General features: G+C 43.2%; 1 protein-coding gene and 1 long non-coding RNA gene across 5 annotated transcripts; one reads left to right on the forward strand and one right to left on the reverse strand.

Moving 5' to 3' along the window:
• Window positions 1-19,421: 19,421 nt before the first annotated feature.
• Window positions 19,422-24,459, forward strand: LOC128398544 (uncharacterized). Of its 2 annotated transcripts, XR_008327158.1 has the most exons (5): window positions 19,422-19,592; window positions 20,438-20,517; window positions 21,259-21,765; window positions 21,915-21,996; window positions 24,355-24,459. It is a non-coding gene; the product is annotated as an uncharacterized LOC128398544 (long non-coding RNA). The 2 variants fall into 2 exon arrangements; XR_008327157.1 differs by lacking the exon at window positions 21,259-21,765 and having other exon boundaries at window positions 24,355-24,453.
• Window positions 24,011-81,139, reverse strand: LOC128398542 (lysozyme C-like). 3 transcript variants are annotated; one of them, XM_053359772.1, is made up of 4 exons: window positions 81,015-81,139; window positions 79,911-80,066; window positions 57,333-57,400; window positions 24,011-24,491 (listed from the first exon to the last, which is right to left on the reverse strand). In XM_053359772.1, exons 1-4 carry the CDS (start codon window positions 81,112-81,114, stop codon window positions 24,387-24,389), a joined length of 429 nt encoding a protein of 142 aa, XP_053215747.1. In that variant the 5' UTR covers window positions 81,115-81,139; the 3' UTR covers window positions 24,011-24,386. The 3 variants fall into 3 exon arrangements, with proteins under 3 accessions (XP_053215747.1, XP_053215746.1, XP_053215745.1); XM_053359771.1 differs by lacking the exon at window positions 24,011-24,491 and adding an exon at window positions 55,968-56,184 and having other exon boundaries at window positions 57,331-57,400; XM_053359770.1 differs by lacking the exon at window positions 24,011-24,491 and adding an exon at window positions 55,968-56,186 and having other exon boundaries at window positions 57,325-57,400.
• Between the last annotated feature and the right edge of the window lie 63,040 nt (window positions 81,140-144,179).

Consider the following 144,179-nt stretch of genomic DNA (forward strand, 5'->3'; position numbering starts at 1 on the left):
ATTATTTTTAAAGACGTCCCAGTTAGCTTATTGAAGAAACACGACCATTACCAACAGCTGCTGCAAATACTGAGGAAAAACAAAATTGAATTCAGGTGGGAATTTCCAGAGGGCCTATCATTTGCTTATAAAGGAAATGAAAGGTTTACAAGACCGGATGAAATGGATAAATTCCTGAGAAGATATAGAGAGTTAGAAAGAGAAGAAGCAGCAGCAGAGGCAATGGGAGCAGAGGTGGAAGGTGGAGGTTCACAATAATCTGAAGAAGAGAAAGAAGAGGAAGAGGAGAAATAGAATCAAAATTTATTATTAAAATTAATTCGGAATCATCATGGCGTTGAAATTATGGACTTGGAATGTCAATGGGATGAACGATAGGAAAAAAAGAAATAAAATTCAACAATATTTTTTTAAAAAAGAATTTGGACATTATTTGTTTACAGGAGACACATGTGATGAGAAGACACAGAAAAATTTTAATGAACAAAAAAATAGGAAATGAATTCATTTCATCTGACAAAAGTAAAAAGAGAGGGGTGGTATTATATATTAAAAATAAATTAGAGGCTCAACAGATTTTTAAAGATAAAGAAGGTAAAATAGTGGCAGTACAAGTCAAATGGCAAGGTGAAAAATTAATAATAGTCGGAGTATATGCAATGATATATTTTGTTATGCAATGATAACAAAATGGACTTTTTCAAAGAATTGGAAGATAAATTATTTGAATATATGGATCAAAAGATAATAACAATGAGTGATATGAATGCAGTAGCGTCAATGGAAATGGACAGATTAAGAGTAACAGGAGGAAAAAAGGAAGGGAAGTTACCAAAAACATTTTTCTCAATGGTAGAGAACTGCAATTTAATTGACATTTGGAGACTAAGGCACCCATTAGAAAAACAATTCATCTTCCATTCAGAGGCAAATCAATCAATGTCCAGAATTGATCAGATATGGATATCTAATGAATTAACACCAAGAATATCAAAGATTGAAATCCAACCTAAGGTACTTTCTGACCATAATGCGATTAAATGTATATTAAAAGGATTTGAGGAAAAATCTTTCCGGTGGAGAATAAATGAAAATCTTTTTGATGACCAGAAAACAGTAGAAAACAAGAGTGTTTGAAGGATTATTTTAATAACAACATGAACCAAGGAACAAAAATGAGTACAGTCTGGGATGCTGGAAAGGCAGTAATGAGAGGTTTCTTTATCCAACAAAATACAATTAAAAACAAATTTAGAGAAAAAGGGAAAAAAGAAATCTTAAAACAGATAATGGAAAATGAGAAAAAGCTAATTACCAGACCCCAGGACAAGAAATTGAAATTGAATATCAAAACATTACAATCACAATTTTCTATGATAATAAGTAAGGAAGTAGAATGGAACATCAAAAAAATGAAGCAGAGGAACTTTGAGTATGCAAATAAATCAGAAAAACTTCTGGCCTGGCAGATTAAAAAGAGGAAAGAGCAAAATACAATACAATCATAGAATCATAGAATCATAGAATCATAGAATCATAGAGTTGGAAGAGACCACAAGGGCCATCGAGTCCAACCCCCTGCCAAGCAGGAAACACCATCAGAGCACTCCTGACATATGGTTGTCAAGCCTCTGCTTAAAGACCTCCAAAGAAGGAGACTCCACCACACTCCTTGGCAGCAAATTCCACTGTCGAACAGCTCTTACTGTCAGGAAGTTCTTCCTAATGTTTAGGTGGAATCTTCTTTCTTGTAGTTTGGATCCATTGCTCCGTGTCCGCTTCTCTGGAGCAGCAGAAAACAACCTTTCTCCCTCCTCTATGTGACATCCTTTTATATATTTGAACATGGCTATCATATCACCCCTTAACCTCCTCTTCTCCAGGCTAAACATGCCCAGCTCCCTTAGCCGTTCCTCATAAGGCATCGTTTCCAGGCCTTTGACCATTTTGGTTGCCCTCCTCTGGACACGTTCCAGTTTGTCAATGTCCTTCTTGAACTGTGGTGCCCAGAACTGGACACAGTACTCCAGGTGAGGTCTGACCAGAGCAGAATACAGTGGCACTATTACTTCCCTTGATCTAGATGCTATACTCCTATTGATGCAGCCCAGAATTGCATTGGCTTTTTTAGCTGCCGTGTCACACTGTTGGCTCATGTCAAGTTTGTGGTCAACCAAGACTCCTAGATCCTTTTCACATGTACTGCTCTCAAGCCAGGTGTCACCCATCCTGTATTTGTGCCTCTCATTTTTTTTGCCCAAGTGCAATACTTTACATTTCTCCCTGTTAAAATTCATCTTGTTTGTTTTGGCCCAGTTCTCTAATCTGTCAAGGTCGTTTTGAAGTGTGATCCTGTCCTCTGGGGTGTTAGCCACCCCTCCCAGTTTGGTGTCATCTGCAAATTTGATCAGGATGCCCTTGAGTCCATCATCCAAGTCGTTGATAAAGAAAAATTATAGTAGAAGATCAAGAGTTTGAAGATCTGAAAGAAATTAGAAAAGGATTTGTGGATTTCTATAGACAATTGTATAAAAGAAAAGAAAAAGTAAATAAGAAAAAATTGAAGATTTTTTAAAAGAAAAAGGGGTGCAGAAAATTCCGATTGAAAAAAAGAATAAACTAAACGAGATGATTGAGATAGAGGAAATAAATTGTGCAATTAAAGAATTGAAAAGTGGAAAAACACCAGGACCAGATGGCTTTAGCACGAGATTCTATAAAGAAATGAAGGACACCCTACTTGCACCATTGAAAGAAGTAATGAACAACATACTAATAAGAAAGGAAATACCAGAAATGTGGAAGGAAGCTTATATAACTTTTATTCCCAAACAAGATTCCAATTTGTCCCAAGTTAAAAATTATAGGCCTATTTCGGTTTTAAACAATGATTATAAACTATTTGCAAATATACTAGCAAATAGAATGAAAAAGGTTTTAAAAGAATTAATACATAAGGATCAAGCAGGGTTTCTTCCAAGCAGACAGATGAAAGATAACATAAGAAACATAATCAATATATATGAATATCTGACTGCCAGGAGTGATAAACAAGCAATGTTAATATTTGTGGATGCGGAAAAGGCTTTTGATAATATTTCATGGGAATTTATGTTAAAGAATCTAGAAATGATGGACATGGGACAAACGTTTTTAAATGGTATTAAGGGAATATATACGGAGCAAAGAGCAAAATTAATAGTTAACGATGTGACAACTGAAAATATTGCAATAACAAAAGGTACAAGACAGGGGTGTCCTCTTTCACCGTTATTATTCATCGTGGTGCTGGAGGTTTTACTTATGATGATAAGAAATAATGAACAAATAAAAGGTGTGTCAGTGGGATGTAAGAAATATAAAGTCAAGGCTTTTGCCGATGACTTGGTTATTACTGTGGAGGATCCCATAAATTCAGTAATAGAAGTGTTGAAAGAGATAGATCAGTTTGGTCAAGTGGCAGGATTCAAACTGAATAAGAAAAAACCCAAAATAATTGTCAAAAATATGGACCAAGAAATAACGGATAAAATGCAGCAACAAGTAGAGATGGAAGTAGTTAAAAAAGTGAAATATTCAGGTGCTTTAAGCTGGAGACTTGTTGTCTCTGAGAGTGTGAATTGCTTATCTCAGGCATCTGCAGGAAGGAAAAAACCTCTAGTTGATTAGTAGTAATTTAACACCTGGTTTTTAAGCGTTGTCCCTGTGCGAACAAGGGTTATCAAGCCTCATTACAGGAGAAAGGAAACCTGGTGTGTCTCTGATAAATTTAGGGAGGGAATCTTTGATCCAAGATCTTGAGAACTAACAAGCCTCAGCTGTCACAAGCTGAGATATTACCCAATTAGCTGACCATTGGTGAATTTAAACATAATCAAGACTTGTGATTGGATTTGAGTTCCGATTCCACGTGGGGTTTTGGAAAATAAAGACCCTAGGAAAGGAGTTTTTGCGCGTGCTCCATGATCTGCCCTTCTGTCAGTTTGCCATCATGCTGACAGTCGACTTGCTACATTCGTATGCGTGTCTTTGTGATGAAGATTCCTACTATCTTTGAGATGCAGATTCAACCGAGGACTTCTGAGCTACTCTAACCTTTGCTATTGTTCTCATTTTGTAAGTACGTTAGCTAGCAATACTCTACAATGTTCTTATTTTTCTGTCTGAAACATAAGAGATGTGCCTACTTTTAAGTATGTTTAATCTTGGTTTTTAAAATAAATTTTAGAAAAAGAGAACTTCCCTTGTTGTTCTGTGTGTCATTCTGGGGAAGCCTGAATACAGAGTCTGACCAATTTGCCTCCTACTGAATCTGTTGAATTTCTGCCTGCATTTTGTGGAAGCAACTTGCAGAGTGGGGCAGCCGGTAACTAGAAAAAATAATCTTCTCCCTTGGATTAATCTTCTTGTGCCCCAAGATACAAGGGAATGGTGGCAGCATCTAGCCCTTTGAGGTGTTTTGTCCTGTAAAAGTATATGTTACGGCACCACCATCCCTCTAAGCCTGGTCCCGCTGGATTGTAGGACAGGTGAGGGAGGGGCGAGTGACCGTAACATCACTACATGGTGTCAGCGTGGTGGCATTAAACCCCCTGACTTTACTACACCCGGTTTCTTAGGTGGCCAGGGCGAGTGTGAATGGGGCAATTCAGTTATTAGGCTGCCCATAAGCTCCTCAAACCGTGACTCTAGCTACTGGGGAAAGTTCACCACTCCCTACTGAGATCATGTGAGTCACACAATTAGAATACACCAAGGTTTGGAAAGACAATAGTGTATACTCGTTCATTCGAATCCTTATGTACTGGCGATGCGGTACCTGGGGGAGTGGATTGATTATATATTCTGGCACTCTTGGTGGAAAGACAAATTTACATTGAAGGGGGAGATGGTCACTATGCATAGGATCACCAATGTGGAACTCAACCACGTGGGGCAGCAATTTAGTGGGGACCAGAATATAGTCTACCACACTATTTCCTTGTGGGAAGAGAAAGGTAAAATTCCCAGAGCCTTCCCAGTCTGGCAGCCCATTAAGCCACCAAAGCCCTGGTGGTAGTCAGCTTGGTGAGCAGTAAACCCACCAGGTTGATTTCTAAGTCCCATGATTCTCATTCCCATAAGCAGAAGTCAGGAAGGGCAGTAGAGTCCAAGATCTCCCAAGCTTTTGTATATACTTCCTGCCTTTGGCCTAAGCGGGCATTAAAATCCCCTGTCAAAACAATTTGTATATATACAAATATATCACTCAGGGATGAATGGCTCACACCTAAATGTGTGGGCCCCAGTGATAAGCATTGTATTTGAGCCAATTGTCAGGTCACATCAAATTCTTGTAGTGGTGTTTGAGCTGTAATGCCTCATTCATACATACAAGTCACCACTGGATGCGCCTGAAGTCATCAAGCGAGAAGCATGCATTATACACCAGCCCTTGGGCCTAATCTTTTGCTTCTGAATGGGGGGCTACAGTGACTTTCTAGATGTTCCAATTTTCAGCTCCATTTCTGAGAGAAAAGCAACAATTTCTGCAGGCAAAGCAAAGGGCATTTATAGTAACAAAGTTGTTCACATCTGCATCCTTTTGGGTGAACGGACAGCAAATAAAAAGTTAGCGAAACACAAGAAAAGAATTGCCAAGTCCAAATTTAGTTATGAAATCTGCTACTTTCAAAAGCGGAAGCTTACTGGCATTTAAAATAATTATTTCATCAGCATTCAATGCTCCCTGATTGTGAAAGCAACACAATGATGACATTGCATTTATGGGTCTGGTCACAGACTGAATGACAGATGGCATCTCCATTCAGCGTGCTGTCCGAAAAGGGATTTTAAAACCAAATGAGTAGCTATCAAAGGAGTTAATGTCAAAGGATGGAACGTGTTGATTATTCATGTAATTTGGATGATGTGAAATCAGAACAAATAGACTTTATTCACTGAAACTTGGTTCCAATGGATGAAAGTTGACAAGACTGGATCCTTTAACTGGAGTGACAAAAATGCCCTGTTATGCAAATTGTTCCCCTAGGTAACAGAAACCATCAAGCTTGATTAAGTGGCTTTGTTCCCAATTTTATTGCACAACCAATATAATTACAATTCCACCCATGACAAATGAAGCCTTATTGGTAGGTATGATGGTTGACAAATAAGGCCTCTCTCTAAACTATACTAAGTTTTTTGTTTTTTTTAATAAAAAGCAGAAACAAGAGATAAACCTGACCAGTACATAATTGTTTAGACTAGGGGCCAGGGACGTACCTAGGGGTTAGCCAAGCTGGCCACCACCAAGAGTGCAGATCCAGGGAAGGAGTGGCAAAAACATGTGCCTCTCCACTCTGGCTCAGAGTGGCTAGGAGCCTGACTGCCCATCCAAACACTCCCTGAGTGGTTCCTCCGCTGCTCTGGGTGCCTGATGAAGAGGAATCCCTTGCCAAGGGTTCAAGGGAGGGGGGGGAGTGCAGTCATGTAATGAGGCATACTGGGTGCTAACCACACTACAGAGAACAATCTCTTGCAGGAATTCTGCATGTCTGCCAGGGCACACTGTGGTTACCTGGCTGCATTTTACTGGTAGGGAAGAAGTATAGAATAATCTCCTGGATCTTGAAATCATTTATGGTTAGAAGGATGTTGGTCCAAAATAGCTCCCCCAATTCCGCAGCCTCGTAAAGAGTCTGGTTTTAAGGTTTAGGGGATTAGGGGTTAGGGTTATAGGGTTAAAGGGTCTGGGCCAGGGGCCAGGGTCATAGTGTTATAGGGTTACAGTTTAGGGTTTAAAGTATAGGGTTTAGGGGTAGTGTTAGCGTTAGGGATTAGGGTTAGGGTTTGTGGGTAAGTATTAGGGGTTTGAGGTTAGGTGTTGGGGCTAGGGCTAGGGTTTAGGGATTAGGATGAGGATTGGGGTTTAGGGTTTAGGGTTTAGGGCTTAGGGTTAGGGCAGGCATGTCCAAAGTCTGTTTCAGGGGCATAATCCGGCCTGTGGCAGTTTATTTCCTGGGGTAAAATAAAATAAAAACCTCAACAACTTCAATCCTAAAAGAAGCTCAACAACTTTAGTTGGCCCTTTGGTCAGCCCTCATGGCCCTTCACTTCATCAAAACTGGGCTTGGGTTAGGGTTAGTCTTAGGGGTAGGGTTAAAATTAGGGTTAGGGTTAGGGCGCAGGCTAGGGCTGGAGCTGGAGCTAGGGCTAGGGTTTGGGTTATGGTTGCACTTAGGGTTACGGCTAGGGTAAGGGTAAGGGTTAGTCTTAGGGGTAGGGGCAGGGGTTACAGTTATGGTTGCACTTAGGGTTACGGGTATGGCTAGAGCTAGGGTTAGGGTTGGGTTAGGGCTAGGGCTAAGGTTAGGGTGAACCTCCCAAAAAGAAAGCTTGGGCGACCTCCCAGAAAGAAAATCCTGGTTGCGAAATATCTTCACAAAAGAGAGTTCTGATGCTTACCTGAGCTGCCTCCTCCTCCTTCTCCTGTAATCACTCGTAGCCGAGTATGGTTGTCTTCCATAAACACGGTTTTTAACAGTGAGTCTGTAAGTGACTGTGGAGGCCAATTCTGGACCCACACATCCTTCCACAGTGGGGAAATAGGTTTCTGGGTGGGAGGTGATCATGGTAAGGATTTGTCAAATGTGCCTCTTAGCACATTTCTCCCTTTCCAGGGGTGGGTTAATCTTTGCTGTTGGTCATTTGTCAGAATAAATATAGAGCCGTACTTGAACAAAATACAGAAATCACACTCCATGAGAGAACAGTGCGCTTCAGTTCATGCTTATGAACCAGGGCTTGAAGTGTTTCATCCAACTAGTGAGATTAATACTTCACGTGAGAGTGCCAAACCTCTCATCCCCTGCTCCCTGAGTACATATGCAGAAAAATAGACTCATAAGTGCATTCTCCCTGATAAATAAAATTATGGTGGTACTAGACCCTTTCTCCTTCATGTGTGTCATGCACATATTTCTGCCTTTTTATCAAAATTGATAAGCTTTAAGTAGGTCAGGCGGAGAGGAAAACAGCTGCAGTGATCTGTATGCTGTGATTTACTTAATCAGCAGAATGCTGCTGGCCCTCTTGGGTGTCCTGGCATGAAGCACATAAAGATGAAAAAAAGGCAGTAGGGTGGAAAATGTAGTAGGGTGGTAGCAGAGGTCATGCAAGGAGCACACAGGGGTCTGTCATCAAAGCCCACTATTCTGAGCTCTTGTGTCTCAGGCTTTTATAGTTGTCTCTCTGAGTTTTAAAGGGACCCCTGACCATTAGGTCCAGTCGTGATCGACTCTGGGGTTGCGGCACTCATCTCGCTTTATTGGCTGAGGGAGCCAGCGTACAGTCATGTGGCCAGCATGACTAAGCCGCTTCTGGCGAACCAGAGCAGCGCACGGAAACGCCGTTTACCTTCCCGCCGGAACGGTACCTATTTATCTACTTGCACTTCGATGTGCTTTCAAACTGCTAGGTTGGCAGGAGCTGGGACCAAACAATGGGAGCTCACCCCGTCGTGGGGATTCGAACTGCCGACCTTGTGATTGGGAAGTCCTAGGCTCTGTGATTTAACCTACCACACCAGCTCCCACCTAGAGCTGGCTCTGAATTCTGATTGTTTGTGAAGTGAGGCACTTGGGGTACTCAGAGGCCTGACCCCTCCAACGGATGTAAGTTGCAGAGCTGCTGATTTCCATACCCCCTAAGGTACCCATCTCTGCAATTTCACTGTTTCTGCCAAGAAAATGTCTGGTAGGTTGAGGCACAACCTCTTCAGTTCTTTGCTCTTCATCAAAACTGGCTATCAATTGTACTTAAGGAGGCCATCCAACAGTCGCTTGCCTGAGCTAAGCCAAGCCCCCTTGCCCACCTCACCAGCTTCTTACAGACATTGCCAACCACAGAGATGCCAACTGAGAGTGCCCACAAATGGCAAGTTTAGTTGAGTGTGCTCATACGCTACGTCACTGCACTGAATGGTGCCCAAAGCAGCCTGAAACAAAGACCAACTGATTATCAAAACACAGCATCCTTGGAGGTTGCTACTGCTGCTGAAAGCTCTTAACTCTGTCCCTTGATAAAAACAGGATTATGACAGGAGGGATGCATTCCATTGTCTCTGCAGGCAAGGGCAGAGGAAGGGGGTGCGGTGGTTGTGTGCCACCCCGGGCGTCACCACTGAGGAGGGTGACAAAATGCTGGGCGGCACTCACCACGGGGCCTGCAGCATCCCCAAGCCACCAGTGGTCAGGACCTCATTAGCAGGACCAGTGGTCAGGGATGATGGGCCTTGTACTCCCACAACATTGGGTGACCCAAGGTGGAGAAAGGTTGCTCTGCACTGACTGGCAACCACTCTCTATCTCACACGAGGCAGAGATACCTGGGTGCATTGGGTTCGCTGATGTGTTTGGTGCAGAAGTTTCCCCTATGCAGGTTGCTCTCTGTGTGGTCTTTGTGATCTTTAAGAACAGGCAAAAAAAGTCCTTTGGCAAACACACACGGCAGAAGTGAAACCAATTGAATCATCTGAAGCAAACTTAACAGTAATATAAGGCTATGGCTATATGCACACTAACTTGAAATAAATTTTGTTGAGATCAGTGTGACATTTTGGAACCTGGGTGAAACTATCCTGAAATGGGCAAGTCAGCATAGAGGGGTTTTTTTTGTTTTTTTGTTTTTTTGTTGTTGTTTTTTGTCTTTACATGGAATGGCTGAAGGTCTGTCCTGCACATTTTTCTGGAAGCAAGTCCCAAATTTATCGGTTCAGGGAAAGGCCCAAAGAAAAAACTCAATGCCAATCTAGGCTATTTGCCGCAGAAAGGCCTTCATTTGGCACCTACACCCAAGCTAAACACTCTGTCAGTTTGCCTCAGATTCTAGAGAATTGTAGGCTTCAGAGAGCCCCAAGCCCACCCCCTGCAATGCAGGAAGTACACTTTGATTGCAACTGACACCCAGTCACTGTTACTCATGAGCACCAGAAGCAGGTGTTGTCCCCTTCCAACAAAAACCCACTCTGTTTTTGGAGAGCTCCTGACATGCCTCAATGCACACACCTCCTCAGGTTGGGCAAGTGGCCATGTTTCCATTTCACTCTTTCATGAAAAGTAGGAAAAAGGTAAAAGGCGGATCTAGATGGATCCTCGTGAATTCATATGATTTTTTCATTCAAATTAAATAAAACCACCATGATACTGTAGACCATGTCTTACTCTGTAGACAGCATCAAAAAAATCATGCATCCACTATTTCGTGGGGCCGCAGGGGCGCAAAAACATGGTTAAAAAACACGGATCCTCATGGATCCTCGTGATTTTTGCACAAGACGAGCCCAAAGTCACCATCAGATCAAACATCATGGTCAGGGGCACAGCATCCACCACAAAAATCACGGATCCATGGCTTCCTGGCCATACCGTGGCCCAAAAACGTGGTTTTGAAGCATGGATCCTCATGGATCCTCATGATTTTTGCACAAGATCAGCCCAAAGTCATCATCAGATCAAACATCATGGCCATGGGCACAGCATCCACCACAAACATAACGGATCCACGGCTTCCTGGCCATACCGTGGCCCAAAAACGTGGTTTTGAAGCACAGATCCTCATGGATCCTCACGCTTTTTGCATTGGGCCAACCCAAACCCACTGTCAAATCACATATCATAGCCAGGGGCACAGCCTACACCACAAAAAACTCGGATCCACGCCTGCCTGGCCATACCGTGGCCCAAAAATGTGGTTCCGAAGCATGGATCCTCATGACTTTTGCACAAGACCAGCCCAAAGTCACCATCAGATCAAACATCATGGCCGGGGGCACAGCATCCACCACAAGTATCATGGATCCATGGCTTCCTGGTCATACCGTGGCCCAAAAACGTGGTTTTGAAGCATGGATCCTCATGGATCCTCATGATTTTTGCACAAGACCAGCCCAAAGTCACCATCAGATCAAACATCATGGCCATGGGCACAGCATCCACCACAAAAATCACGGATCCACGGCTTCCTAGCCATACCGTGGCCCAAAAACGTGGTTCCTAACCACGGATCCTCATGGATCCTAACGCTTTTTGCATTGGGCCAACCCAAAATCACTGTCAAATCACACATCATAGCCAGGAGCACAGCCTGCACCACAAAAAACTCAGATCCACGGTTTCCTGGCCACACCATGGCCCAAAAACGTGGTTTCGAAGCATGGATCCTCACGGATCCTCACAGTTCTTGCATTGGGCCACCCCAAACTCACTGTCAAATCACACATCATGTCCATGGGCACAGTCTGCACCACAAAAAACTCGGATCCACGGCTTCTTGGCCATACCGTGACCCAAAAACGTGGTTTTGAAGCACGGATCCTCATGGATCCTCATGCTTTTTGCTTTGGGCCAACACAAACGCACTGTCAAATCACACATCATCTCCAGGGGCACAGCCTGCACCATGAAAATCACGGATCCATGGCTTCCTGGCCACACCGTGGCCCAAAAATGTGGTTTTGAAGAACGGATCCTCATGGATCCTCATGATTTTTGCACAAGATCAGCCCAAAGTCATCATCAGATCAAACATCATGGCCATGGGCACAGCATCCACCACAAACATAACGGATCCACGGCTTCCTGGCCATACCGTGGCCCAAAAACGTGGTTTTGAAGCACAGATCCTCATGGATCCTCACGCTTTTTGCATTGGGCCAACCCAAACCCACTGTCAAATCACATATCATAGCCAGGGGCACAGCCTACACCACAAAAAACTCGGATCCACGCCTGCCTGGCCATACCGTGGCCCAAAAATGTGGTTCCGAAGCATGGATCCTCATGGATCCTCATGATTTTTGCACAAGATCAGCCCAAAGTCATCATCGGATCAAACATCATGGCCATGGGCACAGCATCCACCACAAAAATCACGGATCCATGGCTTCCTGGCCATACCGTGGCCCAAAAACGTGGTTTTGAAGCATGGATCCTCATGGATCCTCATGATTTTTGCACAAGATCAGCCCAAAGTCACCATAAGATCAATCATCATGGCCAGGGGCACAGCATCCACCACAAAAATCATGGATCCACGGCTTCCTGGCCATACTGTGGCCCCAAAACGTGGTTTTGATGCACGGATCCTCATGGATCCTCACGCTTTTTGCATTGGGCCAACCCAAACCCACTGTCAAATCACATATCATAGCCAGGGGCACAGCATCCACCACAAAAAACTCGGATCCACGGCTTCCTGGCCATACCGTGGCCCAAAAACGTGGTTTTGAAGCACGGATCCTCATGGATCCTCACGCTTTTTGCATTGGACCAACCCAAACCCACTGTCAAATCACATATCATAGCCAGGGGCACAGCCTACACCACAAAAAACTCGGATCCACGCCTGCCTGGCCATACCGTGGCCCAAAAACGTGGTACCGAAGCATGGATCCTCATGGATCCTCATGATTTTTGCACAAGACCAGCCCAAAGTAACCATCAGATCAAACATCATGGCCAGGGGCACAGCATCCACCACAAAAAACACGGATCCATGGCTTCCTGGCCATATCGTGGCCCAAAAACGTGGTTTTGAAGCACGGATCCTCATGGATCCTCATGCTTTTTGCACAAGACCAGCCCAAAGTCATCATCAGATCAAATATCATGGCCAGGGGCACAGCATCCACCACAAAAATAACAGATCCACAGCTTCCTGGCCATACCGTGGCCCAAAAACGTGGTTCCGGACCACGGATCCTCATGGATCTTCATGCTTTTTGCATTGGGCCACCCCAAACACACTGTCAAATCACACATCATAGCCAGGAACACAGCCTGCACCACAAAAATCATGGACCCACGACTTCCTGGTAAATCCATGGCCCGAAAACGTGGTTTTGAAGCACGGATCCTCATGGATCCTCACGCTTTTTGCTTTGAGCTACCCTAAACTCACTGTCTTGTCACACATCATGTCCAGGGGCACAGCCTGCACCACAGAAAACTCAGATCCATCGCTTCCTGGCAACACCATGGATCAAAAACGTGGTTTTGAAGCACGGATCCTCATGGATCCTCACACTTTTCATATTGGGCCAACCGAAACTCGCTGTCAAATCACACAACATGTCCAGGGGCACAGCCTGCACCACAGAAAACTCAGATCCATCACTTCCTGGCAACACCATGGACCAAAAACGTGGTTTTGAAGCACGGACCCTCATGGATCCTCACGCTTTTTGCACTAGATCAGCCCAAATTCACCGTCAAATCACACATCATGGCCAGGGGCACAGCGTGCACCACAAAAACTCGGATCCATGGCTTCCTGGCAACTCCATAGCCCAAAAACTTGGTTTTGAAGGACGGATCCTCATGGATCCTAACGCTTTTTGCATTGGGCCACCCCAAACTCACCATCAAATCACACATCATGTCCAGGGGTACAGTCTGCACCACAAAAGACTAGGATCCACAGTTATCTGGCAACGCCATGGCCAAAAAACGTGTTTTTGAAGGTCGGATCCTCACGGATCCTAACGCTTTTTTCATTGGGCCAACCAAAACTCAACGGCAAATCACACATCATATCCAGGGGCACAGCCTACACAACAAAAAACTCGGATCCACGGTTATCTGGCAACGCCATGCACCAAAAACATGGTTTCGAAGCACGGATCCTCATGGATCCTCATGATTTTTGCACTAGATCAGCCCAAAGTCACCATCAGATCAAACATCATGGCCAGGGGCACAACATCCACCACAAAAATCACGGATCCACGGCTTCCTGGCCACACCGTGGCCCAAAAACGTGGTTTTGAAGCACGGATGCTCTTGGATCCTCATGCTTTTTGCTTTGGGCCAACCCAAACTCACTGTCAAATCACACATCATGTCCAGGGGCACAGCCTGCACAACAAAAAACTCAGATCCACGGCTTCCTGGCCATATCGTGGACCAAAAAAGGTGGTTTTGAAGCACGGATCCTCATGGATCCTCACGCTTTTTGCACTAGATCAGCCCAAACTCACCATCAAATCACACATCATGGCCAGGGGCACAGCCTGCACCACAAAAATCACTGATCCATGGCTTCCTGGCCACTGCATGGCTCAAAAACATGGTTTTGAAGCACGGATCCTCATGGATCATCACACTTTTTGCATTGGGGAACCCCAAATTCACCCTTTATTCACATATCTTGTACATAACCACAGATCTGACCACAAACATCATGGATCTACTGCTTCATGGCCCTGGCCAGATGCTACCCTGGATATATTGGCCAATTTTTAGGTGGGTGTGCTGGGATGGAGGAAACGGAGTCGGCTGAATCTCTATCCTTTAAAGATGGGCGTCCAATGGCTGGGCCAGAATAATTTCAGTTTGTTTTGCCAGCTCCCAGCTCTTCATGGGGCGCAATAGTCACCTGTAGCTGCCATCAGGAGTCCCTGTGTGATCCTGGATGCTTCTATCTCTATGGAGGCATTGGTCACAAATGTAGCCAAACTGGAATTTTTGAATCTATGTCAGGTTAGGCAATCGGTACCGTACCTGTCCCTTTCCAACCTAGCCATGGTGATCCATGCAGTAGTCACCTGCATACAGTGGTACCTCGCAAGACGAATGCCTCGCAAGACGGAAAACTCGGAAGACGAAAGGGTTTTTGGTTTTTTGAGCTGCTTCGCAAGACAATTTTCCCCTATGGGCTTGCTTCACAAGACGGAAACGTCTTGCAAGTTTGTTTCCTTTTTCTTAACACCGTTAATACAGTTGCGACTTGACTTCGAGGAGCAACTCGTAGCACGTGGTGTGGTAGCCTTTTTTGAGGTTTTTGAAGACTTTGGTGATTTTTGAAGCTTTTCCAAAACTTTTCCGACACCGTGCTTCGCAAGACGAAAAAAATCGCAAGACGACAAAACTCGCGGAACAAATTAATTTCATCTTGCGAGGCACCACTCTACTAGACTACTTTAACTTGCTGTACACCTGAGCCGGGGAGTGCAGGGTATAAATGTGATAGAGAGAGAGAGAGATGCAGGGCTACCCTTGAGACTGCTCCAGAAACTCCAAATGGTCTAAAATGCAGATGCATGAGTTCTTACTTGGACTTTGTGGAGAGCCCACATTCAGTTGGTTGTTCATCAGCTGGATTGGCTCCAGGTGGAGTATCAAATCAGGTTCAATGTTTTGGTGCTAATCTTTAAAGCCCTAAACAGTCTGTGACCTTTCTTATCTGTGGGAATTATCTTCCAATACACCCCCATGAGTGTGACGCTCATCTAACAACAACCTACTGGTGGTCCCTGGCCCAAAACATATCCAGCTGTCCTCAACCAGAGCCAGAGCCTTTTTGGTGGAACACTTTGTCTAATGAGACCAGGGCTCAGTGCAATCTATCTCAGTTCTCTCACTTGTCATGGTGAGTGGGCTTGCACATTCCTATGACCCTTGTGAGCGAAGCCGTTGGGAATCTCGTACTCCCAGCAGGGTCACCCAAGGTGGTAAGGTCAAAGAAAATTAAATATGCTCAGAGTCCTGTAGTGATTTCATGCTCTTTATTGCAGCTTGTAAAACAGTGACTGAATTTCCCCCAAAACCTCAGGCTTTTATATACATTATTTAAACAATGAGTCCCGTCTGACTGGCTGATTCTGCTTCCCTCCTGGAGCCTGATTGGTCTTTTCCTGCAAGCCAATCAGTTCTTGCATTCTAGGATCCTACTTGCCTATTGTTCTAGGATCCAAGCTTAGTACATAACAGGGAAGGAGCTAGACAAGGTAGTTGTTTATCTCTTTGACATCTAATGGGAGGACATTCCACAGGGCAGGCGCCACTACCAAGAAGGCCCTCTGCCTGGTTCCTTGTCGCTTTGCTTCTCACAGTGAGGGAACCACCAAAAGGCCCTTGGTGCTGGACATCAGTGTCTGGGCAGAACAATGGGCGTGGAGATGCTCCAAAAGCATGAGGATCCATGAGGATGCGTGCTTCAAAACCATGTTTTTGGGCTATGGAGTTGCCAGGAAGCCGTGGATCCGAGTTTTTTGTGGTGCAGGCTGTGCCCCTGGACATGATGTGTGATTTGACAGTGAGTTTGGCCTGGCCCAATGCAAAAAGCGTAAGGATCCATGAGGATCCGTGCTTCAAAACAACGTTTTTGGGCCACGGTATGGCCAGGAAGCCGTGGATCTCAGTTGTTGTGGTCCGGGCTGTGCCCCTGGCCATGATGTGTGATTTGACGGTGAATTTGGGCTGATCTAGTGCAAAAAGCGTGAGGATCCATGAGGATCCGTGCTTGAAAACCACGTTTTTGGGCCACGGTATGACCAGGAAGCCGTGGATCCGTGATTTTTGTTGTGCAGGCTGTGCCCCTGGCTATGACGTGTGATCTGACGGTGAGTTTGGGTTGGCCCAATGCAAAAAGCGTGAGGATCCATGAGGATCCGTGCTTCAAAACCACATCTTTGGGCCATGCCGTTGCCAGATAACCGTGGATCTGAGTTTTCTGTGGTGCAGGCTGTGCCCCTGGACATGATGTGTTATTTGACAGTGAGTTTTGGTTGGCCCAATGCAAAAAGTGTGAGGATCCATGAGGATCCGTGCTTGAAAACCACGTTTTTGGGCCACGGAGTGGCCAGGAAGCCGTGGATGTCAGTTGTTGTAGTCCGGGCTGTGCCCCTGGCCATGATGTGTGATTTGACGTTGAATTTGGGCTGATCTAGTGCAAAAAGCGTGAGGATCCATGAGGATCTGTGCTTCAAAACCACATTTTTGGGTCACGGTATGGCCAAGAAGCCGTGGATCCGAGTTTTTTGTGGTGCAGACTGTGCCCATGGACATGATGTGTGATTTGACAGTGAGTTTGGGGTGACCCAATGCAAGAACTGTGAGGATCCGTGAGGATCCATGCTTCAAAACGACGTTTTTGGGCCATGGTGTGGCCAGGAAACCGTGGATCTGAGTTTTTTGTGGTGCAGGCTGTGCTCCTGGCTATGATGTGTGATTTGACAGTGATTTTGTGTTGGCCCAATGCAAAAGCGTGAGGATCCATGAGGATCCGTGCTTCAAAACCACGTTTTTGGGCCACGGTATGGCAAGGAAGCCGTGGATCCGTGATTTTTGTGGTGCAGGCTGTGCCCCTGGGAATGATGTGTGATTTGACGGTGAGTTTGGGTTGGCCCAATGCAAAAAGCGTGAGGATCCATGAGGATCCGTGCTTGAAAACCACGTTTTTGGGCCACGGAGTGGCCAGGAAGCCGTGGATCCGTGATTTTTGTGGTGCAGGCTGTGCCCCTGGACACGATGTGTGATTTGACAGTGAGTTTGGGTTGGCCCAATGTAAAAAGCGTGAGGATCCATGAGGATCCGCGCTTGAAAACCACGTTTTTGGGCCACGGAGTGGCCAGGAAGCCGTGGATCCGTGATTTTTGTGGTGCAGGCTGTGCCCCTGGACACGATGTGTGATTTGACAGTGAGTTTGGGTTGGCCCAATGTAAAAAGCGTGAGGATCCATGAGGATCCGTGCTTGAAAACCACGTTTTTGGGCCACGGAGTGGCCAGGAAGCCGTGGATCCGTGATTTTTGTGGTGCAGGCTGTGCCCCTGGAAATCATGTGTGATTTGACGGTGAGTTTGGGTTGGCCCAATGTAAAAAGCGTGAGGATCCATGAGGATCCGTGCTTGAAAACCACGTTTTTGGGCCACGGAGTGGCCAGGAAGCCGTGGATCCGTGATTTTTGTGGTGCAGGCTGTGCCCCTGGACACGATGTGTGATTTGACAGTGAGTTTGGGTTGTCCCAATGCAAAAAGTGTGAGGATCCATGAGGATCCGTGCTTGAAAACCACGTTTTTGGGTCATGGAGTGGCCAGGAAGCCGTGGATCCGAGTTTTTTGTGGTGTAAGCTGTGCCCCTGGAAATCATGTGTGATTTGACAGTGACTTTGCGCTGATCTAGTGCAAAAAGCGTGAGGATCCATGAGGATCCATGCTTGAAAACCACGTTTTTGGGCCATGGAGTGGCCAGGAAGTCGTGGATCCGAGTTTTTTGTGTTGCATGCTGTGCTCCTGGCCATGATGTTTGATCTGATGGTGACTTTGGGCTGATATAGTGCAAAAATCATGAGGATCCATTAGGATCTGTGCTTCGGAACCACGTTTTTGGGCCACAGTATGGCCAGGCAGGAGTGGATCTGAGTTTTCTGTGGTGTAGGCTGTGCCCCTGGCTATGATGTGTGATTTGACAGTGACTTTGGGTTGTCCCAATGCAAAAAGTGTGAGGATCCATGAGGATCCGTGCTTGAAAACCACGTTTTTGGGCCACGGTATGGCCAGGAAGCCATGGACCTGTGATTTCTGTGGTGGATGCTGTGTCCCTGGCCATGATGTGTAATTTGACAGTGAATTTGGGCTAATCTAGTGCAAAAATCATTAGGATTCATGAGGATCCGTGTTTTTTAACCATGTTTTTGCGTCACTGCGGCACCACGAAACAGTGGATGCGTGATTTCTTTGGTTCCTCCTACAGATTAAGATGTGGTCTACAGTAGCATGGTGTTTTCATTTTGTTTCAATATAAAAATCATATGAATTCATGAGGATCCGTGCCTCGGATCCATGTTTTTGTGGTGCTGCAGCGCGGCAAAGTGTTGGATCCACGTTTTTTATAGTCCAGTTTGTAGGCGTGCCTTCTAGGTGTGATTTGACACTGCATTTGTTGGAATTATTTTTTAAAAAGTGGAGGATCCATGAGGATCCGTGTAGATCCGCCTTTTATGGAGACCCTGAAAAGTATGTGTTGCTTGATTGTAGAACAAAAAACCTCAAAGCAGTTTACAAAACCCGCAAAAGCACAGGTAAGCGCAGCAAAATCCTTGGCAGTGAGCATGGGGGGGGCAGAGGGCACGTTCATGGCAGGGAGCACCGTGGGATTTTCACTTGAGTAAATGCAGGACAGGATGGCCGCATAGCTCTTGCAGGGGGACCTCCATGGGCAGATGCAACCTAGCAGGGAATGGGCTAGGCTGGGGAGGGGGGCGAGCGAAGACCAGAAGCTTAACGCTGTGATGCAGCAGCAGCAGCAGCAAAAAAGGCGAATGCTCTTCTCGGCTGCCTCCACAGAAGTCTAGCGTGCAGATCAAGGGAAGTCCGAGTCCCGCCTCTTCTGCCGCAATTTAAGAAGGATGCTGCCAAGCCGGAAGGCGGGCCCAGGAGGGAGAGGCTGAGGGCCGCTTGGGCGGAGAGCCAAGTCCAGCCCCGTTTGTCCGCCTTCCGCTGCTTCGCTCCTCCAGGGGCGGAGCCAGGATTTCTGGCCGGGGAGGGCATGACTTTTGGGGGGGTAGAAGCGACGTGATCGGTCAGTCCCCCCCCCCCGCGCCCTCCTGGCTCCGCCCCTAGTTCCTCCTCTTCGGCCGCCTCAGCTCGGCTCTCGCCGCCCCTTGCTTGGCGCGGGAGTTGGGGGGGAGGAGGGGGCGCCGCAGCTCCTCTGGGTCTCGAACTCCTCTCTCTCGGTCCGGCTTCCATTCTTCTCTTCCACAGAATTCAGCTCCTCTGGCTTGGGCAATCTGGGCCTTGGATCAGCAGTGCGATTCTGGCTACCCATAGAAATAAGGTATTCACAAGCCAGAAGAGAAAACCTTCCCCGTCCTAAGGGTTAAAAGCAACGGATCTGCCTTCCTAGAGGGGATGGGAAATCCGGGGGGGGGTGCGGGTCCTCCAGAGCGAAGGTCACCCAAGGAAATCCTCTCTGGATCCGCCTGGGCGGCTTTGGAGAGAGAAAGCTCGGCAGCTGAGCTGGGTTCCTAGAGGGGACAGGAAACAGTGGAGGAGGAGGAGGTCCTCCGGAGCCAAAAAGGGAGCTCCTGTCGCCTTGGCAACTTCTTCGTGGGCTGAGTCTCCTGTCTCCCCCGCCAGAGGGCGCAGTGGGGAGAAGGGAGTCCGGGGGGGGGCAGGGGACCCCCAAGTCCAGGGAGCAGAGAGACTCCTGCCCCCTTCCTCTCTGCCAAGCCGGGGAGGGGGACCAGGGCATTCCTCGGCATCCCTGGCCCCCTTCAGACCGAGGAATCCGGGCCATCTACTAGCAGACGTCGTAGTGGAAAAGAAAGATTTGTACGTAAAATAGATGCAGAAAGAAAAAAGAAAGAAAGAAAGAAAGAAAGAAAGAAAGAAAGAAAGGAGAGCGTGACCCATGCAATCAATTGAGGAAGTGCAGTGTAAGCGGTGGAAGTCATTCAATGAAATTTTATTATTTGTTTATTGAAATACATGTAGAATAAATTTGGAAGAAATTATTCCTACTTACTTCACTTTCTCTTTTTCTAATTTTCCTTTTTCTTATTCTTTCTTCTTTTTCATTCTTCTTCTTTTCTATATTTTTCTTTTTTTAACAGCATTATGGAACTTTGGATATTTGTATGTAATTTGTTTATTTATTAATTAATATTGGGGAAATTGCAGGGGTCGGCACACCGGCAGTGCAATAGATGAGCCTTACCCTGGGAAAACCTCCTTCCTGATCAAGGTGTCTCCTCTGCCAGGTAAGTATATATGTATGTGATTGTAACACTTTGCTAATTGATTTTGATTTTGTAATAATTATATTAAGGTAATAAAATAAAATTTAAAAAAAGGAATTGAATGTGTTCTCAAGAGTTGTTTTGGGGATTCAGGAAGGAGGGGTAGACCCTGGAGTTCCTTGGAGAAAATGGTGGGAAAGAAATGAAATTACTAAAGAGATGGAGCCCAGTCCATAATCTGACGGCTGCATTTTGCAGCTGTTTCTGAGTTGTCTTCAAGGGCAGCTGCACATGGAGGGCATTGCAATGATCCCATTGGATCCAGAGCATGGAATATCATGGCCTTGTCCTCTCATCCCAAAGAGACGGGGGCTGGCAAACTAGCCAGAGCTGGAAGGGGGCAATGCTAGTCACTGAGGCCACCTGGGAACCTCTAAGCAGATGTGGTGGTGGGGTTATGCTATGCAACATTATTGTTATTTTAATTATTATAATTAGTAATTGCCCATCCTATTATTTACATGCAGTTCACCCTAAGTTCCCAGGGCAGATTTCAACATTAAAACACTATAAAAAATAGTTTAAAACTAGAACTAGAAGATTTCTTCTTCTTCCTTTTTTTCTTAAAGAAAGCTCAGAGTCTGGCCTGTGGTGCAGTCCAGTCCTGGTTCCTTCCAAGACTCATCTACACTTGCACAGGGAACCACCTTCTTCTCCTTCCCATTTATCAGTTTTATAACAGAACAGTGTCTTTGTTTGTAGAATTTGCCAGTACCTCTCATTCGTTTGGATTGACAGAACTTAGCAGAAGACCAAGGGGTTCCTTCTGATCTTTTCGGAGACTTCCTGATAGCACAGATGAATGAGCAAGACTCAGCTGGCCCTGAAGCAGGAAGAGGCCATGGCATTGACAATGGGAGCAGTGGGGGATTCTGGGAAAACTCTGCAGAAGATCCTGGGTGAGGAGGACACCCTCCGCTCAGAGGTGCAGAGCCGGCAGTTCAGGTGGTTCTGCTACCAGGACGCCAAAGGACCTCGCGAGGTTTGCAGCCAACTCTACTACTTCTGCCACCAGTGGCTGAAGCCAGAAAGGCACACGAAAGCTGAGATGCTGGACCTGGTGATCATGGAGCAGTTACTGGCTGTCCTTCCAGCGGAGATGGAGAATGGGTGAGGGAATGCGGAGCAGAGACCAGTTCCCAGGCAGTGGCCCTGGCCGAAGGTTTCCTCCTGAGTCAGGCAGAGGAGAGAAAGCAGGCAGAGCAGCAGGTGAGAGAGACTTTCCTCTGGGGCTCTGAACAGGAGGGACAGTATCCCTAAATCCCATCCTTTTTTTGGAATGACACTGGATACCCCTCAAGTTTTTGTCCCAGCCATTCCTTTTCTAACCCATCTCCACATTCTTGTTGCTCTTTCAGGAAAAGGATCAGTCGGCAGCAACGGGTCCTGATCCCTCTGAGGCAGAGAGGACTTCGCTGGACACCAGAGAGAGGCCGCTGGGTAAGGAGGAAGGAGTTGTTTCTCAGTCTGGCCACGTTCTGTTGACACTGGAAGTAATCCCTGGGTTCTTTCAGTATCTGAGGGAAGGACAAGAGATGTATTTTCACATAACTAAAATATGAAATGGGCACAAAGGCCAGAATGCACCTCTGAGAGAAGCACCATGCACTCCTGGCTCCCCTTTGTCTCTCGTAGGTGAAAGAAGGTGGCCGGCAAGATCTCCTCCTCCATCTCTTCATCCTGGTGGAGGGGAAACAGTGGCTGAGGAACCGGATCAGATAGGGGGAAGGAATCTTGGGGGGAAAGAGGCTGAGGGGTGGGGGAGACAGGGCGTTTCTGGGGGCAAAGGAATCTCCTGCTCTTTTTTCGTCTGTCAAATCTGGAAAACTGGCATGCTTGCACAGACAGAATGATTTGAAGAAATCAACATGGAGTTCCACCCATTTTCCCTAAGACCTGAAAGATTGCTGCGCCTTAAATCTTATTAAACAAAGGAGAGCTGGAAGAGAGCCCAGAGCCCTTGAAGATGAAAAGCGTGGCCTCAGGGGGGGACCACACTGAAAATCAACCGACGGATAACAACACAGAATAAAATGCTTCTTGCAAGTTAATAGACATATGGATTTGTTAAACACAATAGAAAGTCATATACCAGTGACTGTGATGATAAGACAGTGGGTTAAGATCGGAGTTATGAAATTGGGGGGAAACTCTTCCAAAAAAAATTCCTTTAAAAGAATCAAGTCTTAAAACAAAAAAAAATTGTCCTTAAACAGTATTTAAAAGAATCCTTCTAAAAAAATTGTCCAGTAGCACCTTAGAGACCAACTGGTCTACCTACCTGAATCTGGGGAAAAACAAGAGAAGAACACAGAAACAAGTGAAAGAAACTTTCTCCCAATAGCCAGAACATGGGAAGCCCTCCCCATTTTTTTTAGTTTGGAATGTATTCAATCCATTAATAATTTTTTAGTTCATCTTCAGTGAAGGTTTGCCAGATCATAAATCAGCAAAAATAATGTAAATATAAAGAGAACAGAAGCCCCCCCCCTTCACTTACCTAACAATCCTGTTACGGCAAAGTCCTCTCCAGATCAAAACCTTGGCACACAGTGGCTGATTCATTTAGCAGGTTATCATGTCTCCGTCTTCCAAAACACACCTTTTTCTTAAGTCCAGATTTTTTATCTTAAAAAACAGAAGTATTCCCGCTCACGGTGGCCACATTGGAGAGTTCTGATTCATGCAGGCCAAGCACTCAGGGCTCCTGCCCCCTGCATTCCGTCGGAGCAAGAGACAGTTAACGGACTATCCGCCAGTCAAAGCTTGCCCTCCCTGACCTGGGTGGGGGTCACAAGGATAATTACTCTCATATTATCCTTAATTAACTGCATGGTCCGCTTTCATGGGTCCGCTGCACGCCATGGCAGTCCATGCCGGAAGTCGCAAATGCAACGTTTTAAGTGCGTTATACAAAGGTGACACTAGATGGCAATGGTGAGCTTATGGCAAATTCAATATATTTTTCAAAATGCTTCTTTTAAAAAGCATTTTCACAGCATTTTTAATATGTGTCTGGATTCCCCCACTCACACAGGGTCAACAGAATTGTTGCCCATCCGAAGATCACAAGGCCTTTTTTGCCTAAATCAACCCCACAGGTGGTAAAAACAAAGAAGCACAAAATATTTTACACTGTTTTTAAAAAGAATTCCAACAATCTGAGGAGCCTTTGCTGTAAGGCTGCGGGGATCTCTACCCATTTACCTGGGAATAGAAGGCATAAAAAAACCTCTGAGTTGATGTGTAAAGGATTGCACTACAAAGGCCTAAAATGTTGAACCAGACTCCAGCTCAGTTGATAGAGCATGAGACTCGTAATCTCAGGGTCGTGGGTTTGAGCCCCATGTTGCGCAAAAGATTCCTGCATTGCAGGGGGATGGATTGGATGACCCTTGGGTTCCCTTCTGACTCTACAGTTCAATGATAAGCAAAGTATACATGACTATAACTCTCATAATAATACATTTTTATTTATACCCCGCCCTCCCTGCCCAGAACTGGGCTCAGGGTGGCTACCACCAATAAAATTACAAGAAAACATAATGGGGGGGGCAGTTAATTAAAATAAGGGTTAAAATACAATTTAAAATGTATTAAAGATCTTGTTTGGAGTGTTACTTTAAAAAAAAAAAATTGACCGCAATAGATTTTACTCCAAATGATTTTTGCATGAAGTCTATTTCTAGGCATGCAGGTTTTTTTTTAGAGTGGCAAATAAATGGCAACTGTTCTCTAGGCAAAAAACATGACACTTTTCTTCATTTTCTTCCCTTTTCTTTCCGACTTTAAAGGCAGACAAAATCGGCTGCCTTGTCCCAGGATTCAGCCTAAGAGCAGCTGTCCCTGCCCAGCAGAAGACATCCAAGCCTAGACTCGACAAGGTAAGTCCTGAGTATCATAGATGACATGGGGGGGAGGGGGCGGCATACAATCTGAGAAAAGAGGAAGAGAGAAGTTTGACTTCTTTCTTAGCACAGGCCTTGTACATAGCAGGGAGACACTGAACGAAACATTCAGAGGCAAAGCTCCCTCAGAACTACCAAGTCAACCAGAGTGCAGGCTTCCTGAGTAAGTGTCAGCAAGCAAAAGCTCCACCTTTCCCTCTTTTGGTTATTTGACTTGAACGTGAACACAATTAACCTGGAACGACCTCCTGTTGGAAGGGTGAACTTCGAACAAGACCTTTTCTTGAAAGAGCGCGGGAGGTCATCCCCCCCCCCTGCTTAGCACACTCAGGCCCTGAGGGTCAAGCTAGAGGGGGCCGTAAAAATCTGGTCTCCAGCTGTTTTAAACTACAATTCCCATTGTCCCTGACCACTGGTCCTGCTAGCTAGGGGTGATGGGAGTTGTAGTCCAAAAACAGCTGGAGACCCAAGTTTGGGAAACCCTGATCTAACACTGTATTGTAAGAAGCTTTAAGGTTCCTGGGGTTCTGTGGGGGAAGCAAGACCATTCATGGGGCATGAGGGTGCTTCTAATGTCTGGTGCAGACGGAACTCCGGTTTCTTCTGAGTTTGAGGGTCCACAGCAATTGGCTCCCCTTTCCCCCTTTGGGAAAAGAGAGGGGGCAGAGAGTTGGGCAGGTTGACCAACTCTGCCTCTTCTGGCTGTCCTCGCAGGGAATACCAGGAGGTCATCTGAATGCAACCTGCTGCTCAGGTTTTCTCTCTCTCTTGGCAACCAACAACCGTGCTGTAGGTGGAGTGCCACAAAAGAGAACACCCTCTCCCAATTTCAGTCATGGGGGGAGGGTGGGGAAACCCGTAAGAGGCTGCGGTTGCAGGTATTAGTTCTCTTAAAAAGCGGGAAGAGCCTAGGGTAAGCGTATCTAGGACAAAAGTGTGTCATAGAATGAAAGACGAGGCTGCTGGGTTAGACCAGCAGCCTGCACAGTCCAGCATCCTTATCTCACAGTGGCCAACCAGATGCCCATGGGAAACTGGAAAACAGAATTTGAACACAGAGGCCCTCTCCCCTTCCTGCAGTTTCCAGCAACTGGTATTCAGAAGCATTCCTGCCTCCAACAGTGGAGGCAGAGCAATTAGGAAATGCTGAACTTTTCAACTTTCAAATTCCCCAAATGAGGAATACTAAAGAGTTGGTGGTGCTGTGGGTTAAACCACTGTGCCACTTGGGCTTGCCAATCGGAAGGTTGGCGGTTCGAATCCCCACCACGTGGTGAGCTCCCAGTGTTCGGTCCCAGCTCCTGCTCACCTAGCAGTTCGAAAGCACACAGTGCAAGTAGATAATAATAATAATTATTATTTATTTATATCCTGCCCTCCCCAGCCGAAGCCAGTACCGCTCCGGCTGGAAGGTAAACGGCATTTCCGTGTGCTGCTCTGGTTTCACCAGAAATGGCTTAGTCATGCTGGCCACATGACCCAGAAAAACTGTCTGCGGAAGCGGACAAAGGCAGGCTCCCTTGGCCTTAAAGCGAGATGAGCACCGCAACCCCAGAGTCGTTTGCGACTGGACTTATTTGTCAGGGGTCCCTTTACCTTTACCTTTAAAGAGTTGTAACATGACTTGGGAATTCAGAAGATGTGGTTAAATTAATATAATTTAGTTTTGCGTGATAAGTAAACTATGTGTAAAATTGCATACAAATCATTAAAACAATTGTCTAGTACTTGCAATCTATTATTATTATTTAGTATTACCCAACATTTTCAGAAGGTAAAATTGAAATGCTTTGGTTTTCCAAAAGCAGTTTATGTAGCTGGTGGGGTCTCCTCACTATGACTCACCAAAACCTTCCCCAACCCTTAGAATGCCCTCTATAGATACTATGGACTCAAGCTATGGGATTCCAGGAGCATAGAGACAGTCCACCAGTACTTGCACTTACTCCTGACGTTGCCTCTCGAAGAGGAATCAGAGAGGTGAGTGAATGTGTGGGATGTCAGGGGGGAGGAGAGCCAGCGGGAGTGGGACTGCGCTCACATGGAGACTCTCAACCTCCAGCCGTGTCCTGGAAGAGCCTCCTCCTTCTGAACCCTCCTGCTTCAAGCACCTCCTAGCTCGTCCCTTCCCCAGGCTGCTCCCCAGTGTCCGACCACCACAATCCAGGGTCCCCCTGGGCAGGCGGTGCCCCCCACTCTTACTCATCCACATTACCCCACAGACCCCACCAGCCCTCTGTCCTTTCCTGATTGGTCTCTGCTCGTGACCTTCGTTCCTCCAACTACACCACCCTCCAAGGAATTCATGCCCACCCAGTCACACCCTCAAAGCCCCTTATAGTAGGAACCGCTTTTCAGCATTCAATATATCTGGGGAAGATTTGGTTAGTTTTGGGTTAGATCAGAGCAGCCAACAAGTGGCCCTCAATGCCTTTCTTGGCAGCCCTCAGCAACCTTGGAGGCACCCCTACACACCTGTAGGCCTTGCACCGTCTTCCCAAAGCTGGGTAATGAGGTGCTGGGCTTTGGGAAGGAGGCATGTGTGATCTGTCAGGGTCCTAGAGTCCTCCAGCTTCCTCCCAAAGCCTAGTTAGCTCTTTCCCAGCTTTGGGAAGAAGGTGGGAAGGCGCTAGGTCCCACCAGAGCCTCGTGCCTCCTTCCCCAAACCCAGCGCCTCACCTGCCTACCTTTGGGAAGGCAGCATGCGGGCCGGGGGTGTGTGTCAAATTTTGGCCTTGCTCCCCTCTCCCACACGACAAGTCAGTGTGTGGCCCACAGGTTCTGTGCTGAACTACTCTTGTGGCCCACCTGGTATGAGAAATTGAAGCACCCTGGTTTAGATAGTGCATATTTCTGTTCTGGCGCCTTTGGGTGAGGGGTGGATTACAAATACTTCCAGTGTATAAATGATGCATTTTAATGTAGTTGGGTGTTTAATGAAGCCAAGAACAGTATCACAAGATTCGAAAATGTCAGAATGCAAGGCATCCTTGCATTTCAAGCTGCACATGAGTCTGGGAGGTGTGGTCTGGTCAGTTCACATCAGAATCCACAGAAATATCGTTCTTCAAACCACCCCTATTATTATCCAGGATGGAAGGATCTGTTCTCTAAGTTCTCTAAGAATTGGTTCTCTAAGTGTCTCATTTCTCCACTTAAATTTGGTTCCCCACATTTTGCAGCAATCTGCTTACATAATCACATTTATCCTCTATCCCTCATGATCACTAATTGCAATCAAGAAAACAACATGTTTGATGTGGCTCATTCTCCCTAGGGAATTTCAGAGGCAATTGGTGTGGCTTCATACCGCCACTTATCTCAAATATTGATGGCAGTGCTGGATTTTGGCCACGCAGCCATTGCAAGGAAGACTGAGATGTCTGAGGTAAGGGTGTGAAGTGAGGAAGGAGCATAGCAAGAGTGTAGGTCAGCCATCCCCAGCCTGGTGCCCCTTCCCCATCCGTGTGTTTTGAATTGGAACTCCCATAACCCCCTGACAGCATGGCCAATGGTTAGACGAAGATCCTGGCAGATTAGATCCTTAGCGGCTATTTACATCCACACCAAAGCATGTGAAGCAGCCTCTGGGTTCCTCTGATCTAGGAAAACAGAGCTGCGTTGGAAAAGAACGAATCCTGCCCCGTTTCCAAATATGCTCTTTTTCAAGAGATGGGATCCTTACCAGTCCAAAAAGGCAATTGGATCTGCTCATCCTCTCAGTATGGAAGCCAGACAACTTCCTCTGTGGGTATGTCTCAGTCATCCTTCTGAAGTGGGCTCCAGCAGTCCTGTCTCTGTGGCTCCAGACCCTAGATCTGATCTGATCCCTTGGCTCAGTCAGTCAGTCAAACAGATTCATTAGAAACCATTGGTCATCCCCAAAGTACATGCAATACAAAAGTACACTGTCCCATGTTTTTAGGTTAGTTGTCAGATGGTTGGTTGGCATTTCTTCAATAGTGGAAGCTAATGGGGGACCCCCAAGGGCCATCTAGTCCAGCCCCCTCCAATGCAGGAATCTTAAGCATCCCTGAGAGATGGCCATCCAACCTCCAACAAAGGAGAGTCCACAGCCTACCAAGGGAGAGTGTTCTGCTGTCAGAAAGCTTTGAATGAAGAACCTCTTAGAGTTTGGAAGACGGGACACCTCTCCAACTGAGGGGAGGGAGCAGAACCCAAGAGAGAAGGCAGTCGGCAGGCTGGGAGAGGCAGAGAGAAAGAGGGGAGAGGTTTCAGCTGCATCCCGGGGCAGGGCAGCTGCCAAATTTGCTCTCGTGCAAGGGTTCTTCTGCCTTACGGGAGTGCCTGCTGGCCCCATTCAACTATGTTTTAGAGTAGACCCATTGAATTTAATGAACATGACTAAGTTAGGCCCATTCACTTCGACAGGTCTACTTGAAGCAAAGCATAGTTGAGTGTCACTCTCTGTGTTCACCTCCATATATTTGTCAATTAAGCGAATTATTGCAAAGGCTTAGTAACTGCATGCGGATCTAACAGTTCCATAACTTTAGGGGGTCTTGGGGTCATGTGCCCCCGACTCTCCAATTCTCCAACCCAGAACCTTTTCCTTCCATTTTCAGTTAACTTCCATCAAGTGTTACTTCAAACGCCCCAAACTATGGTTATTATTCACTATGATTTGTTCAAAGGAGCCAGTTTACTAATCCATGGTTCGAAGTTGGCTTGTTTCAGTTAGCCTTTGTTAAGATTAACTGCATTGTGTCCTGATATGGGCTGTGGTTAGTTAAACATGGAAGAAAAAGCTTCTGGTCTCCTTTTTGCAACTGTGCTAGAGGAGAAGGGAGCAGGAGCCGATGAGTCCAAGGCTCATTCACACAATAATAAACCATAGTTTATCACAGAGGTAACCAAAATGGTGCCCTTCAGATGCTACAAAGGTCAAAGCCAGCAATACAGAGCCAGGTGACTGGACCTTCTGCTTCTAGGGATCTGAATGGAGGAAAATGGGGTTGCCAGGTTAAAGGATTTGAGGGCAAAGAGTCTGAGCCATGTAAGCTACAAATAATGCTGCCAGAGACACTTGACCCATCACAATGATGTAACAACCAGAGACTTTGGGTGTATATTTTTGATTTTAATCATGTTTCCATATTTATTGCATTTAACGTTTGGCTAGAATGCATCCACGAATGATTCCTGCATGCCTTCATTTTGTGACTCTCATGCCTCCCTCCTATGCTGCATTTAGTTTTATTTCTTTCTTTGTTTGTTTATATGCTGCCCATCTGACTGGGTTACTCTAGCCACTCTGGGCGGCTTCCAACAAATTAAAACACAGCAAGACATCAAATATTTAAAACTTCCCTATGCAGGGCTGCCTTCAGATGTCTTCAGACGGAAGTATAATTATGTATCTCTCTGACATCTGATAGGAGGGTGTTCCACGGGGTGGGCCCCACCACCGAGAAGGCCCACTGCCTGCTTCCCTGTAACCTCACTTCTTGCAGTGAGGCAGCTGCCACAAGGCCTTCTCAATAAACAACAACAGCCCCCACTGAAGATTTGATTGCTATGGCAATGGAGGCTAAAGTACAATAAAAAGGTAAAGGTAAAGGGACCCCTGACCATTAGGTCCAGTTGTGGCCGACTCTGGGGTTGCGGTGCTCATCTCGCTTTATTGGCCGAGGGAGCCGGCATACAGCTTCCGGGTCATGTGGCCAGCATGACTAAGCCGCTTCTGGTGAACCAGAGCAGCACACGGAAACTCAGTTTACCTTCCCGCCGGAGCGGTACCTATTTATCTACTTGCACTTTGACATGCTTTCGAACCGCTAGGTTGGTAGGTTGGCAGGAGCAGGGACCGAGCAACAGGAACTCACCCCGTTGCGGGGATTCGAACCGCCAACCTTCTGATCAGCAAGCCCTAGGCTCTGTGGTTTAACCCACAGCGCCACCCGCGTCCCTTAAAGTATGATAGTTAGGGCCAAATGGTTTGGAACACCCCAAGGAAGTTGAGCCCAGTGTGGAGTCCTGTATCTTTATATCCCATGACCTGTAACCTTACATACCTTACATACATCAAGAAATGTTTGATGTTTATGACTCTTTGTGCGCTGTGTTTGAACCCCTGCATAAGCTTTGTTACGAATTTGCTGAGCAGCTGGTGGGCAAGGCTGCCCTATTGCAATAGCCCTAATATACTGGGTCCCTAGCTGGATCTGCTGAAGCTTGCTGTGATTCTCTTGATTCTGCATGCCATTTAAAAGGTGTTCCCTTACCTGGGCAATGGACAGGTAGTATAGAAATAAAGTCTTAGGACAACAGCCCCCCCTGTGGCTCTTTCCCTCTTTTCTCATTCTGTCTATGGGCTGCAAAAAGAAATATAGTTGAAGAATGTGTGCTTCTCCTGATGTGCTGCCATTGGCCCCAGTCAGCATGACCAAGAGTCAGGAGTGGTTGGAGTCCAAGAACCAGGCATGGGGAACCCGAGGTGCTCCAGAACCAGAACCATAGAATCGTGATAGCTGGCCATCCAACCTCTGCTTAAAAACCTCCAAGGAAGGAGGGGGCTGTTGAGCTCACGCCTTGCTTGCAGGTTTCCCACTGGGTCACCTGGTTGGCCACTGTGGAAAGGGGATCCTCGACTAGAAGGCTCCAGAGCATATAGGATTTCCGTGGGGGTCTCCAGCTTCTAACTGCTTTTGCTTCTCTCCTTTCAGAACTATTATCAAGAGACCATCGACACCTGCCTCAACATGCTCACCAGCTTGCTGTCGGAGGCCCCCTCTCTGGAGACGCTGCAGGAGATATTAGTGGTAAGGGAGCCCCCAAGATGTCAGAGCAGGGGGAAGCAGCAGCTCCCATGCTGGAGGACAGGCCCTCTTGAAATGATTGCACGGGGGGCATCTGTGGCCAACTCACTGGTGGTCAAATGGGCCTCTATTCTGTTAGGAATGCTTGTGCAAGGCACACGTTCATTTCCTTTCAAAGATATGTCCTCTGCTGATGGCGTATGGGGAAGGGCTGTGGCTCGGGGCAGAGCATCTGTTTTGCATGCCCAAGGTCCCAGGTTCAGTACTCAGCATCTCCAGGTGGGGCTGGGAAAGGGCTCTCTGTCTGAAAGCCCAAAGGGCCAACTGCCAATCCTCATTACCTGTGGATCAATGGCTGGGCTTGGTCTAAGGATGCTTCCTGCATTCCATTGCTATGGCTGTGGTGAGGTGTATGTTGTATTATTGTAATTATCACACACAAACACACACAAATGACAGATCGCAGGGCGGTTCACAACATAAAAATACAAAATCAGAACACTGTAGGGATATCGCGGAGTGGGGCAGTGGGGTCTGGAGGGAGCACACTTCCCCACCAGCAGGCAGCCACGGTCGGCCTGCACGCGTGACCTTGGGGTGCAGGGCAACCCCCCCCCCCCGACAAGCCACAGCTGTCTGTACATCGTTCCACCTCTGCCTGACCTTTTGCGATCTCAGCAGTTTGCGGTGTCCTGTCTGTAACCCTTTTCTATGAGACTTTTGTCTCCATTCGTCATACAATGTGCAAGGGGAAAATGACGCTGTGGAACAGGTGCCAAAATAACCTTGTACCACCCCACAATCTCGGGACGGAAGATGTGTAAAGGTCACAGCCCAAAAATGTATCTGCCTAGCTTGCATATTTGTCTCAATAAAAGGAGGCTCCACAGGAATGGTGGTAGCTCGCTTCAGACCACCTGTGCGCAGCTCACATGATGATCAACACCTGTCTTGGGCCTTCACTTCAGAACACAAAATGCATAATAAAACAAAAACAACCCAAAAGCCAATTAATATCTAATTCTACTAATGCTTTTTTTAAAAAATGGCTTTTTTTTCTATGTCTTTAGTTGTTCTTATTTTGTTTGTAAGCTGCCTCGAGACGCTGTCAGGGGAAAAGGTGGGGTATTATTATTATTCCCTTTCATGGGTCACTGCCTTGCTGTGGCGAAGGGGCTTGAATAACTCAGTGAAGCTATGAACTATGCTGAGCAGGGCACCCAAGATAGACAGGTCATAGTGGAGAGTTTTGACCAAACGTGATCCACCTGGAGAAGGAACTGGCAAGCCACTCCAGTATCCCTGCCAAGAAAACTCCATGTACAAAGACAACAGGCATATAAAAGTTATGACGCTGGAAGATGAGCCCCTCAGGTCGGAAGGCGTCCAACATGCTACTGAGGAAGAGCGGAGGACAAGTACAAGTAGATTCAGAGCTGATGAAGTGGCTGGGCCAAAGCCGAAAGGACGCTCAGTTGCGGATATGCCTGGAAGCGAAAGGAAAGTCCAATGCTGTAAAGAAAAATATTGCATAGGAACCTGGAATGTAAGAACCATGAACCTGGGTAAGTTAGATGTGGTCAAAAATGAGATGGCAAGAATAAATATTGACATCCTGGGCATCAGTGAACTAAAATGGACGGGAATGGGCGAATTCAGTTCGGATGACCATCGTATACCGTATACTACTGTGGGCAAGAAACCTGTAAAAGAACTGGAGTGGCCCTCATAGTCAACAAAAGAGTGGCGAAAGCTGTACTGGGATGCAGTCTCAAAAATGATAGAATGATCTCAATACGAATCCAAGGCAGACCTTTTAACATCACAGTAATCCAAGTTTATGCACCAACTACTAGCACTGAAGAAACTGAAATTGACTAATTCTATGAAGACTTACAACACCTTCTAGAAATGACACCAAAGAAGGATGTTCTTCTCATTATAGGGGATTGGAATGCTAAAGTAGGGAATCAAGAGATAAAAGGAACAACTGGCAAGTTGGGCCTTGGAGTTCAAAACGAAGCAGGGCAAAGGTTAATAGAATTCCGTCAAGAGAACAGGCTGGTCATCACAAACACTCTTTTCCAACAACACAAAAGACGACTCTACACATGGACATCACCAGATGGGCAGCATCGAAATTAGATTGATTATATTCTCTGCAGCCAAAGATGGAGAAGCTCTATACAGTCAGCAAAAACAAGACCTGGAGCTGACTGTGGCTCAGATTATCAGCTTCTTATAGCAAAATTCAAGCTTAAACTGAAGAAAGTAGGAAAAACCACTGGGCCGGTAAGATACAATCTAAATCAAATCCCTTATGAATACACAGTGGAAGTGAGGAACAGGTTTAAATTCAAATTTCTTCCTGTAAAAGGGAAATGCAATGAGAATTACCCCTTCTCCTTATGTTGCCCAAAATCTTTGCCCTAGTACGGAACCATTGAGAACCATTGACAACAATCAACTATTAAGAGCCTACCAAGTTCCAATTTAACATGCAAAATTCTTTTCACAGTTTTCCCACTGAGTTTGTCTTTTATCTGGTTGCATTATAGGAACAGCATTCCTGACAGAGTTTTTCACAGGAAATAAAAATTTCCCTTTCAAACAGGATACGTGAACCTCTAAGAGAATTCGGACCCACATAAGCAAAATGTTTAATAACTTGCCAATTGTGTTCAAATTAACAAAGGTTTTGTCCCTTCGTTTCTTCCACAGCCAAACTAAGTGAAGGAAATTAAATGTAAATGATTATAATATTTAAATGGATATTATTTACAGCTTCCCAAGAAGAAAATTTTAGAGTATTCTCTCCTTTCTTGACTATTATCTTCCTCCTTTAAAAAAAACAAAAATTAATTATGTCTTCAGATCCCACCCCCCACCCCCCCCCGCAGGCCTATTTTCAAAGGATGCTTTGCGGGAGACCAAATATTAAGACGATCTCCTCACCAGCTAAGCAGCCTGCCAATGCATCACAGTGGCCACAACAATTTCTTCCCATAAAAAGACTTGAGACCAGGCAGACAGATGAAAGACAATATAAGGAATATAATTAATATTTTGGAATATCTGACTGCCAGGAATGAGAAACAAGCGATACTAATGTTTGTGGATGCAGAAAAGGCCTTTGATAATATAGTATGGGATTTTATGTTGAAAAACATGGAGTATATGGATGTGGGAAAAGAGTTCTTTAATGGAATTAAGGCAATATATACAGAGCAGAGAGCCAAATTGATAGTCAATAATGTAATTACGGAAGATATAAAAATATCTAAAGGAACAAGACAGGGTTGTCCGCTCTCGCCATTGTTATTTATAACGGTTCTGGAGGTCTTTTTAAGTGCAATTAGACAAAATAGATTAATAAAAGGGGTGACAGTAGGTCAGAATGAATATAAAGTTAAAGCCTTTGCTGATGATCTGGTAATAACGATGGAAGAACCAATGGAGAGTGTAAAAGAAGTAATGGAGGAGATTGAAAAATTTGGAAATATGGCCGGGTTTAGATTGAATAAGAAAAAAACTAAAATAATTGCTAAAAATATGGATCAAAGTATGATAGAAATAATGCAACAACAAACAGAGATGGAGGTGGTGAAAAGGGTAAAATATCTAGGAATTTGGTTAACACCTAAAAATATTGACCTGTTCCAGAATAACTATATACCGGTTTGGAAGGAAATAAGGAATGATCTGGAGGTGTGGGGTAGAATGAAACTGTCCTTTTGGGGTAGAATTTCCACGATAAAGATGAGCGTGCTTCTAAAGATGTTATTTTTATTTCAGACTATCCCCATTATAAAGGGGGTAGGGATTTTTAAAGAGTGGCAGAGAGTGATCTCAAGGTATATCTGGCAGGGTAAGAAGCCAAGAATAAAATATAAGTTACTAACAGATGCGAAAGAAAGAGGAGGCTTCGCCCTACCAGATTTGAAATTATATTAATGAAGCAGCATGCCTATGTTGGTTAAAGGATTGGATAAAATTAGAAAATAAGCAGTTATTAGATTTGGAAGATTTTGATAACAGATTTGGATGACACACGTATTTATGCTGTGAGAAGAAGAAAATTCACAAAGGTTTTGGGGACCACATCTTCCGGAGTTCGTTAATAGAAATATGGGACAGATATAAAAATCTATTGGAACCAAGAGTTCCACACTGGCTATCTCCCCTAGAGGTTATGAGTGTAAAGAAAATTAATATGATAGGTAAATGGATTACTTATGGTGAAATGGTAATTAAAGAAGGAGGAAAATGGAAACTAAAACCATATGAACAAGTTAAAGAACATGTATATGATTGGTTGCATTATTTCCAGGTAAATGAGATGTTTAAAAATATATTTAAAAAAGTGGTTATGTAGAAAAAGACTCAAAGTTTCAAACAGAGATAATAAATAATGAATGTAAAACTTTGTCAAAAATGTATAAGATATTGTTGGAATGGTATACGAAAGATGAAGAGGTTAAATCGGTAATGATACAATGGGCCAAAGATTTTGGATATAACATTCAATTTGACGACTGGGAAAAATTGTGGAAAGAAAATTTTAAATTTACTGCATGCACGGCGTTGAAGGAAAATATCATGAAAATGTTTTATAGATGGTATATTACACCGGTAAAATTAGCAAAAATGTTTAAGATATGTAATAAGTGTTGGAAATGTAAAGAAAAAGAAGGAACATTTTACCATATATGGTGGGAATGTAAGAAAGTGAAAAACTCCTGGGAAGCGATATATAATGAATTGAAAAAGATGTTAAAATATACTTTTGTAAAGAAACCAGAAGCTTTTCTTTTACGGATTACAGGAAAGGAAATAACAAGAAAGGACTGTAAACTCTTCCACTATGCAGTTACAGCAGCAAGAATTTTACTGGCCCAGAAATGGAAACAAGAGGAAATACCGACGATAGAAGAATGGAAAATGAAACTGACAGACTATGCGGAATTGGACAAACTAACTGGGAAAATTAGATATGTGAAAGACCAAAAATTCATCGAAGACTGGGGAAAGTTTGTAGAATATCTGAAAAATGTATGTGATGTGCAAACAACGCTAGCGGGGTTTCAAGAAGCATTGTAAAAGTTGAGATGTATTGTTAAAAAGAAATAGAAGAGGGAGGGAAGACAAATGGCAATACAAATGAAGGGAATGCGTACTGAAGAGATAAATATGGATGATTGCCAGAGAAGCTGAAGGAAGTCCAAAAAGAGATAATTTGTCAAAATTTGGATAAAAATGTACAATTATATTGGAAAATTAATAAAAATTTATGCATAAAAAGACTTGAGAAACTGACTAATTGAATTTTGAAGGACATTTTATCTCTTTGACCACAACCCAAGAAGGAAAGAACCTAGAAAGCTATAACATTTCAGCAACATTTGGAAGGGCTCTTAACTTCCTCCCAATGACTCAAAGGCAGGCAAGAAATGCCCTTCTACCCAAGTTTGGAGATACATGTAAAAGCAGCAAGAATGGTCTCAAGATCACATTATTGCCTCAAGATATGGTGTAGCATTAATAATTTGTATGTTTTGTGTATTATGTGTTATTATGTAGGAATGCTGAAATGTGTCTGATAGATGTGTCCACAAAGGGGGGACAAAATTTCTGTGTGTAATTGTGTGTTTTTTATAAGATATTTATTAAAGTTTTAAAGATTTATATAAAATAGAAAAAACAAAAGAACAAACAGAAACAACAAAAATACATACAAAACACATACAACAAGTATAATTTCAATCCCCTATATTCATAAAACTTACTTTCCCGACCTCCTCATACCTCCCCTTTCTGTATTCCAATCTCTAATTAGTTCAATTCAGCAAATCCTTCCCCTAATTTCTATATAATGTTTGACCTTTCTTTTCTTAATTACATAATCATTACAGCTAAAAACCACTTAATTTCAAAATCAACATCGTTCTAACATTCAGTAATTTTACAATGTTTCTTAAGGTAGTCCTTAAATTTCTTCCAATCTTCTTCCGCCGTCTCTTTTCCCTGGTCTCGGATTCTGCCGGTCATTTCTGCCAGTCCCATATAATCTATTACCTTCATCTGCCATTCTTCCACTGTCGGTAGATCTTCTGTCTTCCAATACTTTGCGATGAGTATTCTTGCTGCTGTTGTAGCATACATAAAAAATGTTCTGTCCTTCTTTGACACCAATTGGCCGACCATACCCAGGAGAAAAGCCTCTGGTTTCTTCAAAAAGGTCTATTTAAATACCTTTTTCATTTCATTATAAATCACTTCCCAGAAAGCCTTAATCCTTGGGCATGTCCACCAAAGGTGAAAGAATGTACCTTCAGTCTCTTTACATTTCCAACACTTATTATTAGGCAAGTGGTAAATTTTTGCGAGCTTGACTGGGGTCATGTACCACCTATAAATCATTTTCATAATATTTTCTTTTAAGGCATTACATGCCGTAAATTTTATACCAGTGGTCCACAACCGTTCCCAGTCCTCAAACATAATGTTATGACCAATATCTTGTGCCCACTTGATCATAGCTGATTTAACTGTTTCATCCTGTGTATTCCATTCCAACAGCAAGTTATACATTTTTGACGAGTTCTTAGTTTTGGATTCTAACAATTCTGTCTCCAATTTTGATTTTTCCACCTGGAAACCAATTTTCCTGTCTAACTTAAAAACCTCCATTATTTGATAATAATGAAGCCAGTCTCGCACTTTATCTTTCAATTTCTCATAACTCTGCAATTTCAGTATATCCCCTTCTTGTTCCAAAATTTCCCAATATTTCGGCCATTTAGACTCCATATTAAGTTTTTTCACAGCCTTTGCCTCCATTGGGGACAACCACCTAGGAGTTTTGTTTTCCAGCAAATCTTTATACCTGATCCAGACATTATACAATGCTTTCCTGACAATATGGTTTTTAAAAGCTTTATGAGCTTTAACCTTGTCGTACCACAAGTATGCATGCCACCCAAAAGTATTATTAAACCCTTCTAGGTCCAAAATATCTGTATTCTCCAGAAGTAGCCAGTCTTTCAACCAGCAGAAAGCTGCTGATTCATAATAAAGTTTAAAATCTGGCAGGGCAAATCCCCCCCTTTCTTTTACATCAGTTAATATATTGAATTTTATCCTGGGCTTCTTGCCCTGCCAGACAAATTTAGAAATATCTTTCTGCCACTTCTTGAAACAGTCCATCTTATCAACAATTTGTAATGTTTGGAACAAAAATAACATTCTAGGCAATACATTCATCTTTATAACTGCAATTCGACCCAACAAGGAAAGCTTCAATTTTGACCAAATTTCTAAATCTTTTTTTACTTCTGTCCAGCATTTTTCATAATTATCTTTAAATAAATTCACATTTTTAGCTGTCATATTAATCCCCAAGTATTTCACTTTCTTAACCACAGTTAAACCTGTCTCATTCTGAAACCTCTCCTTTTCCATAGGTGTTAAATTTTTCTCCAATACCTTAGTTTTAGATTTGTTCAGTTTAAATCCTCCTACTTGGCCAAACTCTTGAATTAGTTCTAAAACCCTTTTGGTACTAGATTCTGGCTCTTGTAACATAAGTACCAAATCATCTGCAAATGCTCTCAATTTGTATTGTTTAGCTCCGACCTGTACCCCTTTAACCAGCTGATCCCTTCTGATCATATTTAACAAAACCTCCAGGACCGATATAAAAAGTAATGGGGAGATTGGGCACCCCTGACGTGCCCCTTTTTCTATCTTAAACTCTTCCGTAACCACGTTATTTACAATTAACTTTGCTTTCTGCTCTGAATATATTGCACCTATACCGTTTTCAAATCCTTGGCCTACCCCCATCCCCTGGAGATTCTTCTTCATAAAACTCCAAGAAATATTGTCAAAGGCTTTCTCCGCGTCCACAAATATCAAAACTGCTTTAGTATTTATATTCACTTCTAACTTTTCCAAAATGTCTATTATATTCCTTACATTGTCTGACATATGTCTTCTCGGGAGAAAGCCCGCTTGGTCCCTATGAATCTCCTCCATCAAAACTTTTTTCAATCTCTTAGCCAAAATGTCAGCAAAGATTTTGTAATCCACATTTAGTAACGAAATAGGGCGGTAGTTCTTAAGTTGAGTCTTTTCAGTCTCAGTCTTCAGTATAAGTGTAATATAAGCTTCTTTCCACGTTTCTGGTGCCCTTTTCCCCTCCAAAATTTCATTGCAGACTTCCTTCATAGGTTGTAATAGCCACTCCTTCAACATTTTATAATATCTGGAAGTGAGCCCGTCCGGTCCCGGGGACTTGCCCAATTGCATGTTTTGAATGGCACCTTCTATTTCCTGCTCAGTTATTTTCTGATTCAAAACTATTTTACTTTCATGAGAAATTTTTTGTAATCCATAAGTCTTAAGAAATTTGTCTATGTCCATTTCTTTCTGCGGCCCTTGTGTGTATAATTGTTTAAAATATCTCTGGAAGCAATTTCTGATCTCATTTGGCTTATATATGTTCTTTCCTTCCACTTCTAAATTTGTAACCGTATTTAATTTTTGTCTTTTCCTCATTTGCCAAGCCAATAGTTTACCACATTTGTCTGCTGATTCAAATGTCTTTTGTCTCATTTGTTTAATTTTCCATTCTATTTCTTGATTCATCAGTTCCATATATTGTGTTTGGTATAATTTGATTTCTCTCAAAATCTCTTTAGACTTTGGTTTTGATCTTAGTTTCCTTTCCCCTTCTTTTATCTTCTCCAAAATCTTATCTTTTTTCTCATTTTGGCTTCTCTTTTTTATTGCATTTTGTTGTATCAGAAATCCTCGCATAACGGCTTTACTTGCGTCCCAGATTACTCTTTTTTCAACATTGGTATTCATGTTTATTTCAAAATAGTCTCTCAATGTTTTTTGGGCCTTTTTATACACTTCTTCATCTCTAAATAAGGTGTCATTCATCCTCCATCTGAAGGAGCCAGTTGTTATTTGCTTCATCTCCATTCTTACTGGGTTGTGGTCGGAGCAAGTTTTTGGGCAGATTTCCACTTTCTTTATCTTTGATGCCATTCCTCTAGTAACCCAAATTTGGTCGATTCTGGTCCATGTCATTTTGGCTTCAGAAAAGAAAGTTCCCTCTCTTTCAAGAGGATTCTTTGTTCTCCAAATGTCAATCAAGTCCATATTGTCAGTCATTTCAAAAAAAGTTTTTGATAGTCTTCCATCCTTAGTAAGTACCTGTCTTTGTGCTTTGTCCATATTTGTAGATACAACTCCATTCATGTCTCCCATCAAAATTAAATTATAGTCCAGATAGTCCAACAAAGTCTCATGCAACTTCTTAAAGAATTCAGATTTCCCCTAATTCGGTGCATAAATTCCTACAATCAAAAATTTCTCTCCTTGGACTTGAATTTCAATTGCCAAGAATCTTCCTTGTTCGTCTTTAAAAATTAATTTCGGTAGCAATTTTTCCTTTGCATATATCACAACTCCTCTTTTTTTGACTTTGTCAGATGAAATAAATTCTTGTCCCAATCTTTTATTCACCAATATTTTCCTGTGTAACCTCATCACATGTGTTTCTTGTAAACAAATCAAGTCCAATTGTTCTTTCTTCAATATATGAAAAACAGCTTTCCTCTTTCGAGGCATATTCAAACCATTACAATTCCAGCTTAGAACTTGCAGAGCCATGATGAAACTATTTACCTCCTACTGCTCCAAGTAGTTGTTCTTCCTCTGTCGGTGGTTTCAACCCAAATGACAAGTTTGATATGTCCAGTGTTCCTCCCAATGGCGTCTGTTCCTCCCCAGATTCCACCTCCTTCTGCAGATCCTCTTCGTGGTCTCTCAAGAATTTGTCTTTATCACTCAGTGTCCTTATTCTTATCTTCCTTCCTCTGTATTTAAAAGATAGGCCTTGTGGAAATTCCCACCTGAAGAATATCTTATTTTTTTTCAGTAGAACAACCAGATCTCTGTAGTAGGTTCTTACGTCCAAAATATGTTTCGGGATATCTTTAAAGATCTCCACATAAGAATTTTCAATCTCCAAGGCTTTTTGGTAGTGCAAATTCAAAATTTTATCCCTTTCTTCTTTTGATCTTAATGTTATCAAGCAGTCTCTTGCCTTGTTCTTCCTTTGTCTTGTACCGAGCCTAAATGCGCTCACTATCTTGAATTCGTCCTTCTCCAGGCCCTGTTGCCAAAAGTCCAAAAATTCTTTTGTCAGAAAGTCCGCCAGATTATCTCTCTCACTTTCTGGAACTGATCTGATCCTTAAGTTTCTCTCTTTTCTTTGCAATTCGATCATAGACAAAGTCAGATCATGATCCTCCAATTTCTTAATGACCGGTGGTATCCTCTCCTGGGTGGCAACAGCAATTTCCTTTGCTTCCTCAGCAATCTTTCGAGTTGTCGCTGAGTCCTCCAAAAGTCTTACAATAGTCTCTGTATTAGAATTTACCTTCCTTCCCAATTCATCAATACTTTTCGTATTCAAATCAATTTTTGCTGAGACCTCAGCCACTTGTTTATTAGTTTCCACAATTTGTTTATTAGTTTCCGCAACTTGTTTACTTGTCTCTGTTCCCTGCTTCGTTAAATATTCCAAAGATGCATTGATTTTACCAAGTGCCTGTGCCAGGGCATCTTCTGTTGACATAGTTCTTACTTTTGTTTGAGAGGCAGCAGCTGCACCCGTGCCTCCGGATGTTGAAGCTCTTCGCTGGTGGGAAATATCAGTCTTGTATTGTTTACCAGATCTTAAGCCTTTTTCTTCAAATTTCCCCTTATCTTTATCCATAACACTTTCATTCAGAGCCAAGGTCACGTCCTCCACTTGTACTTTTATTTTCAAAAGGAAATTTCCACTGGCTCTCACTTCTGGTGGCTTAGTTGTTATTGTTGCAACAAAGTCTCCACTAGGGGGAAAGATTCCAACTTCACTTTGAAATTTTGTAACCAATGTCTCTTTAAAAAACCCCTTTTCTCCTATTAGCCACAGTTTCCAATTTGTCTTCAATACTATTTTATATAGAAGTCCATCCAAAGACACTGTATCTTTACACAGAGTTAATACTACAAACAATCCCAATGTGCTGACAGTCCACCATTCAGTTTCCCTGTCAAGGCAGTCCGACTCCAGAGATCAAGGCAGCGGATATTCTTTTTAAGTTCTTTCCTTTCATGCAGGCATAAAAAAAGTTCAATTTCCACCCCCCTCCGCTCCTGCCAAACGGTGGGGAGAAATGCTCATCCAAACGATAGATTACTAATTTCAGAAAAATGTTCACTCTTAAGTTACAGCTTACAGTCACTTTGCTTTAGATTATCTACACAATAGAAAGGCAGACTTCCTTTTTGTACCTTTCCTGTGCTAGTGCCAAAATTCTTGATATTAATTTCAGTTTAAGTCCGTTAATCCTACTCACGAGTAGTTACTTTTAAGTCCAAATTCTTGGGAAGAAATCAGCGCTCTCCGATCATGGCGATGCGGCTTCACTCAGCAGGCTGGGTAGACGACCCTCAGCACCGCGCCGCTCACCCGCTGCCGCTCCGAAGCCTTTAAAAAGGCTCCTTTGCGGTTTTGGGGGGGCGCAAAAGGTGCCCGCCGGGTCTCCTCGTTCACAGGCTTCCACGCCTGTGATTTTAAGGGTCCCCGCTTCGCCGTAGCAGTCAGGACCCGAACCCGCTAAGCAGACTTCCCCGGAGCTCGGGGGAAATCCGCCATTAATCGCTGGCGCTGACCGGAAGTCCCCTGTGTGTAATTGTTTCTGTATAATATAGGGTGCATAACTATGAAGGACAGAAGGGTTTGGCTTACACCCCAAGTTTTTTCATGGAGGATTCTCATATATTACATGCTTTCCGATAGAGCAGGCTATATTTAGATTAAGTCAATTGATGATCATATTTGCTTGTCCCACCTGGCACTCTGCAGTGTGTCCACCTTCTCTACGCATTTATTTATTTATTTATTTATTTTTATTTTGTCACCAAAAATAATTTTTTATTATTATTCAAAGGACACAAATAGTGATTTGTTTTTTCTACACACGAAGTTCCCAGAAAGAAATTACTTTTTTACTATTTCTTTCTTTCTTTGCAGTCACTTTCTTTCTGTTCCAGAAAACTATTTTGAATCTCTTCTATGACTTCTCTGTATCTCTTGCAGATTCAGTACTGTCTTTAAGTAGCAATTGTTCTGTATTTATTTATTAATCTTGGTTTTCCCGTATAGCTGTGAAATTAATCTAACCACAACCAAGTATTATTCTTGGAACCATATTTTATCAGGTAGTTTTGAGGCAACACTATTACTATTTGGGATGTTTTGATTAGAATGCCAAATGGAAATGGGTGTAGATCATGTCCCAAATTTTATTTATTTATTTGAGGACACAACCACCATACGTGGAATAAGGTTCCTTCACTTTGTTTACGTCTCCAACATATTATTCCCCATAATTGCTCTCATTTTTTCATCTCGATTGGACTACCAAATTGTGTGGTTACTCTTCTCTACCGAATTTTGATTTTACCAAGAAGAAGCTTCAGGATCCATGAAAGCCCAGATAACAAGAAAAGTGTATATGCCTTGATTTAGCAGGAATGATCCCTTATAGAGTTAAATTGACTTATTTGGACAAGTGCCTTATTAAGACTGGTTTTGTTTTAACAGACTGGTTTAGAAAGTTGAGAACCATGGGCCTATATAAATTCAAATTGGACTCTGTTTGAATTGGGCAAGTGTATCCAGGCTGCAATTAGCTTTTTGTTTTTGTTTTTTTAAATGATATTTATTAAGAGTTTCAAGAGTACAAAAAAGAGAAGAAGAAAAAGAAGAAAAAATACATAAAAACCAATACAACAACACCACAACAAAAAAAAGAAAAAATACAAATCCCATATTACATATATTTATCTTTCATTTGCTTATTTCCTTGACCTCCTCACATCTCCCTTTTTGTGTTCCAGCTTAATTAGTTATTTCAGCAAATTCTTTCCATCTTTCTCAATTTTTATTGAATAATTTATCTTAACAGTCTAACCTATTAATTAACTCAGCAAATCCTTTCCATCTTTCACCATATTCTGTTATTCAATTTGCCTTAATTTGTTTAACCTTATCTTACCGTAAAATACCTTAAAACTTAAAACTTAATACTTATTTATACATAACTCCTTATATCATTTATACTAAAGCCAGATAGTTTCATTCCAACATTTTCCGTAATATTCATTAATTTTACACTAATTCCCAAAATAAAAAATTTTCTTTATAGACTTTCTTCCAATTTTCATCCAACGTCCCTTCTTCCTGGTCTCGGGTTATGTCAGTCCTTACTGTCCATTCCATCTAGTCCATCAACCTGGTAATCTTATGTCCGAGGCCCTTAAATCTCTTCCATGCCCCTTCTGCAGATCTTCTTCTTGTTGTTTATACTTGCACTTTTCCTTGTCTTTTGTTGATCTCTTTCTTAATTTCTTTCCTTTCTCCTTGAGGAGTAGGTCTCTGGGGGATTCCAGCCGATAGTTATCTCCATCTCCCCTCATCAGACCAGTCCATTCCCCACAGTCCCACTCCCCGCAGTCATCAATGTAATCCAAAAAATAATTAACAGCATATTTCAAAGTCCCTCCAAAGTTAAGAGCCTCCTCAGCTCCAGGCTCCCCCTGGCCCACTCCAAATTCAATCTTCAAAAACAGCGGCTTATGCTCCTGCAGGGCCTCGGATCTCTCCATTTGTATTACTTGAGGTGCAACCGCCACCTCCTCCATTATCATCTGCCCTTGCACTTGCCCAGTCGAACCAGTTTCCTGAGTTGGTCCCTGTATGATTTCTGTGTCAGTATTCCCTGTTTCTCCACATTTACTGACTACAACAGTCATCAAATCCAACTTCTCATTCATCAAATCCATCTTCTCATGCAACTGCTCCAGCAAAGCATTTGTCTTACAAAAAGCAAGCACCAAGACTTCCTCCCAACACATTTTTATTCAAGGTCAGAAGACTGGTCCCACGATCTTAATCTCGCAGCTGTAAAGTCCCCTAGTAGACTGCAGCAACAATTTAACAAGCTCCCTCTAGAGGAGACAATTTCTATTTGTGTCCATCTTTTTAAAGCATATCCAACAAAGGAAAGTTACTTTCATTTTTCAAATATTTTGTTTCTTTCGGATGCAAAAGGCAACATTGGAATCAGTTTCTCTTTTTTAGCTATCTGTCAAAATGTTCCATTCACAGTCAATGAACGTCTCCGACAATTTCTGTCTCTGACACCCCGTTCCCAGGTTTGAGACGGTGGAAACTTATTTTTCTTTTACTCCCTCTCCTGCAGGCTTGAACAGTCAAAATTTCCCCCCCTTTTCTCCTGCTTCCAAGGGGGTTTTAGTGGTTATAAATGAAGATTTCAACCTTTACAAACGACTTTCCAGGCTATTAGCTTACAAGGTTTTTGCTTCAGTCTATTTACAAAAAGCGGAAGGCGGACTTCCTGTTTTAAACCTTCCCGCTTCGGTGCCAAATTAGAGTGTTTCTTGATCCAATTTTCCGTTTCTACTCACGGGTACTTGTTTAGAGTCCAATTGTCCACAGGAAAAAGTCAGCGCTCTCCGGCAATGGCTATGCGGCTTCCCTCCGTGAAAGTAGCAATCAGTTCGCAGCACCGCGCCGCTCACCCCACTTCACTCCGGAGCCCCAAAATGGGGTTCCCCGCGAGTAGGGGAGGCGCTCCTGGTGCCCTGCCGAACCCCACATTCCCAAGCTTCCTCCACCTGGGATTTCTAGTGGGTCCCCACCTTCGCCGCGGCGGGAAGACCCAGTTTCCACGGAGCCAGTTCCTCCAGTCGGAGGAACTCCGCCATTCGCCGATGGCACTAACCCGGAAGTCCCCAGGCTGCAATTAGCTTTTTGGTCCTTTAAGAGCAAGTGAGCAACTTCCCATGAGTGCAAGACCAGAGCCTATAATAAAATCCCATAGAAAGGCCAAGGCAAAGACATCTCTCTCATGACGTGTCCAAACCTGTGCCAGCTATGGTGAGTGCCAGGCGACATGGTTAATATGAAAGCCCTAAGTGGATTGCCACTCCTGTACCACTATGCCAGTGTGAGACCAAAGTAGAGCTAGCTTGACACCTGAGAACACACAAAAAACTACGCAGGACAAAGCAAACTGACAAAGGTCGTTAGTGGACCTTCCTGCTAAATGTAAAGCATAGACCACTATTGAGAAAATGTTTCCCCCACAGAGCTAGAATACAAGTAATTTAGTAACAAAATACAACAGGTGTTCTTTTTATGTGGTATCCTATATCCAGCTATGTGCACTGCTATACTTGCAAATGACCTTAAGAGGCATGGCTTGGAAGTCCCTTTCAGGTTTACATAAACCCACACATCTGGAACGGTGGATACCAAGTTATTATTTAGTGCATATCTATATAACATACGGGACCAAAGGGGGGTGGGAAATATGTCTATGTCTGAACTGTAGTTAAATGTGGAGAAAATATTTGCGGTTCCTACGGCACCTAAGCAAATTTATCTCCGAAGGGGGGAAATGTTACGGAAATTACGGGGGGAGGCACATCTTTAAAGTTACATATTACAAATATTATGCCTGAATATATCCTTCCAACTTGACAGCTCAGGGAAGTCACCTAGCTTTAAAAGTAATATAAAATCATCTCCTTTGCCAGTTTCCTCCATTCCAAAGCTATTTTCCCCTTGAAAAGGGACTCCAGGAAGTTCTCAGAGGTGACAATTGCTGGGCTCATTGTTAGCCAAAGGAAGCCAAATCTCAGCACCTGGCTCGCCTCAGGCTCCAGACATGCAAAGGAACTTCTATTGTACTTTTGGGTGGTGGGTACTTAAGACATATTTGTCTATGCTAATCTTATACCTGAGTCTTGCCCTGCCATGTCTGCTTATGCTAATCTTGTACCAAGGACTTGTCTGACATGTTTGCCAAGGTTAACCCCTCCCCTTTGAACTGTATTCTGGGATGTGGTGGGAAAGTTTTAAAAGTCTTTGTCACCCCATCCTTGGGGTTCAAAATTTGCTCTTTGAACCTATTGCGCAATAAACTTTGGTCTACAGCTATTTGCTCCGGTTGGCTGGACTCCTTCCTTTATTCCGCAGGGACCCGCGGGCTCTGCCTGATGAGCTGGGTGACTGAGCAGCCTCACACCTAGATTTTTCCCTAACAGTTTGAATGGATCATCTTGTGAAATCAGAGCTGATCCCCACCCACCCCTCAAAAACAATGGAAAAAGAAAAGAGACCAAGAGGAGTTGAGATACACCCTAAGAAGAAGGACATTGGCCAGAAAATGCAGTCATAAAGATGAAAGGAATTTGGTGGCTGTGGACAAGCAGCTGCACAGAGGCTTTAAGGATGGTGGTGAATCAAAAGGAAAGAGCTACCAGACTACCTGCGGCTACGCTTGAAACAGGCTGAGGAGGAAATGGCAAAGCTTCAAGACTGATCAGCGGGAAGGAGTAGACTGCTGTAGACTGTTGTCTGTCTGGAGAAGCCAAGCAGTATGGGAGCATTGTGGGATGGAGCTAAACTGAGAAACCGCGAGAAACTCTGGGATTATAGCTCCATCCAAGAGCAGCAGAAGAACCTCAAGGACGTGGCAGCAAACAAAACCAAGGGTACAAACAGTTGGACATATTAGACTGGCACATGCAGACTGAAAAGAAAAAAGTCAGAGCTCCTCACTTGAAATTCTTTGAAAAGTTAAATAACATAATAACAGGAACAGAAATCTTTAAGAATGCAGCTGCTATCTAAGTGATTATTATATCAATTGGAATGTAATTAGAAGCTAATAGGAATATGAATCGCAGTAATATAAGAATACGATTAATGCACTATGGAGCACGGCAAACCACTTTAATTAAATTGAGGTTGTTTGGAGGTTCTAGCAGGGGAGCACAGCTATTGTATACCCTTGACCGAAGAACGGTACACTCCTTCTATCTAGGATGGTCGTCCTCTTCCACCGAGCGCGCAACTTCGGAAGGGACACACATGGAGCGGTGAGGGAGGAAGGGGACACCTGCCTAGCCAGCCAGATTAGCCAAATCAACCCTGGCGATCAATGGGGTGACAGATGTCGCAACCAGATTGCCTGTCTGAATTGTGCATTGCTTTGTAACGATTTGTTGGGTCTCTGGACCATAATAAAGACTGATTGATTGATTGATTAAATTGCATTACATAATTTGGAATTAATTGGAATTAATTTGGAATCAATTGGTATTTGTATAATTTGTATAATTGGATTAATATAGGGAAACTAATAAAATAACATATGAAAGAAAAAGGAAGAGCCACCCAGATGATAAAGGAGTCTGAAAGCCTTCCACACAAAGAGAGGGGAAGGAAGGAAGGATCATGGGGAACTGGAATTAATGGACCTAACTTAGTCAGATTAATTAATTTCAACTGGCTGTGAGTGTCTGGAGGTGGTTGGAGGATGGATGGTGGTTAACAAATTGAGGCTGAATCCTGACAAGTTTGAGGGGATAGGGGGTGGATGGGGGCTAAGACCCTACCTGCCCGCAGACAGAGTGGTCCATACTCCCACTTGGACTTTTGCAAGGCGCTCTATGTGGGGCTACATCTGAAGGTGACTTGGAAACTAAAACCAATCCAAAATTTGGCAGCTAAAGGGTCTTCACTGGCTCACATTTCAGAGCACAATTCAAAGTACTGGTACTGAACTTTAAAGCCCTCAACAGTGTTGCCCTGTATACCCGAAGGAGCGTCTCCACCCCCCTCGTTCAGCCCAGACATGGAAGTCCAGCTCCGAGGGTGTTTTGGTGGTTCCCTCACTGTGGGAAGTGATGTTACAGGGAACCTGGCAGAGGGCCTTCTCGGTAGTGGTGCCTGCCAGATGTCAAAGAGATAAATAATTATACAACTTTTAGAAGACATCTGAAGGCAGCCTTGTATTGGGAAGTTTTTTATGTTTGATGTTTGATTGTGTTTTTATATGCATTGGAAGCCACCCAGAGTGGGTGGGGTATAAATATTATTAAAATATTAAAATAGTATTAGTAAAGCTAATGTGTCCCACCAGCACAACCGGCTTCCCCCTCTGTGCTCCCGAATTGGCTTGAAGAGATCAGGAGAAACCCCAGGACAATGCATGAGGTTAGGAGAAGGGGAATCATTCCCCCTGGCAAGCTGAAATGCATGCACTGATGGAACAATTGCACTATGTTAAATTCCTCCCATAGGGTCCATTCTGGTTACATTCCAACTAGCTTAAGCCTTTAACATTTCTTAATAATAAGAAATAACCTGGTGATCTTGAGTCACACATGGCAAAGGTTTATAAGGAGTCACTATTGCAGGCAATGCTGCATTTGTTCTTCAAGGCTTGCTTCCCATTACTGCACCATTTGGCACCATTCAGTCGGAATAATCCATAGTATGGATGGTCGCCTTCACTTGTAAAGTAGTTGGTAGTCAAGTTACTTGCAAATGTAGCCAAACAGACAACTGCTTATAGAAGCATGGTATAAAAATCAGAAATGTGGAATATATTTTGAATAATAAAGCCAGCTCCAAAACATTGATATAGGATGGGATTTTAAAAATAACTCCAATTTCAGCTCCAGATTCAGTTTAAAAGCTTTAAAATAATTGATATTAACAATTCAGCCTTAACATATGTGATTCATTCAATCTTTCTTGTTGTAACATTATAAAATAACAAGTAGTATATATCATTTTATTCTATTTGGTTTATATTCTGTCTTTCAAAGGGCACACAGGGTGACTATAAACATTTCTAACAACTTCTAAAACTTTTCAAAGGTCGTGATGCCTCCTTTGAATCTTGTTAGTTGACATTTCACAATTCACAGTTTTGAGAGCCAGCGATTCAAAATCCTGCATTTCCTGTTGTAACCTTGTAAAATAATAGGGAGTACACACCACAACATTTCTAACGGCTTTTAAGACTTTGCTACAATATTACAAATTTCTTTCTCATGGTTCCTGCAAGTTCTATAGATTATTAGTTTCCAATTTCACCACACTATTTGAAAAAGGATCGTAAGCGTTAATAAGGATAATTACTTTTCTTTTTTTTCTTCTTTTTTTAATAGATATTTATTAAAATTTTCACAAATAAAGCAAAGAATAATCATAACCGGAAAAAATGCATACAAAAACAGAAAAACCACAGAAAATACATCAAAAAGAAGAAAAAACACTCAAACACATAACAACAGGAAAAAAGGAAGAGAAAAAAATTAAAAAATTAAAAACCAACTCAATTTTCTCATTTTTTCAAAATTCTCATTCGCTTATTTCTTTGACCTCCTCACGCCTCCCTTTTTTGTATTCCCAGTCATAACATTAGTTCAGCATATCCTTACCCCTTTTTCATTATAATATTTAGGTTGATTTTCATCGAATTTACAACTTTATACCTTAACCAATTGTCCTGCCATTTTTTCGTACTCTTACTGATCTTATTACTAAGTCCACTTAGGTCCATTCCAGCATCATTTTAACATTCGTTAATTTTACAGTGTTTCTGTAAATAGTCTTTAAATTTCTTCCAATCTTCTTCCACCAACTCTTCTCCCTGGTCTCGGATTCTGAATCCGAGACCAGGATAATTACTTTTAAACAAAAAAATATATGCATGATAATGCATGACACACACTTTCTTCAGAAAAGCGAAACAGGAGGAAATTGAAATCACATACTGCAAAATGCATCTAAGTTAATCATACCAGTAGGGTGGAAGTTGTATACCCCATGAACTCACATTGATGTAAACCAGTCCATGTAGAGGAGTCCATTCCATAACTTCTCAGTAGATAAAACAGTTCACAGGCATCAAACACTTTGGTCTCATGGCCTACAATGAGCAGGTAGAATATGGAGTGGCCTTCATTGCTGCTGGTCTTTGCAGAACAGTGTGTCCAGAGCCCAGGTTTTATAGTCCCTGGCTGTAGGCTGTCCATTCCATCTGCAAGTGTTCTTCTTGTTCCATCTCATTGGAACATCAAAATCTGCCTTATATGGAGTCAGGTGCATGGGCCCATCCAGCTCAGTACTGCTTACAGTGACTGGCAGTGGCTCTCCAGGGTTGCAGACAGGGGTCTCTCCCAGTCCTCCCTGGAGATGCTGGGGATTGAATCTGGGCATGCAAGGCAGATGCCCCTGATGCTGAGCTATATGGCCCGCTCTTATAGGGTAGCAACAGCCATTACATGGAGCCAATTCCACTTCTAAAAACTGTCAAAGGAAGCACTGGGTTTACAGCTGCCATCAGACCCGTGCCTACACCCACCTTCAAAATACTCATGCAACTGGTCCTACAGGTCTGGGAAACCTAGCTGAGCCTCGTTCCAAAATAGCTGTACATGGGCATTCAATGCATATGTACTATTGTGTGTGACAGTGAGTGGCAAGCAGACATGATATATTTTCTGAGGGACACCACAAGGCAAGCCTGGTGTTCATTTCAGCAATGGTAGTATGATGCCTTTCTTGATGCCTTTTGGCATCAAGTAAGAATCTCTTTCTCAACTGGAAGCATTTAATCTTCAACCCTCTGCTTGATGTCACTCACAGGAGCCACCTCCTAGGGGCTGAGGGTTATTTGCCCCCCCCATAAAAAAACTGAGTGGGCCAGCCACCCCCCAAGCTAATAGACATTGCCATTCAAATGGTGTGCGTGCACCACACCATGTGATTCATTATTTTATTTAAGATGGTACCCCTGGTGTCACTCAAATATAGTAATTTTACATATTTACTTCAGTATTTTGAAAATATTTGTATCCTGCTTTCTGCTTAGCAGGCTTTGAAAGCAGTTGGCAACAACAGCAATTAAAAATGATGAACATAATTTTTAAAAATAAAAAAATCACAGCCAATATATATAAAAATTAAATAGCAGTAACCAACAAGGAGAATGTCACAACAAAATAGAGCTAGCCCTCTTCCCAAATTCCTTCGGAAATGGGATACTGTTTGCACCTTCTCTGGCTCCACCTAACTTCCTAACTGCCACTTTTTTCAGGTCCTGCACACCTGGTCTCCTCATGAGTAGCATTGCTACCATTTACGGGAAGGGAAAGGGGCAAGTTGGCAGAGAAGTTGGGGCTGTGCAGGTGCGCAGTAGACCCCATCTGGTGCTCCTGCCTGCATGCCTGCACAATTCCAACCTCCCTACTGCCTTGCTCCTCTCCCTCTGGGCTATTTTCCCTTTCCCTTTTTCTAATTGATGCTGCTGGACTACAGTCAGGGATATGTGAACATCCCAACATTCCTTTGCATACTCATCCTTTATTTTAAATTCTGATGCAATTGATTTACTTGTGCAAGTATTTCTTCCATTTCATTGTCCACAGAAATATATGCATCTTCTTTTTTTACATATAGTGTACACATAGCTGAGCCATCAAAAAATATTTACGTGCTGTTACCTTCCCTGAATACTGCCTTTCAGTTGTAGCAAAAATAATGAGTCTTGTGGTACCTTAAAGACAAAACCATCTATTTCACAATCTTGATTTCTCAGTCCAGTAGAAGCATGTCATGTTCTCTCACTTCCTTCACATAGGCATCAGGGAAGGACAGTTTAGCACTCTGTGGACATTTTTCACCTACTATCTTGGATTGTAGAAATTCCTCTGGGCATATTATACATTTGACAGGCATGCTCCTCCACTCAGTGTGATGCCACATGTGTGATTAAGCCCCCCTTTTATTGGAATGTTTTAACTGTGTATTTTACAAAGAAAATGGTCATGTGTGTGCATCTGCTGAAATAACTCTCAAGCTAATTTATTTTTAAATGTATTTGCAGCCACCAAGTGGAAGTGCGCACTGATCACAAGAACTTGGAATATTGGCAGACCGCGAGACAACTGAACCAGAGACAGATCAGGTGGTCGCAGTTCTTTGCCTGCTTCAACTTCCGCACACAATATGTACCGGGGCACCTGAACCAGAGGGCAGACGCCTTGTCCCAGAAACCGGAATACATGAAGGGAGAACAGAAGCAAGAATTGAAACACATTCTGAAGCCAGAACAGTTGCAACTAGCAGCGACGTCAATTGTCGGAGTAGAGGAGTTCAAGCGCCAAACACATGGAGATGAATTTGCGCAGCAGAAACTGGCAGCGATACGTAACAAGGAGAACAGCGCTGAAGGATTCACTGAAAGGGAAGGCCTCTTGTTTAAGGGTGAGGTGCTCTACATGCCAGAAGGGGATTTGCGGGCACGAGTCATGCGGCAGTGCCACGACAACCTGACGGTGGGTCACTTTGGGCAGTACAAGACCGTAGATCAACTAAGGAGATGGTTTTGGTGGCCCAGGATGAGAGAAGAGGCCCAGGAGTATGTCAGGGCATGTGACACTTGCCAACGAGCAAAAACACCTAGAGCAGCACCAGCGGGACTTCTGCAACCGCTTCCGACTCCACAAGGACCTTGGGAGGCGATCACGATGGACTTGCCACCTTCTTGAAAGCAGACAGTGATCTGGGTCGTGGTGGTGTACTTGTTCACGAAAATGGCGCACTTCGTGCCATGCCCAAAGCTGCCGTCGGCACAGGAAACGGCCCAGATGTTTGTAGACCACGTGTTCAAACTGCACGGGCTGCCGTCGCGAGTGATTTCAGACAGAGGAACACAATTTACCTCACAGTTTTGGAGGAAGCTGATGCAGCTTTTGGAAGTTGAAGTGTGTCTGACATCAGCGAGACATGCTCAAACCAATGGAGAGTCAGAGAGGACCAATGCTACGTTGCAGCAATACCTTCGTTGCTACGTGAACTATCAGCAAGAGGACTGGGTGGATAAATTGGGACTAGCATAATTCGCGTATAACAATGCGGTACACGCGTCTACCCAACAAACACCGTTTCTGGCCAACTATGGATAACATCCGAGGGTGTTTCCATAACCAGAGGACACCTTGTTGGTGCCGGCGGCAGAACAGTTCGTAGGGGAGATGCAGGTGTTACACGAACTACTGAGAGAAAAGCTGGACACAGTTAAAAACGCGTATAAGAGGAATGCTGATGAACGTAGACAGCAGGGAGAAATCAAGGTGGGGGGTAAGGTGTGGTTGTCAGCCAAGGACTTACCTACAAAGGGGAGGTACAAGAAGTTAGGTACAAGGCAGTTGGCGCCATTTGAAGTGGTAGAACAGGTAAACCCTGTAGCGTTCAAATTGAGATTGCCTGCCTCAATGAAGATACATCCTGCATTTCACAGGGCTCTCCTGTCACCATACATTCCTGCACATCCCTACCAGGAACCTAAAAAGACACCTCTTCCAGCCATGGTGGAGGATCAGGAGAAGTTTGAGATCCAACAGATTTTAGACTCAAGACTGTGTAGAAGACAGTTACAGTATTTTGTGCCATGGAAAGGTTATGGACCTGAAGAAAACTCCTCGGTACAAAGCCAGGATTTACACGCCCCAGACCTGCAAAGGCAGTTCCACCGTAGGTTCCCCCACAAACCCAAGCCCAGAGGGTGGGAAGAAGAGGACGACCTTAGCGAAGAAGAAGCTGAGGAGAGTGGCACATGGTGGGCACCAGAGCAGAGAGAGCCCTCCGAGACAGGCAGCGAAGCCAAGGAGGAGGAAGGGGGGCTTAGAGGAGGGGGTGGTGTCAGCTTCGTTCCGGAGCTGACAGCAGCTGGGAATCAAAGCAGGCAGTGAGAAATAAGGACACTGGAATGTGAGCTGGAATGTGAGAGGGAGGAGGGGCAGCTGAGTGGCATAGCTTCAGAGAACAGAGAGCAGGCAGCAATCTTAGCTCAGAGACAGAAGTGGAGAGGCCAGGAATAGCTAGCCCCAAAGCTCGAAGGCGCGAAAAGGTCAGTGAGAGGACGGAAAAAGAGCGGAAGCAGAAGACTTTTTTCCCCTGTTGGAAGAAGAGGAAGAGGCGGAGTTTAGACTCGGCAACTGCAAACTTGGAGTCATACACAGAGTGAAGGAGCTATGGAGTGATTTATGCGTTTGAGCAATAAACCTGAGATAATTACTGCCGGTGTCTCGCTTCTGTGGGAGAGCCAAGCCATTACAATGCTTAGCTTTGGAGCATACAAAACAACTCATCCTCCGTTCCTTCCCAAGGGCCTTCTCCAGAGTAACCCTAGGAGCCAATCCTCGGTGACTGACTCACTTCCTTTCACTCTGATTGACTCCAACCAGCACAAAGGGTGAGAAGACTTATTTCTGTGGCTAGAAAGCTTTCCTCTCATGCTGAAGACAAGGACCTTGCTAGATCCCTGCTGCTGAAATAGAAATGAGTCTTTGACCCCCTGCAACCCCAGACCACCACAGCCCTGCTCTTTGGTGTCCAGTCATGACTGAGAACTGCATAAATGAAGCAAGACCCCCTTAAACAGGCACCAGCATACACAACCCTGATTGGATGAACTATTGAATGTAAAACAGCTGGTTATCTTTCTGTACCTGTTTCATCCCTTCTTAGGCATGGAGGCAAAATTATCCCACCTAGGATGCTGCAGCTGCCAATTGTGAGGAAAAAATACAAGTAGCTGGATGGAATCTATTTTGATTAATAATGGCCTCGATCTTATTCACAAAGCACTGGAAACTATAGATGCTTCCATCTTCAGAAGAATAGCGAAGATGTGAGGTCAAGCTGTGCTAGACATCCTTAGCATAAAAGCCCAAGTTTACAAAGACAAGAGAAGTCATCAAGCACTTTTATCATTGATTGGCTTTTATTTCTTTTTGGAAGAGACTTAAAACACAATGAAATAATTCCCAGTTAGTTTTTTAATTAAAATGTATGTGGACTTCCTTTTTCTTCCCGTACAATACTAAGTTTTTGAACCAGGACTGATATTCCAAAAAATAAGAACATGAGAGATGCAGAATGCTGAGGGCTTCTCTGCTGCAGTTTACTTGATAATGTGTCCTAAAGGCACAGAAAAAGAGGGGAGGGGTTGCACATCTGCATTCTTTATGAGCAGGATGTGGCCAATGTACACACGGGAACATTACAAACAAGAAAATAATATTGATGACGCAGTAAAAACTGGGCTGTGAACTTTTCAGTCCTGCAGCACAAAACTGGAGGTAGAACAATAAATTGGGACATGCTCCCCATGTGCAGGCATGCTGCCTCTGATACTGTAGTTGTCATGACTAGTAGCCATTGACAGTCCTCTTATCTTCTGTGGGCCAGCCCCGATGTAAAACCATAAATCAGGGCAGGTCCAGGCTTGTCCTAGCAGAACAAAGCACATTGGGAGCGATTTGTGAGTGCCTGGTGATGTGAAAGGTGAATTTAGCAAAATAATAACCTCAAATTATTATTATCTCCCCAAAGCTTGAACCTACTGACTGGATAGTATGCCAAAACTCACTGAGGGAAATTTATATTTTGCACTCAGAACTAAAACTCTGCAAAGGTAATAGGAAAGAAGGCAGGTGCAAGAGATTTAATAGCAAAGAAATGAGTATCCATATTTATTTTATACTTAGCAAAATAATTGTCACAAGCCTCACAGTGGTATCAGGCTTGGGTTGGCAGGATCTGACACTGAGGAGGGAGGAAACACAGGGGGAAAGGAAACCTGGGCTGGAGGAACACCCTGACTTCAGCTGACTTTTCCTCACTTACATGGAGGAGCCTTTGCCTGTGTATTTTGGACATGAGGCCGGGCAATAAACACCCTCATCTTGCATGAGCAGCACCTATTCCAAAACAAACTCCCCTGTATGGAAATGCCCTTAATATTCATCGTGTATCGTATTTTGTCAACCCTTTTCATAACAGAATGACCCAAAGGAACTTTTATGTGTTGGTGTACCTTCCTTAAGCATATGAGGATTTTGAAGTCAAAAGATTGCAGATTTACTTTATCATGAGAGATCTTGCATATATCTCTTAAACTATATTTACTTATTACAAAAAGAATGATTTGTGTCTCTTACTTTCATCCCTTAATAAAGGGCCTTTAAAAACAGTTTTTTGTTTTCTGCTTTGACTTGATTACATCATTTTCCCCAGCTGCTCATTCTGATAAAGCAGGAAAGATGATGTCACTCACCAATATTCCAGCCCTTTCTCGGTGATAACCTTCTTAAGGCACCTTACATCATCTGCAATATCATCATCGAGGAGATCTGTAGAGGAGAATGATGAAGACAAGTTAACCAAGAACAAACCTGAGCCCAGATATAGATACCTCAAAGGCACAAGAATTGTATCTCTGGTGATAGGGGGTCATGGACATGCAGTGATTCAGAGAAAGCTCTTGGTAGGTTTATCTCCTCCCAGTTTGTTTCCTCCTGGTTGACATGATAAGGCATGATGCTTCATAATAACAATGAACATAACCTCCAACATGTTGAGCCCCCAAACCAGGATGTGTTTCTTCCTGGCCGTGCTCCCACGTGAGTTACATCACCTGCACGAGATCACAGAACCCAAAAGACTCACTTTTTCCAGTGCTGTGCTCTCCTGGCATGCAAAAACATGTGTGACATGGTGCTGCAAGAGATTGTGGCCCCGAAAAAGTGCTGTTTTCAGGATGATATTGCAGCACTCAAAATGGCCGCCATGCTCTTGCGCGAAAAAACGGGATGTCCTGGGACACTTGCAAGGTATGAACAAATATCATAAGAATGACAAACAGATTAATATGCAGTAAGAAACCACCCTGCATGTCAACAAGCATAGGGGCCCTCTAGGGTGGCCAGCAACCTTTTTCAGCTGTGGGCTGGTCCAACATCCCTCAGACCATGTGGTGGGCCAGACTATATTTTTGGGGGGGGGGGAATGAACGAATTCCTATGCCTCACAAATACCCTAGAGATGCATTTTAAATAAAAGCACACATCCTACTCATGTAAAAACACGCTGATTGCTGGACAGTCCGCAGGCTTAGGTTGCCTACCCCTGTTCTAGAGGACAATTCTCTTACTTGATGATGTTCTTTATTTGAGGGCAGTGGCATAGGAAGGTCAGGTGGTACCCGGTGCGGAAAATTTCTCGTCACCCCCAGCCCACATTGATTTATTTTAATTTTGCCTGTAAAAATGGTTTGACTTTATTTCATATTTTCTTACAAAGGAATGTTGCTCCCTTCCAAGGCCTTTTCCAACTGGCCCAGAGGGTGGGGCCCAGGCCCTCACACTCCCAGCTACAAAAGGACTCTGTTGCAGTGCCTAGAGGGTGGGGCTGGACTCATTTGGAACAAACTCTTGGGGAAGTGCAGAGTTGTTCTGCTATTGCTTCCCTGTTCCAAGTGTCTAATGTGTTTTAAAATGTCCTTAAGCAGTTGGTGGCACTTTAAGTTGTTTCTTCTCCCCCCCCCCCTTTTGCTCTGTTGGGGTGGGTGGGATGGATATATGGCTGGGGATTAATTTTCATCTGATTCCCTGGTGGCCCACTGGAATGTGGAGTTAACTAGGGCTATCGACTGTCTGTCTCCCAAGCACCCTCTCTGATTGCATGGAGCCCGGACAGCCCCATGGTTTTCCCCAGAGATGAGGGCAAGGAAACAATCGCTGAGACGACTAGAGCGCCGGTGGCAGAGAACTCATTCTGAACTGGACCAGACACGGGTTAGAGCTCAACGTCGAGCCTACCAAGCGGCAATAGCCACGGTGAAGAAGACTTTCTTCACTGCCTCTATTGCATCTGCAAAATATAGTAGCAGGAGACTCTTTCAGGTGGTTTGCAATTTAACAGAACCTCCTTTACCATCGGGACCTTGTAAAGACCCCAATATCTCCTGCAACAATTTTTTTGCAGATAAAGTCGCGCATATTTGGAAGGAGGTAGACTCTACCATGGGAGCAGGACTGGGGCAGGAGAGTGCTAGAGTGGAGTTGCATGGAATCAATTTCAATCCGTTACCCCCGAGGATGTGGACAGGCTGCTTTGACGTGTGAAACCAACCACCTGTCTCCTTGATCCTTGCCCATCCTGGCTAATAAAAGCAAGCTGGGAAGGGCTGAGAGATGGGCTCTGCAGGGTGGTGAATGCTTCCCTCTGTGAGGGAGCTTTCCCACACCCGCTGAAAGAGGCGGTCATTAAACTGCTTCTTTAGAAAACATCTTTAGACCCGGCCAGTATGGCCAACTATCGTCCAGTCTCAAATATTCCATTCTTCGGAAGGTGATTGAGAGGGTGGATGCTGAACAACTCCAGGCACGCCTGGAGGATGCAGATCATTTGGATCCCTTCCAATCGGGATTCAGGCCTCACTATGGGACTGAAACTGCCTTGTTCGTGCTGGTTGATGATCTCCAGCGGGCTAGGGACAAAGGTGAAAGCTGTTTCCTAGTTCTGCTGGATCTCTCAGTGGCTTTTGTAACAATCGATCATAACATCCTTCTGGACCATCTATAGGGAACTGTTAATACAGTGGTTCCGCTTCTTCTTCCTGGGCAGTGTCCAGAAAATGGTGGTGGGGGATGACTGTTCAGACCCCGGGGCCCTCACTTGTGGGGTGCCTCAGGATTCTGTCCTCTCCCCCATGCTTTTTAACATCTACATGATGCCGCTGGGAGAGATCATCAGGGGGGTTTGGGTTGGGTGTTCATCAGTATGCAGATGATACCCAGCTCTACCTCTCTTTCTTTCTTTCTTTAATAAAGTTTTTTATTTATACAAGAAGAAAAAAAACAGAAAAAAACCATAAATACCAAAGAAGAAGAAGAGTTTGGATTTGATATCCCGCTTTATCACTACCCTAAGGAGTCTCAAAGCGGCTAACATTCTCCTTTCCCTTCCTCCCCCACAACAAACACTCTGTGAGGTGAGTGGGGCTGAGAGACTTCAGAGAAGTGTGACTGGCCCAAGGTCACCCAGCAGCTGCAGGTGGAGGAGCGGAGACGCGAACCCAGTTCACCAGATTATGAGACTACCGCTCTTAACCACTACACCATACTGGCAAATTACACACAAATTACAAAAATAACCATAGACACATAATTTTCTTAGCAAACAATAAAACATCTATTGGTCTTAACACTAAAGACCCAACCTCCCGTCTATTCCATATTTCAAATTCATATTACTTTTTGCCAATACACACTTTTATCATAATTAAGCTTATTCTCAATAAATCTAATTTCTTATATCTACCTTGGAACTATTACTGAAGTTCCTCTAATGCTGCAGCAGAATTTAAACTACTATATTTATTTTTCAGATATTCTTTGAAAACCTCCCATTTAGAAACAAATTCCTGTTTTGATTTATTCTTTATTTTTTCTGATAAACCATCTAATTCGGCATATTCTGTCAGCTTTTGGATCCAATCTTGTATAGAGGGAATTTCATTACTCTTCCATTTTGCTTCGATCAAAACTCTTGCTGCCGTCGCATATAAAAAGATACCCTTCCTCTTTTGTGGAATATCCAAATCTGTTATTCCCAGGAGGTAGGCCTCTGGTTTTTTATTGAAAGAGAACTTTAGAATTTTTTGCAGTTCTGCATGTATACTCTCCCAGAATACCTGTATTTTCCTACATATCCACCACATATGGTAGAATGTTCCTGAGTCTCCGCATCTCCAACAATTACTTGACACATTTTTATACATTTTTGAAAGTTTCCATGGTGTTAGATACCATCGATGTTGCATTTTTTGGAAGTTCTCTCTAATCGTGTAACAATTTGTGAATTTCCAATTGATCTTCCATAAATTTTCCCATTGGGCCATGGTTATTGGATGGCCAAAATCCTGGGACCACCTCACCATTGCCACTGTTACCTCCTCCTCCTTGACTGGACAGTCAAGGAGGAGTCGGTAAGTTTTGGAAAGAGTTTTTCTTTTAGAATTTACCAGATCAGATTCAAATCAGGAAATTTCTGTTGAGAGCCCCTATTGTTTGTCAGATTTAAATTTTTCAAATAACTGATGGTATTGGAACCAGTCTGAAATGTGTTCCCTTATTTTAATTTTATTTGGTTATCTTCATTTTTTAGAAGTATTTTATATGTTGGCCAGCTTTCCTGAGTATTTTTCCGTTTTACTCCTATGGCTTCTATTGGAGAAGTCCACCACGGGACTTTAGGCTCCATCAGGTCTTTATATTTTTCCCATACAGCAAAGAGTGACTTTCTTATTATATGGTTGGTAAAATTTTTATGAATTTTCGCTTTTCCATATATTAGGTAGGCGTGCCATCCCCAACGGTTGTCAAAACCTTCCAGGTCCAGGAGGTCCAAATCCTGCAACGTGCACCAATCTTTTAGCCAGGTGAAACAGGCTGCCTCGTAGTAAAGTTAGGGTTAGGCCTCCTCTCTCTTTTATGTCTATTAAGATCAGGTGTTTAATCCTAGGTTTCTTCCCTTTCCACAGGAATTTGGAAATTTCTCTTTGCCATATCTTGAGACAACCTGCTTCGCCCAGTATTGGAATAATTTGAAATAAAAAGATTAATTTTGGAAGCACATTCATCTTTATAATGGAAATCCTACCCAGAAATGTTAATTTTAGTTTACTCCAGGTTACAAAGTTTTTTCTAATCTCTAACCAAGTTTTGGTGTAATTATCCTGAAATAAGTTTATGTTCTTGGGGGTGATCCAAATACCCAAGTATTTCACTTTTGAGGAGATTTTCAGGCCCAATATTTTTTCTAAGTCGTCCTTTTCTTCTGTGGTTACATTTTTAACAAGCATTTTTGTTTTTGTTATATTCAGCTTAAAGCCTGCCACTTCTCCAAATTCTTTAATCAATTCCAGCACTCTTTTCAGACTTTCTTTAGGATTTTCAGTCATAACAAAAGCTTTAATTTTATATGTTTTGTTTCCCAGAGTGATGCCTTTAACAAGCTGATCCTTTCTTATCTGATTGTTCAAGACTTCCATCACCAAGATAAAGATCAGTGGTGACAGTGGGCAGCCCTGTCTGGTTCCCTTGTTTATTTTGCACTCCTCAGTAATTCTTCCGTTGATGATCAATTTTGCATATTGTTCCGAATAGATGGCATTCATTCCTTTACAAATATTTTCTCCCAGTCCGATTTCTTCCATTAATTTTTTCATAAACTTCCAGGACACGTTGTCAAAAGCTTTTTCAGCGTCCACCAACATAATAGCTGCTGGTCTATCAATTTTAATATCCAAATATTCTAATACATTAATCACACATCTAATATTGGATTGCATAAATCATCCGGGAAGAAATCCGGTTTGATCTTTATGAATTTTCTCTTTCAGCACCATTTTAAATCTATTTGCAAGAATGTCTGCGAATATCTTGTAATCGTTATTTAGCAGTGCAATGGGCTGTAATTGGCCATGTTTGAGGCATCTGTTCCCTGTTTGTGGATAAGAGTAATAAAGCTGTCCTTCCAGGTTTTCGGTAGCTTTCCGTTTGCCAGAATATTATTCATTAGGTCTTTCATGGGAAGAAATAATGCTTGTTCTAACTTTTTATAGTAATTAGCTGGGAGACCATCTGGGCCCGGTGTCTTTCCTGATTTTGATCTCTGTATAGCTTGTTGCACCTCCATAGCTGTTATTGGTGAGTTCAAGATTTCAGTTTTTTCCTTAGGTATTATTGGTAGTGTCAGGGAACTGCCATCTGAGACGCAGGAGGTGAAAGGGCTCACGGAGGGTGAGAGAGACCATTCAGCTGAGGAGGGGACCAGCAGGGGGAGAAGTGGAGTTCCAAGGGAAAGTGAGTTGGAGGGAGGGCTCAGAGACACTTCGAGCGAAAATAGTGGGGAGGTTTCAGGACCTCCTGTAGGGACACCCACTCCTCGCCGGAAACTGTCACGCCGAGAGTCCAGAAGACGCGTTTCCGTTAAGGAGCTTTTATGCTGGAAGAAGTTCCGTAAACGCCCACTGTCCGATTCAACGAGCGACTGATGGAGCCATGCTTAAGGAGCTCCGTCACAGACAGAGGTTTGTGGACTTAGCCAAACTCTGAGGGACTAGGATTTTACGCACAAGCAGCTCACCATCCCATCACAGGTAGTTTATTTTTGCCCAAATAATCAATTATTTTTTTCTAGAGTCTCTGGACCTTCTTTATATAGTTTTCTGAAAAAACTAGCAAAGTTTTTACTAATTTCCTTTGGTTCTTGGATCCATTTGTCTTCAGTTTTAATTTTATTGATAATTCTATCTTCCTTTTTCTTCTTTAATTGCCAGGCCAGAAGTTTGCCAGGTTTATTTGCAAACTCAAAATTTCTATGTCTCAACCATTTTATCTTCCATTGTATCTCTTCATTTATTATCATGGAGAATTGCGTCTGAAAATTTTTTATGCTTTGCTTAATTAGTTCATCATCTGGTTTTTGGAAAAGGATCCTTTCCTTTTTTCTAATTTCCTCCCAGACCTCCATTTTTTTCTTCTCCTTTATTTTCCTTTGGAATGCGTTTTGTTGGATAAAGAAGCCTCTTATGACGGCTTTACCCGCCTCCCAAACTTTCTCTAGATCTGCTCCTTGATTTAAATAAACTTAAAATATTCTTCTAAGATTTGCTTGGCCTTCTGTACAGTTTTTTCACCTTTTAACATACTCTCATTAAGTTGGCTTTTGTTTAACATACTCTCATTAAGTTGGCTTTTGTTACAATCGATCATAACATCCTTCTAGACCATCTAGAGGGAACTGTTAATACAGTGGTTCCACTCCTTCCTCCTGGGCAGTGTCCAGAAAGTGGGGGGGATGAGTGTTCAGACCCCTGGGCTCTCACTTGTGGGGTGCCTCAGGATTCTGTCCTCTCCCCCATGCTTTTCAACATCTACATGCAGCCGCTGGGAGAGATCATCAGGGGGTTTGGGCTGGGTGTTCATCAGTATGCGGATGATACCCAGCTCTACCTCTCTTTCAAATCAGAACCAGTGAAGGCGGTGAAGGTCCTGTGTGAGTGTCTAGAGGCGGTTGGAGGATGGATGGCGGCTAATGGATAGAGGTTGAATCCTGACAAGACAGTAGTTTTTGGGGTACAGGGGGCAGGCTGGTGTGGAGGACTCTTTGGTCCTGAATGGGGTAACTGTGCCTCTGAAGGATCAGGTATGCAGCCTGGGAGTCATTTTGGATTTTGGTTGGTCGCCTGGTAATGGCAGACGGGAGCTCTTTTGGCTGAAAGAGCCCCAGCGCAGTGAAACAAGGAGAGACCGCAAGAGCGACGTGGTCCCCCGGGACAAACCTCAGATCGCGCATTCTGAGGACCTGGTGATCCGGTGGGTGCCTTCTGGCGACTCCCCCACTCCCCGGTAAGCTCGTAGGAGCCCCGAGAGCGAGTGGGGTCGGAGATGCGGCACAGCGGAAACGACTGCTTCCTTCACAGCACGAAGCTCCGAGTCTGGGGTTTGTGAGCGGCCAATTCCTTCAAAAAAAAGGACTTAAAATTTGGAACTGTAAGTAAAGGATAAAGTTTAAATTTGATCAAGATTAGAAGGGAAAAAGGGATTTAAAAACAGAGGCAACCTCACCAAGAGTGGCGGCAACTTACGCACGAGCAACCCCATATAACCATTACAGATCTCTTTTGTTGAACTAAAGCAGAGTCGGTAAACGAGGACCAAAGCCTAAATAGTAAAAAGACTGAAAGTTTGCAAGTCAAATCTAATGCCCCCCTTCTGCAGGGGGAAGGGGGGAATTACTTTTAAGTTTTAAAAACCCTGTGAGACTGTGATTAAAGTAAAGAAGCTCCTTCATTCTGCTGCAGACCCCCGGGACGGAAAGGCTAGACTCCATTGTGACATCACAATGGAAGAGGAAACATTTGATTTTCGTTTCCATTGACTCTGTTATTTTGTATCCTGCTGCTGTCTGGACACATTTTAAAGTAGCTAAAAGTATCTGTTACCTCCAGGATTATATGTTAAATTCCAAAAGGGACTTCTTTTACAGCCTGCCTTTTAACAACAAGGAACCGGGGGGGGGGGGCTGCCTGGGCTGGCACCTGTGGGACTGGTGGTGGGAATCTGTTTTTCTCTCACTCCACTAAATTGTGGGACTGAACTTGAAATTCTTGAGCAACTATGAGTGCTGACTAACCAGATAAGGGAACTGGAAAACATGGCTCTAAAAGTGCAAGCTTTGAGGAATCAGTAATGAAAATCAGAGACAATACAAATCATAATACAGAGGGTATAGAAAAATTGAATAAAAAGTTTGAAGATTTAAGTATTGAACTGAAAGAGGTGAAGAATGAGATTACAACACATGAGACAAGGTTGGCACAGCTTGAGACAGTTAGAGTTTCAGATTTGGAACGAATACAATATGAAAATTCAAATTCTATTGCATTTCTTCAGATGAAGGAACGGGAATCTCATCTAAGATTGAGAGGGGTCCCTCAATTGGAAGAAGAGCCACTCAAGGAGTGTTTGACAGACCATTTTGTGGCGTGGTGGGACTTGAAAAAGTTGAACGGTGGATAGAAAAAGGCTATAGATTTGGGCCCAAAAAGGATTCAAAAATAACTTACGACTGCATTGTGGTCTTCAAGACCAAGGAACAAAGAGATAGCATTTTGGGACTGCAAAAAAGTTTTTAAAATTCAGGATAAACCTGGACTTCCAGCGGATTGCGGGAGTGAAAGCAAGCGGGATTCCTCGGTGCCGAGAGAATCCAGCTTTTGAGGGGAAAAGGGGGTGCTGCAAGAGCGCCGCAGCGCCTCAAACACCCTTGAAAGGATATTCAAGGGGCAGGATCCCGGCACAGTCCTTTGGCTTATCCCCCGGTCGCCAAGTAACCTCTTTTTAGAGGCGACAAGAGCGACGTGGTAGAGAAGCGGGCAGCGGGAAGCCATTTCTATCCCTCAAAAGCGAAGCTCTGAGCTTGCGCACAGAAGCGATCAACTCTCAAGCATTAAGAAATCGAATTGGGAGAAATATAAAGAAAAAATCTTTGGATTAGAGCTAATTTGAAGTGGGTAAATTGAAAAAAGGAGGTCAGCCTTGCCTGGAATTTAATCTACACACAAGAACAATTTACAGATCGGAACAAAATCGTAAGTTAATTCAAACGGATTAAATTGATAACTTTATTGGACTGCTTTTTAAAGGATTATAAATAGAAGAGATGTACTGTTAAAATAAGCAAAAACGAACAGTCTGGTCAGTGAATCGGCTGGAGACGTCAGGGAGAAGGCTCCAATACTTTTTTACTTTCGTTTTTAAAAGATCTGTGCAACTGACAGTTACGAACTTTAAAACTTATAATTTACCACTCTATGTCTGTGGAGGAGAGATTGAAAGAAAAAAGAGGGAAAATATAGTTTCTTTGCATTAATGTGTTTGAGTTTGAAGGGGGTTTAAGGAATTAGAAAGTGTTTTTTCTCCCTCTAGAGTCCGTACCCCACCCCTCTCCCAGCATTTGATTTGGATACAAAAGATCGAACTGCGCCATTTTCTATCTCCGATGGGGGGAGGTGCTTGCCCTTCTCTTTGAAGACTAACAAGAATTATTAAGTGGATAATTGGGGATTTTCTTTTTTCTCTCTGACTTTTTTATGGTGGATAAAAAGGATTAATTTTTCTTTCTTCTGGATGTTATTATCCTGTGGTTTTTTTCTCCCCTGGGCTGGACATGTTTTCGGTGTTGTCTCTGCTGTAACGACTTTTAAGTTTGAAGGAAGAAAGGGGCTCCGTTGCTTTTGTGTTTTTTTTAAATCAGATTTGCTAGCGGCAAATTGGTGATAGCCACATAAGTGGCAAGAAGATATTGATTTTACGTCCTGTTAAGTGGAATTAGCCATATTAGTGGCAAGAAGAGAGTGCCTGGTCTTGGTTTACTATATTTGGATATTTTTGTTGGTGGATTATATTATTTATAGTTTTCTCTCTTTTTGAATTGGACTCGGATTGGGATTTGATTTTTTGGTTTGGGAAATTGGTTCTTCCTCACTCCTATTGGATTTAAGACACAAAGTGAAGATTGGTGTTTCTCTTCTTTTTATCTATATACTCTAACTTTGAATTTGCAAATTGATTAGTGGATGGGATTTAATAAATAAAGGGAAGGGAAAGCAGTGGATTAACGTATTAAACAAATTTTTCTTTCTATCTGGAAATTGGTGGATTACAGAGGAGATCAGTGGTATAAAGGAAAAGAGGACAATAGGGAACGCTGAGAATGACGCATGCACAGAAAAAGACTGGGGCAACACCAGTAGAGAGGAGGATGTCGAGGCAAGAACCAGAATGGAAAGGAGAATTAGTAAAGATGTTTGCAGAGTTAAGATGGAAATTTTAAAAAGCGAGAAAAATATTGAGACTAAATTAGGGCAGATGGAGACAAAACTAGAGAAATTAGACAAAAAGATAGATGTAACTGTGAATGAATTAAAAGGGCAAATGAAAGAGATATCTAAGAGAACACAGAATTTGGAAGAGGGACTGAAAAGAACTAAATTAGAAATGAAGGAGGTGAAAAGAGAAGAGGAAAAAAATAGGACGGAAGTATCAGAAGTTAACAAGACACAGGAGGAGCTGTGGGATGCGGTGGCAATGAATGAACTGCGGCAAAGAGAGACAAATCTGAGATTGAGATCTGTACTGAGGTTCAGGGAGAAATGATAAAGGAGAAATTGATGGCAGAGATTGCCCAATGGTTAGATCTGCAAGTGGAGGATGTGGCCAAAACAATACAAAATGCCTTTCGAATAAGAACAAGGACAAATAGAGTGAGGAAATTCCCAGGAGATTGTCTGATTATTTTTAAAGACAGAGAGATGAGAAATTTAAGTTTACAAAAAAATAGAGAAAAAAAGATTAAATATTGATGGGAATTATATAATTATTTTTAAAGATGTACCATTACGCCTTTTGAAAAAATGAGATCGGTATAGACAGTTGGTACAATCTCTGAAGAAAAATGGAATTGAGTTCAAATGGGAATTTCCAGAAGGAGTGGCATTCCCTTCATAAAGGGAAAAGGCACAGACTCGCAAGACCAGATGAAGTAGACAAATTCTTTAGAAGATATAAGGAGCTGATTACAGAAGTGGAGACGATGGAGGCAGGTGCAGGCGGAGGAGAACCTTTAAGTTTGGAAGAGGAAGAAGAGAGAGACAAAAGAGATAAAGGAGGAAAAGAAGAAGATGAAAAGGAGGAGGAGGAGGAGGAGGAGGAGGAGGAGGAGGAAGAAGAAGAAGAAGAAGAAGAAGAAGAAGAAGAAGGGGGGAAATAATAATATTGGACATTGATGAAGAAGAAGAAGAAGAGTTTGGATTTGATATCCCGCTTTATCACTACCCGAAGGAGTCTCAAAGCGGCTAACATTCTCCTTTCCCTTCCTCCCCCACAACAAACACTCTGTGAGGTGAGTGGGGCGGAGAGACTTCAAAGAAGTGTGACTGGCCCAAGGTCACCCAGCAGCTGCATGTGGAGGAGCGGAGACACGAACCTGGTTCCCCAGATTATGAGACTACCGCTCTTAACCACTACACCACACTGGCTCTCATTGATAATATTTAAACCCTAATCAGAATACAATATGGCGTTAAAATTATGGACATGGAATGTTAATGGAATGAACGACAAAAAAACCCAAAATAAAATTGGACAATATTTAAAACAAAAGAATTTGGATATTATATGTCTACAAGAGACACATGTAAAAAAGACACACAGGAAAATCTTGATTAACAAAAAACTTGGAAATGAGTTTATTTCATCTGATAAAAGCAAAAAGAGAGGGGTGGTATTGTATATAAAAAACAAATTGGAGGCTCAACAAATATTTAAGGACGAAAAAGGGAGAATCATAGCAGTTCAAGTCAATTGGCAAGGTGAAAAATTGATAATTATCGGAATTTACGCACCGAATGGCAATAAAATGGACTTCTTTAAGGACTTGGAGTAAAGATTACTTGAATATTTGGATCAAAAGATTATAATAATGGGTGATTTGAATGGTGTTGTTTCAATGGAAATGGATAGACTACAGGTTGTGGGTAAAACAAAAGAAGGGAAACTTCCAAAGTCTTTTTTTGAAATGGTGGAGAACTGTAATTTGATTGATATTTGGAGATTAAGACACCCATTAGAAAAGCAATTTACTTTCCTCTCAGAAGCAAATCAATCAATGTCAAGAATTGATCAGATATGGACATCCAATGAATTAACATCGAGAATCCTAAAGATTGAAATACAACCAAAAGTCCTCTCTGATCATAATGCAATTAAATGTATTCTGAAAGGATATGAAGAAAAATCTTTCCGGTGGAGAATAAATGAAAATCTTTTGGATGATCAGAAGATAGTGGAAAGGGCGCAGAAATGCTTAACGGACTACTTAGTAAATAATATGAATAAAGGAACTAATATGAGCATGGTGTGGGACACTAGCAAAGCGGTGATGAGGGGTTTCTTTATTCAACAAAATGCGATTAAAAATAAAATGAGCGGGGAAAGGGAAAAAGGAAATCCTAAAACAAATCAAATAATGGAGAATGAAAAAAGATTAGTTGCTAGACCTAAGGATGAAAAAGTGAAACAAAGTATAAAAATGCTTCAAACTCAGTTTGCGATGATAATTAATAAGGAAGTGGAATGGAATATAAAAAGAATGAAACAGAAAAACTTTGAATTTGCAAACAAATCAGGAAAGTGGTTGGCATGGCAGATTAAAAAGAGGAAGGAGCAGAATACAATTAACAAAATAAAAGTAGAAGATATAGAAAATCCGAAAGGGATTAGGAAAGGATTTGTGGACTTTTATAGAGATTTATATAAAAGAAAGGAGAGGTGTAATATAAAAGGAATAGAGGACTATTTAAAGAAGAAAGAGGTGCAGAAAATATCGAACTGTAACAAAAACAAATTGAACGAACCAATTGAATTGGAGGAAATTAAAACCGCAATAAGAGACTTGAAAAGTAGAAAGACACCAGGACCGGATGGATTTAGTGCAAGATATTACAAAGAAATGAAGCACACCTACTAGTACCATTAAAAGAGGTAATGAATAATATTTTTAAAAAGGAAGAAATTCCAGAGACTTGGAAAGAAGCCTATATAACTTTTATTCCCAAACAAGATTTGGATTTGACTCAGGTCAAGAATTATAGGCCAATTTCATTGTTAAACAACGACTACAAAATGTTTGCAAATATTTTAGCAAATAGGATGAAAAGGATTTTAAAGGAAATGATACAGAAGGATCAAGCAGGTTTCCTTCCTGGTAGACAGATGAAAGACAACATAAGAAATATAATTGATATAATGGAATATCTGACTAACAGGAAAGATAAACAGGCAATGTTGATTTTTGTAGATGCTGAGAAAGCTTTTGATAATATTTCTTGGGAATTTATGTTAAAGAATTTAGAAGTTATGGATATGGTTCAGTCTTTCCTAAATGGTATAAAGGCAATATATTCCGAACAAAGAGCAAAACTAATTGTTAATAATGTAATAACGGAAAACATTGCCATAACTAAGGGTACAAGACAAGGGTGTCCTTTATCGCCGTTGTTATTCATATCGGTCCTGGAACCCAAAATTGATCTTTAAAGATGAGGAGGAGAGATACATTGCAGTGGAAATTACAGCACAAGGCAAAAAATATTTGTTACTGGGAATCTATGCAGCAAATGATGGCAAATCAGAATTCTTTAAAAACTTGGAAACAAGTCTTTTGGAGCACTTGGATTACAAATTAATTTTAATGGGAGATTTGAATGGAGTGGCATCTACCTTAATGGACAGAACTCAGAGGCAGAAAATATTAAATGCTGGCAGACTACCTAAAACTTTCTTTGAAATAACTGATAAATTCAACCTGTCAGACATACGGAGAGTTAGAAATCCAACTGAAAAAGACTTCATATTCTATTCAGATGCAAATTTGTCATTTTCAAGAATCGATTATTTATGGATATCCAGAGACCTGGTTCCTAAAACGGAAAATTTGCCCTAAAACTTGCTCAGATCATAATGCAGTTTTTATGGAATTGAAAATGTCCTTACAGGGTTCTTTCAGATGGAGAATGAATGATTATTTGTTGAGGAGTACCCAAATTGTAAATAAAGCCCAAAAAGCCCTAAAGGACTATTTTGAAATTAATATGAACCAGGGAATGGAAACAAGGGTTATTTGGGACGCCAGCAAAGCAGTAATGAGAGGATTTCTCATTCAACAAAATTCAATTAGGAGAAAGACACCGAATGAGAAAAAAGATAAAATTCTGGAACAACTAAAAGATAAAGAGAAGATCCTTAGAGGCAATCCAAAGAATTTGCAGACACAAAAGGAAATCAAAGCCTTAAAGACTCAATACTCATAGATTATTAATCAAGAAATAGAATGGAAACTAAGGAGGATGAGACAAAGGAACTTTGAATCTGCAAATAAATGTGGAAAACTTTTAGCTTGGGAATTAAAAAAGAGGCAAAAACAAAGTACTATCACAAGTATTGTGGCAGAAGGAAAGTCTGTGGAGAACCCTGTGACATAAGAAGATGTTTTCATAAGTATTATAAACAACTGTATAAAAAGGAGAAAGAAGATCATACTAAAATTGAGCAATTTATCAAAACTAATGGTTTGCAGAAGATTCCCGAGGGTAAAAAGATCCTACTAAATGGACTAATTACAAGACAGGAAGTGGAATACGCAATAAACTCAATGCAACTTGGCAAGACCCCAGGACCAGATGGTTTATCAGCAAAATACTATAAGATACTGAAAGCCTGGCTTATTCAACCATTGTTAGAAGTTTGCAATAAGAGTATAGGAGGGGGAAGAGCACCTGAAACCTGGAAGGAAGCTTATATTACTCTGATCCCAAAACAAGATCAAGATAGATCCAATGTCAAAAATTACAGACCAATCTCCCTACTTAATGTGGATTATAAAATCTTTGCAAATATATTGGCCAACAGGCTAAAGAAGGTTATGTCTGAATATATCCATAAGGACCAGGTAGGTTTCCTACCTGGAAGACACATGAAAGATAATATTAGGAATATTGTAGATATTTTGGAAAAGTTGGAAGCAAGAAAGAACTGTAAAGCAATGTTAATGTTACAGAAAGGTAGCCGTGTTGGTCTGCCATAGTCAAAACAAAAAATTTTTTTCCTTCCAGTAGCACCTTAAAGACCAACTAAGTTAGTTCTTGGTATGAGCTTTCGTGTGCATGCACACTTCTTCAGATACACTTGAAACAGAAGTTGCCAGATCCCTCTATATAGTGAGAAGGTGGGGAGGGGTATTACTCAGAAGGGTGGTGGGAATGGGTGATTGGCAGATAGCTGTGATGAGCCTGTTGACGACTCTTAATGACTGCAATAGGTCTTACAGGAAAAAGCAAGGGGTGAGAAGGTGAAAAATGGACAAAGAATAAACGGACATAAATCGGACATCAAGAATCACAAGACAGAGAAACCAGTAGGAGAACACTGGAAAGAGAAGCTGCTGAATTGCAACTCATTACCAAACTTAAAACCATGGAGAGACCTGGTCTGAACAAAGACATTGGATTCTTATCTCATTATACATGACAAAGCCATTTTTCACCTTCTCACCCCTTGCTTTTTCCTGTAAGACCTATTGCAGTCATTAAGAGTCGTCAACAGGCTCATCACAGCTATCTGCCAATCACCCATTCCCACCACCCTTCTGAGTAATACCCCTCCCCACCTCACTATATAGAGGGATCTGGCAACTTCTGTTTCAAGTGTATCTGAAGAAGTGTGCATGCACACGAAAGCTCATACCAAGAACTAACTTAGTTGGTCTTTAAGGTGCTACTGGAAGGAAAAAAATTTTTTGTTTTGGCAATGTTAATGTTTATTGATGCAGAGAAAGTCTTTGACAATGTATCTTGGAGTTTTATGTCACATAATTTAGAAAGTATGGGGGTTGGTCAAGAGTTTTTAAATGGTAACATGAACAAAAAGCTAAAATTATAGTAAAAAATGTGGTATCAGAAGAAATTAGAATTGAGAAGGGAACCAGGCAAGGGTGCCCACTTTCCCTTCTGCTGTTTATTTTGGTCCTTGAAGTCTTGTTAAGTATGATAAGAAAATATGAACAAATTAAAGATATTGTAGTAGGATACAAACAGTATAAATTAAAAGCCTTCGCTGGTAATTTAGTATTGACATTACAGGACCCAGACTCCAGTGCAGTAAAAGCACTGGAGATGATACAGGAGTTCGGACAGGTAGCAAGATTTAAGTTAAATAAGAGCAAAACCAAAGTACTAGAGAAAAATCTGCATAATGAGTAAAGAAAATCATTACAAGAAAAGACGGGCCTAGTCTTTGTGAAAAAAGTTAAATATCAGGGAGTTAACTTGTCGGGGGAAAATTTGAACTTATATAAAGACAACTATGAGAAATTATGGAATAAAATTAAGAGAGATCTGGAGATATGGTCGAATTTAAAATTGTCATTAATGGGCCGGATTTCGATGGTCAAGATGAATGTATTGCCAAAGATGTTATTTTTGTTTCAAGCCCTCCCAATTATTGACAATGTGAAATATTTTAAAGAATGGCAGAAAGCTTTATCTAGATTTATCTGGCAGGGGGAAAACCCCAGAATTAAATATAAATTACTAACAAATTCCAAAGAAAGAGAGGGATTTTCCCTGCCAGATTTGAAGATCTATTTTGAAGCAGCAGCGCTTTGCTGGATTAAGGAATGGATACAACTAGAAGGTACTGATGTCTTAGACTTGGAGGGATTTGATAATGTGTTTGGATGGCATGCATATTTATGGTATAGAAATTAAAGTCACTTAACAGATTAGAGAACTGGGCCAAAACAAACAAGATGAATTTTAACAGGGAGAAATGTAAAGTATTGCACTTGGGCAAAAAAAAATGAGAGGCACAAATAAAAGATGGGTGACACCTGGCTTGAGAGCAGTACATGTGAAAAGGATCTAGGAGTCTTGGTTGACCACAAACTTGACATGAGCCAACAGTGTGTAAAAAAGCCAATGCAATTCTGAGCTGCATCAATAGGAGTATAGCATCTAGATCAAGGGAAGTAATAGTGCCACTGTATTCTGCTCTGGTCAGACCTCACCTGGAGTACTGTGTCCAGTTCTGGGCACCACAGTTCAAGAAGGACACTGACAAACTGGAACGTGTCCAGAGGAGGGCAACCAAAATGGTCAAAGGCCTGGAAACAATGCCTTATGAGGAACGGCTAAGGGAACTGGGCATGTTTAGCCTGGAGAAGAGGAGGTTAAGGGGTGATATGATAGCCATGTTCAAATATATAAAAGGATGTCACATAGAGGAGGGAGAAAGGTTGTTTTCTGCTGCTCCAGAGAAGCGGACACGGAGCAATGGTTCCAAACTACAAGAAAGAAGATTCCACCTAAACATTAGGAAGAACTTCCTGACAGTAAGAGCTGTTCGACAGTGGAATTTGCTGCCAAGGAGTGTGGTGGAGTCTCCTTCTTTGGAGGTCTTTAAGCAGAGGCTTGACAACCATATGTCAGGAGTGCTCTGATGGTGTTTCCTGCTTGGCAGGGGGTTGGACTCGATGGCCCTTGTGGTCTCTTCCAGCTCTATGATTCTGTGATTCTATGATTAACAATGTTACTAAGATTGGTTAAAATACGGTTGAGATTTACCATATTTTTCGCTCTATAGGACGCACCTGACCATAGAACACACCTTGTTTTAGAGGGGGAGAACAAGAAAAAATAATTCTCCCCCTCTCTGCTCAGCGCCCCTTCAGCGAAGCGGCAGGAGAAACAGAGCCCCTTCCATTTCTCCTCCCACTTCGCTGAAGGGGCGCTGCGCGGCTCTCCCTCTCTGCTGAAGCTGGGAGTTTTGCTCGCGAGGTCCCACTGCGCTCCAAAGGCTTCGGGTTACTTTCACTGAAGCCAGGAGAGTCTTGCTCTCCCGCTGCGCTCCAAAGGCTTCAGGCGGCACCGACCCCTCTCGCTCTCCAGGCTTCAGCGAAGCAACGTGAAGCCTCCGGAGCGTGGAGGGAGCACTCCCTCTGCGCTTTGGAGGCTTTGTATTGCTATCACTGAAGCCAAGGAGCCTGCATTCGCTCCATAGGATGCACACACATTTCCCCTTAATTTTTGGAGGGGGAAAAGTGCGTCCTATAGAGCGAAAAATACGGTTTGTTTGATTTTTTTGGAAAATCAATATTGGGGGGGGGCGGACAACAGAATGCAGCAGCTAGACTCGTGACTGGGAGCGGGCGCCAAGATAATATAACACCGGTCCTGAAAGACCTACACTGGCTCCCAGTATGTTTCCAAGCACAATTCAAAGTGTTGGTGCTGACCTTTAAAGCCCTCAGTCCAGTATACCTGAAGGAGCGTCTCCACCCCCATTGTTCTGCCTGGACACAGGTCCAGTGCCGAGAGCCTTCCGGCGGTTCCCTCACTGCAAGAAGTGAAGTTACAGGGAACCAGGCAGAGGGCCTTCTCGGTAGTGGCACCCGCCCTGTGGAACACCCTCCCATCAGATGTCAAAGAGATAAACAACTACCAGACATTTAGAAGACATCTGAAGTCAGCCCTGTTTAGGGAAGTTTTTAATCTGTGGCACTTTAATGTATTTTTAATTTTTGTTGGAAGCCGCCCAGTGTGGCTTGGGAGACCCAGTCAGATGGGTGGGTTGCAAATAATTTATTATTATTATTATTATTAGGATTCTGGGCTTCTGATAACTGTTGACAGATACTTAAATTTACAGTTTGGATTGTGTTTTGGCTTGTGTTATTTTATTTATATTTATTTATTGTTTATTTATTTAATAAAATTTATTTTTAAAAAACCTGCAAAGTGGTTTACCAAAACAAAAAACAAAAAAACACCAAAGCACTAAAATCAAGAAAAATTAACAATCCTACTTTAAAATATACAAAACATTAAGATTAAAATTGCTTCATCTTCCTAAGCATCTAGGTATGCTTGCCTAAAGAAGAATGCTTTTAGCAGTTGCCAGAAATGAGTCTAGCAAAGGCATGTGCTTTATTGCAATAGGCGGGGAATTCCAAAGTGCAGGTGCTGCCACACTAAACAATGCAGTACAGATATTATGTGGAACGTGTAGTAGTGCTTGAAACAACTGAAGAGGAGGTTTTATTTATTGTGATTTCACCATGCTCTGTATTATCTGAAAAGGAAAACATTTATTTAAAAAACAGGACTGCACAGCAGCAATCTACTCGCCTGTGAGTCTCATCATGATCAGTGGGACTTATTCCCAAGCCGACGGTGCATAAGATGGGCTGCTATCCTTTGCACCCCTTGCGTCCAACTTGTACCTAAAACTCTGCACAAACCTGCACCAGAGAATTGTAGAGTTGGAAGGGATCCCTGAGTGTCATCTAGGGGCAATGCAGGAATCTCAACTAGACCATCCCTGACCGATGGCCATCCGTCTCCTGTTTTCCCCCTCAGCCAGGACACACAACAACGGAGACTGGAGGTGGGGGGAAAGATAAATTTTGACAATGGGGCAGATTTGTAAGGCGCATGCAGGCCCAGCTTGAAGACTTTACACAGAGGAACCCCACCCACATGTAACGTAACAGGCAGGGAGCCAGCTCAGATAGAGAGAAAGACATGGGGGGGGGGGAGGACAAAAGAGTACCAAAGTCTGTCCATTTTATCCTCTTTGCGATGGTGGCACTAGGGCTCTGGGATGCAGCCAGTGCTCTGGGACCACCCTCCCCAAAATATTTACTTGTCTTCAATGTATTGCTACCACTGTTATTCTATAGTACTGATCCTTTTTAAATTAAACACTTTCTCTAAAATTAAAATGGCAGAAGTAATCAGTAGCATATCAAAGGAAGCAATCAGATCAGTAGCAATCAAAGGAAAGGTGAGAGAATAGTTCCTAATTGATACAAGGGAGACACAGATACACAAGCACACAGAAGTAAATAATCCAAGTGTGGCTTGATGTTATATCATCAAGTTGTTAAGTGTTATGCTGCTAAGTGAAGCTAAATCCCCACTGACCCATGACAGAGGAAATGAGGCACATTCATTTTATGTTACACGGATAAGATTATTTTAGTACGGTAACCCCATCCTGCGAATGGAGGCTAGCATGTGAGCAATTTCTGCGAAGGTCGGTGATAAATTTCATCCTCAAAATTACTGCAACGTTTTCTCCAGAAGACATTTTCTCTGTATCACTGAAAGCGCTGCAGACACACACACATTTTTTGTGCACAATTTGAATTACTTGGAGGCCACTCTGAGAATCTGTATACAGTGGTACCTCGGGTTAAGTACTTAATTCGTTCCAGAGGTCCATTCTTAACCTGAAACTGTTCTTAACCTGAAGCACCACTTTAGCTAATGGGGCCTCCCGCTGCCGCCGCGCCCCCTGAGCACGATTTCTGTTCTCAACCTGAAGCAAAGGTCTTAACCTGAGGTACTATTTCTGGGTTAGCGGAGTCTGTAACCTGACGCATATGTAACCTGAAGCGTCTGTAACTCGAGGTACCACTGTAAATACTTGGTCATTAAAAATAACATAAAACAAATGCCAACAGACAATGAAAACTCTGCACAAAAGCATGGTTTTATAAGCTTTGTCACCAGCCTTGGGGAGAGGGGTGGGAATGTACAGTTTGCTGTACTTAGCCTTGAGATGGGAGACTGAAAGGGCTTAAAAAATAAAAAATAAAAGTCTTGTGTCTAGGAATATTTTTCTGCAAAAGCATCAGACTGCTTGTCAAAAGTGTGAACTTCATTAATAGACCCTATTTAAAGGAATTGGTCAGTTAGCTTTGCTGATTTTCCTCATCTTTTAATTACTGGCACACAACTGCTTTGGGGGTTGGAAGTGTGGTCAAGCACATAGCGTTCTGGAACTATTAATCAAGCTCCTTTGAGTGTATGTCAGCAAAAGCAATAAATGCAGTAATATTAGCAAAGCTTTCAAACCCTAGAGCTGAGAAGGCAGGTCTGAAAAAATCACTGAGGGCCACGTGTGTAGAAGCAAGCCACGTGGGCTAACCATTAACTAAGCATATTGCATTGATCAGATGCATCACTCAAAATAACTTCCCATCCTCCTCCGTTGTTTGCTCGCCTGACTGCATCCTACCCATGCAAGGGAGACCGGCGGGGGTGGCGGGGGGAGGAGGATCCTATCTTCCTGCCGGGGAGGCTGGGGGCAAAGAGGAGGCCAACGGCCCAGTGCCCAGGGCGCTGCTGAGCTGCTCCACTGGCGCCACACGCGGGCAAAACGGGGCAGCAGCGCCGCCACTGTCCCACGTGCTCCGCTTTCGCGGGCAGCAGAGGCTTGTCGGAGGGGGACGGGGGTCCAAAGCGGGACAGGCAGCGGCCTTGGCAGGCTTCCCCAACAGCCCAGAAAGTCGGCCTAGGTGAAGAAATTGAGTTGAAGCCAAGGGGATCCGGCCTTGCCTTGCCCTAGCCCCGCCCCCTGCCCACAAGCGATTGGCCAGCTGGGTTGGGGGCGGGGTAAAGGCAAGGCAAGGCCGAATCTACTCGGCCTCGTCTCATTTTCTTCACCTAGGCCGGGAAGCCCAGCGCCGGGTCCCAAACCACCTTGGAGGGTAGGTAGGGCAGTAATGGTTCTTGATAATTTCCCCCGGGCCGGCCCGCCCACCTCGTTTGAGGGCAGTTCTGATTGAAACTTCAGGGGCCATAAAAAGAGGGAGAGCCCCAGGGGCCTTGAAGGTCTCTAATCACTTCTACCACTTCAGGCTACCTTATTCTGCTATGCAGGTAAACCAGGCCTCCCTTACCAGGTAGGAAACTTGCATAATGATCACAGTTCGGGTGGCCATGTATATCCTCCCCTCTACTTAAAGTGTCGCCTGGTCTAAGTTCAGTTTAGAGATAAACAACCCTAAGAAGCAAGAACTGAAGAGGTCTTGAAGTTGCCCATCAGGACCTGGCGTCTGCTGAGCACGAGTCACTTGATGTATTCCACACTGTGGCAATATGTTTTTCTATTTAAATAATAGTAATTTAAATTAAATGTACATTAATTAAATTAAATTTGTTTTCTTGTAATTATACGAGTAATTTCATAACAATTATATCTAAATGTGCATATATACAAATAAACTGCCATATGCAAATTTTGTGCAGACTGATAACCTTAAAAAAAAAATCCTTTAGGGATGCATGGTGGGGTGCTTTTATTTTTGGAACAGGGCACTGAAGCAGAAGGTCCCTCTCAGAACCTGGTCTAGGTCTCCAACATATATGTATGTATGAAATAATAGGCTATAAAGTCTCATTACATAATTACCATTTGTTTCACAGTTCTAACCTGCATCCTGCCCTTCTGGAAGTCTGCTTACGTTCTCCCCCCCCCCCTCCCAAATTGCACCAGGCAACTTCAAACCTGCTCAGGTTATCAAGTGGGGATTGCATCAGTCTGGTGAATCATGCACCTGTTGGTTAATGTGCTCAGGACGTCCAAGCTGTCTTGGAGTATAGGCTTTAGAGTAGGAAGTGTGGAACCTGGGGCCCAGAGGCAAAATCCAGCTCTCTTTATCCTGCTTTCAAGACTTTCCGCAGGCCAAGCACACACACCGCTTTAGCATGGCTCATCATTAATGCCTGTTTGTGCATGCTTTCTCCCTAATAGATGCACTTTACTGGCTGGAGTATTGCATTGCACAATTTGGGGAAATATCCATGGCCTGTCTCTTTTTAGAAATAAGCCACTCATCTTGAGACATACAGTACATGGCAAAAGCAGGAAAAAAGGGGTCACTCACAATCACAGGAAATGTTGCATTTGTTCTGTGAGGGCCGCCTCTCATTAAAGCACCATTCCTGGCCGCTCAGATGGAATAGCCCGTAGTGTGGGACACCCTCTTCTGTCTCGTAGTATTCAGTGTTGTAATTAGCTGGGAATCCAGCCATACAGACATCTGGTAGGGAAGCAAAGTATAAAAACCAGGGACTCCGAGTGTCCTTTCTTTCCTAAAATCAGTTCCCAAACACAGAAACAGAAAAGTATTTTTTAAACTTCTCCAAAAATCCTGCTGTTTGAACACTTTCAAAACATTGACATACCCTTTCTTGGTTTTGATGTTCTGAGTTTTGAAATGCTGTTGTTTCTATTTCAGTATTCTTAAAACAGCAATGTTTCTAACAGCTTTTAACATTTTCCTAAAACATTCTGAATTATCCAGTGCTACCTTTAATCTTGGGGACGCGGGTGGCGCTGTGGGTTAAACCACAGAGCCTACGACTTGCCAATCATAAGGTTGGCGGTTCAAATCCCCGAGACAGGGTGAGCTCCCGTTGCTTGGTCCCTGCTCCTGGCAACCTAGCAGTTCAAAAGCACGTCAAAGTGCAAGTAGATAAATAGGTATCGCTCCGGTGGGAAGGTAAAAGGCATTTCCGTGCGCTGCTCTGGTTTGTCAGAAGCGGTTTAGTCATGGCCACATGACCTGGAAGCTGTACGCCGGCTGCCTTGGCCAATAAAGCAAGATGAGCGCCGCAACCCCAGAGTCGGTCACGACTGGACCTAACAGGGGTCCCTTTACCTTTACCTTTAATCTTGCAACTGATGAAGTTCATGAAAATTTATTATATCATAAATGTGTCAGCCTTTAAGGTGCCACAAGACTCTTTATTTTCAATCTTGCCTGCTCTGTCAGTTCTCATTTTTCAGATATGCCACATTATTTTAAAATGGTCAAAGATAATAACAATAATACTGTAAACAAAAAACCCAAACAAATCCATATAAATTGCTACACATGTCATCTAGAAATGAGAAACCAAAGGGAGGTTGGGATCCACAACAAATTGGGTGTAAATTTATCCTAACAGAGCAGCTGGACATTGTACGTCCAGCAAACAAGACTCACATTGTTTTACGTCAATACCGCGAAAGCCATCCAGCCCAAGATCTCTCAGCTTGTAAAACAATTCACAATCCTCAAACTTCCTTGTCTCGTTTGCCACCATGAGCAGGCATAATGACAGAAGGTGAAGTGTCTTCATTGCCGCACATCTCTCAAGTCCAGAGCCTCAGCCTTTTATGGCCCCTGCCTTTGGACTGTAGGCTGCCCAATCCATGTTAAATTGCATCATGAGTTGGTTCTGTTAGTCCTACTTCAAGTAGCTCTTCTGAAATCATTACTTTCAGTGGCCCCCTCACAGATGTTTGTGATTCTTTTCTTTTTTTCTTTTTAATATGAGCAAATTTAAAAAAAAATCTCAAAGTATGTCCAAATGAGCCAACCCTTCTCAGGCATCTGATACCTTGTGGTCACATCCGTGGAACTAGAGACAAAGCATGTTTCTCATTTACAGTCAAAATAAATTAAAACAATTCTTTAAAAAGATAGTTAAAAAGACTCTTCTTAAAAACCTAAAAATTCCCTTAAAATAAGTCTTCAAAAAAGTTATATGATCTAAGAAAGTTTAAAAGAATCCTTCCAAAAGAATTTAAAAATTATAATGTAGCACCTTTGGGACCAACTGAGTAGTTTTTGTGTGCATGCACACTTCTTCAGATACACTGAAACAGAAGTCACCAGACCCTTCTTCAGGTATACCCAGAACAAACTTAGTTGGTCTCTAAGGTGCTACTGGACATTTTTTAAAAATTTTAATTTATTTCTCTCAGTAGTTAGAGAAATAAAAGAAGCAAATCCTCTTTGCCAAAACAGTCCCTATTGGAATCAGTGATTCATTAATTCACTTATTCAAGTTGTATCCCACTTTGCCAACTCTATAGGGAGAGATTGACTATGTCATTAAGTTATTATTAATTGATATTAGGAATACACTAGGGATTAGGGAAGAAATTCAGTTCAGTTCACATTTAAAGGCAAACCTACCAAATCTGCACTTGCTGAAACAATACAGAAACTGAAACATCCATCCTTCAAAATTCGTCCTTCTCTGAATTGCAGCTTTCCAGCCAAAGAATGGGCACAAAAATTCATATAAAAGGTAAGGTGTGTCTAGAAATGCATAGGTGTTTTTTTTAAAGCATCATGTTAGGGCCAGTGTGGTGTAGTGGTTAAGAGCAGTAGTCTCGTAATCTGGGGAACCGGGTTCGCGTCTCCGCTCCTCCACATGCAGCTGCTGGGTGACCTTGGGCCAGTCACACTTCTTTGAAGTCTCTCAGCCCCACTCACCTCACAGAGTGTTTGTTGTGGGGGAGGAGGGGAAAGGAGATTATGAGCCGCTTTGAGACTCCTTTTTTTTTAAAAGTAATATTTATTAAAGTTTCAAAAAATTACAAAAATAAGAAAAAAAGTAATAAAACAAAAGATACAAAATACAGAAAAATAAAAACAATTAAAAACAGATCAATCTTCCCATTACTTATCTTTCATTGGCCTTGTTTCCTCGACTTCCTCACACCTCCCTTTTTGTATCCCACTTCTAATATTTGTATCAGCAAATTCTTTCCCTCTTTCTCTATTTTCTGTCATCTTATCAATAACATATTCTTTAACCTTATTTCCCATTAAGGGTAAATTACCTATATGTACTTAACTCCTTATATCATTTCTGCTAAATCCATAAAGTGTCATTCCATCATTTTTCTAACAGTCATTACTTTAACAATATTTCTAAATAAACATTTTAAATTATCCAATAATCTTCCACTATCTCCTCTCCCTGGCTTCGGATTCTGCCAGTCCTTTCCGTCAGTTCCATATAGTCCATCAACCTAGAGATCTAATATCCGAGACTCTTAAATCTTTTCCAAGCCCCTTCTGCGGATCTTCTTCATATTCTTTGATACTCAGGAGCAAATCTCGAGAAAACTCCAACCTAGCAATGCTTTTATTCCTTCTGAACAATTCAACCAAATTTCCATAGTTAAAAGTAAAGTCAGTAAAGAATTTCTGGACATATTTCAGACTTCTTCCACTTCTAGCTGTCCCCAAAACTTCAGGCACCTCCAAACCCAAACCTATGTCCCAAGAGTCAATCAATCCCTGGATAGAGGGATCTTTCCAACTTTCCTTCTTCAATCCAAGTCGGGATCCAAACCTCCAAAATTGGCTTTTGCTAAGTTCAATCCTGAATGACCTCGATTTGTAATCCACAACTTGCTTCTGAGAAGTTAAGGGACCCGCTTGTACAACTTTGAGTTCCACAACATCACCTTTCTCCTTTTCCTCCACCATTTGTCCTGCCAAGATATGTTCCTGTGCCAACTCCTGAATTGTTTCTGTATTGATACTCACTTTTTGGCTCAAGTTAGTCACTTTCTGCTCCAAGTTGTCAATTTTAAATATCGTGTCCTCTGTCTTTTTGTGGAACTGTTCCAGCGTATAATTTGTCTTATATAACACAGTCACAATAGCTTCTCCTATCAACATTTTGAAAAAGTCCAAGGTCAGTCTCTGGTTCTCAGAGTCTTTATCTTGCAGCTGGGGTCCTCCTTGTTACTTTCCTGCAACAGTTTCACATGCTCCCTCTAGAGGGGAACAGTTTCACTTGTAACAATTTTTTTGAACACGACGCAAACGAATAACAATAACTTCAATTTTCGGTTACTTTTTCCTCCTTTTAAAAAAAAAACGCAAAAGAGAGCAAATGGAAACAGTATCTTTCTTGTGCTAACTGTCAAATCCGTTCTGTCAATAAACATTCCCCGAACGTCAACTGGCAGACCTTTTCCAGGCTCGGAGCAGTGGCAATTTAATTTTCACTCTCTCCTGCAGGCACACTAAATCCGAAACTACCCCCCTCTTCTCCTGCTTCCAAGGGGAGTTATATGATTTTGTCTGATGGAAATTTAATCCTTTGTCAAAAGCTTTTAAAGACTTTATCTTATGGCGTCTTTGCTTCAGTCTATTTACAAAAAGCGGAAGGCGGACTTCCTGTTTAGAACCTTCCCGCTTTGGTGCCAAATTAAAGAATTTCAAATATTTCAAAATCCAATTTTCCGTTCTACTAACGGGTACTTGTTTAGAGTCCAATTGTCCACAGGAAAAAGTCAGCGCTCTCCGGCAATGGCTGTGCGGCTTCAATCCGTAAAAATAGCGGTCGATTCAAAACACTGCGCCGCTCACCCCACGTCGCTTCGGATTCCCGAAAAAGGGTTTCCCTGCGAGTAGGGGGGGGCGCTCCTGGTGTCAGCCGAATCCCACGTTCCCAGGCTTCCTCCGCCTGGGATTTTTGAAGGGTCTCCGCCTTTGCCACGGCGGCAAGACCCGATTTCCGCGGAGCGGGTTCCTCTCGGTCAGAGGAACTCCACCATTGCCGATGGCGCTAACCCGGAAGTCTTGAGACTCCTTAAAGGGAGTGAAAGGTGGGATATCAAATCCAAACTCTTCTTCTTCTTCTTCTCTAGGGGAAATTGGTTTGCAAAAATGTGTATATTATCATGAGGGCTGTTTTTAATGGCAAACTAATATGGAAATGTGGAGAACTGAACCCAAGCTTGGAAAAATGACAAAAAGAGAGAAACCAAAACAGACAGATCCACCCATCCTTAGAACACACACAGAGAGAGAGAGAGATCTCAAGAACAGGTAGTTTCCAGCAACCTTAGCAGCCTTTGAAATTATCAGGAGCAAAATTGGTTTTGTTTTGTTTTAAAAAGAAACAGCCCATAGGTTAGGAGTCTATGGTAAGCTCTCAAGTTTTGTAATTTGGAAGACTGTAGTTTTTTGAGATGTTTCTTAAGTAGACATTCCGAAGGGGTTTCGTCATTGTGCTATTTCAGGTAATAATTTTGGGCTCGCTCTCGCTCTCCCCACTCCATGTCGGCTGACTTCATCTATTTAAAAATAACAAGCTGGTGCTGTCATATTCTCTTATCAGCATACTTTCGCCATTTATCTGAGTATTCCGTGGGATGACCCACAGGTTGTTCTCATTAGAGGAGGCCTTTCATCTTTTTTCAGAATCTTCAAATCAAGATCAGTTAAGCTGAAGTATTTAATCTAGAGCCATCTGCATTATTTGGGAGGAGATGCCACTTTATGTTCTGTCTGACTAGTGTTAAGAGTAGCATAATTTGTGCAGAGACTCAAAGAGATAGACTGGATGTGCTGGTAATCAGATGGAATACTGTTGTGGTTCCTGGGTTTGAAATGATCACTTAAAAGTCACATCGTGGACTTGTGGCATGACTGCTTCTCTACAGGAGCTTTGGCGAGAAAAACTCTAATGTTTAAAGTAAAAAAAAAAACAATTATGTTAATATGAACCACTATGACTGAGATATGTTAACGTTGAAAAATGGTCTACCGATTCAAGATAGTAAATTAGCTAATACACAGGATGTGATGGCTTGTGAATGCTCTTCGCAAGAAATGCTTCTGCTCACTCAGAGATACATATATACAGTTTTTATTTTACATATGTACAAGCAGCCAATTACAATCATGCATCCGAATCCTCCGGCTCAGATTCTGGGAGTGGCTTATGCCAGCTCCTTCTCCAACAGAAAAGGCGGGAAAGTTTCACGTAACGCCTCTGCCCCCTCCTCTTTAACACTCTCCTTTCCTTGGCAGACGGAATAGGCATTGTTTCACTGTCTGTGCCAGAACTTCCTGTGGCTCTGGTTCAACATCTGTAAGCTGTCCCACCTCCTGGCTTTCCCCTCTTTCCTCAGTCGCCACTTCCTGCCCCCCTCCCTCTGCCTGTCTCTGCTCCTCCCCTGCATTCTCTGGCAATACCATGACACAGGATTATTATTGTATGCAAGTAACAGACCAGGCATATTATCTGCCTGTTATTTGCCTTATCCATGCTCCCTTTCCAGACCCAGTGGCATAGGAAGGTCAGGTGGTACCCGGTGCGGAAAATTTCTTGTCTCTCCCACCCCCCCACCCCATTGATTTAAAAAAAAAATATATATTTGCCTGCAAAAATGGTTTGACTTTATTTCATATTTTTTTTACAAAGGAATGTGGATTCTGGGCCTCTGATAAAGACTCTCCTCCCTGGAAGAGAGGGGAGTGGTTGTGGGCGGGAGCCCGAGCTCCGCCCCTGGCCGGGGGCCTTAGCCCCCGCCCCTCCTCACCTGGCTGGCGGCCACGCCCACCAGAGGCAGCCAACCAGGTGTCTCTGGGGGGCGTGTTTAGCAGCTTAATGCTGCGGCTCCAGCTCCGCCTCCTCCTCCTCAATCGTCATTATCCCGCAGCGAGTCATCAGCTAGGAGAGTCATCACAGAGAAGAGCCATGAGGTTTGGAGTCGGGGGGGGGTCTGGTTCCTTGCATGCCTTTTAACTTTAAGAGGCTTGCGTGCGCTCATTGCTTTACTGCTTTTAAAAACCCAGGCATCCAGGTTTGCCTTGCTGTGTCCTCTTTTCCGTGTAAAAACCTACATTTAACCTTCTATTTCCCCCCACTCCTGGTGCTTGATTTGTTTGTGCCCAGCACGTGCCCCCAGCGAGGTCTGAGTGTGAGTGTGGCTCCATCTTTCTTTCTCCCTCGTCTCCTCGCTTTCCTTCCCCTGCCTCTGCCTTGGTGGCTGTGCGTTTTATTTTAATTTTTGGCCAGGATACTTGTATGTTTTCCCCTCTATTGCCCTTGCCTGTCCAATTGCATGGCTGGTCTGGGTGACTGAGTGGGTTTGCCTTACATTTAATTTGTTGGCCAGGGTGCTTATGTGTTTTCCCCCTCCATTGTCCTTGAGAGCCTGTATGGGACAGCTAAACATTTCTGCATTGCTGGGGTTGGACTAGATGATCCTCAGGGCTCCTCTCCAATTTTAAGTCGTGTGTGTGTGTGTGCTTGCAGCATGTGTTTGTGCCTGCCGTTTATTGATTATTACTCTTCTAGCGTGGGTTTAATTTACCCTGCCATCCCTTCCATTGGTACCACTTAAATCGGGAGCCCACTGTAAAATTTAAAGGCTGCTGGGGCTTGGAATACATTGTGCACTTAAACCTCACCCCTCTTGGTTTCTCTAAGCCACCCCCCCTTCGCTTGATGTTTGGGGGAAGAAATAAGGCAGGGCTTGGGGTGGACAATTCAGGGTTTATGATCAGGGAACCATTCCTCAGCACTGCACGTTTATACGTTTAGAACCTTTGAAGGTGTGCCTTTGCCTGGTTCTTGTCATTGGCTGCATTTGCCAGTACAGGCTCCCTAAAGAAAACTGCTTTTAAACAACAACAACAAAAAAGGTTTCGGCTTATAGTACCTTACTAAAAAGTCCAGGTTAACTCACGGTTTATATTTCCACTTCATTTTGGCTCACTGTAAAGGACAGCTATTTTCCTTTTCTTCAAACTTTTTCCTTGCCCCGCATCTTCATTTTACTCCCTCCACCCCTCCTCCCTCCAAACTCCCCCCCCCACGCTTTCCTTCTCCTCCCTCCACCCCTCCTCCCTCCCTACACCCCCCACCCTTTCAGGAAAGAGATACATCACATTAACCTTAAAAAAAAAGGCGTCTTTGGATTTCCCTTTGCTTCTTGCCTGAGTCATCACAGTTACCAGACAGGTTTTTCAACTGCTGGGGCAGGCTTGATTGCTCTTTGAGTGACCGGCAGATTGTGTGGCATTGTCTTTAAGCACCTGGCAGTTCAGCAGCTCTAGTTGCATTGTCAGTTTAACTAACCAGCAGTTTGACCAATTGCAGTCTTTTGCCTATTTAAGCACCTTTATTTCCATCAACTGGTCTTGAGCCGACCTTGTGGGCAAAAATTTACTTTCTTTGTTTGGCAAAGTTTCCTTTGTTTGGTGTAAGTTTCCCCAGATATTCCCCTTAAGAGCAACCTCACCCCTCCTTTTCAGAGGGCCGCTGGTGTGGGCCTGGAATCTTATTGATTTCCTTTTCTCTTAATTTGGCTGCAGCTTCTGAGCATCTGCTTGTAAGCAGTTATTTTCAATTCTGTTTGATTACTTGGCAATGCTTTGCGCCTAGATTTGCCTATCATTTAAAAGGGGCAACTTTTTATTGTAGGCAATTATCTTCTAATTCTGTTTGACTGCAGTTGGGGTTGCTTTGTGTATGGGATTGTTCCTTGGAGCAAGGTGCTAACATGTAGCTGAGCGCTGCTGCTTGAACTCTTGCTGGGTTGTGATTTAATAAATATAAATACAGTGGTGCCCCGCAAGACGAACGCCTCGCAAGACGAAAAACCCGCTAGACAAAAGGGTTTTCCGTTTTGGAGGCGCTTCGCAAAACGAATTTCCCTATGGGCTTCCTTCGCAAGACGAAAGCCCATAGGGAAATCTCCGGGACAGCAGGGAAGCGCAGCGCGTCTTCCCCACTGTCCTCGGACCTCCTCCGAAGGCTGCCGGCGGGGCGGAGAGACCTCCTCCCGCCGCCAGCCTTCGGAAGGCTGCTCCGAAGGCTGCCGGTGGGGCGGAGAGACCTCCTTCTCTGCTGTCCCGGGGCGATCTGAAAATGCTGGCGGGCGGCAGCGAACACTTCGCTGCCGCCCGCCAGAATTTTAAAAGCCCCCGGGACAGCGGAGAAGTCTCTGCTGTCCTGGGGGCTTTTAAAATGCTGGCAGTCGGGAGGAAAGCCCTCCTGTCCCCAGAGCTTGCGGGGTGGGAGGTGGGGAGAAGGGCTTTTCTTCCCACCGCCAGCCTTCAGAACAGCCTTCTGAAGGCTGGCGGTGGGAAGAAAAGCCCTTGTCCCCCCCCCAGCCTTCAGAAGAGGTCGGGGGACAGACTGTCCCCGGACCTGGTCTGAAGGCGGTTTCCATAGGAACGCATTGATTGATTTTCAATGCATTCCTATGGGAAACCGTGCTTCGCAAGACGAAAAACTCGCAAGAAGAAAAAACTTGCGGAACGAATTAATTTCGTCTTGCGAGGCACCACTGTAAATACAAGCAGTGCAGTTAAATGAACTATAGCTTGTTCATTTTGTCAGCAGTTACGTGGAGCAATTGATAATAGTAATTTCTACTCATAGCTATAAATCCATTGGCTATTAATTGAGATACTATCGATTAATAATTAATTCATCAACCGGGCTCTGAACTTTATTGATGCGCAATAATTGTATACTGACATTTAATTACAGTCAAGTTATTAATTGATTGGTGATATTAATACTAATTAAAAATAACAACAACAATAATAAAATAAAATAATAAAATAAAATAAATTTGAAAAATAAATAAATAATAAATAATTATAATAAATAATTATAATTATAAAAAAATAAAAAATTATAATAATAATTAATATTAAAAATATAGATAAATAAATAAATGAAAATTAAATTTAAAATAAAATAAAATAATTAGTGACAAAATAAATAGTAGGCGCATTTTACTAGTGCACAGAGCAGCTCATGGCGCCCAAGAGGAAGCGCACGGGTGCAGTACCAGCGCACACTGCAGATGGCAACCGTTGTAATAATAAACCCAAACCCATTTCGCAGTTCCTCAATGCCTTCAGATCATTCATTGTTGACTATGAACAGCACTTTCTCCTAGCTATTCTTTAGTTCTATTTGCCTTGTGTTTCTTACTTCCTTGTTTCGCAAACCAGTGGCCAGCCTTTAAACTACCCAGGTGCAGGCCCAAGCCCTCAGACAGGAACGGCGGAAAACAAAGTTCTCCTTTTTCCCCAACTTTGACAGCTAGTTGACAGCTGTCAAAGTCTTTATGTCTCTTCCGCAGGCTCTCTCACCGATCGCTCCCGGGTCTTGGGGGAGGGGTGAATTCCGTTCTCAATGTTAGCTCTTATCCTCCAGCACAAACACTTAAATTGCCCCAACGTAGAGTTAATTGCTTTTCTCCACAAAGAAGAAAGGTATTCTCACAACCTTAGTAATAAAATCCTTGCTTTACGATGTTTACAAGGCGGGTAGGCGGACTTCCTCTTTACACCTTACCCGGTCGTGCCTAATTCCCAAAGAAAATTTCCCTTTTAAGTCCAATTTCCGTGTTACTCACGGGTTGTTGCTTTTAATCCAAATGTTCAGAGAAAGAAGTCAGCGCTCTCCGTCCATGTCATGCGGCTTCACTCAGCAGGGGAAGCAGTCGACTCACAGCACCGCACCGCTCTCCGTCCCCCGTTCCAGAGCCTTTAAAAAGGCTCCTTTGCGGGTCGGGGGGGTGCAAATGGTGCCCGCCGAGTCACCAGGTCCACAGGCTTCAGCGCCTGTGGTTTCTGAGGGTCCCCGCGTCGTCGCCGCGGCAGGACCCGACCCCTGCTGAGCCGATTCCCTCCGGAGCTCGGAGGGAATCCGCCATTAGGCGATGGCGCTAACCCGGAAGTCCGATGGCGCTAACCCGGAAGCGATTTCTTGGGCTTCAGGTCTGGGACATCTGGGCTTTCGCCTAACGTGCCGCCCACCACTGACTACGTTCTGCAATACCTTTCACACCTCGATGACTTAGGACGTGTGCCTAAAACCTTAAAATACATGCTGTCAGGGGCTCAGGAGCAGAAGCACAGGGAAGAGAGGAAATGGAGAGCGAAGGGGAAGAATCCGAGGGCAGCGTAGGGGAGTATGACAGTGACCCGAGAGATTCCATGAGCTTCTCCAGCGAATCAGAAGATTCCCAGAAGGGGGCGCCGATGGTCAGGGCAAGGGGGGTCCCAGGAGGGACGCACCAGAAACAAGGGGCCAGCGGGGACTCCCAAAGCAGCAGCGGGGGATCAGGACCAGCTTCCCCACCAGAGCGTAGTGGGGGGGAAGAGTCACATGTGTCAGGACCAGCGTCTCCTCCAGCGGGGAGAGAAGATGAGTCAGGGCTGACCACGCCTCCATCGGAGAGTGGGGGAACGGAGGGAAGGTCAGTTCCAGCTAGCCTCCCCGAAGGGGGAAGCAGTGACAGCAGCAGTGCAACGGTCAGGAGGAAGGTTGCCGGCTGGGCGCGCGCGCCAAGTTCAAATGTACAGGCGCGCGGGACAGCAGGAAACCCGGATTGGGAACCAGGTCCTAAAGCCCGCCGGAGGGAGGGGGAAGACTCAGGGGACTCAGCGTCAGAAGAGTCTAGGAAGGGCGAGACCCCGACAGACAGGCGGAACCAGAGGAGGAGAGAGCAAAGGAAGAGGTGGAGCAAGGCTAGAGTCTTAAACTGGTGTCTGGGGGGAGGAGATTCAGATGGAGCTTCAGCGGTCTAGAGTTTGGGACGTAGAGCTGCACGCTGCGGCTGTGAAAGTGAAACTGAACTTCAATAAAGACTTTCGTACATAACAACGAACTGGCGTTGGTCCTTTGTGAGCTGGGACCTCGGGCAGCTCTGACACATGCCATTAGCTGCCATTAGCTTCTTCGCTAGGGCCACGTTCTCCTCCGATCCATGCAGTGACTTCCTGATCCGCAGAGCTATCGAGGGCTGGGGCAGGTTACAACCCCCTAGGGCCGAGGGCCGTAAGCCAATTTCTTATGGGTTGCTCTCTCAGATACGCAAAAAGCTTAGGTCAACCTGTTGGTCCAAGTTTGAGGCCCGCCTCTTTTCCGCTGCATATGCTATCGCCTTTTTTGCCGCCCTGAGAGTGGGCGAGGTTGTAGTCGAAGGTGGCGCAAATGGCTTGATGCGTGGCCTCCTTATGGAAGACGTGCAGCTGTCCAAAACTAGTATGACGGTACGGATACGTCAATACAAAACTGATCAGGCCGGTAGGGGCGTTCTTCTTAAACTCACACGTCTGGGGAGCAGGGCCCATGCCCGGTCAAGGATACTAGGCTGTATCTTTGCCTCAGACCGCCCGGCCCAGGTCCGCTTCTGGTTCACGAAGATGGGTCACCCTTATTGAGACACCAATCCACAAGGGTACTCCGCAAAGCTATTGATGCTTGCGGTTTAGCTTCCCGGGATTATGCTGCACACTCTTTTAGGATCGGCACTGCCTCAATAGCCGCGCGCTTGGGCCTGCCCGTGGATAAGATTAAGGAAATGGGCCGATGGAAATCCAATGCTTATAAAGGTTATACAGTGGTGCCTCGCAAGACGAAATTAATTCGTTCCGCAAGTTTTTTCTTCTTGCGAGTTTCCCATAAGAAGCACAGTTTCCCATAGGAATGCATTGAAAATCAATCAATGCGTTCCTATGAAACCGCCTTCAGACCAGGTCCGGGGACAGTCTGTCCCCCAACCTCTTCTGAAGGCTGGGGGGGGACAAGGGCTTTTCTTCCCACCGCCAGCCTTCAGAAGGCTGTTCTGAAGGCTGGCGGTGGGAAGAAAAGCCCTTCTCCCCACCTCCCACCCCGCAAGCTCCGGGGACAGGAGGGCTTTCTTCCCGACTGCCAGCATTTTAAAAGCCCCCAGGACAGCGGAGACTTCTCCGCTGTCCTGGGGAGATTTTAAAATGCTGGCGGGCGGCAGCGAAGCCTTCGCTGCCGCCCGCCAGCATTTTAAGATCGCCCGGGACAGCGGAGAAGTCTCCGCTGTCCCGGGGGCTTTTAAAATGCTGGCGGGCAGCAGCGAAACCTCTGCTATCCCGGACCGCTTTTAAAATGCTGGCGGTGGGGAGCAAAGCCTTTTGGCCCCCGCTGGCCTTCCTGGACCTCTTCTGAAGGCCGGAGGGGGGCGAAAGGCTTTGCTCCCCACCACCAGCATTTAAAAGAGGTCCCCGGAGATTTCCCTATGGGCTTTCTTCTTGCGAAGCAAGCCCATAGGGAAATTTGTCTTGCGGAACGACTCAAAAACGGAAAACTCTTTCGTTTTGCGAGTTTTTCGTTTTGCGAGGCGTTCGTCTTGCGAGGCACCACTGTATCTGTTAGTATACGCTCCGCTACATTGCATCTACTTACCCGTTTTTCCTTTCCTTTCATTCTCAGCTGTTTTCAGGAGAAGTGTGTGGATTTGCGGCCACAGTATAGTCCATTGGGCCCGCGTTTGGGCGGCCAGCTGTGGCCTTACCCCTTATCTTCGATTGCCACCTGGGGTGCGAGTTTCCTGGTTTTCGAGACGCGGCATACGGTGGGAGGAGCTTATGCCATTGTTGATGGAGAGAGTAGTCACGTTTGCCCCTCCTGACATCCTTATCATTCACTTGGGAGAGAATGACCTTGCTAATAGGAGAAGCGTGGACTTGTTGTGGAACATAAAAAGAGACTTGGAGGCGATCGCGGCCTTGTGCCCTGGAACAATGGTGTTCTGGTCCTCCTTCTTGAAAAGAATTGTTTGGTGCGGTGCGCAGAGCTGTATGGCCATTGGAAAAACCAGGAAACGCTTGAACCGGGTGGTAGCCCGTTGCGTACGCTTTATGAATGGCCGAGTCATTTATCATGACTGTATCCGGATCGGCGACCAAGCCATGTACCAGAATGACGGAGTTCATCTAACAGACATTGGGAATGACATCTGGTTGGATAGCATCATTAGTAGCATTAGGGATTGGTTGCAGCTGTGAGGGTATTGGCGGTGAGCCCCTTTGCGGCTCGGGTGGCGGTTAGGCATTGGATTCATGTGTGTCACGGGCTAGGTGTGGCCATCGCCTATGCTATCTACCGTGGGTTATTCCGTTAAAGGAATCTGGCGGTCGTGTATTCTGTCCGATGCCTGCTTGGTGGGAGGCCATGGCACGACCCTCGGTGACATCAGGGGTGAGCCTATAGTTGGATTAGCATCAACAGGCTCCACCTACTGTTGAATAAACCCACCTCCTATAGTCATCCAATGCCTAAGCCAATACCTTTTCACTGCTCTAATCAATAAAGTTGTGGCCTTTTCTTGCCCATTAACCTTATATCACATGTCCTTGTGTGTTTATTTCACATAGCGGGGGTCAGGCCCTCAATCCACAACAAGTAGGTGACTGTGGACAGATATTTAAATCTACAGGATGGATTGTGTTTTGGCTTGTGTTATTTTATTTATATTTATTTAATAAAATTTATTTTTAAAAACCTGCAAATTGGTTTACCAAAACAAAAAACACCAAAGCAGTAAAATCAAGAAAAATTAACAATCCTACTGAAACACAAAACAAAACAAAAACAACAGAAAACATCCCAATGAAAAGGGAATGCAAGAAAGCAAAGTGACTGTCTAACGAGGCCTTACAAATAGTGGGAGAGAGAAGGCAAGCAAAATGCGAGGGAGATCGAGAAAAATACAGGAAATTGAATGCAGATTTCCAAAGAATAGCAAGGAGAGACAAGAGGGTTGTCTTAAACGAGCTATTCAAAGAAATGGAGGAAAACAATAGAATGGGGAAAACCAGAGATCTGTTCAAGAAAATTGGAGATGTGAAAGGAACTTTTTGTACAAAGATTTCCATAATTAAAGGACAAAAGTGGTAAGGACCTAACAGAAACAGAAGACATCAAGAAGTGGTGGCAAGAATACACAGAGGAATTATACCAGAAAGATATGGATGTCTCGTACACCCCAGATAGTGTGGTTGCTGACCTTGAGCCAGACATCCTGGAGAGTGAAGTCCGTTAATTTCATCCTCCATTCTTCTTTCATCGGTACCATATTTTTCGCTCTATAACACGCACCCGACCATAACACGCACATAGTTTTTAGAGGAGGAAAACAAGAAAAAAAATATTCTAAACGAAACAGCGGATGTATGATTTTTGTGGTTCATGCTGTGGCCACAGACATGTGATCTGACGGTGAGTTTGGGGTAGCCCAATGCAAAAATCCTGAGGTTCCATGTGGATCCATGCTTTGTAACCACATTTTTGCACCACTGCGGCCCCAGGCAACAGTGGGTGTGTGGTTTTTTTGGTGCAAGCTGTAGCCATGAACATGCTATGTGATCTGATGGTGAATTTGGGGTGACCCAGTGCAAAAATCCTGAGGATCCATGTGGATCCGTGCTTTGTAACCACGTTTTAAGTGGGGAGGGAAGGAAAAGCACTCAAGGGACAAGGAACACGCATGGGGTGTGTGGAGAAGGATGCTGTTAATAATGCAGAAGAGGGGTATAAGAGGAGAAGGCTCCTCTCCTCTCCCGCTTTGCTCCTTTAAAGCAAGCAGGCTCTCTGTCCCTCTCTCTTCCCCACTCAGCGGCTCTTCTCCCGCTTTGCTGTTTCAAAGTGAGCCACGGAGGAGGGAAGGAAGGGGAACCATGGATCCTCTGTTCACGACTGCAGCAGATCCCCCCGCCATCCGTAGGCATTCGCTCCATAACACGCACAGACATTTCCCCTTACTTTCTAGGAGGAAAAAAAGTGAGTGTTATGGTGCAAAAAATACGGTAATTCTTCTTGCTTCCATTTTTGTGCCAATAATATTCTTGCTGCTGTTGTTGCATATAAAATTCCTTTCTATTTATATCACTTCCTACAATGCCCAGTAAAAATGCTTCTGGTTTCTTTATAAATGTATATTTCAACATTTTTTCATCTCATTATATATCATCTCCCAGAAGTTTTTCACCTTTTTACATTCCCACCACATGTGATAAAATGTTCCTTCTTTTTCTTTACATTTCCAACATTTGTTGCTAACTTTATACATTTTGGCTAATTTAACGGGTGTAATATACCATCTATACATCATTTTCATCACATTTTCTTTTAAGGCACTGCATGGAGTAAATTTTAAACCTTCTTTCCATAATTTTACCCAATCACTCAGCTTTATATTATACCCAAAATCTTTAGCCCAATGAATCATAACCAACTTTACCTCCTCATCCTTCAAATGCCATTCAATTTATACATTTTAGACAAAATTTTACAGTCGTTGCTTAATATCTCTAATTCAAACTTTGATCTATTTTCATCAAATCCCCTTGCCCCCTTTGTCCCCAGCCTCACTTGCATGAAGGTAGGATCCCCCTTCCTCCACCATCCCCCTGCCAGTCTCTCTTGCATGGATGGGATCCCCCTCCCCCTGCTGTTGCAAACCTATAGGCTGAAGGAAAAACTCCACACAGCAATGGAAAAGGAAAGGTGTTTATTTTGTGCTAGCTAGCAGAATGTCTCAAAGGAATTATTTCCAAAGTCTGAGCCCAGAACACAGGGCTGAAATACCTTTTACAGTACATTATGTATCAATCAAATCACCCCATGCATTTCTAACAAATCACCACCTGCCCTGTAATACCTTAACTGTTGCTTTCCGAATAATATATCGCTTTTCCAAGTTTTTCTTTTTCTAAAAAAACATTTTTATTAGCAATTTCAACATATCAAAGTATCAGAACATATCATATTCATTTCCCCCCTTTCCCCCCTTTATTTCCCCCCTTTCCTCCCACCTCTCCATCAAACCCCCCCAGAGATTTCCCTCAGCAACTCTCTCTGATTTCTCCACACATATTATTTTCAGCATATTGTAAAATTGTATAAATCTTTATATTATCTGTCTGCTATGTTAACAATCAAGAAATTTGTGTATGTTTATTCAAAACCTGCCAAGGAGTCCAGTTCTTTTTGTTGTCTTTTTAAGTAATTCGTAAAAAGTTCCCATTCTTCTTTGAAATCGCAGTTGTCCTCTTACCATTTGTGTGCCAGTTTAGCCAATTCCACATAGTTCATCAATTTCTCTTGCCACTGTTGTTTTGTCTGGGTTTCCTCATTCTTCCATCCTTGTGCTATCAAGACTCTTGCTGCTGTTGTAGCATACATAAATTCCTTGTTTTCCTTGGCAGGTCTTGAGAGCCAGTGTGGTGTAGTGGTTAAGAGCGGTAGACGTGTAATCTGGGGATCCGCGTCTCCGCTCCTCCACATGCAGCTGCTGGCTGACCTTGGGCTAGTCAAACTTCTTTGAAGTCTCTCAACCTCACTCACCTCACAGAGTCTTTGTTGTGGAAAGGAAAAGGAGAATGTTTGCCGCTTTGAGACTCTTTCGGGTAGTGATAAGGCGGGATATCTTTTTTAAAAATATATATATATATTTATTGGGATTTTCAAAAAGTAAAGAAAAAAAAACAAAAAAGGAAAAAAGGAAAAAAAGAACAATTAAAAACTCATAAAGTTTACATTTCTTGCTTTCCATAACCAATTTCCTTGACTTCCCCACACCTCCCCTTCTTGTATTCCAATTCCAATTTTTAGCTCAGCAAATTCTTGTCCCCACACTTTACCTTATTTTCTCTAATTCATTTTAATTAACCAGTTTTAACTTATAAACCTCAATTTTTATATATCAATACTTATTCTTAGAAAACTTTTTCTGAATTCGCCCCATCAATTTAGTTAACCAATTTTAACTTAAAAGCCTCAATCTTTATACGTCAACACTTATTCTTAAAAGTATTTTTCTAAGGTCGGCCCCAATTCCCTTCCCCGAAATCCCCATTTTTATGTTAGTGGCAAAACCAAATTAATTAAAACAAGATATAGTTATACACCCTTTGGATTCCCAAAGCCCCACCACCCCCTTTGCCGGTTTCGAACCCCAACCAAAGTCCATCAGTCCATCTGCAGTCAGCCTGGCGACCTCACGTCTGAGGCTCTCAACTCTCTCTAATTCCTCTCTGCTGGTTTTTTTGATAGTCCTTTATTTTAAATTCCGAATCTCGAAGGAGCTCTGTTCCAAAAAGGTCCATATTTCTTCCAGCCAGGCCTCCATATTTAAAAAAAAAATGGAGCCAAGATCTTGTTTCTTACTTCTCTTAAGTCCAAATGTCCCAAAGGCTCCAATTTCCACATTAGCCAGGTTTGTATTCCATATGTCTTCAGATCTCCATATAGGGAGATCTCTCCATTTTCCATTCTTCAATTCAAACCAAATTTCCATCATCCTGATCTTGTTTTCCTTTATATCCATCTTAATCGGCCTCTGGCTCTCCTCAACCATCTGTGGCATTATTGCTCCTCCTTCTTTTTCCTTCAGATCATCATATTCCTCTTTAATCACATTCTCAGATTTCTCAAATTTCCCTTCTTGATCGGCTGCAGAGATTTTTGGGTCAACTACAAAGCTTTCCTGTTCATCTGCAAGAACTTGAATCAAGTCCCTTCCAGGCTCAGCTACTTTATTTACTGTTCCCTTCAGTATTGTTACGTTTATAGTCAAAACATCAGTCTGTTCCTGCAGTTTTCCCAGGAGAGAGAAGGTCTTCTCCAGTTCAGCCAGTATTTTTCCACTTACAGCCATTTTTGTAATGTCCTAAACCCCCTCTAGAGGGATTCTAGTTTCTTAATGTCTTCCAGTTCCAACCCAAAAGCCAAGTTAGCCTTTTCTTCTTTATTTTAACAATTTGTTACCAAATTGTAGCGAATATAACCAGCAAAGACAGCAAAAACAAAGGTTCCCTTTTTTTCCCAACTTTGACAGCTAGTTTGACAACTGTCAAAGTCTTTATGCCTCTTCCGCAGGCTCTCTCACCGATCGCTCCCGGGTCTTGGGGGAGGGGTGAATTCCGTTCTCAATGTTGGCTCTTATCCTCCAGCATAATCACTTAAATTGCCCCAACGTAGAGTTAATTGCTTTTCTCCACAAAGAAGAAAGGTATTCTCACAACCTTAGTAATAAAATCCTTGCTTTACGATGTTTACAAGGTGGGTAGGCGGACTTCCTCTTAACACCTTACCCGATCGTGCCTAATTCCCAAAGAAAGTTTCCCTTTTAAGTCCAATTTCCGTGTTACTCACGGGTTGTTGCTTTTAATCCAAATGTTCAGAGAAAGAAGTTAACGCTCTCCGTCCATGGCATGCGGCTTCACTCTGCAGGGGAAGCAGTCGACTCACAGCACCACGCCGCTCTCCGTCCCCCGTTCCAGAGCCTTTAAAAAGGCTCCTTTGCGGGTCGGGGGGCGCAAATGGTGCCCGCCGAGTCACCAGGTCCACAGGCTTCAGCGCCTGTGGTTTCTGAGGGTCCCCGCGTCGCCGCCGTGGCAGAACCCGACCCCTGTTGAGCCGATTCCCTCCGGAGCTCGGAGGGAATCCGCCATTAGACGATGGCGCTAACCCGGAAGTCCGATAAGGCGGGATATCAAATCCAAACTCCTCCTCCTTCTCTTTTTCTTCTTCCTACAATCCCTAACAAAAATGCTTCTGGTTTTTTTTTACAAATGTCATTTTAAACATTTTCTTCAATTCATTATTTATCATTTCCCAATTTTTTTTTAAACTTCTCTACATTCCCACGGCATATGATAAAAAGTCCCTTCTTTTTATTTACATTTCCAACATGTATTTTGGTTTTATACATTTTTGCTATCTGTACTGGTGTTATGTACCATCTATACATCATTTTCATATAATTTTCTTTCAAAAGAGAACAGTCTGTAAATTTTAAATCTGTTTTCCACAATTTTTCACAATCCTCAAATTGTATGTTATGTCCTATATCCTGTGCCTGTTTGATCATGACCGATTTTACCTCCTCATCTTTTGTTTCCCATTCTAGTAGAATACTATATGCACTCTTCAGCAGCTTCGCAGCTTCTTCTATGATCCTCTTTTGAAATCTAGAAGTGGTGTAGCTAAATCCTTTCTTATTGTCTTCTTTGTACATCTCGTGTAATTGCCTGTAGTGTAACCAACTGTGAAAATGGTCTTTTATTTCCTCATAGTCTTTTAGTTTCCATTTTCCTTCTTGATCCTTTAATAAATCTCTATATGTAAGCCACTTCCCTTTTTTGCGAAGTGGCTTGAGCAACAAAGCTTCAATTGGTGACAGCCACCAAGGTGTCTTTTGTACTATTAAATCTCTATATATAATGATTTCCTAATTATATGATTATAAAATCCTTTATGTACTTTTCCTTTCCCATACTATAAGTATGCATACCATCCAAATCTGCTACAGTGGTACCTCGGGTTACATACGCTTCAGGTTACAGACTCCGCTAACCCTGAAATAGTGCTTCAGGTTAAGAACTTTGCTTCAGGATGAGAACAGAAATCGTGCTCCGGCAGCACGACAACAGCAGGAGGCCCCATTAGCTAAAGTGGTGCTTCAGGTTAAGAACAGTTTCAGGTTAAGAATGGACCTCTGGAAAGAATTAAGTACTTAACCTGAGGTACGAGATGGTTGGATAGTGTTTTCGAGGTTACCAGCATGAGTTTGACCAAACTGCGGGAGGCAGTGGAGGACAGAGGTGCCTGGCGTTCTCTGGTCCATGGGGTCACGAAGAGTCGGACACGACTAAACAACAACAACCACTGTATTATGACCTTCTAAATCCAAGTATGCATGCCATCCAAATCTGTTATCATGACCTTCTGAATCCAATGCTTCTTCCTTTTCCAGTTTTATGCAGTCCCTAATCCATACCAAACATGCAGCCTCATAATGCAATTTAAGGTCTGGGAAGGCAAAACCGCCTCTTTCTTTTGTATCTGTAAGTATCTTATGCTTAATCCTTGGCCTTCCCCCCCCCCCATAAACTTAGAAATTTCCTTCTACCATCTTCTGAGGCAATCGTCTTTCACCGTTATTGGGACTGTCTGGAAGAGAAAGAGCATTTTTGGCAATACATTCATTTTTATCGCTGCTATTTTTCCGAATAGGGAAAGGTTCATTCCACTCCATATTTCTAAATTTATTTTTATCTCAAGCCACACTTTTTCATAATTATCTTTGTAGATATTTATATTTTCTGCTGTTAACCATATCCCTAAATATTTTACCTTTTTTCTCTTCTTTCTTCAAATTTTTGACTAATAGATTAGTTTTATTTCTGTTTAATTTAAATCCTGCCACTTCCCCAAATTTTTGAATCTTTTCTATAACTATAGGGAAATAATTTTTTGGCTCTTCCACTGTAATTACTAAATCATCAGCATATGCTTTCAATTTAAATTCACTTTTTTTAAATTCACTGCAGGTGGCAGGGACTGCGCCATCATACATGGCACTCGACAACCTCAAAGTGACGTCAGGGAGCTGCCTCGGTGCAGGTAAGTCTTGGGAGTTGTAGAGCCATGGAGGGTGTCCACCCCAAGACCAAAGGGTTCCAGGTGCAAAACGGGGACGGGGAATAGACTGCTCTGGCTTGTCCCCCCCGCTCAGGCTTGTGCGATTTTGAATCTGGCACCTGAGGCTAGAGGATGCCCCACGGCGATTGGTGGAGCCGGGATTGGGCTGAGGTGGGTGCCGAAGGTGGGGCTCACACAAGGCACCCCTAAGTGTCCGGGTCAGGAGGGATGACCATTTAGTGCCTCCAGCTCACAACCCTGCGTGTTGGGCTGAGGGGATGGGAATGAATCATCCCAATAACAATTTACTCCCAGCCGGGTGTGAACGGAGCTGATTCAGCCCTCTCTTTCTCTCCCGATTAGTATTTTCAATTTTCTAGGGTGCTCATCTCCGTCCAGGCCGTTGCAGCACCACCCGCCTCGCAAGTGAGTCTCTTCCACTACCACTACCAGCTTTCCAGGGAGAAAGTGGAAAGTCAGGGTTTGCTTGGGCCAATGGAACTCCCTGCCAAAGGAAGAGCCTCCAGCACTTGAATCCACTGCCCACCTGACTCTTCTTTTCATCTCTCAGCCGGCACCGAGTTCTGGTTGGGCCTGGCGAGAGGAGAAGCTTCTGGTCGACAGCGGTGGCGAGTTTCAGGCAAGCCTTCTCAGAAAGTTTGGGGGCTGTGGGACTGCCTGCCACTGGAGTTGCTATAATAATGAATTTTCCTTATGTTATTCCTGTTAAACTCCTTTTAAAGGTGACAGTGTTTGTCCACTTTGGGGACTGCCTGCCACTGGATGCCCTATAAAGTTATGGGGCTTTTCAGCATGAAAAAGAAATCCCAATGACCCCTTTGGGACTCCTTGCTACAGTGCCGGGGGGCTTTGGAACTCCCTGCCACTTTGGAATGCCTCTCTGGGCGAGGTGTTCAGCAGGTGGTGGGTTCGAATTCCTCCCTGGCAGGAATGCGGACTTAAAGCTGCTAGTCTGAACCCGTGTCTTGCGGTGGACAACATAGCGTACGCAGCCGGAGGTGGGTGCGAGGAGCAGTGCCAGGGAAGCAGCAAGGAAGGTGAAGAAGCCCAGCACTTTGTGGATCCGGGGTTTGAGAGACAGTATTTTTGCACGGTTTCTTTCCGGCCAGAGCAAAGAAAAGTTACCATGAGAGTAGAGATAAATTATTAAATTTATCTGCTTTATCTGGCTCAATAATTATAATTATTATTTAATTATATATTCTAATTTTAATAATTACAATCACAATAAGAAAAGTAATCAAAATTACAAGAAAAATTGCTATCGTGATTATAATTATAATCACGATAGCAATTTTTCTTTCTAAACACACAGACACAGGTAGAATCCCAGAATGGTAGAGCTAGAAAGGACCCTGGTGGTCATCCAGTCCAATCCCCTGCAATGCATAGACACACAGGGACATACTAATGGATTCTTTCTGACCCCAGGGAGCAGAGCCCCCACCCTGCCTTGGGGGGTGCCGTCACTGCATTAGTAGGACCGGGTCTGGATTGCGGAGCTGCCTGTTGGTGGACCAACAGACTCGCCCCCTTCTCCCAAGAAGCCCGTGTGAGATATTCTTGGCAGCCTGCCCAGAAAAGAGAAGTCTGCCTCAGAGATAGTAGTCTGCCCAGAGACAGCCTGTTGGTTGGTTAACAGTAGGTGTAAGATAAGGATTAGTTGAGCTCAGCCAGTAAGTGTTATACTGTAACAGAGCAACTATATATATATATATATATATATATATGTATGTATGTATGCCTGGGGGGCCCGCTAGGAGCGCCTTGGAAGATGGCGGATATTAACATCTATCCAGCTCGCACGAGGTAATTAGAGGCTGATTATGGGGAGTAAATCAGTCTCCCTAACATCTCTCCAGGGGGGAGAGATGCAGTTTTCACCCGCTGTTGCCATAAATCACCCCCCAGTTCGGAAGAAGGAGGGGGTGAGGCACTGGGTGCACAACCCTCGGCGGGCCTCGGAATTCTTCCGAAGCTACTTCCAGGAGCGAAACTAGTTGCGTTACTTAAAAGAAAAAATTTGGTGAAAGATAACGCACATGCTTCAAGAGAGGCAGGAGGTTTTTATCTGCTAACAATTTTACCACCGAAATGAAGAAGACTGAGATGGAAGATTACATCAAAGTACTACAGACAAGCTGGTATGTGGATTGGAGTGCAACGGAACTCAAAGGGGGGGGAATGACTTTTTATCTTTTTTTGCTCTATGTGATTAACTAATAACCCTCCCTCTTAGAAGATCCGTCACAGCAACTAATTGGCAAATGGGACTAAATATGAACTGTGTGGGAATGATATAAATTTCCTGTAAAGAATTTGGAAAGAAGAAGGGCTCTCTTTGTGACGCAGTTAGAATGGAGATTAGTTACGAGACCTGTGTTGCAGGAGGTTTGGTCTTGGGGAGGGCGAGCTGAAGATTTATTACTTTTGATGAGATTGCAAACTGGAAGGGGCAGCCCTCCTGGAAAAAGACTAATTTACGATGCAACAGGTTGGGAAAGTTAAAGAGCGAGCTTTAGACTGTATTTCATCGGAACGACAAGATGGCGATTGCTTGCTCGAGCAGAAATGCCTGGATTATTGAGATTTATGAGAGAGCAGTATAAAGTCCACACAGAAATACAAATAAGACTTTTTTTTCAACCCACTTGCGGAGTAATTCGGAGGTGAAGGAAAAGGAAAATGTGTAACGACAAGGATTGAGAAGAGGGGACTGGAAATATCATTCTTAATATGAAAGCAGCAGAAAACAGTTGAGGATTGGACTCCTGCCGATCAAGAAGCATGGGTACCCCCCACAAAAAGAATTTACAATTTGGATTACATGATATGTATTGTTATTTGTTTACTACAATAAACACTAGTTGTAGCTTTCAAGCCATTCTTTCCTTCGTTGTCCAGAAGGACAGCGTTCAGACTTCAATAGGCTTCCAGCAACATTGCGTATTCTGCAAAGCTCACGCCAGAGGAAGCATGTGGGCACAAGATTTATTATCACACTTTGTTTGCAATAAATCTCTCTTAGCTGTAAGTGGTTATAGATTTGGGGTTAGGGGTATGCGATCGGGGGTAAGTGTTAAGGGTTTATGGGTAAGGGATTGGGGTAAGCGATTATTGGTTTGGTGTAAGTGTATAGGGAATGGGGATTAGCTGTGAGGGGTTAAAGTAAGGGGTAAGTGGTTAGGAATTAGGGAATAGGAATGAAGGGCAAATGGTTAGAGGTAAGTGGTATGGGGTAATGGATTGAGGGTATGTGACCACATTTAGGGGTTGGGGTTGGGGTAAGAGATAAGGGGTAAGAGCTTAGGCATTAAGGGCAAGTGATTAGGGGTAAGGGGCAAGTGATTAGTGTCGCAATCTGGGTTACAGGCAGTCGGGAGTCCCGGCTCCGTACGTCGGGACTGGGGTGGAGGTCGGGAAGCAGGAATCAGCAGTCCAGGGGTCTGGAAGCCAAGAGTCCACAAATCAGGAAACCAGGAGTCAGGAAGCTAGGTGGGTAGCGTGTTGCTGTGGCAAAGAGCCAGAGGGAAATGCTGATCTTATATACCCCTCCCGGCCCTTGCCACCAGGTGCTACAAATCTTCTGTCAAGCCTCACCTGTGCGGCTGCACCTTGCCCTTCCAGGTCAAATTCAGGAAGGCCCCAGTCCTGCTGAAGCACGTGAACGTAAGCAGGTACTCGCTTGATGTTAAATAAGGATCAGGCAGACTCAGCAATGGAGAATAAGAAGGTGAAGTTTATTGCCAGGCAATAAGGACCCAGTTTGGAATCTCTTCCAAAAGGAACTGGGACCCCGATTGAGGTCTTTATACCTGAGCAGATCACAGCAAATCATAGATCATGAGACAACCATGTGGCAGTCACGATATTGCCAGCGAAAATTAGCCAATTAGCAAGCTTCTTGCCATGCTACCAGCTCCTAGTCAAGCACTGGTCAAGCACGGAGTTCTAGTTCTGCTTTCCGATGCTTGCAGTGACGCTCTGTCTAACCTCTCCCCTAGTTATGACAGGACAGGGAGCTTGGAGATTTTGTGGTTTTGCTCTTCCTGTTCTGTGGATTAATTTAGCCTGTATCTGAGGGGATTTTGTACCAGAATCTCTGATTCACGTCTTCCCCTTGTCCAGGGTACACGGATGTTTGTAGGGGAAAGGTCGGCTCCTAATTTTGCTGTTTCAAGCAGTATGCAATTAGCTAAGGCAGTTTCCCTTTGATTCAAAATGGATTATAAAATACTGTAAACCCTGATTATGTGTGAGCATATATGAATATATTGATTACTGATAACTGATTATATGGATAGCATAGGGGTAGCCCTTCTTCCTTGCCTCACTGCGAGGCCCTACCAGTCACAGGACCTGGCTCCTGCACGCACTCCTGACAATTAGGGGTAAGTGGTTTCGGGTTGGGGTAAGTAGCATGGGGTAAGTGATTATGGAAAAGGGGTAAGGGATTGGAGTAAATGTTTAGGGCAGGCATAGGCAAACTTGGCCCTCCAGGTGTTTTGGGACTACAACTCCCATCATCAGGACCAGTGGTCAGGGATGATGGGAATTGTAGCCTCAAAACATCTGGAGGGCCAGGTTTGCCTATGCCTGGGTTAGGGTAAGGGCTTAGGGTTAAATGGGTAGGGATTGGGGTTAGTGGTAAATGGTATGGGGTTAAGGGAAAGTGCTTATGGGTTAGAGATACGGGGTAGGTGGTTGGGGATAAGGGATTGGAGTAAAGGGTAATGGGCAAGTGATTAGGGGTCATGGGTAAGAGGTAAATGGTTAGGGTTTAGGGTGGTTCTGTTTCCCATCAATTGTTTTTCATGATTCTGATGTTTCTTATTTGTTTTGAGTTATTCTGCTTCGTTTTCTGTTTTGTGCTAAATTTGGCTTTATGGGGATGATTTTAAAATTTTAAATTTGGCTTTATGGGGATGATTATAAAGCTCGGTCCCAGCCAAAACTGAAACTTTATTACAAGATGCACATGGTGCAAGACTATGTGGTGAAATTAATCAACATGAATTTTGTTCTTCATTTTTTGGGAACAGGTGTGGTGAAAAATAAATGCCTGATTACTGCTGACCAAAGGGATTATCAAAAATAACTATAACAAGTTGAAAGAGAACCTCAGGCCAGTGATTGAGAGGAAGATCCCAGAGCTATATAAACCTATTGTGAAATTTAACAGTATTTCAAGGTATAAGAACAGCCCTTCCCCCCCACCCCCAATAACCATAGCAAAATACAACATAGAATGGGGGTAGCCAGTGTGGTTCACTCCAGATGATGTTGGATTATCAGCCTCAGTTATCACAGCCAATGTTCAGTTATGATGGCAGTTAATCCAACAACATTTGAAGGGAACCACCTTGGCTAACCAAATTTAGAAGACAACCCTTTATTGGGAAATTTTTAGTGTCTACTGCTTTACAATTTTTTATGTACTCTAAGCCACCCAGAGTAGCTGGGGAAACCCAATCAGGTGGGTGGGGTATAAATAATAAAATTAATTTTATTTACTTACTTACATACATGTCCAGGCATTTCTAGTCTCATTTTCTTCTTATTTATTTTAGGGGCTCTTTCCTTAATTCTAGTTTTAAGAAAGATGAAAATCTGCCTCCACAGAACAGCTAAGAGCAGCTTCATGAAAAGGAGCTATCTACTTGCAGTGGATCAAATACAAGAGGATATGCAAATACTGTTCGAAGTAGGACAGTTTCCCCACAATTTCTCATGAACACATTTTGGAAAGATTGCTTTCTGTACAAGTCAAGAAGGAAGAGTTATAACAATCACATCTTCTATGGGAGTGGATGTTGAAACTAGTTGCGTGGCGAGTTCCTGCCTCCCCCCAGTGGCCACAACTTTATTGGTTACAGGTGATGAGCAGTATTGGCTTAGGCATTGGTCCTAACCGACTATCCGGCTTCAGCCTGTTCGCTTGAAGTCCGGGAAGGGTTAACCATCAGTAGGGGGAGTCCTGCTGATGCACATCAACTAGGAACTCCCCCAGGGTCACCGCTCGGGGGCGTGCCTTAGGCCCTCACCTCCATAGGCTTCAGACAGGGCCACGCCCCCCCGGAATCCTTTATCGGACTACCCTTCAATATGGGGGGGGAGGTGATGGCGCTTCCTCCCCCCCTTCCATCTACATAACAATACCAATACCAATGCCTAACCGCCACTCGAGCAAAAGCTCGCCACAAATACCCTCAAACCTGCAACCAATCCCTAATCCCAGACATCACATCCGCCAACCACACGTTTCCCACATCGGAAAGATGTACGCCATCCTCTCAGTAGAGGGCCACTTAGCTGAACTGGATGTTGGGGTGGTCAATGACCCAACCACCCAGAGCTGCCACTCTACATGCCACCTAATGTACCAAAAGCTTCCTGGGCTTTGTTTATCGCAATAGGGCACTGACATGCCTCGCCAGCAGTGGTGACCAAATTAGGGTTGAATCTGGCAATGAGGCAATCAGTTCATTGAAATCATTGTAAATGTCCCACATCAAGTCCACGCCTTTCCGATAGGCCAAGTCTATGTGCACCACAACGTCTCCTGAAAGCAAAAGAAGGTAACAAAGCCAGGTCAGATATACCATGAACAATCACAAGGTCTTATGAATATATCTCTTAAAAGTATTAGACTTCCACCGCCCCAAGTCCTTCATCCATTCAGCTGAGAGTCCCAAATGCATTGCTGTGGTGGCAGCCCCAATCCGAAAGGCAAATTCAGCTGGGGGTGAACCACAGGCAGCAATCGCCCTTCACATAGTGGCATGAACTGATGCTGTGCAAGGCGGGAACCATCCAAATGTATGAGGAATGGGCCTGAGACGGTTGATCTCACGTACATGAAATGTCTAGTGCTCTTTACTGGGCATGGCCCATTGTGACTTGGAGCCGAATAAGGGCCCCCTTTCCCTGCTGATCAGTTTTGGAACATCGGACATGCAGGACTAAATTGGATCTGGACAAGGTAAGGTCTCTCAATAAACTTCCCCAGGCAGCGGAATCTTGTTGGCCCTCACAAACCACTTCTCCAACGCGCAGAGCGCCAAAAGAGGCGATGGAGTACGCAGCTGAAAAATAACTGGGCCTTGTACTTAGACCAACAGATACCTCTTTATTTTTATTGTTGTTATTTGGATTTGGCATAGACTGTCATAAGTTATGGGCCTTCTACCATCACTGCTGGGAGGCTGCAGCCTGCGCCAGCCCCCCAATGCCCTTCACACTAAGAAATCCACACAAGGGTCTATGGAGTAAATAGCCTTACAGAAGGAGGAGATTGCAGCTGACTGGATGTTTAAGAGTCTTTGCTGTGTGACCCAGCTCCCTCAAATGTACCAAGTATTGCAGAACTTCAGCCTTGGTAGGGAGTGTGTGAAGCCTAGCATTTTTTAATTTGCCTTGTTGTTGTTGTTTAGTCGCCTGAATCTCTACCACCTGCGCCTCTGCCACTGCTGCTGGTGCTTTCGCCACCTGAGCCTCTACCAGCTGTGCCTCTGCCACTGCCGCTGGTGCCTCCATCGTCTGTGCCTCTACCACCTGCAACTCTGCGGCTGCCTCTGGTGCCTCTGCCGCCTGAGCCTCTGCCGCTGATGCCCCCAGTGCCTGAACCTCTACCACCTGCGCCTCTGCTGTTGCCGCTGGTGCCTCCACCGCCTGAGCCGCTGCCACTGGTGCCTCTGCCACCAGAGTCTCTATCGCCTGGGCCTCTACCTCTGCCGCCTGAATCTCTACCACCTGTGCCTCCGCCACTGGTGCCTCCACCGCCTGAGCCTCTACCATTTCCGCCACTGCCGCTGGTGCCTCTGCCACCTGAATCTCTACCACCTGCGCCTCTGCAGCTGCCGCTGGTGCTTTCACCACCAGAGCCTCTTCCGCTGCCACTAGTGCCTCCAACTCCTGAGACTCTGCCACATCAGGCCTCTGCTGCTCGCGCTTGTGCCTCCTCCGCCTGAGCCTCTTCCGCTGCCACTAGTGCCTCCTCCACCTGAGACGCTATTTTTTTTATAAGATATTTATTAAGATTTTTTAAAGTATTACAATAAAATGAAAAAAAATAAATAACAAAAATACAAAATAAAAATAAAAATAATTAAAAACACATAAATTTTCCATTGCTTATTTTCCTTTAGCTTGTTTCCCAGACCCCCTCATACCTCCCTTTTTTGTATTCCACTTCAAATTGTTGGTTCAGCAAATCCTTACCATTATATTTTTACCTATTTATAACCCTTTTTTCATATTCTCTTAAAGCATTACAGCTGGAAACCACTTAATTTCTATCCAACATCATTCTAACATTCATTAATTTTACAATATTTCTGTAGATAGTCTTTAAATTTCTTCCAATCTTCTTCCACCGACTCTTCTCCCTGGTCTCGGATTCTGCCAGTCATTTCTGCCAATCCCATATAGTCCATCACCTTCATCTGCCATTCTTCCAAAGTGGGTAGATCTTGTGTCTTCCAATACTTTGCAATAAGTATTCTTGCTGCTGTTGTAGCGTACATAAAAAAAGTTCTGTCCTTCTTTGGCACCAATTGGCCGACAATGCCCAGAAGGAAGGCCTCTGGTTTCTTCAGGAAGGTATATTTAAATACCTTTTTCATTTCATTATAGATCATTTCCCAGAAAGCCTTAATTCTTGGGCACGTCCACCAAAGGTGAAAGAATGTACCTTCAGTTTCTTTACATTTCCAACATTTATTATCGGGCAAATGATATATTTTTGCAAGCTTGACTGGGGTCATGTACCACCTGTATATCATTTTCATAATATTCTCTCTTAAGGCATTACATGCCGTAAATTTCATACCTGTGGTCCACAACTGTTCCCAGTCAGCAAACATAATGTTATGTCCAACATCTTGTGCCCATTTAATCATAGCAGATTTCACCGTTTCATCCTGAATATTCCATTTCAACAGCAAGTTATACATCCTTGACAAAATCTTAGTTTTGGGTTCTAACAGTTCTGTTTCTAATTTTGATTTTTCCACCTGGAAGCCAATTTTCTTGTCCAAATTATATGCCTCCATTATCTGATAATAATGAAGCCAATCTTGCACTTTGTTTTTTAGTTTCTCAAAACTCTGCAGTTTTAGTCTATCTCCCTCTTGTTCCAAAATTTCCCAATATTTCGGCCATTTGGCCTCCATATTGAGCTTTTTCTGGGCTTTTGCTTCCATTGATGACAGCCACCTTGGGGTTTTATTTTCCAATAAATCCTTATATCTTATCCAAACATTGAACAAACCTTTCCTGACAATATGGTACCTTGTCGTACCACAAATATGCATGCCACCCGAAGACATTGTTAAAACCTTCTAAATCCAAAATGTCTGTGTTCTCAAGAAGCAGCCAGTCTTTCAACCAGCAGAATGCTGCTGATTCATAGTAAAGTTTAAAGTCTGGCAGGGCAAATCCACCCCTTTCCTTTGCATCAGTTAATATCTTGAATTTTATTCTGGGCTTCTTGCCCTGCCAGACAAATCTAGAGATATCTTTCTGCCACTTCTTGAAACAATCCATCTTGTCCACAATTTGCAGTGTTTGAAACAAAAACAGCATTCTAGGCAATACATTCATCTTTATAGCTGCAATTCGACCCAACAAGGAAAGCTTCAAATTTGACCAAATTTCTAAGTCTTTTTTCACTTCCGTCCAACATTTTTCATAATTATCTTTAAATAAGTTCCCATTTTTTGCTGTCATGTTAATCCCCAAGTATTTCACTTTCTTGCCCACAGTCAGACCTGTCTCATTCTGAAACCTCTCTCTTTCAATCAGTGTTAAATTTTTCTCTAAAACCTTAGTTTTTGACTTGTTCAGTTTGAATCCTGCCACTTGACCAAATTCTTGAATTAGTTCTAAAACCCTTTTAGTACTAGATTCTGGCTCCTGTAACGTCAATACTAAATCATCTGCAAATGCTCTCAATTTGTACTGTTTGGCTCCGACTTGTATACCTTTAACCAACCGGTCCCTTCTAATCATATTCAGCAGAATCTCCAGGACCGATATAAAAAGCAATGGGGAGATTGGGCACCCCGTCATGTCCCTTTTTCTATCTTAAATTCTTCCGTCACCACATTATTTACAATTAATTTAGCCTTTTGTTCAGAATATATTGCACCTATACCATTTTCAAAACCTTGGCCTACCCTCATCCCCTGTAGGTTCTTTTTCATAAAACTCCAAGAGATATTGTCAAAAGCTTTCTCCGCGTCCACAAATATCAGAACTGCTTTAGTGTTTATATTCACTTCTAGTTTTTCCAGGATATCAATTATGTTCCTCAAATTATCAGACAAATGTCTTCCCGGGAGAAAGCCCGCTTGGTCTTTATGAATCTCTTCCATCAATACTTTTTTCAATCTCTTGGCCAAAATGTCAGCAAAAATTTTGTAATCCACATTAAGTAACGATATAGGGTGGTAGTTCTTAAGCTGAGTCTTTTCAGTCTCTATTTTCGGTATAAGTGTAATATACGCCTCTTTCCACGACTCTGGTGCCCTCTTCCCTTCCAGAATTTCATTGCAGACTTCCTTCAAAGGTTGTAATAACCACTCTTTCAAAGATCTATAATATCTAGAAGTCAGCCCATCCGGTCCTGGAGATTTGCCCAATTGCATATTTTGAATGGCACCTTCTACTTCCTGTTCAGATATTTTATAGTTCAACATTAATTTACTTTCTTGGGAGATTTTTTGTAATCCATTTGTCTTCAAAAGTCGGTCTATGTCCATTTCTTTCTGTGGCCCTTGTGAGTATAATTGTTTAAAATACCTCTGGAAACAGTTTCTAATCTCAATTGGGTTATGTATGTTCTTTCCTTCCACTTCTAAATTTGTAATAGTATTTAATTTTTGTCTTTTTTTCATTTGCCAAGCCAACAATTTCCCAAATTTATTAGCTGATTCAAATGTTTTTTGTCTCATTTGTTTAATTTTCCATTCTATTTCCTGATTCATCATTTCCATATATTGTACTTGATATAGTTTTATCTCTCTCAAAATCTCCTGCGACTTTGGTTTTACCCTCAATTTCTTCTCACTTTCTTTTATTTTCTCCAAAATTTTATATTTCTTCTCATTTTGACTTCTCTTCTTTATTGCATTCTGTTGTATCAAAAACCCTCTCATAACAGCTTTGCTTGCATCCCAGATTACTCTTTTTTCTACATTAGTGTTCATATTTATTTCAAAATAATCTCTCAAAGTTTTTTGGGCCTTTTTATACACTTCTTCATCTCCAAATAAGGTGTCATTCATCCTCCATCTGAAGGAGCCAGTTGATATTTGCTTCATCTCCATCCTTACAGCGTTATGGTCGGAGCAAGTTTTTGGGCAGATTTCCACTTTCTTTATCTTTCGTGCCATTCCTCTAGTTACCCATATTTGGTCAATTCTAGTCCATGTCATCTTGGCTTCAGAAAAGAAGGTTCCGTCTCTTCCCAAGGCGTTCTTTGTTCTCCAAATGTCCACTAAGTCCATATTGTCTGTCATCTCAAAAAAGGTTTTTGGTAGTCTACCATCCTTGGTAACTACCTGTCTTTGTGCCTTGTCCATGTTTGTAGATACTACTCCATTCATGTCCCCCATCAAAATCAGATTGTAATCCAAATAGTCCAATAAGGTCTCATGCAACTTTTTAAAAAATTCAGATTTCCCCTCATTCGGTGCATAAATTCCTACAATCAGAAATTTCTCTCCTTGAACTTAAATTTCAATTGCCAGGAATCTTCCTTGTTCATCTTTAAAAATTAATTTCAGTAATAGTCTCTCCTTTGCATATATCACAACTCCTCTTTTTTTAACTTTGTCAGATGAGATAAACTCCTGTCCCAACCTCTTATTGATAAGTAGTTTCCTGTGTAACCTTGTTACATGAGTTTCTTGTAGACAAATCAAGTCCAGTTCCTTTTTTAATCACTTTTTCTCTTCCAAGGAGAGTTAAGACCGTTGCAATTCCAACTTAAAAGTTGCAGAGCCATGATGGGGTTACTTCGCTTTGCCTCCGACTGCACCAAGTGTCTGTTCTTGTTCTGTCAATGGTGTCTCTTTCTCTGGACCGTGCAATCCAAAAGATAGGTTTGCTATATCTAGTATTCCTTTTTCCAGTGCTCTTGGCTCTTCTCCGGATTCCACTTCTTTCTGTAGATCTTCTTCGTGGTCTTTCAGAAACCTGTCTTTGTCGTTAACTGATCTTATTTTTATCTTTCTTCCTTTATATTTAAAGGATAGGCCTTGGGAAAATTCCCACCTAAAGAGAATTCTATTTCTTCTCAACAGGGCAACTAGATCTCCGTAGTTAAGCCTTAAGTCCAAAAGATGTTTTGGAATATCCTTAAATATCTCCACGCTTGAGTCGTCAATTTCCAAAGTCCTTTGATAGTGCAGGTTCAAAATTTTGTCTCTCTCCTCTTTTGTTCGAAGAGTAATCAAGCAGTCCCTCACCTTGTTCCTCCTTTGTCCTCTTCCAAGTCTAAATGCACTCACTATCTTAAATTCTTCCTTCCCCAAGTCCTGTTGCCAAAAATCTGTAAATTCCTGTGTAAGAAAGTCAGCCAGATTATCTTTCTCACGTTCTGGTACAGCCCTGATTCTTAAATTTCTTTGTTTCTCTTTCAATTCAATCATGGACAGTGTCAAACCGTGGTCCTCCAATTGCTTATATACTGGTGGTATCTTCTCTTGAGTAGTAGTTGCAATATCTTTTGCTTCTTCAGCTATCTTTCTGGTCGAAGCAGATTCCTGTAATAATTTTTCAATAGACTGTGTATTGGTATTCACCTTCTGTCCCAAATTATTAATGCTTGTAGTATTCAGATCAATTTTAACTGATGCTTCAGCTACTTGTTTGTTTGTCTCAGCTACCTGCTTAGCTAAGTTTTCCAAGGATTCATTAATTTTTCCAAGTGCATGTGCCAAAACGTCTTCGGACGACATAACTTTTGGTTTGACCTGTGGAGGAGCAGCCCCTGATGTTCCAGATGCTCCAGATGTTGAAGCCCTTCGCTGCTGCGCAGCGTCTGTCCGATAGTGTCTGCCAGACCTAGTAGTCTTTTCCTGCGCCAGCTCTAACTTTCCTCTCCCATCTGCCATAACACTCTCATGAGAATCCAAGGTCAATCCCATGGTTGAAAGTTTGTTTTGAAAAGGAATTTTCCTATAACCCAGTTGTTATTGTAGCAATGTCAATCCTCCTCTAGGGGGACACAGTAACAGCCAGAGCTTGCAACTTTTAAAAACAAATATAGTCCTTATGAGTCCCCCAATTCACTTAAAAACAACAGTTTCAGTCCACTTAGACAGTTACTTTAAAGCCAGGAGAAGTCCAGAAACACTGTATCTCTTTTTGCAGAGCTAAGTCAAAAGTCCTCCGCCTACTGATAGGCTTTCCACTGAGCGGTTTTCCTTGTCTAGGGGCAGTCCGTTCCCAGGTTTTAGGCAGTGGATTTTAGCTTCCTTTTCCTCTTGTTTTTGCAGGTAAATACACCTCAAACTTTCCCCCCTCCTCTCCTGCAATCTGGAGGGGAGACCGCTTTCCTGATGTTAAGATTTAAGTCTTTTTCCAAAACGTCTTTCCAAGTTTCCGCTTTACAGTCTCTTTGCTTTAATCTGTTTACAAGAAGGGAAGGCAGACTTCCTGTTTATACCTTCCCGCTTCGATGTCGAATTGACTTATTCTTACTCCTTTTAAATCCAATTTAATCCTACTCACGGGTAGTTGCTTTCAAAGTCCAATTGTCCCAGGAAAAAGTCAGCGCTCTCCGATAACGGCTGTGCGGCTTCACTCCGCGGAAGAAGCAGTCAACTCTCAGCACCGTGCCGCTCACCCCGTCCCGCTTCGGAGCCCTTAAAAGGGTCCCTTCGCAGATTGGGGGGCGCAAATGGTGCCCGCCGAGTCCCCACGTTTACAGGCTTCCCCTGCCTGTGATTTTTAAAGGGCCCCCGCTTTGCCGCGGCGGTAAGACCCGATCCCGCGGAGCTGGTCCCTCCGAGACTCAGAGGGAATCCGCCATTAATCGATGGCGCTGACCCGGAAGTCCCTCCACCTGAGACTCTAGCACCTGTTCCTCTGCCACTGGTGCCTTGAATTGAAATAAGCCCAATGAAAGGTTATTTGTCTTCTTTTTATGCAGATGGAACCAAAACACCTTATGCTTGATTTGGGCTCATAACAAACATTTCACTCTGCGATTTTTGGATGAATGTGCATTCTAACCCCAAAAACACCAATTTGAAATAAGCCCAATCAGAGCTTTATCATCTTCTTTTTATGTAGATGGAACACAAAACACCTTTTTGCTTTGGTTGAGTGATTCTGGTGCACACCCAAAAAACACCATGCAAATTGAAATAAAGCCAATCAAAGCTTATCGTCGTCTTTCTACGCATATGGAAGCGAAAAGACGGTGTTGTGTTATTTTGGTCTAATTACAAACACTTTGCGATTTCTGCGTCAATGTGCATAAACACCAAAGAACATGACCTGAAATAAGCAAAATCCAAGATTCTTCTTTCTATGTAGCTGGAACCCAAAACAACCTGTTTGATTTTGTATAGGCTTATTACACTTCGCTTTGCTAGGGTTAGGGAGAATGAACACCGAAAGAACAATCCAAGCTTATTCGTCCTCTTTCTATTGAGATGGAACCCAAACACCTATGCTTGATTTGGGCTGATAACAAACAGGTCACTCTGCGATTTTTGGGTCAATGTGCATTCTAACCCCAAAAAGACCAATTTGAAATAAGCCCAATCAGAGCTTTATCATCTTCTTTTTATGTAGATGGAACCCAAAACACCTTTTTGCTTTGGTTGGGGGTGATTCTGGTGCACACCCAAAAAACACCATGCAAATTGAAATAATCCCAGTCAAAGCTTATTCGTCTTCTTTCTACACATATGGAAGCGAAAAGACGGTGTTGTGTTATTTTGGTCTAATTATAAACACTTTGCGATTTCTGGGTCAATGTGCATTAACACCAAAGAACACAACTTGAAATAAGCAAAATCCAAGATTCTTCTTTCTATGTAGCTGGAACCCAAAACAACCTGTTTGGCTTTGTTTAGGCTTATTACACTTCGCTTTACTATTTGTGGGGGAATGAACACTGAAAGAACAATCCAAGCTTATTCGTCCTCTTTCTATTGAGATGGAACCAAAACACCTTATGCTTGATTTGGGCTGATAACAAACAGGTCACTCTGCGATTTTTGTGTGAATGTGCATTCTAACCCCAAAAACACCATAGAATCATAGAGTTGGAAGAGACCACAAGGGCCATCGAGTCCAACCCCCTGCCAAGCAGGAAACACCATCAGAGCACTCCTGACATATGGTTGTCAAGCCTCTGCTTAAAGACCTCCAAAGAAGGAGACTCCACCACACTCCTTGGCAGCAAATTCCACTGTCGAACAGCTCTTACTGTCAGGAAGTTCTTCCTAATGTTTAGGTGGAATCTTCTTGTAGTTTGGAACCATTGCTCCGTGTCCGCTTCTCTGGAGCAGCAGAAAACAACCTTTCTCCCTCCTCTATGTGACATCCTTTTATATATTTGAAGATGGCTATCATATCGCCCCTTAACCACCTCTTCTCCAGGATAAACATGCCCAGCTCCCTTAGCCGTTCCTCATAAGGCATCGTTTCCAGGCCTTTGACCATTTTGGTTGCCATCCTCTGGACACATTCCAGTTCGTCAGTGTCCTTCTTGAACACCAATTTGAAATAAGCGCAATCAGAGCTTTATCATCTTTTTATGTAGATGGAACCCAAAACACCTTTGAGTGATTCTGGTGCACACCCAAAAAACACCATGCAAATTGAAATAAGCCCAATCAAAGCTTATTCATCTTCTTTCTACGCATATGGAAGCGAAAAGACGGTGTTGTGTTATTTTGGTCTCATGCCACACACTTTGCGATTTCTGGGTCAATGTGCATTAACACCAAAGAACACGACTTGAAATAAGCGAAATCCAAGATTCTTCTTTCTATGTAGCTGGAACCCAAAACAACCTGTTTGGCTTTGTTTAGGTTTATTACACTTCGCTTTGCTATTTGTGGAGGAATGAACACCGAAAGAACAACCCAAGCTTATTTGTCCTCTTTCTATTGAGATGGAACCAAAACACCTATGCTTCATTTGGGCTGAAAACAAACATTTCACTCTGCGATTTTTGGTTGAATGTGCATTCCAACCCCAAAAACACCAATTTAAATAAGCCCAATCAGAGCGTTATTATCATCTTTTTATGTAAATGGAAACCAAAACACCATTTTGCTTCTGTTAGGAGTGATTCTGGTGCGCACCCAAAAAACACCATGCGAATTGAAATAAGCCCACTCAAAGCTTATTTGTCTTCTTTCGACGCATATGGAAGAGATTAGGTGGTGTTTTGTTATTTTGTTCTCGTTACATACACTTTGCGATTTTTGGGTCAATGTGCATTAACACTATAGAACACGAAATAAGCGAAATCCAAGATTTTTCTTTCTATGTAGATGGAACCCAAAACAACCTGTTTTGCTTCGTTTAGACTTATTACACTTTGCTATTTGTGGGTGAACGAACACCGAAAAAACAATTCAAGCTTATATGTCCTCTTTCTATTGAGATGGAACCAAAACACCAATCCTTGATTTGGGCTGAAAACAAACATTTCACTCTGCGATTTTTTGTTGAATGTGCATTCCAACCCCAAAAACACCAATTTTAAATAAGCCCAATCAGAGCGTTATTATCATCTTTTTTGTAGATGGAAACCAAAATACCGTTTTGCTTTGGTTGGGGATCATTTTGGTGCACACCCAAAAAACACCATGCGAATTGAAATAAGCCCTATCCAAGCTTATTTGTCTTCTTTCTACGCATATGGAAGCGAAAGGACGTCGTTTTGTTATTTTGGTCTCATTACATACACTGTGCGATTTCAGGGGTCCATAGAACACGACGAAATAAGCGAAATCCAAGATTCTTCTTTCTATGTTGCTGGAACCCAAAACAACCTGTTTTGCTTTGTTTTGACTTATTACACTTCACTTTGCTATTTGTGTGAATGAACTGCGAAAGAACAATCAAAGCTCATTCGTCCTTTTTCTATTGAGATGGAACCCAAACCCCTATGCTTGATTTGGGCTGAAAACAAACATTTCACTTTGCGATTTTTGGTTGAATGTGCATTCCAACCCCAAAAACACCAATTTTAAATAAGCCCAATCAGAGCGTTATTATCATCTTTTTATGTAGATGGAAACCAAAACACCATTTTGCTTCTGTTAGGAGTGATTCTGGTGTGCACCCAAAAAACATGATGCGAATTGAAATAAGCCCACTCAAAGCTTATTCGTCTTCTTTCTACGCATATGGAAGCGATAAGAAGGTGTTTTGTTATTTTGGTCTCATTACATACACTGTGCGATTTTTGGGTCAATGTGCATTAACACGACTTGAAATAAGCGAAATTCAAGGTTCATCTTTCTATCTAGATAGAACCCAAATAAACCTGTTTTGCTTTGTTTAAGCTTATTACACTTCGCTTTCTTATTTGTGGGTGAATGAACACCGAAAGAACAACCCAAGCTTATTCGTCCTCTTTCTATTGAGATGGAACCAAAACACCTATGCTTGAATTGGGCTGATAACAAAGATTTCACTGCGATTTTTCGGTGAATGTGCATTCTAACCCCAAAACACCAATTTTAAATGAGCCCGCCCAATCAGAGAGTTATTATCATCTTTTTATGTAGATGGAAACCAAAACACCGTTTTGCTTCTGTTAGGAGTAATTCTGATACGCACCGAAAAAACACCATGCGAATTGAATTAAGCCCAATCAAAGCTTATTCATCTTCTTTCTACGCATATGGAAGCGATTAGAAGGTGTTTTGTTATTTTGGTCTCATTACATACACTTTGCGATTTTGGGGTCAATGTGCATTAACACCATAGAACACGAAATAAGCGAAATCCGAGATTTTTCTTTCTGTGTACGTGGAACCCAAAACAACCTGTTTTGCTTCGTTTAGGCTTATTACACTTCGCTTTGCTATTTGTGGTTGAATGAACACCGAAAAAACAAGCCAAGCTTATTCGTCCTCTTTCTATTGCGATCGAACCAAAACACCTACGCTTGATTTGGGCTGAAAACAAACATTTCACTGCTATTTTTGGTTGAATGTGTATTCCAACCCCAAAAACACCAATTTTAAATAAGCCCAGTCAGAGCGTTATCATCTTTTTAAAGCAGATGGAAACCAAAACACCGTTTTGCTTTGGTTGGGGATCATTTTGGTGCACACCCAAAAAACACCATGCGAATTGAAATAAGCCCTATCCAAGCTTATTTGTCTTCTTTCTACGCATATGGAAGCGAAAGGATGTCGTTTTGCTATTTTGGTCTCATTACATACACTTTGTGATTTCAGGGGTCCATAGAACACGACGAAATAAGCGAAATCCAAGATTCTTCTTTCTATGTTGCTGGAACCCAAAACAACCTGTTTTGCTTTGTTTTGACTTATTACACTTCGCTTTCTTATTTGTGGGTGAATGAACACCGAAAGAACAACCCAAGCTTATTCGTCCTCTTTCTATTGAGATGGAACCAAAACACCTATGCTTGAATTGGGCTGATAACAAAGATTTCACTGCGATTTTTCGGTGAATGTGCATTCTAACCCCAAAACACCAATTTTAAATGAGCCCGCCCAATCAGAGAGTTATTATCATGTTTTTTTGTAAATGGAAACCAAAATACCGTTTTGCTTCTGTTAGGAGTAATTCTGATACGCACCGAAAAAACACCATGCGAATTGAAATAAGCCCAATCAAAGCTTATTCATCTTCTTTCTATGCATATGGAAGCGATTAGAAGGTGTTTTGTTATTTTGGTCTCATTACATACACTTTGCGATTTTGGGGTCAATGTGCATTAACACCATAGAACACGAAATAAGCGAAATACGAGATTTTTCTTTCTGTGTACGTGGAACCCAAAACAACCTGTTTTGCTTCTTTTAGGCTTATTACACTTCGCTTTGCTATTTGTGGTTGAATGAACACCGAAAAAACAATCAAAGCTCATTCGTCCTTTTTCTATTGAGGTGGAGCCAAAACCCCTATGCTTGATTTGGGCTGATAACAAAGATGTCACTCTGCGATTTTTGGGTGAATGTGCATTCTAACCCCAAAAACACCAATTTGAAATAAGCTCAATCTGAGCTTTATCATGTTCTTTTTATTTAGTTGGAACCCAAAACACCGTTTTGCTTCTGTTAGGAGTGATTCTGGTGCGCACCCAAAAAACACCATGCAAACTTAAAGAAGCCCAATCAAAACTTGTTCGTCTTCTTTCTAAGCATATAGAAGCGAAAAGACGGTGTTATGCTTTTTGGTCTCATTACATACACTTTGCGATTTCTGGGTCAATGTGCATTAACAACAAAGAACACGACTTGAAATAAGCGAAATTCAAGGTTCTTCTTTCTATGTAGATGGAACCCAAATCAACCTGTTTTGCTTTGTTTAACCTTATTACACTTCGCTTTGCTATTTGTGGGTGAATGAACACCGAAAGAATAACCCAAGCTTATTCGTCCTCTTTCTATTGAGATGGAACCAAAACACCTATGCTTGATTTGGGCTGATAACAAACATTTCACGCTGCGATTTCTGGTTGAATGTGCTTTCAACCCCCCAAAACACAAATTTGAAATAAGCACAATGAGTGCGTTATCAACTTTTTTTTCTGTAGATGGAACCCAAAACAACCTGTTTTGCTTTGTTTATGCTTATGACACTTCGCTTTGCAGTTTGTGGGTGAATGAACACCGAAAGTGCAATCCAAGCTTCTTGTTCCTCTTTCTATTGAGATCGAACCAAAACACCTATCCTTGATTTGGGCTGAAAACAAACATTAAACTGCTATTTTTGGTTGAATGTGCACTCCAACCCCAAAAACACCCATTTTAAATAAGCCCAATCAGAGCGTTATTATCATCTTTTTATGTAGATGGAAACCAAAACACCGTTTTGCTTCTGTTAGGAGTGATTCTGGTGCGCACCCTAAAAACACCATGCGAATTGAAATAAGCCCTATCCAAGCTAATTTGTCTTCTTTCTATGCATATGGAAGCGAAAAGACCTTTTGTTATTTTCGTCTCATTACATACACTTTGCGATTATAGGGGTCCATAGAACACGACGAAATAAGAGAAATCCAAGATTCTTCTTTCTATGTTGCTGGAACCCAAAACAACCTGTTTTGCTTTGTTTGCTTTGCTTATTACACTTCACTTTGCTATTTGTGTGAATGAACTGCGAAAGAACAATCAAAGCTCATTCGTCCTTTTTCTATTGAGATGGAACCAAAACACCTATGCTTGATTTGGGCTGATAACAAACATTTCACTCTGCGATTTTTGGTTGAATGTGCATTCAAACCCCAAAAACACCAATTTCAAATAAGACCAATGAGTGCGTTATCAACTTCTTTTTATGTAGATGAAAGCCAAAACACCGTTTTGCTTTGGTTGGGGTGATTCTGGTGCACACCCAAAAAACACCATTCGAATTGCAATAAGCCAAATCGAAGCTTATTCGTCTTCTTTCTATGCATAAGGAAGCGAAAAGACGGTCTTTTGTAATTTTGATCTCATTGCATACACTTTGCGATTTTTGGGTAAATGTACATTAACACCAAAGAACACGACTTTGAAATGAGCGAAATGCAAGATTCTTCTTGCTATGTAGATGGAACCCAAAACAACCTGTTTTGCTTTGTTTATGCTTATGACATTTCGCTTTGCAGTTTCTGGGTGAATGAACACTGAAAGTGCAATCCAAGCTTGTTGCTCCTCTTTCTATTGAGATCGAACCAAAACACCTATGCTTGATTTGGGCTGATAAACATTTCTCTGCGATTTTTGGTTGAATGTGCATTCAAACGCCAAAAGCACCAATTTCAAATAAGCCCAATGAGTGCGTTATCATCTTCTTTTTATGTAGATGGAAGCCAAAACACCGTTTTGCTTTGGTTGGGGGTGATTCTGGTGCACACCGAAATAACACCATTCGAATTGAAAGAAGCCAAATCGAAGCTTATTCGTCTTCTTTCTACGCATATGGAAGCGAAAAGACGGTCTTTTGTTATTTTGGTCTCATTACATACAGTTTGCTATTTTGGGGTAAATGTGCATTAACACCAAAGAACACGACTTTGAAATGAGCGAAATGCAAGATTCTTCTTGCTATGTAGATGGAACCCAAAACAATCTGTTTTGCTTTGTTTATGCTTATGACATTTCGCTTTGCAGTTTCTGGGTGAATGAACACTGCAATCCAAGCTTGTTGCGCCTCTTTCTATTGAAATGAAGCAAAACACCTAAAGTGCAATCCAAGCTTATTGCTCCTCTTTCTATTGAAATGAACCAAAACACCTATGCTGGATTTGGGCTGATAACAAACATTTCACTATGCGATTTTTTTGTTGAATGTACATTCCAACACCAAAAACACCAATTTGAAATGAGCCCAAACAGAGCGTTATCATCTTCTTTTTATGTAGATTGAACCCAAAATACCTTTTTGCTTTGGTTGGGGGTGATTCTGGTGCACACCGAAATAACACCATTCGAATTGAAATAAGCCAAATCGAAGCTTATTCGTCTTCTTTCTACGCATATGGAAGCGAAAAGACGGTCCTTAGTTATTTTGGTCTCATTACATACAGTTTGCGATTTCTGGGTAAATGTGCATTAACACCAAAGAACACGACTTTGAAATGAGCGAAATGCAAGATTCTTCTTTCTATGTAGATGGAACCCAAAACAACCTGTTTTGCTTATGACACTTCGCTTTGCTGTTTGTGGGTGAATGAACACCGAAAGTGCAATCCAAGCTTATTGCTCCTCTTTCTATTGAAATGAACCAAAACACCTATGCTTGATTCGGGCTGATAACAAACATTTCACTATGCAAATTTTTTGTTGAATGTACATTCTAACACCAAAAACACCAATTTGAAATGAGCCCAAACAGAGCGTTATCATCTTCTTTTTATGTAGATTGAACCCAAAATACCTTTTTGCTTTGGTTGGGGGTGATTCTGGTGCACACCGAAATAACACCATTCGAATTGAAAGAAGCCAAATCGAAGCTTATTCGTCTTCTTTCTACGCATATGGAAGCGAAAAGACGGTCTTTTGTTATTTTCGTCTCATTACATACAGTTTGCTATTTTTGGGTAAATGTGCATTAACACCAAAGAACACGACTTTGAAATGAGCGAAATGCAAGATTCTTCTTGCTATGTAGATGGAACCCAAAACAACCTGTTTTGCTTTGTTTATGCTTATGACATTTCGCTTTGCAGTTTCTGGGTGAATGAACACTGAAAGTGCAATCCAAGCTTGTTGCTCCTCTTTCTATTGAAATGAACCAAAACACCTATGCTTGATTTGGGCTGATAAACATTTCTCTGCGATTTTTGGTTGAATGTGCATTCAAACGCCAAAAGCACCAATTTCAAATAAGCCCAATGAGTGCGTTATCAACTTCTTTTTATGTAGATGGAAGCCAAAACACCGTTTTGCTTTGGTTGGGGTGATTCTGGTGCACACCCAAAAAACACCATTCGAATTGAAATAAGCCCAATCGAAGCTTATTCGTCTTCTTTCTATGCATAAGGAAGCAAAAAGACCGTCTTTTGTAATTTTGATCTCATTGCATACACTTTGCGATTTCTGGGTAAATGTGCATTAACACCAAAAAACACGACTTTGAAAATAGCGAGATGCAAGATTCTTCTTTCTATGTAGATGGAACCCAAAACAACCTGTTTTGCTTTGTTTATGCTTATGACACTTCGCTTTGCAGTTTCTGGGTGAATGAACACCGAAAGTGCAATCCAAGCTTCTTCTTCCTCTTTGTATTGAGATCGAACCAAAACACCTATGCTTGATTTGGGCTGATAACAAACATTTCACTATGCGATTTTTTTGTTGAATGTACATTCTAACACCAAAAACACCAATTTGAAATGAGCCCAAACAGAGCGTTATCATCTTCTTTTTATGTAGATTGAACCCAAAAAACCTTTTTGCTTTGGTTGGGGGTGATTCTGGTGCACACCGAAATAACACCATTCGAATTGAAAGAAGCCCAATCGAAGCTTATTCGTCTTCTTTCTACGCATATGGAAACGAAAAGACGGTCCTTTGTTATTTTGGTCTCATTACATACAGTTTGCTATTTTGGGGTAAATGTGCATTAACACCAGAGAACACGACTTTGAAATGAGCGAAATGCTAGATTCTTCTTTCCATGTAGATGGAACCCAAAACAACCTGTTTTGCTTTGTTTATGCTTATGACACTTCGCTTTGCTGTTTGTGGGTGAATGAACACCGAAAGTGCAATCCAAGCTTGTTGCTCCTCTTTCTATTGAAATGAACCAAAACACCTATGCTTGATTTGGGCTGATAACAAACATTTCACTCTGCCATTTTTGGTTGAATGTACATTCAAACCCCAAAAACACCAATTTCAAATAAGCCCAATGAGTGCGTTATCAACTTCTTTTTATGTAGATGGAAGCCAAAATACCTTTTTGCTTTGGTTGGGGGTGATTCTGGTGCACACCGAAATAACACCATTCGAATTGAAATAAGCCCAATCGAAGCTTATTCGTCTTCTTTCTACGCATATGGAAGCGAAAAGACGGTCTTTTGTTATTTTGGTCTCATTACATGCAGTTTGCTATTTTTGGGTAAATGTGCATTAACACCAAAGAACACGACTTTGAAATGAGCGAAATGCAAGATTCTTCTTTCTATGTAGATGGAACCCAAAACAATCTGTTTTGCTTTGTTTATGCTTATGACACTTCGCTTTGCTGTTTATGGGTGAATGAACACCGAAAGTGCAATCCAAGCTTATTGCCCCTCTTTCTATTGAAATGAACCAAAACACCTATGCTTGATTTGGTCTGATAACAAACATTTCACTCTGCGATTTTTGGTTGAATGTGCATTCAAACACCAAAAACACCAATTTGAAATGAGCCCAAACAGAGCGTTATCATCTTCTTTTTATGTAGATTGAACCCAAAATACCTTTTTGCTTTGGTTGGGGGTGATTCTGGTGCACACCGAAATAACACCATTCGAATTGAAAGAAGCCAAATCGAAGCTGATTCGTCTTCTTTCTACGCATATGGAAGCGAAAAGACGGTCCTTTGTTATTTTGGTCTCATTACATACAGTTTGCGATTTCTGGGTAAATGTACATTAACACCAAAGAACACGACTTTGAAATGAGCGAAATGCAAGATTCTTCTTTCTATGTAGATGGAACCCAAAACAACCTGTTTTGCTTTGTTTATGCTTATGACACTTCGCTTTGCAGTTTCTGGGTGAATGAACACCGAAAGTGCAATCCAAGCTTCTTCTTCCTCTTTGTATTGAGATCGAACCAAAACACCTATGCTTGATTTGGGCTGATAACAAACATTTCACTATGCAATTTTTTTGTTGAATGTACATTCTAACACCAAAAACACCAATTTGAAATGAGCCCAAACAGAGCGTTATCATCTTCTTTTTATGTAGATTGAACCCCAAATACCTTTTTGCTTTGGTTGGGGGTGATTCTGGTGCACACCGAAATAACACCATTCGAATTGAAAGAAGCCAAATCGAAGCTGATTCGTCTTCTTTCTACGCATATGGAAGCGAAAAGACGGTCCTTTGTTATTTTGGTCTCATTACATACAGTTTGCGATTTCTGGGTAAATGTGCATTAACACCAAAGAACACGACTTTGAAATGAGCGAAATGCAAGATTCTTCTTTCTATGTATATGGAACCCAAAACAACCTGTTTTGCTTTGTTTATGCTTATGACACTTCGCTTTGCTGTTTGTGGGTGAATGAACACCGAAAGTGCAATCCAAGCTTATTGCTCCTCTTTCTATTGAAATGAACCAAAACACCTATGCTTGATTTGGGCTGATAACAAACATTTCACTATGCGATTTTTTTGTTGAATGTACATTCTAACACCAAAAACACCAATTTGAAATGAGCCCAAACAGAGCGTTATCATCTTCTTTTTATGTAGATTGAACCCAAAATACCTTTTTGCTTTGGTTGGGGTGATTCTGGTGCACACCCAAAAAACACCATTCCAATTGCAATAAGCCCAATCGAAGCTTATTCGTCTTCTTTCTATGCATAAGGAAGCGAAAAGACGGTCTTTTGCTATTTTGGTCTCATTACATACAGTTTGCTATTTTTGGGTAAATGTACATTAACACCAAAGAACACGACTTTGAAATGAGCGAAATGCAAGATTCTTCTTGCTATGTAGATGGAACCCAAAACAACCTGTTTTGCTTTGTTTATGCTTATGACATTTCGCTTTGCAGTTTCTGGGTGAATGAACACTGAAAGTGCAATCCAAGCTTGTTGCTCCTCTTTCTATTGAAATGAACCAAAACACCTATGCTTGATTTGGGCTGATAAACATTTCTCTGCGATTTTTGGTTGAATGTGCATTCAAACGCCAAAAGCACCAATTTCAAATAAGCCCAATGAGTGCGTTATCAACTTCTTTTTATGTAGATGGAAGCCAAAACACCGTTTTGCTTTGGTTGGGGTGATTCTGGTGCACACCCAAAAAACACCATTCGAATTGAAATAAGCCCAATCGAAGCTTATTCGTCTTCTTTCTACGCATAAGGAAGCAAAAGGACCGTCTTTTGTAATTTTGATCTCATTGCATACACTTTGCGATTTCTGGGTAAATGTGCATTAACACCAAAAAACACGACTTTGAAAATAGCGAGATGCAAGATTCTTCTTTCTATGTAGATGGAACCCAAAACAACCTGTTTTGCTTTGTTTATGCTTATGACACTTCGCTTTGCAGTTTCTGGGTGAATGAACACCGAAAGTGCAATCCAAGCTTCTTCTTCCTCTTTGTATTGAGATCGAACCAAAACACCTATGCTTGATTTGGGCTGATAACAAACATTTCACTATGCAATTTTTTTGTTGAATGTACATTCTAACACCAAAAACACCAATTTGAAATGAGCCCAAACAGAGCGTTATCATCTTCTTTTTATGTAGATTGAACCCCAAATACCTTTTTGCTTTGGTTGGGGGTGATTCTGGTGCACACCGAAATAACACCATTCGAATTGAAAGAAGCCAAATCGAAGCTGATTCGTCTTCTTTCTACGCATATGGAAGCGAAAAGACGGTCCTTTGTTATTTTGGTCTCATTACATACAGTTTGCGATTTCTGGGTAAATGTGCATTAACACCAAAGAACACGACTTTGAAATGAGCGAAATGCAAGATTCTTCTTTCTATGTATATGGAACCCAAAACAACCTGTTTTGCTTTGTTTATGCTTATGACACTTCGCTTTGCTGTTTGTGGGTGAATGAACACCGAAAGTGCAATCCAAGCTTATTGCTCCTCTTTCTATTGAAATGAACCAAAACACCTATGCTTGATTTGGGCTGATAACAAACATTTCACTATGCGATTTTTTTGTTGAATGTACATTCTAACACCAAAAACACCAATTTGAAATGAGCCCAAACAGAGCGTTATCATCTTCTTTTTATGTAGATTGAACCCAAAATACCTTTTTGCTTTGGTTGGGGTGATTCTGGTGCACACCCAAAAAACACCATTCCAATTGCAATAAGCCCAATCGAAGCTTATTCGTCTTCTTTCTATGCATAAGGAAGCGAAAAGACGGTCTTTTGCTATTTTGGTCTCATTACATACAGTTTGCTATTTTTGGGTAAATGTACATTAACACCAAAGAACACGACTTTGAAATGAGCGAAATGCAAGATTCTTCTTGCTATGTAGATGGAACCCAAAACAACCTGTTTTGCTTTGTTTATGCTTATGACATTTCGCTTTGCAGTTTCTGGGTGAATGAACACTGAAAGTGCAATCCAAGCTTGTTGCTCCTCTTTCTATTGAAATGAACCAAAACACCTATGCTTGATTTGGGCTGATAAACATTTCTCTGCGATTTTTGGTTGAATGTGCATTCAAACGCCAAAAGCACCAATTTCAAATAAGCCCAATGAGTGCGTTATCAACTTCTTTTTATGTAGATGGAAGCCAAAACACCGTTTTGCTTTGGTTGGGGTGATTCTGGTGCACACCCAAAAAACACCATTCGAATTGAAATAAGCCCAATCGAAGCTTATTCGTCTTCTTTCTACGCATAAGGAAGCAAAAGGACCGTCTTTTGTAATTTTGATCTCATTGCATACACTTTGCGATTTCTGGGTAAATGTGCATTAACACCAAAAAACACGACTTTGAAAATAGCGAGATGCAAGATTCTTCTTTCTATGTAGATGGAACCCAAAACAACCTGTTTTGCTTTGTTTATGCTTATGACACTTCGCTTTGCAGTTTCTGGGTGAATGAACACCGAAAGTGCAATCCAAGCTTCTTCTTCCTCTTTGTATTGAGATCGAACCAAAACACCTATGCTTGATTTGGGCTGATAACAAACATTTCACTATGCGATTTTTTTGTTGAATGTACATTCTAACACCAAAAACACCAATTTGAAATGAGCCCAAACAGAGCGTTATCATCTTCTTTTTATGTAGATTGAACCCAAAAAACCTTTTTGCTTTGGTTGGGGGTGATTCTGGTGCACACCGAAATAACACCATTCGAATTGAAAGAAGCCCAATCGAAGCTTATTCGTCTTCTTTCTACGCATATGGAAACGAAAAGACGGTCCTTTGTTATTTTGGTCTCATTACATACTGTCAGGGCTGCCCTAGGTCCCAGCTCACAAAGGACCAACGCTGCTTCGTTGTTAAGTATTAAAGTCTTTATTGAAGTTCAGTTTCCCTTCCAGAGCCGCAGCGCGCAGCCCCACGTCTAAAGTGTCAGACCACTGATGCTCCGTCTGAGTCTCCTCCCCCCTGACACCAATTTAAGATCCTAGCCTTGCTCCACCTTCTCCGCTGCTCCTTCCTCCTCTGGGTCCGCCTGCCCGCCGGGGTTCCGCCCTTTCTAGCCTCTTCTCCCGCTGATTCCCCTGAGCCTTCTCCCTCCCTCCGGCGGGCTTTAGGAGCTGGTTCCCCATCCGGGTCTCCTGCTGTTCCGCGCGCCTGCACATTTGAACTTGGCGCGCGCGCCCAGCCAGCAGCTTTCCTCCTGACCGTTTCACTGCTGCTGCCACTGCTTCCCCCTTCGGGGGGGCTAGCTGCAACTGACCTCCCTTCCGTTCCCCCACTCTCCGATGGAGGCGTGGTCAGCCCTGACTCCCTCTCTGGAGGAGACGCTGGCCCTGACACATGTGACTCCTCCCCCCCACTATGCTCTGGTGGGGAAACTGGTCCCGATCCTCCACTGCTGCTTTGGGGTTCCCCTCTGGCTCCTTGTTTCTGGTGCGTCCCCCCTGGGACCCCCCTTGTCCTGACCATCGGCGCCCCCTTCTGGGAATCTTCTGATTCGCTGGAGAAGCTCATGGAATCTCTCGGGCCACTGTCATACTCCCCTACGCTGCCCTCAGATTCTTCCCCTTCGCTCTCCCAATCCTCTCTCCCCAGTGCTCCTGCTCCTGATTCCCTGACATCCATCCCCCCCTCGAAGCCCCCCCTTCCCCCCTCCCCCTCTTCGGGTGTGGGTTCCGGGTGCTCCAGTCCTGTGGGTGTGAGTGCGGGATACCATTCTTCCCCCCTGGTGTGTAGCCGGTCCACTGGATCCGGCCCAACCGCAACGGGCTCGTCGACGTCGATTTCCTCTGCTTCCATCTCTCTGCTGATGTGCTCGAATCCAGGATCCTCCCCCAACACGTCCATGTCCTCCCCTCCCCCGGGTACCTCTGGTGAGACTGCTTGCAAAGGTCCCCGCAGCAGCTCCCTGCGCCACCCCACCTCCGGTTGAGTGTCCCACCAATAGGAGCGGTCAGTGGCAAACCCCGAGAGAGACCCCTCCGAGGAGCTAGTGTCCGGCGTCATCTCTTCAGCTGATGAAAAACCCTGGAACGTACTGGCTGACAGTGTGGGTGTGAAGAGCCAGTCGTCGAAAAACTCTGCCGGCATAGGTCTGTGTGGGAAGAGTGCATGGAACTCGTCTTTAAGATAGTGCTCCTCCACGGCATAGCACAGTACCCACCTGTTGGCACTGGCTGGGGTACCTTCCCTGGCGAGGAGGTATTCCACCCCCTCTTCCCCCCACCTCGAGTCCAAAATCTCTGTGACCTCGTTGAGTGGCGTCGCCCTCCGTGACCCCTCCCTCTTCGGAGATTCACTAAGTGTGTCTGGCGCGTTCCCTGTCGCCTGAAACCTGTGGGGTTCCCTGTAGGGTGTGAGCACTGACCTATGAAAGACTGGGTGCATTCTGGAGCCCTCCGGGAGTGTCAACCGGAAGGCCACTGGATTGATTTGTGCTGCGACCTGGTAAGGTCCCAGCTGCTTGTGCTTGAGCTTCCTCTTAGCTAGCGTCCTGGCCGGCACTGCCTGGGCTGCTAACCAGACCCAGTCCCCCACCTGGATGTCCTCCCCGACCCTCCTGTGCTTGTCTGCCTGCATTTTGTAGGCGTGTTTCGCCAGTTCCAATTGCCTTCGGAGTTGCTCGTGGACCTCCTGTAACTCTGCTGCTAAGTGCTCTGCTCCCCTTGGCTCCCCCTCCCCCTTCGTCTCTAACCCCGGGAAAGTTCTGGGATGCCGCCCATTATTGGCGAAGAACGGTGTCACTCCCGTAGACCCGTGCTTCGTGTTGTTGTAGGCAAACTCGGCCAGCGGTAGGTAGTCCACCCAGGTCGAGGGTTGTTGATTGGCGTAGCATCGCAGGTACTGCTGCATGATGGCGTTGACCCTCTCCGCTTGTCCGTTGGTCTGCGGGTGTCGTGCCGACGCTAAGTTGATCTTGACGTTCAGGATGCCCAGCAGCTTCTGCCAGAAGCTCGAGACGAATTGGCGACCCCGGTCGGACAGGATGGACCGCGGCAAGCCGTGAGCTTTGAACACGTGGTCTATGAACAGCTTGGCGGTCTGTTCCGCTGTGGCCACCTTCGTGCACGGAATAAAGTGCGCCATCTTGGTGAACAGGTCTACGACCACGAGCACCGCTGTTTTGCCTCGCGAGCTGGGCAGATCTGTGACAAAGTCCAGGGCCACTCTCTCCCACGGTTCGAGCGGCGTCTGTAGGGGTTCTAGTAGACCCGTCGGCTTCCTGTGTACTGGCTTGGCCCTTTGGCAGGTGTCACACCTGGAGACGTAATCCGCGACTTCTCCCCTCACCTTGGGCCACCAAAAGTCTCTGGTTACTAATTCCGCCGTTTTGTCCTTGCCGAAGTGCCCAGCGCTGGGCGCGTCGTGTAGCTGCTGCAAGACTTTCGCGCGGAGGTCGTCTCCGGGCACGTAGAGAGCCCCTTTGCGGATGAGCAGTCCGTCTCGTATCTGGAACTCGTCGTCCTTCGCTGTGCCTTTTCGCACCTCCTCCATCTTGGATTGTGCGAACGAATCCGTCTGCAGCGCTCGACGCACCGCGTCCAGGTCCACGGCAGCTGAAGCGCACGCCCACGCTTTCGGTGCGAAAATGTGCTTGGCCGCCACCGGCGCCGCTTCCTCGAGATACTGCGGCTTCCTGGATAGTGCATCCGCCATGACGTTGTTGTCTCCCGGGATGTATTCTATCCGGAAATCGAAATCCGCAAAGAACTCCGCCCAGCGGATGTGTCTCTGGTTCAGGAACCGCGCCGTGTGCCAGTACTCCAGGTTCTTATGGTCCGTGCGGACTTGCACTGTGTGTCTGGCTCCAACGAGGAAGTGCCGCCACGCCTTGAAAGCTGCATGAATGGCCAGCAACTCCCTGTCCCAGATGGTGTAGTTCTGTTCCGCCTTGCTGAGTTTCCTGGAGTAGAATGCGCACGGCCTCCATTCCCCTTGCGGATCTGGCTGCAACAGGACGGCCCCCACCGCTCTGTCTGAGGCGTCCGTCTCAACCCTCATTGGTCTGCTGGGGTTTACATGTAGCAGCTGTTCTTCGGACGCGAAGAGACGCTTGAGTCTCCGAAAGGACTGCTCCGCCTGGTCCGTCCAGGTGAACTTCTTCTTCTTGGAGCTGAGGGTGTCCGTGATGGCCGCCGTCTCCTTCGCGAACCCTTTGATGAACTTGCGATAAAAGTTGGCGAAGCCGACGAACTTCTGGACCTCCTTCCGATTGCGCGGGCTCTTCCAGTCCAACACCGCGCGGACCTTGGCGCTGTCCATGGCGAGTCCCTTGTCGGACAGCTTGTAGCCCAGAAAATCCACCTCCGTCATGTCGAACTGGCACTTCTCTAATTTGGCGTAAAGTCTGTGCTCCCGTAGCCTCTGCAGGACCTCCTTGACATCCCTCTCGTGAGCCTCCTGCGATTCCGAGAAGATCAGGATGTCGTCCAGGAAGCAGACGCACTTCTTGTAAAGGAGTCCCGCTAACACGTGATGCATGAAAGCTTGGAAGGTATGGGAGCCATTTTGCAGACCAAAAGGCATTACGCGATATTCATAGGTGCCTAAAGGTGTAAACATGGCTGTCTTCCACTCATCGCCCGCCCGCATGCGTATAAGGTTGTACGCCCCTCGTAGATCCAACTTGGTGAAGATCCGTCCCTTCCTCACCGTCGCAAGCAGGTCGTCGATCTTGGGCATGGGGAATGCTGCGGGCTTTGTTTTGGAATTTATGGTCCTATAATCAACTATGAGTCTCCGTTGGGGCGTGTCCTTCTTCTTCACGAAAAACACGGGACTGCCCCCCACTGCTTTAGATTCTTGGATGAACCCCCGCTGCAAGTTGTGATCTATGAACTCCCTGAGTTCCTGCAGTTCATCTTCAGACATGGAATACAGTTTCCCAGTCGGCAGCGTCGCTCCCGGCAGGAGGTCAATCTTGCAGTCGTAAGGCCTGTGGGGAGGCAGCTTATCCGCTTCCCTCTCGCAGAAGACCTCCAAAAACTCCTTGTACTTGTTGGGTACCGCTTGCACCATGCCTAGGTGTAGCTGCGGTTCATCCTCTTGCCCCTCCTCCTCCTGGCGGGTCTGGATGCAGTGTTCTGCGCAGTAGGAGGAGCAGAAGGTCAACTGCCGCTGGTACCATGCCAATGCCGGGCTGTGCCTATCCAGCCAACTCATACCCAACACTATGGGCGTGTCCGACAGGTGGGTGACGTTGAAGCTGATGACTTCGCGGTGGTTTCCAATTTGCATCACCATCGGTGGTGTTTGCTGTACCACCTCTCCTCCCAGTAGCTTCCTGCCATCGACCGTGACGACGTTTAGGGGCATCGTGGCTGGCATGAGTGCTATGCGATGTTGCTTGATAAAGTCCACTCCAATAAAGTCTGCGTTGCTCCCAGAGTCAATGGTTATTGGTACTTGCATGGTGTGCCCATTGGGCAACTGGAGCGATGCGGTGAGTTGCACCACTGGTTTGGGTGGGAGAGGGTCTGTGGGCTGTAAAATCTCTGGGGACTGCTTCACTGACTTGCCTGGTTGGGCCCCAGTGGCTCTGTTTCCAACCAGGCTTCTTCTTCCCCCTGCAGCTGTTTCGGCTGCTCACCTGTTCCCTTTACTGTTGCTGAGGCTGCAGTGTGCTTCTGGAGCCTCTGGGGACACTCTTTGGCCATGTGCTGTGCACTGTCGCAGATGTAACACTTCCTGGTCCCTCTAGGAGCCTTCCCCTTGACTGCTCCCGGTGTTTGGGCTCTGCTGGCAGTCTGAGCCCTGGCCCCACCAATCTCCATCGGCTCTTCTCCCTTTCCCAAAGGAGGCATGGACAGCGCCCGCCCCTCCTCTCTGGGAAAGAAAGGGGTTGTCCTGGCTGGGGTGCTTGCCTTACGTCCTTCCTCCCTGCTCCAAGGACGTCCTTCCAGGCGCACACCAATTGCCAACGCTCTTTGGGCAACTTCTTGGGTACTTTGGGGTCGTTCCCCTCTTGCCAGCTCATCTTTCACCTCTCCACTTAGCCCCTCCCAGAACAGGTCTCTGACAGCAATAGAGTCCTTCTCCCAGCCCAGCACGTTCAGTAAGGCAAAAAAGCGCGAGTGATATTGCCTCACCGTCGCTTTCCCTTGCTGTAGTCCATGCATTTCCCTCCGAGCAATATCTACATCTACCGTAGATTTAAAGCAAGCGTCCATAGCTTTGATAAATGCATCGGAATCTTTGAGGGCGGGGTCTTTTTCGCGCCACAAATTCCGCAGCCACGCTTTTGCTTCCCCATGCAAATGAGTGATTATGAAGCCCACCTTCTCTTCCTCATCTCTAAAGTCTTTCCGAAGCAAATTGAGCGCGTAAACCACGTCAGCTCTGAAGTTAGGGTATCGCTGCAGGTTCCCATCAAAGTGGGCTACTAGGCTGCCCCCCCTCTTCCCAAGGCCAACTCCCTCCGGTTTGGGTCCTGGCAGCCCCTCTTTGCCCCAACGGTCCCACCTGGCCTGCAGATCCCGGCAGAGCGCTACTGCTTCTTCTTCTCTTTTCCTGGATGCAGCTACTTCTGCGTAAAGCGTCGTGACTGCTTCTTGCAGTTCTTTCACCTGGCTCTCTGTAGTCATCTTTGCCTATCTTCGTGAGCTCGCAAAACACCAAGTCTTGCCCCTCGCTGCACCAACTCACGCTGCGAGGTTTTTATTGGAGACGAAGCATACTGTCAGGGCTGCCCTAGGTCCCAGCTCACAAAGGACCAACGCTGCTTCGTTGTTAAGTATTAAAGTCTTTATTGAAGTTCAGTTTCACTTCCAGAGCCGCAGCGCGCAGCCCCACGTCTAAAGTGTCAGACCACTGATGCTCCGTCTGAGTCTCCTCCCCCCTGACACCAATTTAAGATCCTAGCCTTGCTCCACCTTCTCCGCTGCTCCTTCCTCCTCTGGGTCCGCCTGCCCGCCGGGGTTCCGCCCTTTCTAGCCTCTTCTCCCGCTGATTCCCCTGAGCCTTCTCCCTCCCTCCGGCGGGCTTTAGGAGCTGGTTCCCCATCCGGGTCTCCTGCTGTTCCGCGCGCCTGCACATTTGAACTTGGCGCGCGCGCCCAGCCAGCAGCTTTCCTCCTGACCGTTTCACTGCTGCTGCCACTGCTTCCCCCTTCGGGGGGGCTAGCTGCAACTGACCTCCCTTCCGTTCCCCCACTCTCCGATGGAGGCGTGGTCAGCCCTGACTCCCTCTCTGGAGGAGACGCTGGCCCTGACACATGTGACTCCTCCCCCCCACTATGCTCTGGTGGGGAAACTGGTCCCGATCCTCCACTGCTGCTTTGGGGTTCCCCTCTGGCTCCTTGTTTCTGGTGCGTCCCCCCTGGGACCCCCCTTGTCCTGACCATCGGCGCCCCCTTCTGGGAATCTTCTGATTCGCTGGAGAAGCTCATGGAATCTCTCGGGCCACTGTCATACTCCCCTACGCTGCCCTCAGATTCTTCCCCTTCGCTCTCCCAATCCTCTCTCCCCAGTGCTCCTGCTCCTGATTCCCTGACACATACAGTTTGCTATTTTGGGGTAAATGTGCATTAACACCAGAGAACACGACTTTGAAATGAGCGAAATGCTAGATTCTTCTTTCCATGTAGATGGAACCCAAAACAACCTGTTTTGCTTTGTTTATGCTTATGACACTTCGCTTTGCTGTTTGTGGGTGAATGAACACCGAAAGTGCAATCCAAGCTTGTTGCTCCTCTTTCTATTGAAATGAACCAAAACACCTATGCTTGATTTGGGCTGATAACAAACATTTCACTCTGCCATTTTTGGTTGAATGTACATTCAAACCCCAAAAACACCAATTTCAAATAAGCCCAATGAGTGCGTTATCAACTTCTTTTTATGTAGATGGAAGCCAAAATACCTTTTTGCTTTGGTTGGGGGTGATTCTGGTGCACACCGAAATAACACCATTCGAATTGAAATAAGCCCAATCGAAGCTTATTCGTCTTCTTTCTACGCATATGGAAGCGAAAAGACGGTCTTTTGTTATTTTGGTCTCATTACATGCAGTTTGCTATTTTTGGGTAAATGTGCATTAACACCAAAGAACACGACTTTGAAATGAGCGAAATGCAAGATTCTTCTTTCTATGTAGATGGAACCCAAAACAATCTGTTTTGCTTTGTTTATGCTTATGACACTTCGCTTTGCTGTTTATGGGTGAATGAACACCGAAAGTGCAATCCAAGCTTATTGCCCCTCTTTCTATTGAAATGAACCAAAACACCTATGCTTGATTTGGTCTGATAACAAACATTTCACTCTGCGATTTTTGGTTGAATGTGCATTCAAACACCAAAAACACCAATTTGAAATGAGCCCAAACAGAGCGTTATCATCTTCTTTTTATGTAGATTGAACCCAAAATACCTTTTTGCTTTGGTTGGGGGTGATTCTGGTGCACACCGAAATAACACCATTCGAATTGAAAGAAGCCAAATCGAAGCTTATTCGTCTTCTTTCTACGCATATGGAAGCGAAAAGACGGTCTTTTGTTATTTTGGTCTCATTACATACAGTTTGCTATTTTGGGGTAAATGTGCATTAACACCAAAGAACACGACTTTGAAATGAGCGAAATGAAAGATTCTTCTTTCTATGTAGATGGAACCCAAAACAATCTGTTTTGCTTTGTTTATGCTTATGACATTTCGCTTTGCAGTTTCTGGGTGAATGAACACTGCAATCCAAGCTTGTTGCGTCTCTTTCTATTGAAATGAAGCAAAACACCTAAAGTGCAATCCAAGCTTATTGCTCCTCTTTCTATTGAAATGAACCAAAACACCTATGCTGGATTTGGGCTAATAACAAACATTTCACTATGCGATTTTTTTGTTGAATGTACATTCCAACACCAAAAACACCAATTTGAAATGAGCCCAAACAGAGCGTTATCATCTTCTTTTTATGTAGATTGAACCCAAAATACCTTTTTGCTTTGGTTGGGGGTGATTCTGGTGCACACCGAAATAACACCATTCGAATTGAAAGAAGCCAAATCGAAGCTTATTCGTCTTCTTTCTACGCATTTGGAAGCGAAAAGACGGTCCTTTGTTATTTTGGTCTCATTACATACAGTTTGCTATTTTTGGGTAAATGTGCATTAACACCAAAGAACACGACTTTGAAATGAGCGAAATGCAAGATTCTTCTTTCTATGTAGATGGAACCCAAAACAACCTGTTTTGCTTATGACACTTCGCTTTGCTGTTTGTGGGTGAATGAACACCGAAAGTGCAATCCAAGCTTATTGCTCCTCTTTCTATTGAAATGAACCAAAACACCTATGCTTGATTCGGGCTGATAACAAACATTTCACTATGCAAATTTTTTGTTGAATGTACATTCTAACACCAAAAACACCAATTTGAAATGAGCCCAAACAGAGCGTTATCATCTTCTTTTTATGTAGATTGAACCCAAAAAACCTTTTTGCTTTGGTTGGGGGTGATTCTGGTGCACACCGAAATAACACCATTCGAATTGAAAGAAGCCAAATCGAAGCTTATTCGTCTTCTTTCTACGCATATGGAAGCGAAAAGACGGTCCTTTGTTATTTTGGTCTCATTACATACAGTTTGCGATTTCTGGGTAAATGTGCATTAACACCAAAGAACACGACTTTGAAATGAGCGAAATGCAAGATTCTTCTTTCTATGTAGATGGAACCCAAAACAACCTGTTTTGCTTTGTTTATGCTTATGACACTTCGCTTTGCAGTTTCTGGGTGAATGAACACCGAAAGTGCAATCCAAGCTTCTTCTTCCTCTTTGTATTGAGATCGAACCAAAACACCTATGCTTGATTTGGGCTGATAACAAACATTTCACTATGCGATTTTTTTGTTGAATGTACATTCTAACACCAAAAACACCAATTTGAAATGAGCCCAAACAGAGCGTTATCATCTTCTTTTTATGTAGATTGAACCCAAAAAACCTTTTTGCTTTGGTTGGGGGTGATTCTGGTGCACACCGAAATAACACCATTCGAATTGAAAGAAGCCAAATCGAAGCTTATTCGTCTTCTTTCTACGCATATGGAAGCGAAAAGACGGTCCTTTGTTATTTTGGTCTCATTACATACAGTTTGCGATTTCTGGGTAAATGTGCATTAACACCAAAGAACACGACTTTGAAATGAGCGAAATGCAAGATTCTTCTTTCTATGTAGATGGAACCCAAAACAACCTGTTTTGCTTTGTTTATGCTTATGACACTTCGCTTTGCAGTTTCTGGGTGAATGAACACCGAAAGTGCAATCCAAGCTTCTTCTTCCTCTTTGTATTGAGATCGAACCAAAACACCTATGCTTGATTTGGGCTGATAACAAACATTTCACTATGCGATTTTTTTGTTGAATGTACATTCTAACACCAAAAACACCAATTTGAAATGAGCCCAAACAGAGCGTTATCATCTTCTTTTTATGTAGATTGAACCCAAAAAACCTTTTTGCTTTGGTTGGGGGTGATTCTGGTGCACACCGAAATAACACCATTCGAATTGAAAGAAGCCCAATCGAAGCTTATTCGTCTTCTTTCTAGGCATATGGAAACGAAAAGACGGTCCTTTGTTATTTTGGTCTCATTACATACAGTTTGCTATTTTGGGGTAAATGTGCATTAACACCAGAGAACACGACTTTGAAATGAGCGAAATGCTAGATTCTTCTTTCCATGTAGATGGAACCCAAAACAACCTGTTTTGCTTTGTTTATGCTTATGACACTTCGCTTTGCTGTTTGTGGGTGAATGAACACCGAAAGTGCAATCCAAGCTTGTTGCTCCTCTTTCTATTGAAATGAACCAAAACACCTATGCTTGATTTGGGCTGATAACAAACATTTCACTCTGCCATTTTTGGTTGAATGTACATTCAAACCCCAAAAACACCAATTTCAAATAAGCCCAATGAGTGCGTTATCAACTTCTTTTTATGTAGATGGAAGCCAAAATACCTTTTTGCTTTGGTTGGGGGTGATTCTGGTGCACACCGAAATAACACCATTCGAATTGAAATAAGCCCAATCGAAGCTTATTCGTCTTCTTTCTACGCATATGGAAGCGAAAAGACGGTCTTTTGTTATTTTGGTCTCATTACATGCAGTTTGCTATTTTTGGGTAAATGTGCATTAACACCAAAGAACACGACTTTGAAATGAGCAAAATGCAAGATTCTTCTTTCTATGTAGATGGAACCCAAAACAATCTGTTTTGCTTTGTTTATGCTTATGACACTTCGCTTTGCTGTTTATGGGTGAATGAACACCGAAAGTGCAATCCAAGCTTATTGCCCCTCTTTCTATTGAAATGAACCAAAACACCTATGCTTGATTTGGTCTGATAACAAACATTTCACTCTGCGATTTTTGGTTGAATGTGCATTCAAACACCAAAAACACCAATTTGAAATGAGCCCAAACAGAGCGTTATCATCTTCTTTTTATGTAGATTGAACCCAAAATACCTTTTTGCTTTGGTTGGGGGTGATTCTGGTGCACACCGAAATAACACCATTCGAATTGAAAGAAGCCAAATCGAAGCTTATTCGTCTTCTTTCTACGCATATGGAAGCGAAAAGACGGTCTTTTGTTATTTTGGTCTCATTACATACAGTTTGCTATTTTGGGGTAAATGTGCATTAACACCAAAGAACACGACTTTGAAATGAGCGAAATGAAAGATTCTTCTTTCTATGTAGATGGAACCCAAAAGAATCTGTTTTGCTTTGTTTATGCTTATGACACTTCGCTTTGCTGTTTGTAGGTGAATGAACACCAAAAATGCAATCCAAGCTTATTGCTCCTTTCTATTGAAATGAACCAAAACACCTATGCTTGATTTGGGCTGATAACAAACATTTCACTCTGCGATTTTTGGTTGAATGTGCATTCAAACCCCAAAAACACCAATTTCAAATAAGACCAATGAGTGCGTTATCAACTTCTTTTTATGTAGATGAAAGGCAAAACACCGTTTTGCTTTGGTTGGGGTGATTCTGGTGCACACCCAAAAAACACCATTCGAATTGAAATAAGCCCAATCGAAGCTTATTCGTCTTCTTTCTATGCGTAAGGAAGCGAAAAGACCGTCTTTTGTAATTTTGATCTCATTGCATACACTGTGATTTCTGGGTAAATGTGCATTAACACCAAAAAACACGACTTTGAAATGAGCGAAATGCAAGATTCTTCTTTCTATGTAGATGGAACCCAAAACAATCTGTTTTGCTTTGTTTATGCTTATGACATTTCGCTTTGCAGTTTCTGGGTGAATGAACACTGCAATCCAAGCTTGTTGCGTCTCTTTCTATTGAAATGAAGCAAAACACCTAAAGTGCAATCCAAGCTTATTGCTCCTCTTTCTATTGAAATGAACCAAAACACCTATGCTGGATTTGGGCTAATAACAAACATTTCACTATGCGATTTTTTTGTTGAATGTACATTCCAACACCAAAAACACCAATTTGAAATGAGCCCAAACAGAGCGTTATCATCTTCTTTTTATGTAGATTGAACCCAAAATACCTTTTTGCTTTGGTTGGGGGTGATTCTGGTGCACACCGAAATAACACCATTCGAATTGAAAGAAGCCAAATCGAAGCTTATTCGTCTTCTTTCTACGCATTTGGAAGCGAAAAGACGGTCCTTTGTTATTTTGGTCTCATTACATACAGTTTGCTATTTTTGGGTAAATGTGCATTAACACCAAAGAACACGACTTTGAAATGAGCGAAATGCAAGATTCTTCTTTCTATGTAGATGGAACCCAAAACAACCTGTTTTGCTTATGACACTTCGCTTTGCTGTTTGTGGGTGAATGAACACCGAAAGTGCAATCCAAGCTTATTGCTCCTCTTTCTATTGAAATGAACCAAAACACCTATGCTTGATTCGGGCTGATAACAAACATTTCACTATGCAAATTTTTTGTTGAATGTACATTCTAACACCAAAAACACCAATTTGAAATGAGCCCAAACAGAGCGTTATCATCTTCTTTTTATGTAGATTGAACCCAAAAAACCTTTTTGCTTTGGTTGGGGGTGATTCTGGTGCACACCGAAATAACACCATTCGAATTGAAAGAAGCCAAATCGAAGCTTATTCGTCTTCTTTCTACGCATATGGAAGCGAAAAGACGGTCCTTTGTTATTTTGGTCTCATTACATACAGTTTGCGATTTCTGGGTAAATGTGCATTAACACCAAAGAACACGACTTTGAAATGAGCGAAATGCAAGATTCTTCTTTCTATGTAGATGGAACCCAAAACAACCTGTTTTGCTTTGTTTATGCTTATGACACTTCGCTTTGCAGTTTCTGGGTGAATGAACACCGAAAGTGCAATCCAAGCTTCTTCTTCCTCTTTGTATTGAGATCGAACCAAAACACCTATGCTTGATTTGGGCTGATAACAAACATTTCACTATGCGATTTTTTTGTTGAATGTACATTCTAACACCAAAAACACCAATTTGAAATGAGCCCAAACAGAGCGTTATCATCTTCTTTTTATGTAGATTGAACCCAAAAAACCTTTTTGCTTTGGTTGGGGGTGATTCTGGTGCACACCGAAATAACACCATTCGAATTGAAAGAAGCCAAATCGAAGCTTATTCGTCTTCTTTCTACGCATATGGAAGCGAAAAGACGGTCCTTTGTTATTTTGGTCTCATTACATACAGTTTGCGATTTCTGGGTAAATGTGCATTAACACCAAAGAACACGACTTTGAAATGAGCGAAATGCAAGATTCTTCTTTCTATGTAGATGGAACCCAAAACAACCTGTTTTGCTTTGTTTATGCTTATGACACTTCGCTTTGCAGTTTCTGGGTGAATGAACACCGAAAGTGCAATCCAAGCTTCTTCTTCCTCTTTGTATTGAGATCGAACCAAAACACCTATGCTTGATTTGGGCTGATAACAAACATTTCACTATGCGATTTTTTTGTTGAATGTACATTCTAACACCAAAAACACCAATTTGAAATGAGCCCAAACAGAGCGTTATCATCTTCTTTTTATGTAGATTGAACCCAAAAAACCTTTTTGCTTTGGTTGGGGGTGATTCTGGTGCACACCGAAATAACACCATTCGAATTGAAAGAAGCCCAATCGAAGCTTATTCGTCTTCTTTCTAGGCATATGGAAACGAAAAGACGGTCCTTTGTTATTTTGGTCTCATTACATACAGTTTGCTATTTTGGGGTAAATGTGCATTAACACCAGAGAACACGACTTTGAAATGAGCGAAATGCTAGATTCTTCTTTCCATGTAGATGGAACCCAAAACAACCTGTTTTGCTTTGTTTATGCTTATGACACTTCGCTTTGCTGTTTGTGGGTGAATGAACACCGAAAGTGCAATCCAAGCTTGTTGCTCCTCTTTCTATTGAAATGAACCAAAACACCTATGCTTGATTTGGGCTGATAACAAACATTTCACTCTGCCATTTTTGGTTGAATGTACATTCAAACCCCAAAAACACCAATTTCAAATAAGCCCAATGAGTGCGTTATCAACTTCTTTTTATGTAGATGGAAGCCAAAATACCTTTTTGCTTTGGTTGGGGGTGATTCTGGTGCACACCGAAATAACACCATTCGAATTGAAATAAGCCCAATCGAAGCTTATTCGTCTTCTTTCTACGCATATGGAAGCGAAAAGACGGTCTTTTGTTATTTTGGTCTCATTACATGCAGTTTGCTATTTTTGGGTAAATGTGCATTAACACCAAAGAACACGACTTTGAAATGAGCGAAATGCAAGATTCTTCTTTCTATGTAGATGGAACCCAAAACAATCTGTTTTGCTTTGTTTATGCTTATGACACTTCGCTTTGCTGTTTATGGGTGAATGAACACCGAAAGTGCAATCCAAGCTTATTGCCCCTCTTTCTATTGAAATGAACCAAAACACCTATGCTTGATTTGGTCTGATAACAAACATTTCACTCTGCGATTTTTGGTTGAATGTGCATTCAAACACCAAAAACACCAATTTGAAATGAGCCCAAACAGAGCGTTATCATCTTCTTTTTATGTAGATTGAACCCAAAATACCTTTTTGCTTTGGTTGGGGGTGATTCTGGTGCACACCGAAATAACACCATTCGAATTGAAAGAAGCCAAATCGAAGCTTATTCGTCTTCTTTCTACGCATATGGAAGCGAAAAGACGGTCTTTTGTTATTTTGGTCTCATTACATACAGTTTGCTATTTTGGGGTAAATGTGCATTAACACCAAAGAACACGACTTTGAAATGAGCGAAATGAAAGATTCTTCTTTCTATGTAGATGGAACCCAAAAGAATCTGTTTTGCTTTGTTTATGCTTATGACACTTCGCTTTGCTGTTTGTAGGTGAATGAACACCAAAAATGCAATCCAAGCTTATTGCTCCTTTCTATTGAAATGAACCAAAACACCTATGCTTGATTTGGGCTGATAACAAACATTTCACTCTGCGATTTTTGGTTGAATGTGCATTCAAACCCCAAAAACACCAATTTCAAATAAGACCAATGAGTGCGTTATCAACTTCTTTTTATGTAGATGAAAGGCAAAACACCGTTTTGCTTTGGTTGGGGTGATTCTGGTGCACACCCAAAAAACACCATTCGAATTGAAATAAGCCCAATCGAAGCTTATTCGTCTTCTTTCTATGCGTAAGGAAGCGAAAAGACCGTCTTTTGTAATTTTGATCTCATTGCATACACTGCGATTTCTGGGTAAATGTGCATTAACACCAAAAAACACGACTTTGAAATGAGCGAAATGCAAGATTCTTCTTTCTATGTAGATGGAACCCAAAACAATCTGTTTTGCTTTGTTTATGCTTATGACATTTCGCTTTGCAGTTTCTGGGTGAATGAACACTGCAATCCAAGCTTGTTGCGTCTCTTTCTATTGAAATGAAGCAAAACACCTAAAGTGCAATCCAAGCTTATTGCTCCTCTTTCTATTGAAATGAACCAAAACACCTATGCTGGATTTGGGCTAATAACAAACATTTCACTATGCGATTTTTTTGTTGAATGTACATTCCAACACCAAAAACACCAATTTGAAATGAGCCCAAACAGAGCGTTATCATCTTCTTTTTATGTAGATTGAACCCAAAATACCTTTTTGCTTTGGTTGGGGGTGATTCTGGTGCACACCGAAATAACACCATTCGAATTGAAAGAAGCCAAATCGAAGCTTATTCGTCTTCTTTCTACGCATTTGGAAGCGAAAAGACGGTCCTTTGTTATTTTGGTCTCATTACATACAGTTTGCTATTTTTGGG

The sequence above is a fragment of the Podarcis raffonei genome, chromosome 12, assembly GCF_027172205.1.
Source record: "Podarcis raffonei isolate rPodRaf1 chromosome 12, rPodRaf1.pri, whole genome shotgun sequence".
In the NCBI taxonomy this organism is placed as follows: Eukaryota; Metazoa; Chordata; class Lepidosauria; order Squamata; family Lacertidae; genus Podarcis; species Podarcis raffonei.

Coding starts and splice junctions, on each gene's coding strand:
- LOC128398542 (XM_053359770.1), bottom strand. CDS start 81,114: ATGGTGGCAAACGAGACAAGGAAGTTTGAGGATTGTGAATTGTTTTAC. Junction 57,401..79,910: donor ATGCAACATTTCCTGTGATT/GTGAGTGACCCC, acceptor TCTCCTCTACAG/ATCTCCTCGATGATGATATT. Junction 56,187..57,324: donor GAGAAAGGGCTGGAATATTG/GTGAGTGACATC, acceptor CTGTGCCTTTAG/GACACATTATCAAGTAAACT.